Source organism: Esox lucius, chromosome 11, assembly GCF_011004845.1.
Source record: "Esox lucius isolate fEsoLuc1 chromosome 11, fEsoLuc1.pri, whole genome shotgun sequence".
NCBI classification, from domain to species: Eukaryota; Metazoa; Chordata; class Actinopteri; order Esociformes; family Esocidae; genus Esox; species Esox lucius.
In genome coordinates this window covers 19,080,672-19,221,017 of record NC_047579.1, presented here as the reverse complement: position 1 = coordinate 19,221,017, position 140,346 = coordinate 19,080,672, and the positions used below count along the sequence as shown (strand labels likewise).

Genomic DNA, 140,346 nt, shown 5'->3' with positions numbered 1-140,346 from the left:
TCTGTTCGTAATTTTTATGGACAGAATTTCTAGGCACAGCCAGGGGCCGGAGGGCGTCAGGTTTGGGGACCACACAATTTTGTCTCTGCTCTTTGCAGATGATGTTGTCGTGTTGGCCCCTTCTAACCAGGACCTTCAGCATGCACTGGGACGGTTTGCAGCCAAGTGTGAAGCGGTGGGGATGAAAATCAGTACCTCCAAATCCGAGGCCATGGTCCTCAGTCGGGAAAAGGGTGGCTTGCCCACTTCAGGTTGGTGGAGAGTGCCTGCCTCAAGAGGAGGAGTTTAAGTATCTAGGGGTCTTGTTCACGAGTGAGGGAAGGATGGAACGGGAGATTGACAGACGGATCGGTGCAGCTTCTGCAGTAATGCAGTCGATGTATCAGTCTGTTGTGGTGAAGAAAGAGCTGAGCCGCAAGGCGAAGCTCTCGATTTACCAGTCAATCTACATTCCTACTCTCACCTATGGTCATGAGCTTTGGGTCATGACCGAAAGGACAAGATCCCGGATACAGGCGGCCGAAATGAGAGCCGCTGCTCCTCCACATCAAGAGGGGTCAGCTGAGGTGGCTTGGGCATCTTTTTCGGATGCCTCCGGAACGCCTTCCTGGGAAGGTGTTCCGGTCCCGTCCCACCGGGAGGAGACCCCGGGGAAGACCTAGGACACGCTGGAGGGACTATGTCTCCCGGCTGGCCTGGGAACGCCTCGGTGTCCCCCCGGAAGAGCTAGAGGAAGTGTCTGGGGAGAGGGAAGTCTGGGCATCCCTGCTTAGACTGCTGCCCCCGTGACCCGGCCCCGGATAAGCGGAAGAAGATGGATGGATGGATGGATGGATGGAATGTCCTTAATTTCTCAGAACAAGAATTGACTGATGAGTTACAGAAGACAGGTCTTTGTTTCTGGCTATTTTGAGCCTGTAATCTAATCCACAATTGCAAATTTTCCAGATACTCAACTAATTTAAAGAAGGACAGTTTTATTGCTTCTTTAATCAGCACAACAGTTTTCAGTTGTGCTTACATCATTGCAAAAGGGTTTTCTAATGATCAATTAGCCTTTTAAAATTATAAACTTGGATTAGCAAACACAATGTGCCATTGGAACACAGTCATTTACAACATTAACAATGTCTACACTGTATTTCTGATCCATTTGATGTTATTTAAATGGACAAAACAATGTTTTTTTCTTTTGAAAACAAGGGAATTTCTAAGATACCCAAAACAGTTGGCCACAGTTCCAATGGACACAAACTTAACTAAAATACTGTGAATTCTAATATAAGAGTTGACCATTTGACATTAGGATTGTTTCTGTTCAGTACCAGTCAAAAGGCTGGTTCTGCATATTATTTATTTGTTGACATCTTCAGAAGGTTCTTTGGTCTTCAGGGTGCAACATTTTCTGTTTTCTTAATGTATACTGTGTAGGCACCTGCAACTGATGTGAGATAAATAGTCAGTTAACAGTGATCAGAAGGTTGCCAATAATTTTGACCAGGCCGCTGTTTTCTTTTTTACACAAATCAAAGCACATCTGAAACTTTTTGTTTTTCACTTTCAATTTAATTTTTGAGTAATAGGGAATTCTGAATGTTGGTTGTGAAGATTTATGGTGAATATATTTTTGTCTGCAACTGTATAGTCACCCAGCAGATGGCTCTATAATTCTAACTACCCCCTAAATCTACAGTAGAAATTCAATACAGGGCTACAGATCATTAGAATCATGTGTGCTAGATACAGGGAGGGGGCAGACATCTCCCCAGGGTCCAACCACTAATAAATAGTTTAGAAACCTCTATATAATTCTTGTTCATCAACTTGATCTTATACTAAAAAATCATATTAATCTAACCTTTATTTGAGGAAAAACATTTTCCAATAAAATCGACATAACAAAGTAATTATATATTCAAAAACATGCATGCCAAACTTATTGGGACCCCTGCATTTAATACTGTGCACCCTCACTTTGTCCTCTCATATAATATTTGATGAATTAGGAGAACACATAAGAGGGATTTGATGCCGTTCCTCCATATCCTTCAGAATTCTTGTTCCTCGCTTGTGGACTCTCCTCTTTAGCTAACCCCATATGTTTTCCATGGGGTTTAGATCAGGGAACTGTAACGGCCATTGCAAAAGCTTGATTGTTTGGTCAGTGAACTATTTTTATGTTAATTTGGAGGTATGCTTTCTCCTGGTACTTGAGTCCATATTGCCATGTATCTTAACCAGGTTCCCTGGAAGTAAAACCGTCTCATTACACCACAGATCCACCAGCATACTACACCATACATAACACAACAAAGTGGCTTTTGGACCATGTCTCTTTTTAGGCCAAACACACCTCTGTTGTTTCTTGCCAAAAAGCTTGAATTTAATCTCATCAAGACAATAGGATCCGGTTCCAAAGTTCCAAAGACATTGATCAAACTAAAGGTGATTATGTTTGACTTAGTGACCGCGGAGGCTTTCTTCGAGCGACCGTTTCAAATAGCTTGTGGGCATTGAGGTGGCATGTAATCATAGTTTTGAAATCATTGGGACCCCAAGATGTAACCAACTTCTGCAATTCTTCAATTGTGGTCATTGGAGATTTTTTGGCCACTTTTACCATCGTTCTCACTGTGCCTGGGAGCGACATACGTACACGTGCATCCTTTTCTAGGCAGGTTTAACATAGCTCTAGCTGTTTTACATTTCTTCATTATTGCCCTCATTATGGATGGGTATTTTCAGGTGTGAAAATATATTTTTATAACCATTGACTTTGACATTGTCATTGATTTTAGGAATGTAAACACATTTCATTTGTATTCTCTGGCCATTCTCATGTTTATGGATGACTAAGCAAGTTTAGCCTGTCTGTCACGTTAAATTTCTACACCGGTGAAACAGGATGTGAAGGACTTAAGTGTTCCTGACCTTTTTGCATGCGACTCAAGTTATTCTTTTTTAGTTTGTTTGCCTTTGTTTGCCAAAGACTCAGAAGGACTTAAAAATGTAAAATCGGAATCTTTACCTAGGGTTTCCCAATACTTTTGAAGAGCACTGTATATATGAGCTTAGAAAGTATCCCTGTTCCTCTTTAGGGTTCCTTGTTCCTTGTGGTATTAATGACACTTATGGTGCATTCGTTTGTGTCTGTGCACACTTGTGTGAATTGGTGGGTTAACAAAGAAAGGTTAACAAAGAAAGGTAATGATTAAATTAAATGTGAAATAAAATGTGTTTTAGACAGTTGTTGTAAAAACAGAGAAGTTGTTCTTAATGACTACTTAAATAAAGGCTTATTTAGTAAAGCACAGGACTTGAGTTATGCAACGAGGCCCAGTATTCTCCAACAACACTTCCATGTGGATAACATCAGTAAAACGTCTGGGTCTCTGTGTTCTAAAACACTCCTGTGTTACTTCGCTAATTCCTTCTGTTTAGTTTACAGTCTCATCTAAATATTTCCCACCAATAGTTTAACAGAAACACAAACGACCAGGCAATTGTTGATGTAACTAATATGAATAGGTTCATACATTTTGATTCTGACAAATTAATTATTACTTTCTGAATTAATAGATTTTTTTCTTTTTATGGAATCGTGTTTTTGTATAGTGTTATTACTGATTGATTGTGTTATTTTTCAATTATAATTACTGTTACTTTTAAACTTTTAACTGCACTGTTGGGAGTTGGAAAACCAAGCATTTCATTGCCATAACTTATAAATAAACATTTGAGCTTAAACTACATGAATGAGGCACCACTATGATTTTGAGGAGATCCTTAGATAACTCAAAACATACAGTACAAGTCAAAAATGTAGTTCCAGTCAAAACACTTATCCATAAACTTGAATAGGTAAGTGTGTCCAAACCTTTTGACTGGTACTCTATGTGTCTCTACTTACACATCATATTATGTATTCATAATTATTACTCAAAATGATCCCATTTCTAAAGCAGTGAAGAGTTTGCCATGGCCCATCTAGGCAAGGCAAGTTAGATTTATTACATGGCATTTAAGTACACGTACAATCCCCCCGAAAACCCCGTCCTGGTGCTGGTGATCTACTCTTATTTCACAGTTTGAATAAATATTAGCTGTCTTTTCCAGGGTAGGGACAATTTACTTAAGGAAGTTTCACATAAGGAAGTATATTGGTTTACTATAAAAAGAATCGAACAAAGACACTTGTGTAGCAAGATCAAACAAAGGTGTTCACTCTGTAAGTATTGAGATTCTTTTGAAATAACTCAAACACTAACATAATGTGAAAGATTATGATGAAAGAATGTGGGGAGTAGTATTTTACTGAGAAGTGACACTCAATAACTGGCCTGATTCCATACAAAGACAATGGAAATTTTTCCATTCCAGTCATTTTAAAGTTCTGGTTATACTTGTATTTTTTGTTTTTGTTTGTTGGTATGCATTTATTGGGATTTTATTAAGATTTTTCTTTTGCATGTGTTGCTTTTTGCTGGACCGGGTAATTGGAGCCGGCCAAGAAGAGTCAGTCACTCACTCACTCTTACTGACTGACTACCCATGGTAAAATAGCGTAGTGGTTAGAGACGCGGCCTACCACGTAGGCGACTGGTGTTTGATCCTCATACGTTTCCTGTAGTTCTTGACCAGGTTTGCACACTGCAGCAGGGATTTTGGCCCACTCCTCCATACAGACCTTCTCCAGATCCTTCAGGTTTTGGGGCTGTCGCTGGGTAATACAGACTTTCAGCTCCCTCCAAAGATTTTCTATTGGGTTCAGGTCTGGAGACTGGCTATTCCACTCCGGGACCTTGGCCACTCCCTAGTTGCCCTGGCTGTGTGTTTAGGGTCATTGTCATGCTGGAAGACCCAGCCACGACCCCTCTTCAATGCTCTTACTGAGGGGAGGAGGTTGTTGGCGTTGTTCTTGGAGTTGTACTCATCCTTCTTCTTCCTCCAAACATGGCAAGTGGAGTTTAGACCAAAAAGCTTTATTTTTGTCTCATCAGACCCCATGACCTTCTCCCATTCCTCCTCTGGATCATCCAGATGGTCATTGGCAAACAGGCTTGGACATGCGCTGGCTTGAACAGGGGTACCTTGTGTGCATAGTGTGTTACTAATGGTTTTCTTTGAGACCCTGAGTCCCAGCACTCTTCAGGTCATTGACCAGGTCCTGCCGTGTAGTTCTGGGCTGATCCCTCACCTTCCTCATGATCATTGATGCCCCATGAGGTGAGATCTTGCATGGAGCCCCAGACCGAAGGAGATTGACCGTCATCTTGAAATTCTTCCATTTTCTAATAATTGCGCCAACAGCTGTTGCCTTCTCACCAAGCTGCTTGCCTATTGTCCTGTAGCCCATCCCAGCCTTGTGCAGGTCTACAATTTTATCCCTGATGTCCTTACACAGCTCTCTGGTCTTGGCCATTGTGGAGAGGTTGGAGTCTGTTTGATTGAGTGTGTGGACAGGTGTCTTTTATACAGGTAACAAGTTCAAACAGGTGCAGATAATTCAGGTAATTAGTGGAGAATAGGAGGGCTTCTTAAGGAAAACTAACAGGTCTGTGAGAGCTGGAATTCTTACTGGTTGGTGGGTGATCAAATACTTATGTCATGCAATGAAATGCAAATTAATTATTTAAAAATCATACAATGTGATTTTCTAGATTTTTGTTTTAGATTCCGTCTCTCACAGTTGAAGTGTACCTATGATAAAACTGTTGTTGGTTTGAATGTTAGCTCATGTAAGGAACTAGTTTCAAGATCCATGGAGTTTCGACTAATTGGTTCAACAATTCAGACGTAAACAAACACCTCATCTCTATACATGTTTTACGGGCAACAACACCTGCTTTTTAAATAGCATACTGGTTAAAGACCTAGTCTGCCACATAGGAAATCGCAGATCGAGTAGAGCCAGAACAACAATATTCATCTAATTGCAGGCTGGCAGAATTAGGCGTGCCTGGTTCCTTTTCTTGTTTTGTAGTTTGCTTTTGTGTGCCACAGGTGAGGTATTCAGGGGAGATGTGGTAATTAGTTGAGTTTTTTGGGGGGGGTCTGGTTGGTAGTTAGTGGACTGTAGACGTTGAGATGTTTTTGTGAAGTGTGTGTAGTTAGAGGACGAAAGAGGGTGATTTTGGGAAGTTTGGTGGGCAATTAGTGGACTGGGGGTGGAGTGCTCTGTGGGTGGAGGATTCTGGGGAGGCATGGTGGGTAGTCTGGGGGACCATGAACCTTCTGCCCCTTCTTCCCCTGCGTGGATTTGTCATTTGTAAAGTCAATGATATTACACTGTTGAAAAAAATGGAAAAGAAAGGTATAACAAAATGGTAAGGGGATAAAAATAACACAAAATGTAATGTTGCCCATTGTGTAAGGGCAAAGGTTATGATTTTTGCAGTTCTCCAATTGAAATGCATTGACAATGTTTTATAGACTGCACATGGCTGTGGATCAAAGGTTTGGTGGTTTCATTTGGATAGAACATACTGTCTTTGACTTCATGGTCCTATGTCAATATTATTGAGATATTGTTTGATTAAGCATATAAATCAAAGCTTTATGCATTTTCTTTCAACTGACAGTTTTGTTTCTGCTTGTAAAGGTAGTTAATAGTTAACTTAAAACCTGTAATGCTAATCGCAATGTTGTTTACCAAAGATTTGGGAAAGTATATAAACAGAATAAACACTCCCAGTTGAAATCCAGAACACTCACATCTTCAGAATTGTAAGTCACAAATATCAGCCACTGTAAAAATACAGTTGGTAATGGTTTCAATTATGTGCTTATTTTTATTCCCGCCAAAATGTTATGATTTTTCTGTGGTATAAATAATTAATATATAAGACATGTATCTGTGTATCAACACATTTCTTTCAGTTAACTCCAGTACTGTCCTAAACCTTTTCCTCAGGTTTGCATTTGACCAGAAAGATGCTGAACTTGATGATCAACTCTGGAAATCTGCTGCTGCTGCTCATACAGGTTACCACTGGTCAGACAACAGGTAACAGTGTCTTGGTCATTCGGTTTTTTTTGTGTTTCAATGTGAGTAATGTGATACTCCTGAGTTTATTCTGAGAAGAATTATCTTCTTATCGTGTAAGTACTTCACATTGATTACAAAATCAGATGTGAACCCTGTGTAATGGATTGATTGGCGTAAGTGTCTGTAGTTTCCAGTCTAATATCTACTGAATGTAACATTTTAACAAAATAAAACAAATGGTGCAAGCAATGAAAGAGCAAGAAAAATGAAACAGTCAATCCAGCCAGATAGGTGGGAAGTCGTTTTCGCAGCCCTTGAACCCTCAAAAAGATTACTGGAAAGGACAGATCTGCAGGTGGGCCGAGCTTGCCCAATGCTAATGCCTCAACCAGGCCAACAGCTTCCATTCACCTGTCAAGAATTTCCAATCCAGTCTTGTTTCTGCAACTGTGAGGGTAGATTTGTTGGCGACAGCATCACTTTTTATAACCTTGTGGCAAATGAAAAATATAAATTGCCATTATACAAAGTAAAACGTTTGCCCTGGAGCATATCATTTTTAAATAGCAAATATTTGCTTTGGAGTATATATATATTAGATTTTTCCATGAATGTGAGACAATAATAATAATATTCAATGATATATATTGTAATATAAATTATATTATATAATTTTCACAACATTTAAGCAATGCTTAACAATATTTCAGATTGATATGATTTAGGACAATTAGTCTTAACACCAGGAAAATTTTGCAGAAATGATGCTTGAAATAAAATGCCTGCTACTGTTATATTTTTAAGTAAAAAAAACTTTTATTTTATAAATGAATCAAAAATGCTGGGACAAATAGAAGAGGGCAGGAAATGTACAAGTATTAATTAAAATGTATGTTACAATTCTAAATGAGCAATGAAGGCAAATGGAGGAGCGCAGAAAATGTACATATTTACAAGTATTAAGTATAAGTATGTGTGGGTAGGAATGAATAGTTGTGCGCTGAGCCAAATGCAAGTACAAATGACAATTCTGACTGTGCAATCGAGCAAGTTGGTGGTGTAAGGTAGTCTGTGCAACTGAAATGCAGGTAGAGCAGCAATGAGGTTCCCGAAGTAGACATGTGCATGTAACATCTGAAAAAAAGAAAAGCACATTTAAGCCAAATTTAAGTTGCAAGGAGGCATATGCAACTGAAATGCAGGGAAAGCAGCAATGAGGTTCCCGAGGTAGACATGTAGTACAAGGGAGTAGTGCAACAAGGTCCCTGAGAGGCAGTACTAAGCTGTGGGTGGGTGGGTATGGTTAGTGATGGGATGGGTCACAGAGTTCAACAGGGTCACAATAGATAAGAAGAAGCTGTTCCCAAGCCTGCTGGTAAGGGAATGAAGAGACCTGTACCACCTGCCTGATGGTAGGAGGGCAAACAGTTTGTGGCATTGGTGTGAAGAGTGTGTGATGATGCCCTGTGCAGACACTGCTTGCACTGAAAGTCCACTATGGCTGGAAGTTGGGCACCAGTGATGTTCTGGGCGGTTTTCAACACCCATTGTAGGGCCTTCCGGTTGGCCACACAACACTGTGGAACAGTTTGTCAAAATGCTCTTGAATGTGCAGCTTTAGAAGTTCCTGAGGATCTGGGAAGACAAGCAGGCCTTGTTCAGCCTCCTCAAAAGGTACAGGCAGTGCTGCGTGTTTTAGACCAGACAGGCACTGCTGCGTGTTTTAGACCAGGCAGGCAGTGCTGCGTGTTTTAGACCAGGCAGGCAGTGCTGCGTGTTTTAGACCAGGGCTGAGGTGCTGAGGGTCCAGGAAACGTCCTCGGAAATGTGGACACCCAGGAATTTGAAGCTGGACACACACTCCATGGATGAGAACTGGGGCGTGACTGCAGCCTTTAGACTTCCTGTAATCCACAATGATCTCCTTGGTCTTCTTTGCATTGAGGTCCAGGTTGTTGTCAGCACACCATACCGCCAGGCACTTGACCTCCACCCTGTAGCCTGACACTTCATTATTGTGGGGCTGAGTGTGACAGGTCATTCAGGCTAGACGCAGTCGACTGCTTCGGCACTGGCACAATGGTTATGGTCTTGAAGCACGTTGGGGCAACCGTCTGGGCCAGTGACAGGTGGAAAAAGTCATTAGAGACAGGAGCCAGCTGCCCAGCACATGCTATGAGCGAACGCCTGGGGACGCCATCAGGACCAGCAGCCTTGCGTGCATTCACCCTGCTCAGTTCAGACAGCACATCTGCGATGGATAGTCTGGGGGCGGGGGTTTGTTGGGGAGAGTTCAGCTTAAAACGGGGAGTTCAGGCTCTTTGTTGTCCCTGTCGAAGTAGAACCTGTTTAACTTGTCGATGACGGAGACTTCGCTGGCTGTGGGGGTGGGGTTCTTTGGCCGGTTGTCAGTGATGGCTTGAGTGGCAAACAAACTCCAGTCTTTGTGTTGAAACTGGTGCTGTAGAAGTGAATCTGATCCCTCTGGCCACACTTTGACTGTCCTCACTGATGGTTTCACACATTTAATGAGGGGTAAATACTTCAGGAGTACAAACAGTGAAAGATGGTCAGACTGTCCCAGATGGGGGAGGGGAATGGCTTAGTAAGCCTCTGGAATGTTTGCATACACATGCTCTAGTGTATTGTCTCCACTGGTGGGGTAGGATACATTTTGATGGAATTTGGTGGACAGGTAGCCCTCCGTAGCCATTGATGATGACATGCTACTGTGACTGCAAATTGTTTCATTGATGGCCCGCTGGCGGCAGACACTTTGACAAAACAGAAGCAGAGCTCCTGTTAGCCACTATCTTCCCACAGGCCTGTCGCTGTCCCCCAGCTCTTAACCTGCGAGTCAGCAACACTCCAGCTGCCCGCAAGAGGCAATTAAAAAAAAATATCATTACCTGCTGCCACCTATTGTTTATATATTTATATATTTTAGCATTGTTTTAACATACCCTTTTTGAAAAGGTGTGTGAAGACAAAAAACGAATTAATGAATAGCATAAAATTTAAATGTTTTAATTTATTTGCATATTAGTAGGTTACATTGTAACACAAGTGAACGTTAAGTGCTAAGTCAAAAGTAAACTAAATATGGATAAACGTAGTCACAGACCCTGTTTCAAACATTGAAAAAGCATAAGAGCAGAATAATTGAAGTGTAGGAGCAGTATTAACATTATAATAACAGATTACATGAATTTGCTTTGTTCTGGTAGACCTTAGATCACCTCTAGAAAAACTTGAAGAAAAGGTATGCAAACAAACTGCAAGTCTTAGGCACTTGTCACCCATATACAGCACCCACTGTGTTATATACATTGTTAGGAACAGAGACATCCCTGCCGGAACTGAACTTTGGGGATGTGTACTTACCTTGTGGAGAATCCATCCCCCAAACACTGCTACCAAAATGCAAGTGTACAAATGTACAGACGGCTATCTGTACTTTCAATTAGGGAGGGTCAATAATGCAATGGTTTGGGAGGTGAAGGAGAAGAAATTATTCATTGTCAAAGCGAAGTAGAGTGCTCATTAACCTAAATTACTGTTTGTTCTATGGGTGGTCAGTGTAGTGTAGTGCAGCCACAATCACTAACGTTAGGCCATTGGAGTTGGTTGCATCAGTGCAGATGAAAACAGACCATTGCCATTCATTACAATGATTACATGTAGATATGATTACAAATACAATATATATGTGATTAGTGCATCCAGTGGAACTCCAACTATCTGGCATTTAGTATTTTTAGTAAAAATAGTTTGAGTTGTCCATGGTGGTCAATGAAAGGTGACTTTGTTTTGCCCGCCAAGTGGGCCTTCCCCATATGTAGTGATGTCACGTGAAATCACTTTCAATAGAAAGTCACCACCCCCTTTCAAAATGTTCACCTTTTGTTGCCTTACAGCCTGAAATGGAAACACATTAAATCAGAAATGTTCCAGTTTTATTTGCACACAGTAACCCACAATATTTATGTGAAAAAAAAAATCTAAAAAAGTCTGAAAATCTATTTTAATTTAAACAGTAGAATACCTTACTTGGATAAATGAACACCCCTCTTAATACCACAGCCATGAGTCTCTTTTAATACATCTATACTAACTTGGTTAATCTAGACTGTGCAATATTTGCCCATTCTTCCTTGCAGAATTGATCAAACTCATTCAAATTGTAAATCAGATGTGGGTGAAATTAGACATCAGATGAGAATGACTAGACTTGTTCAAGATGACAGAAAGGCCACAAACAGTCAAATACAGTTGTGCTCAAAAGTTTGCATACCCTTGAAAAATTTGTAGTATATGTACCATTTGTAAAGAAAACATGAGTGAGCAGGCAAAACACATGTTTTTTATTCCTTGTGGGATTCACATTCAACTGTGGGTCATAACAGAATGGCACAATCATAAAATAAAACATGGGAACAAAGAAAAAAATGAACTGACCCCTTTTCAAAAGTCTGCATACCCTTAGTTCTTAATACTGTGTATTGCCCCCTATAGCATCAATGACAGCATGCAATCTTTTGTAATAGTTGTCTATGAGGCCCCGAATTCTTGCAGGTGTTATAGCTGCCCATTCGCCTTGACAAAATGCCTACAGGTCATGCAAAGTCTTTTGTCGTCTTGCATGAACCGCATGTTTGAGATCTTACCAGAGTGGCTTGCTGATTTAAAGGTCAGGACACTGTGATGGCCACTCCAGAACCTTCAACTTTTTCTGTTGTAACCACCGAGGGTCAACATGGCCTTGTGCTTAGGTACATAGTCATGCTGGAATGTCTAAGAGCATCCCATGCACAGCTTTCATACAGAAGAATGCAAATTGTCTGCCAGTATTTTCTGATATCATGCCTCAATCATCTTGCCATAAATTTTCACAAGATTCCCTGTGCCTTTAGAGCTCACACCCCCCCAAAACATCAGTGAGCCACCACCATGCTTCACAGTGGGGATGGTATTCTGTTCCCTATAGGCCTTGTTGAACTCTCTCCAAACATTTGGGTCTCGTCATTCCAAATTACAGTGTGCCAAAGGTTGTGAGGCGTGTCAAAGTGTTGTCAGGCATATTGTAACTGAGCTTTTTTGTGGCACAGGCACAGTAAAGGCACAGTAAACCACAGTAAAAGGGCTTCTTTCTGACAGCTTGACCATGCAGCCCATTTTGGTTCAAGTATCATTTTATTGTGCTCCTTGAAACAATCTTTCTTGGTCTACGTGACCTTGGCTTGATATCAATAGATCCTTGAATTTTCCACTTCTTAATAAGTGATTGAACAGTACTGACAGGCATTTGCAAGGCTTTGGATATATTTTTATATCCTTTTCCATTTTTATTAAGTTCCATTACCTTGTTATAAAGATCTTTTGACAATTATTTTCTGCTCCCCATGGCTCAGTGTCTACTCTGCTTAGTGCATCCACGTGAGAGCTAACAAACTAATTGACTATTTATACACAGACACTAATTGCAATTTAAAATGCCACAGGTGTGGGAATTTCACCTTTAATTGTCATTTCCACCTGTGTGTGTCACCTTGTGTGTCTGTAACAAGGCCAAACATTCAAGGGTATGTAAACTTTTGATCAGGGCCATTTGGGTGATTATGATTTAAAAAGGAGCTAAACAACTACGTGATAATAAATGACTTCATATGATCACCATCCTTAAATAAAAGACTGATCGGTCATATTTTCAAAATCAATGCCAAAAGTTCACAATTTCTGCCAGGGTATGGAAACTTATGAGCACAACTGTAATCATTCTTTGCAAAAGTGGTGTCCAGATAGGCATCTTTCCTGACACTAGATAGGTATACCTAATAAAGACCCAGCAACTGGGTAAAAGCTGAATGTCTCTCCAAGATGAAAGCTAAATAAAAGACATCATGAGCAAACAAATGAAACTTTCCAGGAGCTCACTGACTTTAGAGTCCATAAAAGTGACTTGATTCTGATTTGGACATACATGCAGTCACAGACCCTGTCTATTCTTAATTTCACATTGAATATGCTATTCAAAAAATAGAAATAGATAGGCAGTCATCTACTGCACATACCTCCAGGGCTACCATTCACCTGCTGCTACGGTGAATAACTAAAAAGAAACATTTCATGAATAATAATTCATTTAAACATACACACTACACTTGAAGGAACATGCATGGAAGAATTTAATGATGTAAGAAATAAATCACTTTGATTCTTCTGATTTTATTTGTTGATTTCTTTGTCAGATGCCTCAGTCAGATTGGTGAATGGAAATAACTCCTGCTCTGGGAGAGTGGAGGTCTACTTTGGTGGTCGCTGGGGGACAGTTTGTGACGACTCGTGGGACTTGAATGATGCCCAGGTGGTGTGTAGACAGTTAGGCTGTGGGACAGCTCTGTCTGCACCAATTCAAGCCCTATTTGGACCGGGGAATGGGACAATATGGATGGATGATGTTAGATGCACAGGCAGAGAGTCTAGTCTCACACAGTGCCCTCACAAAGGATTCGGATTAAGCAACTGTAATCATTATGAAGACGCTGGTGCCGTCTGTTCAGGTAGGAGTATCATCCTTTAAACAATGTCATTGAGGTCCTGTATGGAAACAGATCCCCATCCTGGTGTCTTCTGGTTAGATAAGGGCACTAGGATTTCCCTGGTCATATGATTGGATGAGGTTGAACTCTGGGCGTTCGCTAAAAACAAAGACTTTTTTAACGTTTTAATGTCAAGCTCTCCCAAATATGATGTTGTCATTTTCAGAACCCCCTACATATTATTTCCTTCCATTAGTCACCAATCAGGTTTCTGCAAGGTGTTTATGTAGCGTGCTAAATATGCAGTCATTACCAGTGGCACTAATCCTGCAATTTTTCATTTTCCCAAAAGGCTGGAACATTATGTGGGTGATTTACTGCACATTCCATTTTAAAAGCAAGACACCTGAAGAAAAAACATTGTTAAAAAACTGTCATTAAGTTTATGTTCAAATTGATTTCTAATGTTTTTCATTGTAAAAATTCCCACACCATCGTCTCAAAAAAGCAGGGAGTGAAAGTGAGCCCTGTTTTTTAAAACCCAGAATCCTTTTCTTCACCCAACCTCTCCTATGCCTTTTCTACTTTTCAATAATGTAAGTATGTTTTTTTGCTCAAATCCTGTCTTTAGCCTCGTCAGGGGGAAGTGACACGACAGCAGCACCCCCACCTATTCATACAACCACATTGACTGGTAAGTGGAACCCCCTATTCAATCATCTTAACGTTTTGGGAGAAACTCTGCTGTTTTATTGTTTGTGTGAAATGTACTTCCAAATCAAACAGTTGTGTAACTAAGTGAATTTCATTAATGACGTAACAAGAAAATCCTTCTTGTTCTTCTTTACACATTTGTTTGTAATTTTGACTTCTTCGTCAGACGCCCCAGTCAGATTGGTGAATGGAAATAACTCCTGTACTGGGAGAGTGGAGGTCTACTTTGGTGGTCGCTGGGGGACAGTTTGTGACGACTCGTGGGACTTGAATGATGCCCAGGTGGTGTGTAGACAGTTAGGCTGTGGGACAGCTCTGTCTGCACCAATTCAAGCCCTATTTGGACCGGGGAATGGGACAATATGGATGGATGATGTTAGATGCACAGGCAGAGAGTCTAGTCTCACACAGTGCCCTCACAACGGGTTTGGTTCACACAACTGTGGACATAATGAAGACGCTGGTGCCGTCTGTTCAGGTAGGAGTATCATTCCTTGATGATCATTCTTATTTTGTATCACAGGAACTCAACCTTTCCTTTCCCAGTGATCCCCACCCAAGTCCTTAGATCATATGTTACAAAATATATATTTTTTTATACTTATATCTCAAATTACCTCAAATAGCTGTAATTTCTAGCAATATACTTCATTCTATAATTATTTAGGGCAACAGGTATCAAATCTTATACATCTTATACGTTTTTGCCGGACAGCGTAAATGGAGCCGGCCTAGAAGAACAAATGTCTCTTACTGACTGACTGAGAGAGAGAGAGAGAGAGTGAGTGAGTGACTGCCTGACTCACTAACTGATTGACTACTCCTTGTTAAGTAGCGTAGTGGTTAGAGCTGCAGACTACAGAACAACAGGCCCGGTGTTTGATTTCTGTCACCGTCAAAACACATTATGCATTAGGATTTGTTCGGGATAAACAAAAACTTTGCTGCCTACACGATTCTCTTGTCTTTTTCCTTGACGAAAAAGTCAGTTATCGTCACCTATATTGATAGTTATTGTATCAATGTCATTCACAAATGGCTAATAAGCTGTTAAAACGGTCAGTGGCAAAAGCCATACAGTTCATAGATGCTATTTGTGGAAACTGTCTGGTTAGTTGTTCTATGTTAATTTATGTCTAACCAAACTCCACCCATTTATTAAAGATGCATTCTGGGATTTCTGGCCACAGATAAGGGTTGTTGGTGATCCAAAACATGTCTCTGAAAATTGAGTCCTGTGTCTTGTATGTGTAGATACTCTAAAACACTCGCTTTCAAGGTTGTTTAAGCTTCATAGGTATTTGAGGTATGATACTAATTGTATTGCAAATATGGGGGGTTTAAAACATCGCAAATGTTGCAGAATGCATCTTTAAATAGGAATGTCAACTAATTTCTAAGATGTGAGAAAGTTTATAAATTGTTGGAAGTAATTGTTGGATGCGCGCAACTCTCACCCAGAGAAAGCAGGGTCAAGCTAGCGCCAGTGCAGCATCAGTGGGTTATATTGCTCTTGCGCCATTAGCACAATTAGATAAAACTTTGTGAATTAATGATAATGAACAATAACACAAACTTTAGGAACCCTAATCTATTGTGGTTCATGCCATATACATTTTGTGTGATAAAAGTCAGTCAAAGGATAGAAAAGTGGACCTTTTCTAAAATGTTTCTAAAAAAACTTTTCTAAAAAAAAAATCTCTGTGCTTTTTCTAAATACATGTCTTTGATAGGCAACCCGATTCGATTGGTAAACGGTAAAAACTCCTGCTCTGGGAGAGTGGAGGTCTACCACAGTGGTCGCTGGGGGACAGTTTGTGACGACTCGTGGGACTTGAATGATGCCCAGGTGGTGTGTAGACAGCTGGGATGTGGGACAGCTCTGTCTGCACCAGGCCAAGCCTTCTTTGGACCGGGGAATGGGACAATATGGATGGATGATGTTAGATGCAATGGCAGAGAGCTGACTCTTACAGAGTGCCCTCACAATGGATTTGGGTCACACAACTGTAATCCTTATGAAGACGCTGGTGTTGTCTGTTCAGGTAGGTTTAATATGGATCTTTTATTTACATGAACTACTGCAATACCGAGTCCTCTGATGATTATTAATTATGTATTGATAGAACTGACATGTTTATCTTTTTAAATGAAAGTTCCAATTCTCATTTTGACTTCAAGTAATATACAGTGATGAGCCAAAACATTATGACCACTCCCAGGTGAAGCAAATAACGTTGATCATCTCCTAACAAGGGCACATTTCAAGGTCTGGGTAGATTAGATGGTAAGCGAACAATCAGTTTTCATAGTCAACTTTTTAAAGATGGAAAAGGATATAAAGACATCCAAAGACTTGCAAATTCCAGTCAGTACTGTTCAGTCACTTAGTAAGAAGTGGAAAATTCAAGGATCTCTTGATACCAAGCCAAGGTCAGGTAGACCAAGAAAGATTTCTGCCAAAACTGCCAGAAGAATTATTCGGGATACAAAGAAAAACCCACAGGTAACCTCAGGAGAAATCCAGGCTGCTCTGGGAAAAGATGGTGTGGTTGTTTCAAGGAGCACAAATGACGATACTTGAACCAAAATGAGCTGCATGGTCGAGTTGCTAGAAAGAACCCTTTACTGCACCAGTGCCACAAAAAAGCCCGGTTACAATATGCCCGACAACACTTTGACATGCCTGACAGCTTCTGGCACACTAATTTGGAGTGATCAGACCAAAACAGAGCTTTATGGTCACAACCATATGCGCAATGTTTGGAGAAGTGTCAACAAGGCCTATAGTGAACAGAATACCATCCCCACTGTGAAGCATGGTGATGGCTCATTGATGATTTGGGGGTGTGTGAGCTCTAAAGGCGCGGGGAAACTTGTGACAATTGTGGGCAAGATGAATGCAGCATGTTATCAGAAAATACTGGCAGATAATTTTGCATTCTTCTGCACGAAAGCTGTGCATGGGACGCTCTTGGACTTTCAAGCACGACAGTGACCCTATGCGCAAGGCCAAGTTGACACTCCAGTGGTTACAGAAGAAAAAGGTGAAGGTTCTGGAGTGGCCATCACAGTCTCCTGACCTTAATATCGTCGAGCCACTCTGGGGAGATATCAAACATGCGGTTCATACAAGACGACTAAAGACTTTGCATGACCTGGAGGCATTTTGCCAAGACGAATGGGCAGTTGTACCACCTGCAAGAATTAGGGGCCTCATAGACAACTATTACAAAAGAGTCCACGCTGTCATTGATGCTAAAGGGGGCAATACACAGTATTAAGAACTAAGGGTATTCAGACTTTTGAACAGGTGTCAGTAAAAAAAATCTTTGTTACCATGTTTTGTTTTTTGATTGGGCCATTTTGTTATTACTTACAGTTGAATATGAATCTATGGAATCTGAGCATTAACAATTACAATGTGAATGTACGTTTCATTGCAGGTGAATGTGCCTAGATAATGAGAACAACAGAAACATCTCTGTTTAGATTATCTCTCTGTAGGTTGCGCTCTGATAACCCCAGGAATGTTTATATTGACCATTTGGCATGGGGGTTACTGTCTTGGAAACATGATCTTAGCTAGGTAGACTTTACTGTATACATATATCCGATTGTAAAGAGCATTACAGTGAGAAGATTTTGGACATTCATTGAAATAGGACAACTCTGCTGCATTAATCCAAAAAACACAGAATGCTTTTTTTCCCTTCATTTGTGTGGGTTCTCTGTTATTTATTCAACCACTGTACATAACTGCTTAATTCTAACATATCCCTTAAGAAATAAAAGACGTGTTTTGCCTGCTCACTTACGTTTTCTTTACAAATGGTACCTATATTCCCAATTCTCCAAGGGTATGCAAACTTTTGAGCATAACTGTAAAGGGAAATATCAATGAATATCTAAGATTTGTCAGAGGTCATAAATCACCCAACCTCTCCTATGCCTTTTCTACTTTTCAATAATGTAAGTATGTTTTTTTGCTCAAATCCTGTCTTTAGCCTCGTCAGGGGGAAATGACACCACAGCAGCACCCCCACCTATTCATACAACCACATTGACTGGTAAGTGGAACCCCCTATTCAATCATCTTAACGTTTTGGGAGAAACTCCTATATTGATAGTTATTGTATCAATGTCATTCACAAATGGCTAATAAGCTGTTAAAACGGTCAGTGGCAAAAGCCATACAGTTCATAGATGCTATTTGTGGAAACTCTCTGGTTAGTTGTTCTATGTTAATTTATGTCTAACCAAACTCCACCCATTTATTAAAGATGCATTCTGGGATTTCTGGCCACAGATAAGTGTTGCTGGTGAGCCAAAACAGGTCTCTGAAAATTGAGTCCTGTGTCTTGTATGTGTAGATACTCTAAAACACTCGCTTTCAAGGTTGTTTAAGCTTCATGGGTATTTGAGGTATGATACTAATTGTATTGCAAATATGGGGGTTTAAAACATCGCAAATGTTGCAGAATGCATCTTTAAATAGGAATGTCAACTAATTTCGAAGATTTGACAAAGTTTATAAATTGTTGGAAGTAATTGTTGGATGCGCTCTGATAACCCCAGGAATGTTTACATTGACCATTTGGCATGGGGGTTACTGTCTTGGAAACATGATCTTTGCTAGGTAGACTTCAATTTATACGTATATCCGATTGTAAAGAGCATTACAGTGAGAAGATTTTGGACATTCATTGAAATAGGACAACTCTGCTGCATTAATCCAATAAACACAGAATGCTTTTTTTCCCTTGATATGTGTGGGTTCTCTGTTATTTATTCAACCACTATACATAACTGCTTAATTCTAACATATCCCTTAAGAAATAAAAGACGTGTTTTGCCTGCTCACTTATGTTTTCTTTACAAATCGTACATATATTCCCAATTCTCCAAGGGTATGCAAACTTTTGAGCATAACTGTAAAGGGAAATATCAATGAATATCTAAGATTTGTCAGAGGTCATAAATCACCCAACCTCTCCTATACCTTTTCTACTTTTCAATAATGTGAGTATGTTTTTTTGCTCAAATCCTGTCTTTAGCCTCGTCAGGGGGCAGTGACACCACAGCAGCACCCCCACCTATTCATACAACCACATTGACTGGTAAGTGGAACCCCCTATTCAATCATCTTAACGTTTTGGGAGAAACTCTGCTGTTTTATTGTTTGTGTGAAATGTACTTCCAAATCAAACAGTTGTGTAACTAAGTGAATTTCATTAATGACGTAACAAGAAAATCCTTCTTGTTCTTCTTTACACATTTGTTTGTAATTTTGACTTCTTCGTCAGACGCCCCAGTCAGATTGGTGAATGGAAATAACTCCTGTACTGGGAGAGTGGAGGTCTACTTTGGTGGTCGCTGGGGGACAGTTTGTGACGACTCGTGGGACGTGAATGATGCCCAGGTTGTGTGTAGACAGCTGGGCTGTGGGACAGCTCTGTCTGCACCAATTCAAGCCCTATTTGGACCGGGGAATGGGACAATATGGATGGATGATGTTAGATGCACAGGCAGAGAGTCTAGTCTCACACAGTGCCCTCACAACGGGTTTGGGTCACACAACTGTGGACATAATGAAGACGCTGGTGCCGTCTGTTCAGGTAGGAGTATCATTCCTTGATGATCATTCTTATTTTGTATCACAGGAACTCAACCTTTCCTTTCCCAGTGATCCCCACCCAAGTCCTTAGATCATATGTTACAAAAAATATATTTTACATTTACCTCAAATAGCTGTCATTTCTAGCAATATACTTCATTCTATAATTATTTAGGGCAACAGGTTTCAAATCTTATACGTCGTATACGCTTTTGCCGGACAGCGTAAATGGAGCCGGCCTAGAAGAACGAATGTCTCTTACTGACTGACTGAGCGAGAGAGTGAGTGACTGCCTGACTGACTAACTGATTGACTACTCCTTGTTAAGTAGCGTAGTGGTTAGAGCTGCAGACTACAGAACAACAGGCCCGGTGTTTGATTTCTGTCACCGTCAAAACACATTATGCATTAGGATTTGTTCAGGATAAACAAAAACTTTGCTGCCTACACGATTCTCTTGTCTTTTTCCTTGATGAAAAAGTCAGTTATCGTCACCTATATTGATAGTTATTGTATCAATGTCATTCACAAATGGCTAATAAGCTGTTAAAAAGGTCAGTGGCAAAAGCCATACGGTTCATAGATGCTATCTGTGGTGGAGGTAAACTTAATAAGAAACCTTAGTCAGTTTAACATAATGCTTAATGATGTCTAGCGTAATATTCAAACTGTGATGTTAATGGGTCACAAAATGATCTAATGTCGAGACGCTATACAGACACTAGGTCAGCGTGTATTTCTGTGGTGGTGTGGCTAAAGTACATAGCCTCTCATGTGGGGGGCCATGGTTCAAATCCAATGTGGGCAACAACATTCATCACTTTCAATTGCGGGCCAGTTGAGTCAGGCGTGCCTGGATGCTTTTCTAGTTTTTAAAGAACACAAGCCCGCTTTCAAGTACCATTCACTTACACTGCCTTCAGACGTTTGTCAGACCCCTTCACTTGTTCCACATCTTGTGGTAGAGACTTCATTTATAATAGATTTTGTTTGCAGTCAATCAACACACAAATTGAAATCAAGTTTCTTTAAATATGTGTCAATTTATTGAAAACGTCATTATTACATTTATGTACCATATTTATGATATGTATTCATTATTAGAGAACAGGTGTATTGTAATAAAACATGAAAAATATAGATGCATTCACATTTATTTTGCCTCTCCCCAAAAACTCTCTGGTTAGTTGTTCTATGTTAATTTATGGCTAACCAAACTCCACCCATTTATTAAAGATGCATTCTGGGATTTCTGGCCACAGATAAGGGTTGTTGGTGATCCAAAACATGTCTCTGAAAATTGAGTCCTGTGTCTTGTATGTGTAGATACTCTAAAACACTCGCTTTCAAGGTTGTTTAAGCTTCATAGGTATTTGAGGTATGATACTAATTGTATTGCAAATATGGGGGGTTTAAAACATCGCAAATGTTGCAGAATGCATCTTTAAATAGGAATGTCAACTAATTTCTAAGATGTGAGAAAGTTTATAAATTGTTGGAAGTAATTGTTGGATGCGCGCAACTCTCACCCAGAGAAAGCAGGGTCAAGCTAGCGCCAGTGCAGCATCAGTGGGTTATATTGCTCTTGCGCCATTAGCACAATTAGATAAAACTTTGTGAATTAATGATAATGAACAATAACACAAACTTTAGGAACCCTAATCTATTGTGGTTCATGCCATATACATTTTGTGTGATAAAAGTCAGTCAAAGGATAGAAAAGTGGACCTTTTCTAAAATGTTTCTAAAAAAACTTTTCTAAAAAAAAAATCTCTGTGCTTTTTCTAAATACATGTCTTTGATAGGCAACCCGATTCGATTGGTAAACGGTAAAAACTCCTGCTCTGGGAGAGTGGAGGTCTACCACAGTGGTCGCTGGGGGACAGTTTGTGACGACTCGTGGGACTTGAATGATGCCCAGGTGGTGTGTAGACAGCTGGGATGTGGGACAGCTCTGTCTGCACCAGGCCAAGCCTTCTTTGGACCGGGGAATGGGACAATATGGATGGATGATGTTAGATGCAATGGCAGAGAGCTGACTCTTACAGAGTGCCCTCACAATGGATTTGGGTCACACAACTGTAATCCTTATGAAGACGCTGGTGTTGTCTGTTCAGGTAGGTTTAATATGGATCTTTTATTTACATGAACTACTGCAATACCGAGTCCTCTGATGATTATTAATTATGTATTGATAGAACTGACATGTTTATCTTTTTAAATGAAAGTTCCAATTCTCATTTTGACTTCAAGTAATATACAGTGATGAGCCAAAACATTATGACCACTCCCAGGTGAAGCAAATAACGTTGATCATCTCCTAACAAGGGCACATTTCAAGGTCTGGGTAGATTAGATGGTAAGCGAACAATCAGTTTTCATAGTCAACTTTTTAAAGATGGAAAAGGATATAAAGACATCCAAAGACTTGCAAATTCCAGTCAGTACTGTTCAGTCACTTAGTAAGAAGTGGAAAATTCAAGGATCTCTTGATACCAAGCCAAGGTCAGGTAGACCAAGAAAGATTTCTGCCAAAACTGCCAGAAGAATTATTCGGGATACAAAGAAAAACCCACAGGTAACCTCAGGAGAAATCCAGGCTGCTCTGGGAAAAGATGGTGTGGTTGTTTCAAGGAGCACAAATGACGATACTTGAACCAAAATGAGCTGCATGGTCGAGTTGCTAGAAAGAACCCTTTACTGCACCAGTGCCACAAAAAAGCCCGGTTACAATATGCCCGACAACACTTTGACATGCCTGACAGCTTCTGGCACACTAATTTGGAGTGATCAGACCAAAACAGAGCTTTATGGTCACAACCATATGCGCAATGTTTGGAGAAGTGTCAACAAGGCCTATAGTGAACAGAATACCATCCCCACTGTGAAGCATGGTGATGGCTCATTGATGATTTGGGGGTGTGTGAGCTCTAAAGGCGCGGGGAAACTTGTGACAATTGTGGGCAAGATGAATGCAGCATGTTATCAGAAAATACTGGCAGATAATTTTGCATTCTTCTGCACGAAAGCTGTGCATGGGACGCTCTTGGACTTTCAAGCACGACAGTGACCCTATGCGCAAGGCCAAGTTGACACTCCAGTGGTTACAGAAGAAAAAGGTGAAGGTTCTGGAGTGGCCATCACAGTCTCCTGACCTTAATATCGTCGAGCCACTCTGGGGAGATATCAAACATGCGGTTCATACAAGACGACTAAAGACTTTGCATGACCTGGAGGCATTTTGCCAAGACGAATGGGCAGTTGTACCACCTGCAAGAATTAGGGGCCTCATAGACAACTATTACAAAAGAGTCCACGCTGTCATTGATGCTAAAGGGGGCAATACACAGTATTAAGAACTAAGGGTATTCAGACTTTTGAACAGGTGTCAGTAAAAAAAATCTTTGTTACCATGTTTTGTTTTTTGATTGGGCCATTTTGTTATTACTTACAGTTGAATATGAATCTATGGAATCTGAGCATTAACAATTACAATGTGAATGTACGTTTCATTGCAGGTGAATGTGCCTAGATAATGAGAACAACAGAAACATCTCTGTTTAGATTATCTCTCTGTAGGTTGCGCTCTGATAACCCCAGGAATGTTTATATTGACCATTTGGCATGGGGGTTACTGTCTTGGAAACATGATCTTAGCTAGGTAGACTTTACTGTATACATATATCCGATTGTAAAGAGCATTACAGTGAGAAGATTTTGGACATTCATTGAAATAGGACAACTCTGCTGCATTAATCCAAAAAACACAGAATGCTTTTTTTCCCTTCATTTGTGTGGGTTCTCTGTTATTTATTCAACCACTGTACATAACTGCTTAATTCTAACATATCCCTTAAGAAATAAAAGACGTGTTTTGCCTGCTCACTTACGTTTTCTTTACAAATGGTACCTATATTCCCAATTCTCCAAGGGTATGCAAACTTTTGAGCATAACTGTAAAGGGAAATATCAATGAATATCTAAGATTTGTCAGAGGTCATAAATCACCCAACCTCTCCTATGCCTTTTCTACTTTTCAATAATGTAAGTATGTTTTTTTGCTCAAATCCTGTCTTTAGCCTCGTCAGGGGGAAATGACACCACAGCAGCACCCCCACCTATTCATACAACCACATTGACTGGTAAGTGGAACCCCCTATTCAATCATCTTAACGTTTTGGGAGAAACTCCTATATTGATAGTTATTGTATCAATGTCATTCACAAATGGCTAATAAGCTGTTAAAACGGTCAGTGGCAAAAGCCATACAGTTCATAGATGCTATTTGTGGAAACTCTCTGGTTAGTTGTTCTATGTTAATTTATGTCTAACCAAACTCCACCCATTTATTAAAGATGCATTCTGGGATTTCTGGCCACAGATAAGTGTTGCTGGTGAGCCAAAACAGGTCTCTGAAAATTGAGTCCTGTGTCTTGTATGTGTAGATACTCTAAAACACTCGCTTTCAAGGTTGTTTAAGCTTCATGGGTATTTGAGGTATGATACTAATTGTATTGCAAATATGGGGGTTTAAAACATCGCAAATGTTGCAGAATGCATCTTTAAATAGGAATGTCAACTAATTTCGAAGATTTGACAAAGTTTATAAATTGTTGGAAGTAATTGTTGGATGCGCTCTGATAACCCCAGGAATGTTTACATTGACCATTTGGCATGGGGGTTACTGTCTTGGAAACATGATCTTTGCTAGGTAGACTTCAATTTATACGTATATCCGATTGTAAAGAGCATTACAGTGAGAAGATTTTGGACATTCATTGAAATAGGACAACTCTGCTGCATTAATCCAATAAACACAGAATGCTTTTTTTCCCTTGATATGTGTGGGTTCTCTGTTATTTATTCAACCACTATACATAACTGCTTAATTCTAACATATCCCTTAAGAAATAAAAGACGTGTTTTGCCTGCTCACTTATGTTTTCTTTACAAATCGTACATATATTCCCAATTCTCCAAGGGTATGCAAACTTTTGAGCATAACTGTAAAGGGAAATATCAATGAATATCTAAGATTTGTCAGAGGTCATAAATCACCCAACCTCTCCTATACCTTTTCTACTTTTCAATAATGTGAGTATGTTTTTTTGCTCAAATCCTGTCTTTAGCCTCGTCAGGGGGCAGTGACACCACAGCAGCACCCCCACCTATTCATACAACCACATTGACTGGTAAGTGGAACCCCCTATTCAATCATCTTAACGTTTTGGGAGAAACTCTGCTGTTTTATTGTTTGTGTGAAATGTACTTCCAAATCAAACAGTTGTGTAACTAAGTGAATTTCATTAATGACGTAACAAGAAAATCCTTCTTGTTCTTCTTTACACATTTGTTTGTAATTTTGACTTCTTCGTCAGACGCCCCAGTCAGATTGGTGAATGGAAATAACTCCTGTACTGGGAGAGTGGAGGTCTACTTTGGTGGTCGCTGGGGGACAGTTTGTGACGACTCGTGGGACGTGAATGATGCCCAGGTTGTGTGTAGACAGCTGGGCTGTGGGACAGCTCTGTCTGCACCAATTCAAGCCCTATTTGGACCGGGGAATGGGACAATATGGATGGATGATGTTAGATGCACAGGCAGAGAGTCTAGTCTCACACAGTGCCCTCACAACGGGTTTGGGTCACACAACTGTGGACATAATGAAGACGCTGGTGCCGTCTGTTCAGGTAGGAGTATCATTCCTTGATGATCATTCTTATTTTGTATCACAGGAACTCAACCTTTCCTTTCCCAGTGATCCCCACCCAAGTCCTTAGATCATATGTTACAAAAAATATATTTTACATTTACCTCAAATAGCTGTCATTTCTAGCAATATACTTCATTCTATAATTATTTAGGGCAACAGGTTTCAAATCTTATACGTCGTATACGCTTTTGCCGGACAGCGTAAATGGAGCCGGCCTAGAAGAACGAATGTCTCTTACTGACTGACTGAGCGAGAGAGTGAGTGACTGCCTGACTGACTAACTGATTGACTACTCCTTGTTAAGTAGCGTAGTGGTTAGAGCTGCAGACTACAGAACAACAGGCCCGGTGTTTGATTTCTGTCACCGTCAAAACACATTATGCATTAGGATTTGTTCAGGATAAACAAAAACTTTGCTGCCTACACGATTCTCTTGTCTTTTTCCTTGATGAAAAAGTCAGTTATCGTCACCTATATTGATAGTTATTGTATCAATGTCATTCACAAATGGCTAATAAGCTGTTAAAAAGGTCAGTGGCAAAAGCCATACGGTTCATAGATGCTATCTGTGGTGGAGGTAAACTTAATAAGAAACCTTAGTCAGTTTAACATAATGCTTAATGATGTCTAGCGTAATATTCAAACTGTGATGTTAATGGGTCACAAAATGATCTAATGTCGAGACGCTATACAGACACTAGGTCAGCGTGTATTTCTGTGGTGGTGTGGCTAAAGTACATAGCCTCTCATGTGGGGGGCCATGGTTCAAATCCAATGTGGGCAACAACATTCATCACTTTCAATTGCGGGCCAGTTGAGTCAGGCGTGCCTGGATGCTTTTCTAGTTTTTAAAGAACACAAGCCCGCTTTCAAGTACCATTCACTTACACTGCCTTCAGACGTTTGTCAGACCCCTTCACTTGTTCCACATCTTGTGGTAGAGACTTCATTTATAATAGATTTTGTTTGCAGTCAATCAACACACAAATTGAAATCAAGTTTCTTTAAATATGTGTCAATTTATTGAAAACGTCATTATTACATTTATGTACCATATTTATGATATGTATTCATTATTAGAGAACAGGTGTATTGTAATAAAACATGAAAAATATAGATGCATTCACATTTATTTTGCCTCTCCCCAAAAACTCTCTGGTTAGTTGTTCTATGTTAATTTATGGCTAACCAAACTCCACCCATTTATTAAAGATGCATTCTGGGATTTCTGGCCACAGATAAGGGTTGTTGGTGATCCAAAACATGTCTCTGAAAATTGAGTCCTGTGTCTTGTATGTGTAGATACTCTAAAACACTCGCTTTCAAGGTTGTTTAAGCTTCATGGGTATTTGAGGTATGATACTAATTGTATTGCAAATATGGGGGGTTTAAAACGTCGCAAATGTTGCAGAATGCATCTTTAAATAGGAATGTCAACTAATTTCTAAGATGTGAGAAAGTTTATAAATTGTTGGAAGTAATTGTTGGATGCGCGCAACTCTCACCCAGAGAAAGCAGGGTCAAGCTAGCGCGAGTGCAGCATCAGTGGGTTATATTGCTCTTGCGCCATTAGCACAATTAGATAAAACTTTGTGAATTAATGATAATGAACGATAACACAAACTTTAGGAACCCTAATCTATTGTGGTTCATTCCATATACATTTTGTGTGATAAAAGTCAGTCAAAGGATAGAAAAGTGGACCTTTTCTAAAATCCTTTAACTTTTCAAACATTTCTGTCTAAAAAAAAATTCTGTGCTTTTTCTAAATACATGTCTTTGATAGGCAACCCGATTCGATTGGTAAACGGTAAAAACTCCTGCTCTGGGAGAGTGGAGGTCTACCACAGTGGTCGCTGGGGGACAGTTTGTGACGACTCGTGGGACTTGAATGATGCCCAGGTGGTGTGTAGACAGCTGGGATGTGGGACAGCTGTGTCTGCACCAGGCCAAGCCTTCTTTGGACCGGGGAATGGGACAATATGGATGGATGATGTTAGATGCAATGGCAGAGAGCTGACTCTTACAGAGTGCCCTCACAACGGATTTGGGTCACACAACTGTAATCCTTATGAAGACGCTGGTGTTGTCTGTTCAGGTAGGTTTAATATGGATCTTTTATTTACATGAACTACTGCAATACCGAGTCCTCTGATGATTATTAATTATGTATTGATAGAACTGACATGTTTATCTTTTTAAATGAAAGTTCCAATTCTCATTTTGACTTCAAGTAATATACAGTGATGAGCCAAAACATTATGACCACTCCCAGGTGAAGCAAATAACGTTGATCATCTCCTAACAAGGGCACATTTCAAGGTCTGGGTAGATTAGATGGTAAGCGAACAATCAGTTTTCATAGTCAACTTTTTAAAGATGGAAAAGGATATAAAGACATCCAAAGACTTGCAAATTCCAGTCAGTACTGTTCAGTCACTTAGTAAGAAGTGGAAAATTCAAGGATCTCTTGATACCAAGCCAAGGTCAGGTAGACCAAGAAAGATTTCTGCCAAAACTGCCAGAAGAATTATTCGGGATACAAAGAAAAACCCACAGGTAACCTCAGGAGAAATCCAGGCTGCTCTGGGAAAAGATGGTGTGGTTGTTTCAAGGAGCACAAATGACGATACTTGAACCAAAATGAGCTGCATGTTTCGAGTTGCTAGAAAGAACCCTTTACTGCACCAGTGCCACAAAAAAGCCCGGTTACAATATGCCCGACAACACCTTGACATGCCTGACAGCTTCTGGCACACTAATTTGGAGTGATCAGACCAAAACAGAGCTTTATGGTCACAACCATATGCGCAATGTTTGGAGAAGTGTCAACAAGGCCTATAGTGAACACAATACCATCCCCACTGTGAAGCATGGTGATGGCTCATTGATGATTTGGGGGTGTGTGAGCTCTAAAGGCGCGGGGAAACTTGTGACAATTGATGGCAAGATGAATGCAGCATGTTATCAGAAAATACTGGCAGATAATTTTGCATTCTTCTGCACGAAAGCTGTGCATGGGACGCTCTTGGACTTTCAAGCACGACAGTGACCCTATGCGCAAGGCCAAGTTGACACTCCAGTGATTACAGAAGAAAAAGGTGAAGGTTCTGGAGTGGCCATCACAGTCTCCTGATCTTAATATCGTCGAGCCACTCTGGGGAGATATCAAACATGCGGTTCATACAAGACGACTAAAGACTTTGCATGACCTGGAGGCATTTTGCCAAGACGAATGGGCAGTTGTACCACCTGCAAGAATTAGGGGCCTCATAGACAACTATTACAAGAGACTGCATGCTGTCATTGATGCTAAAGGGGGGCAATACACAGTATTAAGAACTAAGGGTATTCAGACTTTTGAACAGGTGTCAGTAAAAAAAATCTTTGTTACCATGTTTTGTTTTTTGATTGGGCCATTTTGTTATTACTTACAGTTGAATATGAATCTATGGAATCTGAGCATTAACAATTACAATGTGAATGTACATTTCATTGCAGGTGAATGTGCCTAGATAATGAGAACAACAGAAACATCTCTGTTTAGATTATCTCTCTGTAGGTAGCGCTCTGATAACCCCAGGAATGTTTATATTGACCATTTGGCATGGGGGTTACTGTCTTGGAAACATGATCTTAGCTAGGTAGACTTTACTGTATACATATATCCGATTGTAAAGAGCATTACAGTGAGAAGATTTTGGACATTCATTGAAATAGGACAACTCTGCTGCATTAATCCAAAAAACACAGAATGCTTTTTTTCCCTTCATTTGTGTGGGTTCTCTGTTATTTATTCAACCACTGTACATAACTGCTTAATTCTAACATATCCCTTAAGAAATAAAAGACGTGTTTTGCCTGCTCACTTACGTTTTCTTTACAAATGGTACCTATATTCCCAATTCTCCAAGGGTATGCAAACTTTTGAGCATAACTGTAAAGGGAAATATCAATGAATATCTAAGATTTGTCAGATCACCCAACCTCTCCTATGCCTTTTCTACTTTTCAATAATGTAAGTATGTTTTTTTGCTCAAATCCTGTCTTTAGCCTCGTCAGGGGGAAATGACACCACAGCAGCACCCCCACCTATTCATACAACCACATTGACTGGTAAGTGGAACCCCCTATTCAATCATCTTAACGTTTTGGGAGAAACTCCTATATTGATAGTTATTGTATCAATGTCATTCACAAATGGCTAATAAGCTGTTAAAACGGTCAGTGGCAAAAGCCATACAGTTCATAGATGCTATTTGTGGAAACTCTCTGGTTAGTTGTTCTATGTTAATTTATGTCTAACCAAACTCCACCCATTTATTAAAGATGCATTCTGGGATTTCTGGCCACAGATAAGTGTTGCTGGTGAGCCAAAACAGGTCTCTGAAAATTGAGTCCTGTGTCTTGTATGTGTAGATACTCTAAAACACTCGCTTTCAAGGTTGTTTAAGCTTCATGGGTATTTGAGGTATGATACTAATTGTATTGCAAATATGGGTGTTTAAAACATCGCAAATGTTGCAGAATGCATCTTTAAATAGGAATGTCAACTAATTTCGAAGATTTGACAAAGTTTATAAATTGTTGGAAGTAATTGTTGGATGCGCTCTGATAACCCCAGGAATGTTTACATTGACCATTTGGCATGGGGGTTACTGTCTTGGAAACATGATCTTTGCTAGGTAGACTTCAATGTATACGTATATCCGATTGTAAAGAGCATTACAGTGAGAAGATTTTGGACATTCATTGAAATAGGACAACTCTGCTGCATTAATCCAATAAACACAGAATGCTTTTTACCCCTTGATATGTGTGGGTTCTCTGTTATTTATTCAACCACTATACATAACTGCTTAATTCTAACTTATCCCTTAAGAAATAAAAGACGTGTTTTGCCTGCTCACTTATGTTTTCTTTACAAATGGTACATATATTCCCAATTCTCCAAGGGTATGCAAACTTTTGAGCATAACTGTAAAGGGAAATATCAATGAATATCTAAGATTTGTCAGAGGTCATAAATCACCCAACCTCTCCTATACCTTTTCTACTTTTCAATAATGTGAGTATGTTTTTTTGCTCAAATCCTGTCTTTAGTCTCGTCAGGGGGCAGTGACACCACAGCAGCACCCCCACCTATTCATACAACCACATTGACTGGTAAGTGGAACCCCCTATTCAATCATCTTAACGTTTTGGGAGAAACTCTGCTGTTTTATTGTTTGTGTGAAATGTACTTCCAAATCAAACAGTTGTGTAACTAAGTGAATTTCATTAATGACGTAACAAGAAAATCCTTCTTGTTCTTCTTTACACATTTGTTTGTAATTTTGACTTCTTCGTCAGACGCCCCAGTTAGATTGGTGAATGGAAATAACTCCTGTACTGGGAGAGTGGAGGTCTACTTTGGTGGTCGCTGGGGGACAGTTTGTGACGACTCGTGGGACTTGAATGATGCCCAGGTGGTGTGTAGACAGTTAGGCTGTGGGACAGCTCTGTCTGCACCAATTCAAGCCCTATTTGGACCGGGGAATGGGACAATATGGATGGATGATGTTAGATGCACAGGCAGAGAGTCTAGTCTCACACAGTGCCCTCACAACGGGTTTGGTTCACACAACTGTGGACATAATGAAGACGCTGGTGCCGTCTGTTCAGGTAGGAGTATCATTCCTTGATGATCATTCTTATTTTGTATCACAGGTACTCAACCTTTCCTTTCCCAGTGATCCCCACCCAAGTCCTTAGATCATATGTTACAAAAAATATATTTTAAATTTACCTCAAATAGCTGTCATTTCTAGCAATATACTTCATTCTATAATTATTTAGGGCAACAGGTTTCAAATCTTATACATCTTATACGTTTTTGCCGGACAGCGTCCGGCCTAGAAGAACGAATGTCTCTTACTGACTGACTGAGAGAGTGAGTGAGTGAGTGACTGCCTGACTGACTAACTGATTGACTACTCCTTGTTAAGTAGCGTAGTGGTTAGAGCTGCAGACTACAGAACAACAGGCCCGGTGTTTGATTTCTGTCACCGTCAAAACACATTATGCATTAGGATTTGTTCAGGATAAACAAAAACTTTGCTGCCTACACGATTCTCTTGTCTTTTTCCTTTATGAAAAAGTCAGTTATCGTCACCTATATTGATAGTTATTGTATCAATGTCATTCACAAATGGCAAATAAGCTGTTAAAACGGTCAGTGGCAAAAGCCATACGGTTCATAGATGCTATCTGTGGTGGAGGTAAACTTAATAAGAAACCTTAGTCAGTTTAACACAATGCTTAATGATGTCTAGCGTAATATTCAAACTGTGATGTTAATGGGTCACAAAATGATCTAATGTCGAGACACTATACAGACACTAGATCAGCGTGTAGTTCTGTGGTGGTGTGGCTAAAGTACATAGCCTCTCATGTGGGGGGCCATGGTTCAAATCCAATGTGGGCAACAACATTCATCACTTTCAATTGCGGGCCAGTTGAGTCAGGCGTGCCTGGATGCTTTTCTAGTTTTTAAAGAACACAAGCCCCCTTTCAAGTACCATTCACTTACACTGCCTTCAGACGTTTGTCAGACCCCTTCACTTTTTCCACATCTTGTGGTAGAGACTTCATTTATAATAGATTTTGTTTGCAGTCAATCAACACACAAATTGAAATCAAGTTTCTTTAAATATGTGTCAATTTATTGAAAACATCATTATTACATTTATGTACCATATTTATGATATGTATTCATTATTAGAGAACAGGTGTATTGTAATAAAACATGAAAAATATAGATGCATTCACATTTATTTTGCTTCTGCCCAGAAACTCTTTGCCTCTGTAGATACTCTAAAACACTCGCTTTCAAGGTTGTTTAAGCTTCATGGGTATTTGAGGTATGATACTAATTGTCTTGCAAATATGGGGGGTTTAAAACATCGCAAATGTTGCAGAATGCATCTTTAAATAGGAATGTCAACTAATTTCTAAGATGTGAGAAAGTTTGTAAATTGTTGGAAGTAATTGTTGGATGCGCGCAACTCTCACCCAGAGAAAGCAGGGTCAAGCTAGCGCGAGTGCAGCATCAGTGGGTTATATTGCTCTTGCGCCATTAGCACAATTAGATAAAACTTTGTGAATTAATGATAATGAACGATAACACAAACTTTAGGAACCCTAATCTATTGTGGTTCATTCCATATACATTTTGTGTGATAAAAGTCAGTCAAAGGATAGAAAAGTGGACCTTTTCTAAAATCCTTTAACTTTTCAAACATTTCTGTCTAAAAAAAAATTCTGTGCTTTTTCTAAATACATGTCTTTGATAGGCAACCCGATTCGATTGGTAAACGGTAAAAACTCCTGCTCTGGGAGAGTGGAGGTCTACCACAGTGGTCGCTGGGGGACAGTTTGTGACGACTCGTGGGACTTGAATGATGCCCAGGTGGTGTGTAGACAGCTGGGCTGTGGGACAGCTCTGTCTGCACCAGGCCAAGCCTTCTTTGGACCGGGGAATGGGACAATATGGATGGATGATGTTAGATGCAATGGCAGAGAGCTGACACTTACAGAGTGCCCTCACAACGGATTTGGGTCACACAACTGTAATCCTTATGAAGACGCTGGTGTTGTCTGTTCAGGTAGGTTTAATATGGATCTTTTATTTACATGAACTACTGCAATACCGAGTCCTCTGATGATTATGAATTATGTATTGATAGAACTGACATGTTTATCTTTTTAAATGAAAGTTCCAATTCTCATTTTGACTTCAAGTAATATACAGTGATGAGCCAAAACATTATGACCACTCACAGGTGAAGTGAATAACGTTGGTCATCTCCTAACAAGGGCACATTTCAAGGTCTGGGTAGATTAGATGGTAAGTGAACAATCAGTTTTCATAGTCAACGTGTTGGATGCAGGAGAAATGGACAGGCGTAAAGACCTGAGTGACTTTGACAAGGGCCAATTTGTTATGGCCAGACCACTGGGTCTGTCCATCTCTGAAACAGCAAGGCTAGTGGGGTGCTCCCAGTCAGCAGTGGCCAGTACATACCAACAGCTGTCCGAGGAGGGACAAACCACAAACATTGTGTTGAGTGCCCAAGGCTCATCGATGCATGAAGACATTTCTGTCTGGTCCAAACCCACAGAAGGTCTACTGAGACACAAGTAACAGAAGATTTAAATGATGGTTATTGGCGGAATGTGTCACACACAAGGTCGTAAATCTGATCTAACAGTAGGGGGGGACAATAAACATAAAATTTCTGAAGAGCAATTTTTGAAGAGGACACAAATAATACAGCCACAATTATACTTGTAGAGGACGTGTGTACACAGAGGAAAGCCTTAATACTATCATTAGTGTAGGCCAGCATGGAGACTGTACCATTATCCTTCTTTTCAGTGTTTCTCTTGATTCAATGAAAAAGCTGACTAAATTTACCATATGACAACTTACTGTACTTACTTTGCGTTTTGGTGTACTGAAAAAGGATCTTATGTCCGTTTTCTTTACTCTATCATTTTATCTGGGCAGCAACACAAATCTTTAACGTCAGATGTCTAAGTATAGGCCTCAATTAGGTTCATAGGTTCACCACGCGGTCATATTATAATTATAAAATAATCTTGCGTCCTCAACATAAATATTAGGTTTTGTCTGGGACAGAGAATATATATTTAACAGCTGCAAACCCACTGTTCAGCCACTTAACATCATATTGAGCAAAACACAACCTGTAGATCTTCAATATTAACCCTAATATCAGTTCACAGATAACGTTAGGCTTATCGCCGTGGTAACATTAGTTACAGGTGCATTTCTTTCCAACAAGCTATTAAACAAGCTAGGTAACGTTACATTATATTAAACTAAACATAGCAAACTTTTATGTCATGACTAATTTATTAATTATTCAGCATCATTTCTATTTGAGAATAGAAAAACTTAATCCGATGTTTAATGTGAATAAAATAGCCTTGAACCGCCTACTTACTACATTCCACAACTAGCGTTACTGTAGCGAATCCAACTACCAGTATGTTGTTCTCTCGCCCATGCTCTCGCCAGTGTTGCCAACTCCTCAGTAAGGAAAGTCGCTATTGGCTGTCCTAAAAGTCGCTAGAAGTCGCTAAATGTCATCATCGCCTAATTTGCATAATTTTCCATCAGCATCATGAGTGGATTTTTTTTTTCTTTTTTAACATACAAAACTCTCGTTGGGGAAAATAATATACATGCGTATTTACAAATGTTGTCCGTGTACAAGAAATAATCACCTGAGCAAAAAACAGAACAAATAAAAAAGGGGGCGCTATTTAAGTCAAAATTAAAAGGATAGAAAAAAAAGAAACATTTAGAGCGACACACAAGGGGAGATATCATCATGGTCATGGATTAAGAGAACTGCACCAATTGCACGTGATGGACGCTGCCTGTAGGAGAGGAATAACGTCGTAGGAGAGAAAAAAAGTGAGTAAAAACACCCTAAATATGTTTAGAACTACAAATTAACTTTCTTCTGTCGATTCTTTTTTTTTTTTTTAAACCAACCCTCCTCCTTTATCAAATATATTTAAGTATATATCATTATGTTATTTACAATACACAGCATTGTTTTTAAGGATATTTTTAGGGGGGGGGGACAACCCTTAGATGGGGGGGGTCCTGACCCCCCCGACCCCCCTGGGATTTCCGCCCTTGGTCACACAACGTATAGCACCCTGCTGCATATGGGGCTGCAGACCAGTGAGAGTGCCCATGATGACCCCTGTCCACCGTCAGAAGTGTCTATAATGGTCAGACCAGCGTCAGAAATGGAGCAGTGGAAGGAGGTCACCTGGTCCGATGTGTTCTGCTTTCTTTTACGTCACTTTACGAAGTTTGTCAGACCACCCAGCCTCAAGATGGGGAGGGGGGACACTTTAGGCAGGCATGAAAATGAGCTTGCTGAAATTCAAACCCCCCTTACAGTGTGCTCACTTTGGTCAGAGCAAAATCCATTTTGTTGCACACACTACCTACCTATTTAAATTACAATATATGTGTTTTGCTGGGTCTCAGGGGGGTTGGCTATACAGTGGGGAGAACAAGTATTTGATACACTGCTGATTTTGCAGGTTTTCCCACTTACAAAACATGTAGAGGTCTGTACGTTTTTTTTGCATAGTCAGTGTTTCAAGTTATTCTTTCTCTTCCCCACTTATGCTCCCTATTCTTCTAAGGCTCAGAGTATCCTACCCCAGAGCTGGTGTGTGGGCAGAGCTTTCTAAAGTTTGGTATTAGCCAGGCTCAACTGGAAGCTGAAGGTCTGAACGCATCTTCTGCTCACCTGGCTGATCGACGTTGCTCTAATAGCTGGTTGGCCAGCGGCACATTATGGTTCCAGGTGACACGCAGGGAAGGCGACTGTGGGAACACACTGAGAGTGAGTACACCAATGTCTTGTTAACAGTACCATTATGAATGGTTATCTACTGCCCCAATTCTTGAAAAGGAAAATAAGCTGGAAATAGCACTTTTAAGAGACGTTGTTTCTCCATTCTTTAGCCTAGCATTTGTTACTGCATAAGTGAAGTTTTGATTAAACTAAAGGTTATGTCTGCCTTTAAAGAAACTGAGGAGCTAGGACAAACTAAGAGCTTGGGCAAACTAAGGAAATGTATTAATGCATTATCTCCCCGTGTTATTCACTTGCACAGTATAAGTTCCACTTAAGGGATAGTTCGGCCAAAATTACCTGAGTTATTCCTGAAGGCACGTAGAGTCTTTTTAAAACAATCCATTATTCAGCTATGTCCCAGTCTGTAATTAGCATTATTAGCATTATACAAATTAATGAATGGAAATACAGCAAAACAGCTCTGGTATAGTGGGACACACCATTTCCATTCATGAATTTGGACAATGCTAATAATGCTCATTTCAGATGGGGACAGAGCTGATTAATGCATCATTAAAAAACAGTTCAGGAACAACTCAGGGTAAGTGGACTTTTACCCAAATATGAATTTTAGCCAAACTATCTCTTTAACCTACTAGATGACATGTTTGAATCAGAGCATTTGTTGCTGTGTTTTTTTTTATCAGGCTACACTTCATGCTCTCTTTCTAGAGTCGAAAACTTGAAGTTTTCTCAAGGTTTGCTTTAACAGAGCTGGCTAGGTAACTAATGCAGTTTTCTGCAAGACCCTTCAGATCAGGCCAGGTCCAATAGCCTCCACTAAGCCTCAGAGATTATTCTGGTCAGGTGTGTTAAATTAGGCCCTTACCCTTTCCGGACCTCCATGCCAGCAGATGTAGCCAGCGAGTAGAAACACATGCAGTAGCCATCACACACTCTCCCTTTAGATTGTTATGCAATGAAAAATAGCCTTTTAAGGTTGTCAAAGTGATTCCTGCCTAGGCACACATTTAAACAGTATTTCATATTCTACCTTTTGTTCATGTCATCCCAACGGTCGTCCCCTCTTGGTCCCTTTTCCAGACGAACAGCACCCATGCCATTTACTCCAACAGTTTGTTTGTGTACCGTGTGCACAGCGTTCCCTTCACCCCACCCGTGAGTCTTCCCTTCTCTTGTGCCTATCCACTGGACACGGAGAGCAGCCTGGATGTGGCCATTGCACCCTACCTACCGTGAGTCCCCAACACAGAGTACCATACCCACAGCACAACATGATACAGTGCCTTGTACATTTTAGTCCCGTCCCATCTGTCTTAATTCAACGAGCTACCAGAAAGTCCTGAAATATTCTAATAATGACATTTGTGTTTTTCTATTGGCACCAGGGTGGGAGGAGTTTCAGGTGTTGGCTCTAAGCCCAACGCGTCCATGTCTCTGTACCGCTACTCCAACTACACACAGCCTTACCCCGGGGGTCTGACCGTCCGTCTGCCACTGGGCTCCGCCCTATATGTGGGCGTGTCAGTCCAGGAGATGGAGAGCCAGCGATTTGTGGTTGTCCTGGTCGACTGCTACGCCACTCACTCCCCGAACCTGGAGGGCAGTGTGAAATATTTTTTCATTCGGAACAAGTGTGTACGCTTCTTCGCCGTTTCAATCCGTCATCCCTGACGTAACACGAAAAATATTTTTTTGACAGTGATGGCACGGCTGAGTCTGTGACTGGTTATATGTTTGTGTGTTTTTGCATGTCGACTTGTGTGTGTGCTAGATCGTAGTGCAAAAGCCTGTTTCTGCATAGTGATGCCGCTTGATGTACAAGTACGAACCCAATCCATTTTCCAAACGCTGTTTCAAGTACTAAGCAGCGAAGCATCTAGTCCCGTTCTTGGTTTTATGTTAGCTATGCTGCTGTGTGTTTTGTGGCTTTGTATGAGGTGAACCCTGTTCCTCCCTCCGCGTTCCCCCAGATGTCCTGTTGATCCTACCCAGGTGAGTGTGGAAGAGAATGGCTCGTCACTCAGGGCTCGCTTCTCCACAGAGCTGGTCCTGTACCAGGGATCCTATCGGGACGTCTACCTGCACTGCAGCCTCAGCCTGTGTGACTGGAGGAGCTCCCGCTGCTCTCCGGTGAGTCCTGGGCTCAAACTCACCATCCGACTGGGAGTGCTTAGTTTGGCCTTTTAGACAATGAATACCAGGTGATACCTGATCCCATATCAGCACTTGAGATGCTTTGTAGATACCCGCCCTGAAATCTTCACCAGGAGAGTGTCTGAGTATTATAGGTATATACAGATTTGTCATAATGTGAAAATAGTGACACATGAATGCAAGAGTTTATAATTTGATTTCAAATAAATTCTGGGTTTGTATGATCTGACGGATTTGTGGGTCTCCTTCCTCTCTACAGTTGTGTTCCAGTAGGACACCCCGTTCTGTCTCTAGTCCCCACACCTATTCTGTCACCGTTGGGCCAATCACCTGTAAGTATTAAGCCTCAGACAACATTCATGATGAGATAGGGGACAAACACATGTAAAACAATAACTATTTCTCTCTGTTTGAAGGGGTTGATTCCACTGAACCTTCAGAAGTACCAAACTAACCACAGCGAGCTGTTGGAACAGATGATCCTGTCATGATACTTTTTATTCCCTTTCTTAATGTATTTCACTAAATGTTTTGTTGTTGCGAATAAATATCAAGATCCACAACATTAAGGATACCTACATTTAGGTATCCCCTTGATCTACAGACTTATAAGGTACAGCTAGGTTTTATAATTACTCTAGTTTTTTTCCTTTGATGGGGATTTGCTTGTTCCTTAATATTTGAGATGTTTGACTACAGTATATTGATTTATAGATGACACTTTTTTGTGATTTTAAGGTGGATGATTTATTGTAAATTATTTTTATGTAATTGAACTTTTAAGAAAATTTTAAGAAAATGATTGAGAAAAATGTGTACCACACTTGAGTTAAGTTTGTTACATGAGCTCTAAAAGATTATACAATAATAATAATTTAATGAATGCTTGTATAAATGGGGTGTATCACAGCTAATAAATGAGGTTAAGCTATTATTTGTGTGATCTCAATAAATGTTTTAGGTCTAGGTTCTTAAAATATGTATTTGTATTTAATTGTGCCATTCCGTTTCAATGTCCAGGATAATCAGGTGTATGACACAGATCCATAAATAATGAGTTTGTTTAGTTATAGTTGTAACACAAGGATTCTAATCTGGGTTGTCAATTAGTCCAGGGAACAATGGAGTCTGGTGCAGATGGATATCCCTGTCCATGTTTGGGTCGTTTGTAACTGAATATGTCTGCTTTGCCTGGTGGTACTCTGGTGACTGAGGATGCTTGTAAGCTCAACGGTTAGAATTCCCATTAGCACAGTAAATTGGAACTCCTTTCTCACAGTCCGGTAGCTGTTGCTTGATAAGGGTCAAATTAAAATACAAAACAGAAAACAACTTGACACCAGAACTCATTCCGTTCCACACAGGGCGAAGAAATGTTATGGTGAAGATGGGTTATAAACTCCAGATTGGCTGGTAGTAGCAGAGTCAAGACAGCAGGTGGCAGTACCCACCTCTGTAATACTCTTCAGTGTTCACTCTGGGGTTTAAAGTGAATTCAGAGAAGAGTTGACTACAGTCTCTGCCTAGGAGGAATCCAAAATCAGTTCATATGGTTTGGGATGGGTTGGATTGCAGATTGAAGGAAAAGCAACCAACAAGTGCTCAGCACCACCTTGCTGTATGAAGCTGGTTGAGAGAATGCCAAGAATGCAAAGCTGTAATCACGGCAAAGTGTGTCAACTTTCAAGAGCCTACAAAATTAAATGTATTTTGATCTGTTTAACACTTTTTTAACACACTTCATAGTTTTGATGTCTTCACTACTACTCTATAACGTGGAAAATAGTAAAAAAAAAAAATGAGTAGGTGTTTTGAACTTCTGATTGGCACTGTAACTTTGTGACTTATTTGGGGCATGCTGAAGTAATGCTTAATTTAGTATGTTATCTTCTTAATTCTAGCTGGCTATTATAGACAGGCACTTTCAACACCATACTGCAGTAAAAGTATCTGCCTGCACTTACTGTAAGGTAACCACCTGACTGATTGACATCAACAGAGAGGTGACAAATTAAAGGAAAACCAACGTAAAGTTTCTCTGTAAATTGTTGGGCCACCATAAACAACTAGAACAGTTTCAATGTGCTTTGGCATACAGTGCCATAAAAAAGAATTTGCGCCCTTCCTAATTTCCTCTATCACTATATATTTGTCACACTGAATGTTTTCAGATCTTCATACAAAATGTAATAAGACGAACAGAACCCAAGAAAACACTAACTATAGCATTTTATAAATGTAACGTATTATAATTGTATTTAAAGAAAACAATTATTCAACACCAACTTGCCCTGTGTGAAAAAGTGAAGGCACCTCGGAACTTACTAATTGCTTGAGACACCTTTAGCGGCAACAACTGCAACCAAATGCTTTCTATAATTTGAGATCAGTTTTTCACATGGCTGTGGAGGAATCTTGGCCCAGTATTTGTAGAATTACTGTAATTCAGCGGCACTGGAGAGTTTTCAAGCATGAACTGCTCCTTTAAGGTCCTGCCACAGTACCTCAAGTGGTTCAGGACTTTGACAAGGACACTCAAACCTTCATTCTGTTTCTTTTGTTGGATTTACACTTGTGTTCAGGATCGTTGCCCTGCAACATAATTCAATTAAGTTGCAGCTCCAGATCATGCACTGATAATCGTATATAATTATTTTTGGTAGAAAGCAGAATTCATAAGGGTGGCATGAGGGCCAGACCTCCTCTAGTGGGACCTGTGCTCACAGCCTAGCCCCGTGCAGCTCGATTGAACTTCGCCAGAGAAAACCAAAATTGGCAGGTCCCCCGTTGGCACACAGTTCTCTTCCCAGATGAGAGCAGGTTCACACTGAGCACATGTGACTGCCTTGAATGAGTTAGGGAGCAATAAGGTATATCTGCAGACCGCAAGTCAGGGGCATTATTTAATATGGGGGTTCCTGAATATTAAATCACGGCCACTGAATATTAAGTTACGCCCACTAATATTTGTCCATTGGTCAGTTTGAGGACATCTTGGTTTGACACACGGTTCGACATTAGGTACAGGTATGACGTCATTACGTTGAGTGTGCTAATGGAGGAAGAAGAGTTAACAAACGTTACAACTTTATCTCATGTGATTTCATTCAATATCTCTTGTCAAGATATAACACTAGGTTCAAGTGGTTCAATCATTGATATAGAAAACAAAAGTGTATTTGCTTTGACTACATGTTAAAAACCGCTCTAGTCTGATTATGCTTGTACCAATTAGGTAAAATTAAATGGTATTTTCAAATACAAATCATTGTAATGGTTTCTCGTTCCTTTGACTTTCACTGTTCAATTTAATAGCAATTTTCTAGAAACTTGAAACTGGAAGTGTTGAATTCTCTATAGCCTATTGAACTAAGGTGTCAAGTTTCAATTAGCATCACGTAGAGGTCAGGTCAGCATCTGTTTACAGAAATCAAAATGTTTTACGCGGTTATGGACTTAAAACATTGTTGGGAGGAATATAAGTGTTACATTGATTATCTGAGGTCTAATTTAACCCTTATCATAAAAGTTGATTCAATAACATAAATTACAAGTAGAACAGGTCCAAAATAGCACAATAGACATTACTGAAAGTCTATTAATGTAATCCAAAATCATGAAGTTAATGGCATAATCTAAAAATACAAAATTAAATGATACGCCAGTTAGATAATTAAACATTTAATCACGCGATCAAATATTCAAAAAATTACATTCCAACACGCAGCCTGCCCTGTCGATAGCTACCTTTAAACGTAGCTATAAGGGAAGTCGTGTTTTCTGTTTTCAAGCTATTCAAATCTCAGATTCAAAGAATTTAGTAGATAAGCGATCTAGTGAACACTTCAACTATCCCTAAATATATAGCTAGAGTTTGTCATATCGAAGCACTTACCGAAATCTTCGTCATTGACCCTGTAATACTTCCTTCATAAACGCATGGACAAAATCCTTCAATGGGCGTAACTTAATATTAAGGAACCCCCATATTTAGTTATGCCCCTGACTTGCGGTCTGCAGATATACCCTCCTCGTCTGGAGACGCCATGGTGACCGTTATGCTGCCTGCAACATCATCCAGCATGACTGGTTTGGGGGACTTTTATTTCATAATGACACTTTTATTTCATAATGACACATTTATTTCATAATGAAACGTTTCCATTTGGTATATTCATATGAATGGGGCGTGGTTATCTCACAGTTTCGGACCAAACCAACAGCAGCACTGATCACTGAATTTCAATATACGAGAAGGGAGCGAACATTTCTGGCGGATGGAAAGGACAGTAGGCTACAAAAGAAAACATCATTGTTGTTCTTTGTTGAGATGCGTGCGATATCTGATTACCAGTCGACGGGACGGTGACGCCGTATGGACTCATCCAGGACAGCCTGGCTTGCACATACATATGATTCAGGTAATAGCTTAAGTCAAGTTGCTTTGTAAAGTGAACATAAATACTTTTGTTTTATATGTATGTTAGTTATCTAGTTTTTTGCTGTACGTATACCAAATTAACATGAAGAATTGGATGGACACGAGTGACAGCGAAATGTTAGATACAGTAGCTAGCTACCATCCTAATGTAGCTACAGTACTACTTGTGTGTGTGTTGTTAGCAATTGTTTTTGCTAAATAACAGTACAGTAACCTCATGTTTGCTAAGTTAGTCTCATACTTAATCGTTAGTAATAACATGCTACCAGTAACGTGTATCTTGTTAGTTAATCAAGGTATGTATTAAATTCAATCCAAACAGTAGTTGCTTCAGATACTGATATAACCTAAATTGACTAATTTGCCCTCAATCTTTGTAAGCCAATTGCTTGAATACGTTCTAGTTTACAGATTATCCTGTTTTCTATGTTCACCACTAGGATATAGATGTACCAGGATTAAGTACGGGCCTGGGATGGGAGACTACAAGGTTGGGCCTGGGGTCGGAAACTACAAGGTCGGGCCTGGGGTCGGAAACTACAAGGTCGGGCCTGGGGTCGGAAACTACAAGGTCGGGCCTGGGGTCGGAGACTACAAGGTCGGGCCTGGGGTCGGAACTCTACATGTTGCTTAAGTGTTCTGCACAGGGTGCTGTGATTTGGATTGAGTGTTAAATGGGTGTCCAGACTGTTTGTGGTCTGGACGCTCTCCTGATCTGGAGCATCTTACGATTAAATGTGGCCCTTACTATCACTCCCGGGAGTTTACATCAGTCATTTTAACAGCTGTGTACACCACCCCCCCCCCCCAAGCCAACGCTGGGGCTGCGCTCCATAAACGTTTTGAGTTATCGATAGGCTTGAATATTTACACCCGGAAGCTGCCTTTATTGTTACGGGTGATTTTAATGGCGCCGATCTGAGAAAAGTCCTACTACCGAAAACATATCAACCTCCCGACACGTGGGAAAAACACTCTTGACAATGTCTATGCTCCATTTCATCATGGAAATAAGGCCCTCACCCGTCCTGCTTTCGGCAAATCAGACCATGCGTCAATACTGTTGCTCCCTGCTTACAGGCAGAGGCTAAAACAAGAGAAGCCAGTGACGAGGTCCACCAGGGCTCCAATACCAGGAACATGTGGAGTGGTCTGAGAACCATCACTGACTATAAAGGCTATTCAGGCAGTGTGGGGGAAGTGCCAGCTTCTCTCCCAGAGGAACTGAACTCTTTCTACGCTCGCTTTGAGAACATCATTCCTGGCATGGACACTCAAATGGACCAGGATGGCTGCCCTTTACAAATGACCAGGTCAGACGTCTGTAAAGCCCTAAAAAGGATTAACACCTGCAAGGCTCCTGGACCAGACAACATCTCAGGCCGTGTTCTCAAGGTCTGTGCTGACCAACTGGCTGATGTCTTTACTGATATCTTCAACCTATCGCTACGTCAGTCAGTGGTCCCCACCTGCTTCAAAAAGTCCATCATTGTTCCTGTGCCAAAAAAGTGAAAAAGTAATCTGCATGAATGACTACAGCCCTGTAGCACTCACACCAATCATCTTGAAGTGCATTGAGTGGATAGTTAAAAATCACATCAGACTCCATGCCTGTAACACTTGACCCTCTGCAGTTTGCCTATAGACATAACAGATCTACAGAGGATGCCATTGCTCTGACCCTCCACTCACCACTCTCTTCTGGACAAGAGGAACACATATGTGAGAATGCTGTTCATTGACTACAGCTCAGCCTTCAACACCATTGTGCCCCACAAGCTAGCGGTGAAGCTCAGGGATCTGGGTCTCAACCCCTCTATGTGCAGATGAATCCTGAACTTCCTGACGGGCAGACACCAGGTAGTGCAGATGGGCAACACCACCTCACTGACTCTCAGTACTGGCTCCCCCCAGGGCTGTGTGCTATGCCTACTCCTGTACTCTCTCTTCACCCACGACTGCCTGGCAACCCACGTCTCCAACACCATCGTTATGTTTGCTGACGAAACCACTATCATAGGCCTGATCTCTGACAACGACGAGTCAGCCTATAGAGACGAGGTAAGGTCACTGACTTCGTGGTGTCAGGATAACCTCCTGCTTAATATCAGCAAAACGAAGGAGATGATTGTTGATCACAGGAAGCAGCGGCGGGGAGACCCGCCCCCATATACATCAATGGGTCTGCAACTGTGCACCAATCATTTTTGTGTATATGCACTTTGTGACAACTACCAATGCAAAAAGAGTTCTATAAAATGAATCTGATGAACAGATAACACCAGTGGGTGAGTGGAACAGCTTATAACCCACCCAATATACGTTCTGTTTTCCAGTAATAAATCCTCTTGCTCTGATTTGTACTGAACACTGATACAACCTTACAACATGAATATTTACACATGACAAAGGAAAACCACTATATAATACACACAGACACTACAGCAAAATCAGTGTTCAATTTGAAATGAGTGCTGACAATCTTTCAAGCAGTAGATAAACACAAATTACCAGGAATGCATTGGGTGGACAGCCTGGTAGAATGTCTGATGAAATTGTAATATGTTTTATGGTCTAGTCCAGTTGGTTTATATATGACAATCACACGAGTGCCTGAACCTGTATAGCACATACTCATTTTGGGGTCATGATTTTTCCTTCAAATCTAACATCAGCAACATTGTCAGACTGTAGCAGAACAATTAAAACTCCCCAGTATGAATCCTGCTTTGGTCTATGAATCTATGAATCTATGAAAACACTAATACTTTGTGTGAAATTGTTATTTACATTAGTGATTAAATGAATATCTTAATGTTGTTTACTCTATATAATCTGAGTTGTAGTATAGAATTATAAACTGGGTTGTTCGAACACTAAATGTTGATTAGCTATAAGAGCTGGTCCAATTAAGTAACAGGTTTATAATAGTGGTAACACAGGACATTTCAGGTGTATGGCTGATATACAATGTAAAGAACTGTATCCAGGCATTCTGTGTCACATTGTGCCTAAAAACAGACCTTAGTTGTCCTATATTAGTCATATACTACACCCCTTCCTGCCTAATTGCTGAAATATCTTACATTACCATTTATTATTCAGAGACAATGTAAGTATGAATATTGAAGAATGACTGACAAAAAAGGGATTTCAAATAATTGTATTAAATATGGAAACACATTAAGTGCATGTCAAACACACATACAGACCATAAAGCCCATGATAATGACTGAGTCTGTAGATGTCAAAGCTGTATCCAACCACAGGACAGCATCCATCCAGACTGGAAAAAAGTTATTGATTTCATAAAGAGGATATAAAAGGCCAATATTAGCTATTATGGAAACCAGTAAAGTTTGGTGCCAAACTAATGGGTTGTTTTTCAGATGGTGTGAGATTGGCTGGAACTATAGAGGTACTGGAAGCAGTAAACTGACTCAGGAGGACATGCCCTGAAAGTAGTCTGGTCCTCCGTTCCCTCAAGGTATCTACAGTGGTGGCCAAAGGTTTTGAGAATGACACATTCAATTTTCACAAAGTCTGCTGCCTCAGTTTTAATGATGACAATTTGTGTGGACTCCAGAATGTTATGAAGAGTGATCAGGTGAATTGCAATTGTCCCTCTTTGTCATGAAAATGTACTTAATCCCAAAAAAAACATTTCCACTGCATTTCAGCCCTGACACAAAAGGACCAGCTGACATCATGTCAGTGATTCTCTCGTTAACACAGGTGAGAGTGTTGACGAGGACAAGGCTGGAGATCACTGTGTCATGCTGATTGAGTTAGAATAACAGACTGGAAGCATTAAAAGGAGGGTGGTGCTTGGAATCATTGTTCTTCTTCTGTTTACCATGGTTACCAGCAAGGAAATGTGCCGTCATTATTGCGTTGCACAAAAAGGGATTCACAGGCAGGGATATTGCTGCTAGTAAGATTGCACCTAAATCAACCATTTATCAGATCATCAAGAACTTCAAGAAGAGAGGTTCAACTGTTGTGAAGAAGGCTTCAGGGTGCCCAAGAAAGTCCAGATAGAGCCAGGACCTCTCCTAAAGTTGATTCAGTTGTGGGATCGGGGCACCACCAGTTCAGAGCTTACTCAGGAATGGCAGCAGGCAGGTGTGAGTGCATCTACATGCACAGTGAGGCGAAGACTTTTGGAGGATGGCCTGGTGTCAAGAAGGGCAGCAAAGAAGCCACTTCTCTCCAGGAAAAACATCAGGGACAGAATGATATTCTGCACAAGGTACAGGGATTGGACTGCTGAGGACTGGGGTAAAGACATTTCCCTTTCCGATTGTTTGGAGCATCCAGAAAAAAGCTTGTCCGGAGAAGACAAGGTGAGCGCAACCATCAGTTCTGTGTCATGCCAACAGTAAAGCATCCTGAGACCATTCATGTGTGGGGTTGCTTCTCAGCCAAGGGAGTGGGCACACTCACCATTTTGCCTAAGAACACAGCCATGAATAAAGAATGGTACCAACACATCCTCCGAGTGCAACGTCTCCCAACCATCCAAGAACAGTTTGGTGACGAACAATGCCTTTTCCAGCATGATGGAGCACCTTGCGATAAGGGTGGCTTGGGGGAACCAAACATCGACATTTTGGGTCCATGGCCAGGAAACTCCCCAGACCTTGCAGCAGACTTAGTGAAAATGTATATTTGTCATTCTTTTGACTACAACTGTACACTGGCAGATATCACTTATTTCTTACTATCTTCAAAAATGAACTACGTATGTATTCAACATGTCTTGCACAAACTTGTGTGTTGGTGTGTAACTGTCAAACCTCAGATAGATATTCTCTTACCTTTAAAAGAAAGGAAAAAAGGAGTTAACTCAGGAAGAAAAATAGGAATTCAAAAATAGGTGCAACCTAGGAAAAAGAGACTGGTCTAACTTAACTTAGATTAGTTCGACTAAAATAACTTAGGTGAACTGAACAAAAAGAGAGTTTCCTCAATATTAAGAACCATGCAGGGTATTTTTGTTTTGCGTACTGTATTTTATAAGTGTATTTTGTGTTCAGTAAATTGCCGGCCTTTTGAATTTAAAGAAACGGTCTCTGGTGTAATTATTTTTTGCTCCCCACTCCTTAGAACCTGGAACTGGTGCGATACCGGTGGTGCGGTATCGCATGTACCGGTGCAACATGGTGTTTATTTAGCATTTAATGTTTTGTTTTATATGGCAGCACCACATAAACACGTTGCCGTGTTAGCAGTGTGCTCACTATAACGTTTGTTTTTATTTTGCCCATGAGTGAGAAAAATAATTTGGGTGGTGTCATGTTAAATAAAATGTTTTGGATGTCAACACAGCCCTCCCCCGCCGAAAACAAACACCCATAGCGGATACGCCCATAAGCAGCCAATTGGGGCAAGGCAGCGCGGTTGAATGCGAGTTCCCGCCGGAACAGTGAACGTCCACGTCGCGTTGGAAATCACTAGCCGAAGGTGTCCCAAAAAAGGTATGAAAACGTTTTCCATGTTTCACTAGAGAAAGGGCTAGTTAAGCAGAAGTGAGATTTTCCAAGCAAGGATGTAGCCTACGTGATTAACAGTAAATTAAAGGGAACCGTAAAATCTCTATCCAATCTGAGTGGGACCCGAGGTCGCCCTTACCTGATTCGAAAATATGCTAGAGATGAGGGCTAATCGGATGCCAATTTAACAAATGTAACAGCTTTGGCACAAACAATCAGCAAACAATAAACAAATTTAACCAGAATAAAATCTGAAGGCAAGTAACATTTATTTTAACAATTTACTCCGATTTGAATTGTCTATGAGGAAGGGATGCTACGAACATAATTGATTTTGACACTCACGTTTAAGTATTTAGCACGGTTGGCATACCACACGGATATAACCGACTTCCGCTTAATGAGTACAACAATATGTATTGTAGATCTTTCGAAACTGATGTTACGTTCGATATCAAAGATTCGTAGCTTACGTCGAATAAGCAGTTTATTCACTGCGATTGAAGTTTTATATTAAAGATTCTGACTTTGATCGTCAACACCTTATCAACGAAACCTACCAGAAAGAAAAGCTTTACATCTTCCGAATATGCTCACGATTGCGAACAAGCAACACAACTTGTTTTACCATATCGGTTTCAATAACGTTTCAGAGTCAGAAGGTAAAACACTGCTTTGCTATGCTGCGAGGGTTAAGGCAACGTCTTAAAAGTGCACCATTATCTGGTTCTGTTCATGAAAAACGCCAGTTGCTAATGGAAATGTAAACTGCTCGGACCCAATTAAACTTTCAACCATATAACCAATTGATATAAATTCAGGAACAACTGCCCTAGCGTTAACGTCCTTTAGCGCTACAATTTTCCCATGTAGAAAATTATTAATAGTTTTCAACGGTTTTTTTTTTAATGACAAGTTGTCAATAGTGTAACCCTAGGTCACTGTAGCAAGCACGTCCTGGGCCCATAACAGGCAAGCAGTCGCACAAAAACCAGAGAGTTACAAAATTAGTCAAGTTTATTATCTAGAGATGCTAACAATAAATAGAGATGCTAAGTACATTTACGTGGACAGGTTGTCTTTCAGTGTCTCAAATCAAAGATAGAACCACAACAAAATGATGCTTCCTACAAAAACAGTGGCAAAAATGTATACAGCCACCTATAAACAAAACACATATTTAATCCCTAAGCCTACCTCCAACATATTACAATACATACAGAGAAACCAGACAACAATACCAACTCACCCCCTTAAATGGTCAACGACACAATGCTACTGACAACTTTTACGCCTCCGCAGGTAAACAGGAACACCAGTTTTAATATAGATCAGTTCCTTTCAGACACAATGTACATAAGCATACACATTTCCAGCCAGCATAAGATACAAACCCACACCCATTATTTACAACCTACATATCTACACAGATAATGTTACACATGGTAGGTCTAAAATAATTAGGCTTATGTAGTAGTTGATTTTTTATTGTAATGATGAACACATGGAATCATACACCAAGCCTTTGCTTAAGTAAGAACAGTTTTGTGAACGACTGCTGTAGACCAATGCATGGCCTACAGCAGTGTCTCCCAACCTTTTTCAGTTACTGTACCCCCAAAAATTTTTTGCACTGCTTTCAGTACCCCTGAAGTACCCCCTCATGTTAATTTCACTAGTAAGTCTATGGTGTCATGAGTGTTTTCAAGTACCCCCTGTGGAGAGTCCTAGTACCCCTTGTTGGGAACCACTGGCCTACAGTATATAATGTACTATTTGATTTTTGCCAGACCGCGTAAGTGGACTAGGCTAATAAGAACGAATGTCTCTTACTGACTGACTGACTACCCCTTGTTAAATAGCGTAGTGGTTAGAGAAGCGGGCTTGTGAACTATAGGTTCCAAGTTCGTATCTCCTTGCAGGCGAAGCAGCGATGTACGCATTGTGAATTATTTCGTATTGACGAAAACTTTGCTGGCTAAAACTGAAACTTTGTACGGTTATTTTGCGACTGTTTCTGGCATGGAATAGTTCATCTTCAGTCTTACTAGCAATTGCTCAATTCTTATGATTATTCCTAGGAAGTTAGATACTAGTAAGCCTATTACTGGCTAATAAGCTGTTAAAACGGCCAGTGGCAAAAGCAATACAGTTCATCAACGCTATTTGTGGTGGAGGTAAACTTAATAAGAAACGTTAGTCATTTAACACAATCTTCAATGCCATGGCGTAGCGGTCTCATGTGGAAGACCTATGTTCAAATCTATTGAGAGCAACAACACCTATTAATTATTTTGGGTAGATTCCACAATTCTCTCATCTTTGATGAAAAAGTGAGTTATTCTCGCCTTTATTGATAGTTATTGTATAAATGGCATTCACAAATAAAAAAAAAAATTGCCATGAAAGAAGAAAATACGTTCGTATGCCATGAAATGAAATAGCTTTGGTAGACTCGCTAGAAATTGCTCAATTCTTATGACTATTCCAGTAAGTTAGTAGATACCGGTAAAGCTTAATACTGGCTAATACGCTGTTAAAACGGCCAGTGGCAAACACAATACATAGCCGCTATTCAAGGGGGTGGTAAACTTAGTAAGAAACGTTAGTCAGTTTAACTGCATCAGTGTCATTCACAAATGGCCGATATGTGAGGGCCTGAGTGGAACCCAAAAGCAGACAAGGACAAGTAGTGACAGTGAAGGGTGGTTTAATGGTCAAACAGAAAAGCGTATGAGGTGAGTATGGACGGAGTGCTGGCAGGGAGAATGGCTGCAGATGGTTGCATGTGTCCAGGTAGACAGGAAGGTGAATGCAGGTTAGGGCGAGGTAGCTGATCCGGTTGTAGAGGCAAAATCCAGGTGATCCTGTGACTAAGTGGAGAACAGGGTGAGACAAAACATAAAACAAGCAGGTAAGTGGGACTAAGCAAATCTTAGGCTAGGCTGGACAACTTAACGATCCGGCAGGGATGAGACGTCAGGGCTCCGCTTAAGTTCTGCCGGTAAGTGGAGGAATCGGGAACAGGTGTGTGATTACCAAGGGGAAACAGCTGGCACCGGCATCTCCCAGGAGTTGACGCCACGCCCACTAATAGGTTGCCAGGACGACCAAGACAGAGACACAGAAACAGAAGGAAACTGACATGCACACACAATCACAGGGGTGGATCGTGACACAATTAATTATTAAAATGGCCAGTGGCAAAAGAGGATTTGTTCTGGATAGAGGCTATACTGACACCCGGCAAATGTACAGCTCCGTGCTGTAGTGGTTAATGACACAGCCTTTCATGTGGGCGACCCAGGTTCGAATCTCCACGTAGCAAGATTTTCTATTGCGGGCCGGCTGAAATAGGTTTGCCTGGTTTGTTGTTGATTGTAAGGATCAACATAATTGAAATCATAGACTAAACCAAGCATTTGCTTAAAGGGATAGTTAATCTAGAAATCATATTTACCTAAAAATCGTTATTCATCTCTGTCCCGGGCTGTAATTAGCGTTCTTAGCATCGTCCAAATTCAAGAATGGAAACTGTTCATTCCTCTACAGCAAAGCTGCATTGCAAGTGGAAAACTACTCAAAAACACTCCAGACTACATTTAGTAATCTGTCAGGGTAGCATCAATTTCTTTTAAACTGTACACTGACCAAACAGCTGGTGTAATTTGGTCAATCCAAACAGGCACTAGCAAACTATTTCCTACAGCCACTCACACAGTTTAGCAGATTAGCTCAGTTCAGATTAGGAGTGGGACTACATGAGAATTACATGGGTGAGACTTCACCACGATGTTAGAGTGATGAGACCAGATCAAGTCATCGCTGATGTTGACCCAGAGGAACCGGATGTTGTGAACTCTCTCTACTGCAGACCCATTGATGTGTATGGGGGCGTGGTCTCCCCGCCGCTGCTTCCTGTGATCAACAATCATCTCCTTCGGTTTGCTGATATTGAGCTGGAGGTTGTTATAGACTCACTCGTCGTTGTCAGAGATCAGGCCTATGATGGTGGTGTCTTCAGCAAACTTAACAATGGTGTTGGAGACATGAGTTGCCAGGCAGTTGTGGGTGAAGAGAGAGTACAGGAGTGGGCTCAACAAACAGCCCTGAGGGGAACCAGTACGGAGAGTCAGTGAGGAGGAGGTGGTGTTGCCCATCAGGAAGTTCAGGATTCATCTGCACATAGTGGGGTCAAGACCCAGATCCCTGAGCTTAAATGCCAGCTTGTGGGGCACAATGGTGTTGAAGGCTGAGCTATAGTCAATGAACAGCATTCTCACATATCTGTTCATTTTGTCCAGATGAGAGGAGGGTCAGAGCAATGGCATCCTCTGTAGATCTGTTATGTCTATAGGAAAACTGCAGAGGGTCAAGTGTTATAGGCATGGAGTCTGATGTGTGTTTTAACTAGCCGCTCAAAGCACTTCATGATGATTGGTGTGAGTGCTACAGGGCGGTAGTCATTCATGCAGATTACTTTTTGCTTTTTTTGGCACAGGAACAATGATGGACTTTTTGTAGCAGGTGGGGACAACTGACTGACGTAGTGATAGGTTGATGATATCAGTAAAGACATCAGCCAGTTGGTCAGCACAGACCTTGAGAACATGGCCTGAGATGTTATCTGGTCCAGGAGCCTTGCTGGTGTTAATCCTTTTTAGGGCTTTACAGACGTCCTGGTCATTTGTAAACAGCAGCCATCCTGGTCCTTTTGATTGTCCATGCCAGGGATGACGTTCTCAAAGCGAGCGTAGAAAGAGTTCAGTTCCTCTGGGAGAGAAGCCGACACTTCCCCCACACTACTTGTATTGCCTTTTATATTCAGTGATGGCTCTCAGACCACTCCATGTTCCTGGTATTGGAGCCCTTTTAAAGCTTCCAGTCTGTTATTCTAACTCAATCAGCATGACAGAGATCTCCAGCCTGGTCCACGTCAGCACTCTCACCTGTGTTAACGAGAGAATCACTGACATGATGTCAGCTGGTCCTTTTGTGGCAGGGCTGAAATGGAGTGGAATGTTTTTTGGGATGAAGTTCATTTTCATGGCAAAGAGGGATTTTGCAATTAATTTCAATTAATCTGATCACTCTTCATAACATTCTGGAGTATATGCAAATTGCCAACATTGAAATATTTCTGTAATTCTCAAAACTTTTGACCATGCCTGTATAACATGTACATCTCTAAATGTATATGGTTGCCAGCTTCATTGAAAGTACATTGCAGAGGATGTATAGTGGCATTCAGAGAGAGATGTGCTCCACCAGTTAAATAAAACTAGTAGTCAGGAACACTTCCGTAACTGGCAACAGATTTTTCAAGTCACTCTTCTGAGGATCAGGGGTGAAAATAAATTACATTTCTTACTGGTACTGACCTGTGGGTGCATGCACTTCCGTGGACATTGTCTGTGCCTTATTAGCTCATAATAGGCCTATTTGCAATGCAAAATGCATGTAGAATGTATGATGAATATATGTCGAAAACATTTACTTTATTGAAAATACATTTCAGGTATGAAAATGTATTTCACCTTATATTCTGATATGTATTTAAAAATGTATACATTTAACTTTATTCAAATTACATTTCAGGTATCAAAATGTATTTCACCGTTTATTCAGAAATATATTTCAAAATGTATAAATACATTTCAATTTTTTCCAAGTGAATTTCAAAACAATTAATGATCACAGTCCAAAATGACATTCATGTAAGACCAGATTCTCATAACAGACCTGAAAATGATTACCTTTATTTCAACAAGAACACAAACTTAGACCAAGATCTCTTTTACAGCTAAACAGAGTTATTCCCTTAGAGGTATCAGGTGTTAGTGGCTATTGGGACTGGCAAGGAGTGTGGGGTCCCTTAGGTGTAACCCAGGGATGAGGTTTTTGCTGAAATCAATATTATATTGCTGCCAATAATGACAAAATGTTCTAAACAAATGCTGCACACCTGTCTTCACACAGTGAACAACACTTTCAAAATGTTCATCATTAGTGAAGTATTGATGACATCGCTTTTAGGTGTTGAAATACATATAGATACGTTTATAAAATGCATTTAATTTTGGAGTCACCAATATACTCTAATGTACTGAAGCAACCTTGGTAAGACCACAACTCACCCCTCTGGAACAGATATCCTTGTTTGGAGACAAGGCCTGCCAAATGCTACATTTTAAAATGTATTCAAAAATATATTTCCCAATTGTATTGTAAAATATATTTAGTATGTATTTTCCAAATCATTTTCAAATGCATCTCCAAAAATGTTTGATACATTTTGTGTGGATTTGGTAATATATTTGTAAATTATTTCTAAATGTATTAATTACATTTCCTTAAATACATTAATTGGCCAGTTTGTTATTTTTAAATGTATCTCAAAAATGTTTTAAAACATGTTTAAAATGAATTTATTTTCCGTATGGGCGTAATTTTTGAGGGACGTTCATTTTAATAACTAGCCTACTATCAGACACCCCCACACACCTTTATAGCCCTACACATGTACACAGGCCAGGTAGGCTTACACATGTACACAGGCCAGGTAGGCTTACACATGTACACAGGCCAGGTAGAACTACACATGTACACAGGCCAGGTGGGACTACACATGTACACAGGCCAGGTGGGACTACACATGTACACAGGCCAGGTGGGACTACACATGTACACAGGCCAGGTGGGACTACACATGTACACAGGCCAGGTGGGACTACACATGTACACAGGCCAGGTGGGACTACACATGTACACAGGCCAGGTGGGACTACACATGTACACAGGCCAGGTGGGACTACACTTGTACACAGGCCAGGTGGGACTACACATGTACACAGGCCAGGTGGGACTACACATGTACACAGGCCAGGTGGGACTACACATGTACACAGGCCAGGTGGGACTACACATGTACACAGGCCAGGTGGGACTACACATGTACACAGGCCAGGTGGGACTACACATGTACACAGGCCAGGTTGGCCTAATTTGGGCCCAAGCAAAATCCTATTCAAGAAATAAATGATTATCTGATTATCCCTCATTTCTGGCATATTTCAGATTGGATATGGCCGATTTTAGCTACCAGTCGGATTGGGTATTGATTTTACAACAAATTAGATGGATATTTTGGGTGTCGGATAAAAATGTCACAGATACAGTTCGGCAGGGATATACATTTCCTGATCCCACAACGACCTTGACCTTAGAATCATTTAAATGTGTCTTAAATAAGTATTTTCGTAAATTAAGACTGCATTGTTGCAGTAGAGTTTCAAGAAAATTCTCTATACAATACAATTAGTGAGATATTCACTCCACCAGTTAAATAAAAGTAGTCAGGAACACTTCGGTGACTGGCAAGAGATTTTTCAAGTCACTCATCTGAGGATCAGGGGTGAAAATAGATTTAATTTCTTACTGGTACTGACCTGTGGGTGCATGCACTTCCATGAGCATTTTATGTGCCTTATTAGCTAATGACAGGGCTATTTGATGTGTCTATATATCTACAATAAGTCAGATAAACATCCACTTAATTTTATTTATTGTGTTTGTCTTCAGATGGCTGCAAGGATGGACAAAAAAGAACTCATGGTCAAACTGAAAAAGTTGATGTTAAAACAATTTCAACAACTTCAACGCCGCCTGGGGCGGAAGACTAATGATAATAGTGTTAAGAATATGGGAGTGAAAGACACTGTAAGATTTCTAATGAAGAATTACGGTGAAAAGGCCAGTGACGTTTTGTCACAAACTCTAAATCACTCAAAACACAAGAGAAAACAGAGCCAGATTTGTCAGGGTGAGTATCTGCGTTATATCTCAATAGTATGAGTGAGCCTACTGTACATGTAAGCAATAAGACCCAAGGGGTGTGGTTTATGGCCAGTATAACACAGCTAAGACCTGGTCTCATGCACGATTCATTGCAAAGTGCCTGGGCACAGAGCTTAGCCATGTTATATTAGAATTATTCCAAAAATAAACAGATGCCTCACTGTGCTCATAAACCAACGTAATTAAAACAGTGGGAAGTGAGGTCAATGTCATGGTATCCAGTGTCATATCACGGCTATCAGCCAATCCTCATTCAGGATTCTTAACTCCCAATTTCTAAACAATAATATATAATGAATTCTATGCTAGCCTGTATTACAGTTCCCTTTATTATTGTTTAAGATATGTATTACTGGGTGGATGGACTCCATTTAGAATAAAAAACATCTGTATGTTCATCGTATTGCAACAGTTACTTTAATTGCCTTTATCATTCAATGCTTTTTTATATCCTATGGTCTCTTGAACTTAAAATAAGCCTACTGAGAAATGTGTTTTCTAACTTGAGAATATATATTTTTTTTAATCTATGCAGTCCATGAGTATGCTTAATTGTAAGCATCTTGTCAGTGATAAATTATACAGGTACTCCTTTTCATATCTATAGGAAATGACAATGAGAATCAGACATCAACTGCCAGTGCTGTGGAGAACAATGACAAACAGGTAATATGAAAGTGTTGGTAAGCATTACTTGCAGCAAAAGGAATTCTGAATGTTTCTTTATATGTTTTAGGCAATTTAGGGGCATAGAGTTTAGAGTTTTCAGACCAATCAGACTTACATGAGCTAATAATTCTGAGTAAATTATACAAACGTAATAACAGTCTGAGCAAATTTGACTTGACAAACAACCTTACAGATAGCTTTGGCGAGAACCACGCTTCCCAAAAATCTGGAAGTATGTGTGAAAACAGCAACGGTGCTCCAAAGTCACATTGAAACCTGCATTCCAGTTTATAAGATCCCTTTTATAACACTAGTAAAAGTACAAGGTCTTGTTTACATTATGAGAGGGAGACTAAAACGCTGTATAGACTTATCTATGCATAATCATTTCCATAGCTTTTGAATTTACACTGGCATGTTTGAGACTTACCATAATTAAGCAATATGCATGCGCCCTGCACAGAAACGTGATACATTTCAGAGACAATTGTCTTCACACATGCATAACTCTGGGGGTACTCTATTGAAAATGTGGTGTCTCAAGCTATTGATGACTTCAAGTTTACACTTGCAGATAGTTTTCTTCGGTACGTCTCCGAAAATGTAGCGTAATATAAACAAGCCCTAATATTAGGAATTGTTTTGCTGAACCGCTGGGAGTTTCTCACGGCACACCAGTTGAAAACCAGTGCTTTATCACATGCGGTAACTAGGTTTAGCTGTCTGCACTTTAAAATCGAATGCCTTCTCCTTCATTTGGAGCATGGACACTATTGTTAATGTCCTCTTCTGTGTTCCTGATCACCAACCCTATTTACTGTACATTCCTCCTTCCCTCATGTGTTTGCTGGTCATTGTTTGTACCCTGTTCAGATCTTAACATTCTTGTTCCTGCACCTTGTTTTGTTACTTTGAGTTACTTTAAGTCCTCCATTCTTGCGTCGTTGTCCTATCTCAGTCCTTCACTTGTGACAGTGACCAGCCTCCATAGAAGGGCCCAGCGGTTAAACGGAAGACTCGGGAGAGAGGGCAAGTGACTGTTTGGTAGATCATATTTTTTTGGGGTGCTATGGCGGTGGCTGTAGCGACAGGGTTCGCCGCCTTCCGGCTCCGGACCCCTGCAGAAGACGTGCGATCAGGTTAGTCAGTTGTGGGGAGTGCGGCCGCCATAGCACACTGGGGTTTTCAGGCTTTTGTGCGGGACTTCTGCACAGGCAGAACCAGGAGTAGGAGATGGCTCTTCCAGTGTTTTTTGGGTTTTTGGGTCCGGCTGTTCTTGGTGACCTACCTAGCCCTGGAGGTTTCGGCGGATCTCCGGGGTCAACGGCTGCCTCCTCGGGACTAGCCCCCCTGTCCATCCGTCTCGTGGCTTGGGATCCGACGTCCTCTCTTCCTCCGTTTTTCGTTAATGCCCTAACCTGTATTCCTCCTTCCTCCTGTTTGCTGGTCATTGTTTCTACCCTGTTCAGTGCATGGATCTTGTAACTTTGATTTACTTTGATTAAAGTACACTGTTCTCCCTGCTGCACCAGTGTCCCATCTCCCTTGTGACACGGTCATTCTTTTCCTACCCTATACACCAAGGTGATGGGCGTTAGCTGTCCATCTACAGTCACCCATGTTGGAGGAGCACTTGCTGAAAACAGAGTTGCAAATGGAAATTCCATAACAGCAGTTAACGGAAGCATTGTATTCAACCCAACAATAACTGGATGTTCAATTAATGGGAACGTGATCATAAATGAGAGCAAAACTATTTCTGGTAAGAGAAACCGATGTCAGTACTTTTGGGGCAAAAGATGAGTGAATCGCTGTTGCTATGCATACCTAGTTTATTTTGATAGTCATCACATGTTTAATTTCTCTAGACCAAAATAAGGAGGACAGTCACATAGTTGTGGACCCTGGATCTAATCTGGTAATGAAAAAGATTGTTTGGATATTTATTTATATAATTTTTATATGGCTATTCAATTATAATCCAGCACGACATGACTGTTTTAGAAAAGGTGTAAATCTTAATGTCTATGTTACTTCCTATAGAAAGCGTTTTCTGACCACCGCAAGAGGACGGAAAGTAAGTACTATTGAGTTATTGTATCTGAGAAATATAGATTATTACTATCCAAAATAACACGTTTGTTGTACATTGCTTTCTCTTTCTAAAGACATCCTTCGCATCAAAGACAAGATCAAAGTACAACAGAAGAAAAGGTGTGAAACCATACTAGAGGGTATTGCAAACCACAAGAAATCAGAACTTAACAAGGTGTACACAGAGTTGTACATCGTCACCTGTGATTCTACCAGCATCAATAAGGAACACGAGGTGTGGCATGCTGAGACGGCACACCTCAGAGACACCTCGATGGCCTCCATGATAAAATGCCAAGATATCTTTAAACCTGATCAAGACGAAACCATCAGAACTGTGTTGACAAAGGGAATCGCTGGCATTGGAAAGTCTGTAGCCGTTCAGAAGCTGAACTTAGACTGGGCCAACGGAAAATCAAATCAAGATCTAGATTTTGTTTTCCTACTATCTTTCCGGAATTTGAATTTGATAAATGACAAGTACAGTCTTAATAAACTTCTTGAGGCATTCTACCCTCAACTAAAAGAAATAGAAATGATTGTGTATGATGAACACAAGATTCTGTTCATTCTTGACGGACTGGATGAAAGCAAACTGCGACTGGAGTTTGATAAAAACAGGCTGAATCTGACATCTGTGTCTGAGTCTGCTACACTGGACGTTTTGCTAATGAACCTCATTGCTGGGCCTCTTCTACCTAATGCTTTAATTTGGATAACCTCCCGTCCAGTAGCTTCCAGTCAAATCCCTTCACAGTTTATTAATCGAGTTACAGAGATCCGAGGGTTTAATGATGTTCAAAAGGACGAGTACTTTCAAAGAAAAATCAGCGATCCTGAGACGGCCAGACACATCATCTCATTAATAAAAACATCCCGGAGCCTCTACATCATGTGTCATATACCGGTGTTCTGCTGGATGGCGGTAAATGTGCTTCAAGATATACTGCTTAAAGGCAACAAGGAAGGTCCAAAGCCTCAATCTTTGCCTACAACCATCACTGAGATGTACCTGCACTACTTAAGGATCCAAACAAATATCAGTTCTCAGAAACACGGATCTACATCTGCAGGTGGCACGCAATGTACTTTGATGTCAAACAAAGACATCATTTTAAAATTGGGAAAGCTGGCATATGACAACCTGGAAAGTCAAAATGTGCTTTTTACAGAACAGGACTTGAGCAACTGTGGTATTAGTGTCACGGAAGCTGCTACCTGCCCAGGGCTCTGTACGGAACTTGTAGAGTTTGAGTATGGACTTTATCCAAAGAAACTATATTGTTTTGTCCACTTGAGTGTTCAGGAGTTTTTTGCTGCTCTGTACGCATTTCATGAATTTGAAAATAACAGGTTTGACTCACAAAAAGCCTTAAGCAGAAGGAAAGGAAGCTCTAGGATTGATTTTCTCAAAGGTGCCATTGACAGTGCACTGAATAGTAAAAATGGTCACCTGGACCTCTTTACACGCTTCCTTGTTGGGCTCTCTCATGAGTCCAGCCGGGACATCCTTCAAGGCATTTTGGAGAGAACAAACAGCAGCTCAGAATGCCACAAAAAGTTAATTACATACATCAAGAACTTAAAAAGAAAGGACCTCTCCCCAGAGAGATGCATTAACTTGATCCACTGTCTGCTTCAGCTGAAGAACAAAAGCATTCTACAAAATGACAACAATGAAGCCTCTTCAGACACACTGCTTACTCCATTTCAGTGCTCCCTCTTGGCATATAAGTTCATTATATCAGAGAAGCCAGAAGAGTTTGACTTCAGGAATGAAAAAAACATCAGATGAGGGTTTTTACAGACTGGCTCCAGCTTTGCTCTCTTGTACTACGGCGTTGTAAGTATCACTATGATCTGAGTAGCATTATCAAACATGTTTAGGTGTATGTGCAAATTTACACGATTTTAACAGCAATTTTGAACTCGATCTCTTTCGTAGGCTCAACTTTTGTCACATCACACCACTGCAATGTGCAACTGTGGTCTCAGTGCTTCGATCTGAGTTCTCCCGTCTGACAGTCCTAGATCTGGGCCACAACAACCTTGGCGATGCAGGAGTGAAACACCTCTGTGATTGTTTGGGGCACCCCAACTGTAAGGTCAAATCTCTGAACCTCAGCCACAACAATGTGGGAAATCAAGGTGTCGAGGAACTCTGCCGAGTTCTGACACGTCCCAAGTTAAAACTTCTGATTTTGGACCTCAGCTGCAATGACTTTGGGGACTCTGGGTTGGAGTTGCTTGCTTATGCTCTCCATGAAGGCTTTTCACTGCAGGTTCTAAGGTATTTGCAGCAGTACAGATATGGACATTGTCACATTTGGGTTTTCCTTAATTCACTGCAATGAGTACCATGCTAAACTTTGAAAATACTGGGGCTTTTTTTCATTTTCTCCATTTACAGGCTATCTGGCTGTTCAATCACATTGCATGGTGTTGTGAAATCTGTTCTTGACATAGCTTTGAGGTCAGATCCCTTCCAAATGAAAGAGCTAGATCTGAGCTACAATCCCATCAGAGAGACTGATGTGGATTTCCCACAAGAGCTGAATCTGATGTGAGTTAGATTAGAAGTACAAATGTGCTTCTAAATCAATTATTAATGCGTAGCACTAAATATTTACAGATTTTAACATGCAATTTATAAATTAAACAATTTAACAAATGGAACATTTGAGTTATTAGTCTTAGCTTCCAAGAGCTGATATTCTCCATCCTTTTTTGAACATTTCAGAGTTGTCATTCATTATTCTTTATTTTGTTTTTCAGCATGGACCACAGAGCAGAGAGCAGGAATGAACAAGGCCTCTATAAATGTAAATGCATATCAAATGTATCATTCTTACCACTATGAACTGTAATTAAAAATGTTCTTGGTAGAATAATTCACATCTAGGAAGACTGCACCCAATTATAAACGTTTCAGTTGTGATATCAAAGCTTGTGTTGCTGGTAATTCAAATTTCTCATGCTAAAATTTGCACATTTCAGATGCATGTGAACTCACTCTAGACCCCAACACAGTAAACAGTCTCCTACTTCTGTCTGAGGAGAACAGGAAAGTTACTCGCCAGAGGACCAAGCAGCAGTATCCCAACACTGAAGAGAGGTTTGATACATGCAACCAAGTGCTATGTAAAGAGAGCCTCTGCCAGCGACATTACCTGGAGGTAGAGTGTCTACACGATGTTAAAGTAGGCGTGGCCTACAAGCGAATAAAAAGGAAAGGGGTCAGTGATTGTGTTAGACTAGGACACAATGCAGATTCTTGGGCTTTGTATACTTCGGAAGGTAAGAGCCATGCAAAGCACAGCAATATTTTGTACAGCTTACACATCCCTGAAATCAAAGCAGGTGCGCCTTATAGATTAGGAGTGTTTCTGGATTGGCCAGCCGGAATTTTGTCTTTTTATATGGTCAACAATGGGAAACCGGTCCCTCTGTATGCATACTACTCCACATTCACTGAGCCCCTTTATTTTGCAATTGGACTAAATTCTCCGACTGCAACCATTTCTCTGTAAACCTGTAGTTTCTTTCCTTAAAGAAAGTTGTTGTGGTGTGATAAAATGTACAATCTTGTATTAAACTGGAAATCCCCTGGCTTAAATTCAAAGGTGTGTGACAATTGTTAGTCAACCACCAAAAGTAAAAGCTTCCTTGGTGGTTAGTTGGATAATACATTATTAGATGTTCATATTTTACACATAACAATGTATGCACTCACTACCTTTAAGTCACTCTGGATGAGAGTCTTATGACTTAAAGGGGCACTGTGTAGAATCTTACCGCTAACAGGGTTATAAACACTGAATTGTTTGAATTCAGTGTTTACAACAATGAATTCAAACAATTACAAATGGCCCCTTTAAATGTAGTCTGACCTTTAGGATTTGTTGCATGACAGTAAGTTGACCAGATCACCGACTAGGCCTACCTTTTAGAGACCTGCAGTGGGTGAAGAAAGTCTGCAGGAATTTTCTGTTTTAATACTGTTCTGTGTTACACATGAGTGAAAAAGGACAGTGAGTTTGTGAACCTTGATAGTAGAACAGTCTGCGTACTGAATCTCTCTGTGAAACCATTCCTTATGTAATTTGTGGGTAAGGTGTGAGTCTGTTAGGAACCTGGCCGTATGCTACACTGCTTCGATTGGCAATGTCAATGCCCGAGCAAAAGTTTCAACTGGTCTACACCAACCTTTTAGTTGTCACCTTTTATCTTCATTTATGTGCAACAAAGGACAGCCTTCCTCTCTGCAGGGGGAGACAAAGGTTTGACCTTGTATGAATGGGGTCATAAAGGCTTGAACCTCCTTCAAAGTTACCATTGGCTTCTTGGTAGCTTTTCTGAACAGTCTCCTCCTTGCCCGGTCAGCCAGTATGGAGGGACGGCCTGATCTATGGTGGGTGGTTTCTGGGAGGTGCCATACTTGGTGGGTGCCATACTTATTATTATTATTATTATCATTAATAATAATAATTATTATTATTATCCCCTGACCTGTGCCTCTCCACAACTTTAGTTCAGATCTTTTGAAAGTACCTTTCTGCCCATAGTGGATTCTTTGCTTTGAATTGCACTACTAAGCACTGGAGATATTGTGGGTTACTGTGTGTAAATAAAGCTGGAAAAAGTTTGATTTTGTGTTTTCATATCAGGCTGTAAGCTGTGAAGGTAAACAACAACATTGTAAAGGGGTGGTGACTTTCTGTACCCACTGCATTAAAATGACTCAAACATTTGTCTTGTCTCCATGTCCTTATCTATTGCATTCAATAAAGATGCCCCATATAAAGGAGTCGACAGATTACAACCTGAAAGGCCTGAACACTTGCTTTGGCTTCTGTGAGTTAATTGCACTTACCAGGTATCCCAGGTCTAAATTGATCCCTGAATAAGAGGATGAAAACCAGAAAAATGTTGGCCCAAAAGGACTGGTGTTGCCTACCCCAGTCCTTTAATCTTAAATCCAATAAGAAAATGATGGGACATGATCCAGAAAGTTGGGAGGACTTTTCCAATATGTTGAGACAGATTTTGTCTTAGACTGATTAGGCAAGAGTACATTTTAATGTATTTTTTTAATGGTGCACCACGTCATATCTAAACCTAATACACCGCCCCCCCCCCCTCCACACACAATAAAATTATATAGTGGAAATATCTTCCAGCCATGCTTACAACAAACAATTATTTTACTTTCCTTGAGGATTGAACCAGTCCAGACCTTTGAAGAAGATCTGATAACTTAAACACAGCTTTTTCTTTCTCATATAGACAGGGAGTGTCTTGTCTTTAAGGGGGCAGGGTTAACACTCCCTTTTCATCATTGCTATTCTTATCCCCCTTTTCTTGGTTGTTCAGAGCACTTTTAAATTGTAGCAACAGGTTATACACAGTGACTGGCCTTGCAGGTTTGGCCTCCACTTCGTGACCTTGCTTCATTTAACAAAAATTAGGAGTGGTCACTTAATTTTTTCCAGAGCTGTATATTGTATTCACAGGATGACTATGCTAATTATTGTCCCCACCCATTCTTGTGTAAGTATTGAATGTATTTCCAGCTGCCCTCAGAGTTGTAAACTCCTCTCTCCTTGCCAGTATTAATTAAACAGCTAATTGTGCCAAGATAATTTTGTCTCTGTACATACTTAAATACAGGGATCCTGCTTGGAGACGGGCTATGCCTGCAGGCAGTATTTTATGACGCCCTTCCCTGACCCAAACCCTGGACCACAAACCCGTTACAATGCAGCTCTAGCCAGGACAAGGGCACGCATTCAAATGACCTTTGGGCAACTAAAGGAAAGATTTCAGTGTCTGAAAAGTCTGAGGGTTGCACCTGACAGGGCCTGTGACATAATTGTTGCATGTGCCATATTGCATAACATCGCCACTATCAGAAAGGAGAGGATCCCTGTGGTGGGTGTGCAGCCTGATGATGACCTCCAGCCAGTGCACTTGGACCAACCTAGTGGCAGAGCTGCACGGGACAGAATTGTGGAACACCATTTTTGAATGTGTAATAAAAGACGACAAATATGCTTAGTTCCCGGAGTTTTATTTAAACAATTATTTATAAAGAAAAGCCAGCAAGTCATCTTTTGCCTGCAATAAGAGATAGTTATGTAAAGTCAGCAATACTACTATGTGTCAAATGGTGTATTAGCACTTACTCTGAAGGTCCTTTTGAAGCAACTCTATCTCTAGAGCAATTTCTCTTTTTCAAGTTGTCAAGTTCTATTTCTCCTCTTAATTTGTAAAGGGGAATCATGTACCCAAGGTATGTGTTTTCAAGGTACTGTCCTCTTTTACTTCAACAGTAGTGTAGTTCTCTCTACAGCATTTCTTTTTTGGATATTTGTAAAGGGGAATCATGTACCTAAGGTATGTGTGTGCAAATAAATGTCACTTTTATAATAGTTTAAAAATAGAGACCATATTTTTTTGTAGTCATTCTATATCAGAACCCCTGACATACAATCCAAATAGTCTACAAGTAACATCAGTGTTACCTTTCATTTGATTTGATTTCATTATGCTTCTACACGAAGAGGTTGCCCCACAGTAAGCATTTTATTGTCAGCATTTTGTCTGACAAAGTCCTATGGGGAGTTTCCATAGGGCATTTTACAATACGCATGACCATACCTTGGCAAATAATGGTCTGAAGTACTCAATTTCATTCTATATTGGTCTGCTTTTGCACACAGCTTCACAAGACCTGGTGCTAGGGCTCAGTTGTTTCTAAAGTCATATTAAGTGACCTAGAGGGCTGAAATGTGGTCAGTTCAGAGATGCTTGTTATCCGGCAGAAAGAAAAAACATGTAGTAATATGTCTTGTTGCCATTCTGTAGCCTATTTATTGATTTAACATAAATACCTTGTGTTTGTATATTCATTACACCTATCTGGTTCTGTTCAAGGATATTTTCATATGGAAGTCCATGGTTTTAATGGTTCATATGTATGCAGTGTCATAACTTTATTTCTGACGTTTATAACAAACCAAACCGTTTGAAAATCGGTAGAAAAATGTGCAAGTTATGGTTATTTAAAAAGTACATGCACCATAAAACACAATGTTACGAGTGAGCGAGCGGCCTGTGGCAAGATGTCCGCCATGTGTGTACGTCGACCTCCATTAGCCAACAGCGCGGACAAGGTATCTAGCCTTTATATATGATGTCTATGGGTTTTCCCCCCAAAACCATTGTCAGTCCTGTCTGTTGAAACCAAAGCCTCAATTCTCATTTTTCTTCGAGTTTTTGGAAGGAAAACAAGAAACACTATAGCACAAACAAGGTAAAAAAAAAATCATGCAAGTACCCTTTTAAAATTATAGTTTTTACATTCTAATAATTTATTTACTCAATAGCTTTGGCTATAGAGATTATACTAATGTCATTGCTTTACGCGCGAAGCTGGCACTGTTCCGTATATATAGGCTACGTTTAACAACCTTCTGGGTATATGGAGCCAAAATAAGCTCAAATGCATTGACTGTAAGAAAAGAAAAACGTAACTGAAATATTTCATAGTATGAAAAAACTAAATTCAATCGTATGAAAAATTTGATTCAAACGTGGTGAAAGTGTATGCTAATATAATGAAATTGGTTTTCGCTTCCGATCTTAAAATGTCTTCGATCAAACAAGCTTTTTTCATGTTCACATTTTACGATTACAATTTCTTCCCAACTTCGTTCGAGTCATCTATTCTCAAAACCAAGTTTTGAGCCTCGTGGAGACGGGCACTGAATTCTCGCACTGGTTTCCCAATGCAATTTGTGGAGAGAAGTTTAAGAATTGTATAACGTCACCATACTAAAATAATGGCTAATTTTTTCAGATTTTTCAGAAAACACAAAAAACTGAACAAAATACTGACATACTCTTGACATAGGCCATTATACTAAAGGTGTCACATGACCTGTTCAACTGAGGATGTAGGCAATTTTACCAAGAGGTGGCCAGCACCATGAGAAGATGATTTAGGCAAGAAAATATTTTTGGTGACGATAAGCTAGGCTAAATGTGCACATTTTAACAGAATAATAAACTGTTATTCGTAGGTTGCATCAATGTCAACGATCAGAAATTGAAGTTCATATAATATGAATACAAAATTGTTAGGAAAGGTCTAGGTTAAGTCGCACACCTCAACTTAATTTTATTTTTGTTTTTGTCTTCAGATAGCCGCAAGAATGGACAGGCACAAGCGGGTGAATGAAAACCCACATTTGACGTCCCACAGATTAAAAAGATTTCAACGCCACCTGGGTAAGAAGATTGGTGATAATAGTGTTAGGAATATGGGAGTGAAAGACACTGAGATTACTAATGAAGAACTGCGGTGAAAAGGCCAGTGACATTATGTCACAAATTATAAAATGTTTAAAACACAAGAGTAAACAGAGAAAAATGTGTCAAGGTGAGTATCTGTATTATATATGAATTGTAACCTACTGTATATTCAGGAAAACAATTTACTCTATGTTAGACTTTGTTACAGTACTTAGTATCACTGTTTAAGTTATAACAAAGTTAGATCTGGAAATATTTGGACACTGACACAATTTTCATAATTTTGTCTCTGTACACCACTACAATGGATTTGAAATGAAACAACCCAGATGCAGTTGAAGTGCAGACTTTCAGATTTAATTCAAGGGGTTGAAAAAAAATATTGAATGAAACGTTTAGGAACAACATTTTCATTTTTAATACTTTGTTGACAATCCTCTGCAAGCAATGACTGCTCGAAGTCTGGAACCAATGGACATCAACAAGCGCTGGGTTTCCATTTTTGTAAAGCTTTGCCAGGCCTTTACTGCAGCTGTCTTCAGTTGTTGTTTGTTCATGGGTCTTTCTGCCTTAAGGTTCATCTTCCGCAAATTAAATATGTGCTTGAGTGGGTTGAAATCAGGTGATTGACTCGGCCATTACAGAATATTCCACTTCTTAGCCTTAAACTCCTGGGTTGCTTTCACAGTGTTTTGGGTCATTGTCCATCTGTAAAGTGAAGTGCTGCCCAATCAACTTTGCTGAAATTGTCTGCATCTGAGCAGACAATATATCCCTAAACACTTCTGAATTCATCCGGCTGCTTGTGTCTTCTATCACATCATCAATAAATTCTAGTGACCCAGTTCCATTGGAAGCCATGCATGCCTTCACACTGCCTCCACTGTGTTTTACAGATGTGGTATGCTTTAAATCAAGTGCAGTTCCAAGCCTTCTCCATACTTTTTTCGTCCTATCATTCTCACACAGGTTGATCTTAGTTTCATCCTTCCAAAGAATGCTGTTCTAGAACTGGGCTGGCTTTTTTAGATGTTTTTTGGCAAAGTCTAATCTGCCCTTTCTATTACTGAGGCTAATAAATGGTTTGCACCTTGTGGTGAACCCTCTGTATTTGCTCTTGTGAAGTCTTTTCTTTATGGTAGACTTGGATAGTGATGTCTAGGCCTTTTTGTGTTGCAGAGTTCACCAGTGCATTCTTATTTCTCAGAATGTACCAAACTGTTGATTTGGCCACTCCTAATGTTCCTGCTAACTCTCTGATGGATTTCCTTTTTCCAGCCTAAGAATCCCCTGTTTCAGTTGCATTGAGAGCTCCTTTGACTGCATGTTGTGGGTTCACAGCAACAGCTTCAAAATGAGACCTTTTACCTGCTTAATTGATTAAGAAAAAGAAAAAAAGGAATAGCCCTTTGACTCAAAAAAGGAATAGCCCTTTGAGTCAATTGTCAAATTACTTTTGGCATGGCATCATGGCATGGCATCATCTACCGCTTATCCGGGGTCGGGTCGCGGGGGCAGCAGTCTAAGCAGGGATGCCCAGACCTCCCTCTCCCCAGACACTTCCTCCAGCTCATCCGGGGGGACACCGAGGCGTTCCCAGGCCAGCCGGGAGACATAGTCCCTCCAGCGTGTCCTAGGTCTTCCCCGGGGTCTCCTCCCGGTGGGACGGGACCGGAACACCTTCCCAGGAAGGCGTTCCGGAGGCATCCGAAACAGATGCCCAAGCCACCTCAGCTGACCCCTCTCGATGTGGAGGAGCAGCGGCTCTACTCTGAGCTCCTCTCTCTAAGGGATCGCCCAGCCACCCTGCGGAGAAAGCTCATTTCAGCCGCCTGTATCCGGGATCTTGTCCTTTCGGTCATGACCCAAAGCTCATGACCATAGGTGAGAGTAGGAACGTAGATTGACCGGTAAATGGAGAGCTTCGCCTTGCGGCTCAGCTCTTTCTTCACCACGACAGACCGATACATCGACCGCATTACTGCAGAAGCTGCACCGATCCGTCTGTCAATCTCCCGTTCCATCCTTCCCTCACTTGTGAACAAGACCCCTAGATACTTAAACTCCTCCACTTGAGGCAGGGACTCTCCACCGACCTGAAGTGGGCAAGCCACCCTTTTCCGACTGAGGACCATGGCCTCGGATTTGGAGGTACTGATTTTCATCCCCACCGCTTCACACTCGGCTGCAAACCGTCCAAGTGCATGCTGAAGGTCCTGGCTTGAAGGGGCCAACACGACAACATCATCCGCAAAGAGCAGAGACGAAATCGTGTGGTCCCCAAACCTGACACCCTCCGGCCCCTGGCTGCGCCTAGAAATTCTGTCCATAAAAATTACGAACAGAACCGGCGACAAAGGGCAGCCCTGCCGGAGTCCAACATGCACAGGGAACAAGTCTGACTTACTGCCGGCAATGCGGACCAAGCTCCTGCTTCGGTCGTACAGGGACCTGACAGCCCTTAGCAAAGGACCCAGGACCCCATATTCTCGAAGCACCCTCCACAGGATGCCACGAGGGACACAGTCGAATGCCTTCTCCAAATCCACAAAACACATGTGGATTGGTTGGGCAAACTCCCATGAACCCTCCATCACCCTGTAGAGGGTATAGAGCTGGTCCAGTGTTCCACGGCCTGGACGAAAACCACACTGTTCCTCCTGAATCCGAGGTTCTACTATCGGCCGTATTCTCCTCTCCAGACCACCACCCCGGTCTGCCATCCCAGAGGCACTGTCACCGACTGCCACGCGATGTTGCACAGGCGTGTCAGCCAAGACAGCCCCACAACATCTAGAGACTTGAGGTACTCAGGGCGGATCTCATCCACCCCCGGTGCCTTGCCACCGAGGTGTTTCTTGACCACCTCTGTGACTTCAGCCCGGGTGATGGAGGAGTCCACCTCTGAGCCCTCAACCTCTGCTTCCTCAATGGAAGACGTGACGGCAGGATTGAGGAGATCCTCGAAGTACTCCTTCCACCGCCCGACGACATCCCCAGTTGAGGTCAACAGCTGCCCACCTCTACTGTAAACAGCGTTGGTAGGGCACTGTTTCCCTCTCCTGAGGCGCCGGATGGTTTGCCAGAATCTCTTCGAGGCCAGCCGATAGTCCTTCTCCATGGCCTCACCAAACTCCTCCCATGCCCGAGTTTTTGCCTCCACAACCACCCGGGCTGCAGTCCGCTTGGCCTGCCGGTACCTGTCAGCTGCCTCAGGAGTCCCAGGCCTGATAGGACTCCTTCTTCAGCTTGACAGCATCCCTTACTTCCGGTGTCCACCACCGGGTTCTGGGATTGCCGCCTCGACAGGCACCGGAGACCTTACGGCCACAGCTCCGAGCGACCGCTTCGACAATGGCGGTGGAGAACATGGTCCACTCGGACTCAATATCTCCAGCCTCCCTCGGGATCCAGTCGAAGCTCTGCCGGAGGTGGGAGTTAAAGATCTCTCTGACAGGAGACTCGGCCAGACGTTCCCAGCAGACCCTTACAGTACGCTTGGGCCTGCCGAGTCTGTCCAGCTTCCTCCTCCGCCATCGGATCCAACTCACCACCAGGTGGTGATCAGTTGACAGCTCCGCCCCTCTCTTCACCCGAGTGTCCAAGACATACGGCCGCAGGTCAGATGAAACGACAACAAAATCGATCATCGACCTGCGGCCTAGGGTGTCCTGGTGCCACATGCACTGATGGACACCCTTATGCTTGAACATGGTGTTCGTTATGGACAAACTGTGACTAGCACAGAAGTCCAATAACTGAACACCGCTCGGGTTCAGATCAGGGGGGGGCGTTCCTCCCAATCATGCCCCTCCAGGTGTCACTGTCGTTGCCCACGTGGGCATTGAAGTCCCCCAGTAGTAGTCGGAGCACTTTCCAGCACCCCTCCCAGAGACTCCAAGAAGGTCGGGTACTCTGCACTGCCGTTCGGCCCGTAGGCACAAACAACAGTGAGAGACCTATCCCCGACCCGTAGGTGCAGGGAAACGACCCTCTCGTTCACCGGGGTAAACTCCAACACATGGCGGCAGAGCTGGGGAGCTATAAGCAAACCCACACCAGCCCGCCGCCTCTCACCATGGGCAACTCCAGAGTGGTGAAGAGTCCATCCTCTCTCAAGGAGTGTGGTTCCAGAGCCCAAGCCGTGCGTAGATGTGATCCCAACTACCTCTAGTCGGAACCTCTCAACCTCACGCACGATCTCAGGCTCCTTCCCCGCCAGCGAGGTGACGTTCCACGTCCCTAGAGCTAGTTTCCGTGTCCAGGGATCTGGTTGTCTAGGCCCCCTCCTTCGACTGCCGCCCGATCCTCTCCGCACCGGCCCCTTATGGTCCCTCCTGTGGGTAGTGAGCCCACGGGAGGGCGGCCCCATGTCGCTCGTTCGGGCTGGGCCCGGCCGGGCCCCATGGGGAAAGGACCGGCCACCAGGCGCTCGCGAACGAGCCCCAACCCTGGGCCGGTGTATACACTTAACAACCCAACACCAACACGTATAAAATATCCTATATAACCCCTCCATCCTGATTAAAAGATATAAATATTTGCTTTATTATTTGCTGGCTATAATACCACACGGACTGACTCAAGAGTAGCCTACTGTAGACAGGGCAGCGTTTATACTGGTAGTAACGAGGAAGCATGCGTGTGCAGTAACTTTTGTCTTAATGTGTTGCAGACTGCAAAAATGGTTAGAAAGCTTGGTAGGCTGCTTCTGTTTGACTTGACGTTACTACTTTGACACGTGCAATGTATGCCAGTTCGCCTATAGAAAGGACGAGGTCCTTTTTTCCAAGTGAATAGGCTACAAAAAAGGCGCGTCTTTGCGGATCCCTCACTGGGATAATGAGTTGATTTGTGCCAGTGAATAGGTCTAAACTGAGAAGAGTTATGGGGTAACTACGATTGCTTAACTTGAGTCAGGTCCTATGCACTGGCACTGAAATTATCCCATTTCAATGCAAGGACTCTAACTGTATTGTGTAGACTCCCTATAGATAAAAAAAAAATCTGTGCAATCATATTACAACAGTAAGGACCTGTATCATTCAAGGCTTCTGGTCTCTTGGCCTTAAAATACTCAAAGTGATGTGTTTTCTAATAGAGAATTCTTTAAAGAAAACAATCTGCAGTCCTTGAGTTGTAGGTTTAATATTAGGTTTTCTGGAAAATGGTAAATTATACAGATGCCTGTTTTTATCTATAGGAAAGGACAAGGAGAATAGGACTCCTGCCAGTATGGTGGAGAATGATGATGAACAGGTAATAAGACATTGTTGATAAGTGTTACTTGCAGCAAAAGTAATTCTATGCAAATACAGTTTCAACTAGAGACAAGTGGTGTTCTTCATTGTAAAGGCACAAACACAAAGTCCTACTATATTTCTTTGGCAAAGGATGTGGTATAGCGATGCAGACCTACAGTACCTAGCACTGTAAGTCTGCTTTGTGTTTGTGGTTGCACCTTTACAATGCAGAACACTGCTTGTCTTTAGTTGAAACTTCCAATACTAAAGACCAATGCAAACTATAATTAGCATGGGTCTCAGAATGACACATTTGTATCTTTCACAGAGTCAATGAGACAAATGTAATAATGCCTGAACCCCCAGAACCGAGCTACCGTGGCTTCCCGAAAACGCAAAAATAGGTGTGACAACAGCACTGGTGAATGTGCAAAACTGAATGTGCATTCTTTCTTCTCCTGTACACCAAGGTGATGGATGTGACCACTCCATCTATGACCACACATGTTGGAGGAGCACTTGCTGAGAACAGAAATGCAACAACAGCAGATAATGGAAGCAGTGTTTTTGCACCAAACATAAGTGGATGTGTATTTTATGGGGATGTGAATGTCCAAGAGATCAAAACTATTTCTGGTGAGAGAAACCAATGTAAGGACTTTGAGGGCAAAACGTGGGTGAATTATTGTTGCTCTGCTCAACTAGTTTATTGTGATAGTTATCACGTTTATTCCTTTTAGACCAAGATGAGGGGAAGCAGAAAGTGAACCCTGGATCTAATCTGGTAATGAATAGGATTGACTGGTTGTGTTTGCATGATTTCTTTCTATACGGTTTTTATAAGGTTATTATTACATTTTAAGCTAGCATGACCTCTACATGTTTTACAATAGGTGTAAATGTTTATGCTCATCTTTATTCCTATAGATTGCGCAACACAAGCAGAATAAAGGTAAGTACTATTCAGTTGTTTTCTTTGAGAAATATAGACTTACTTCTCCCCAAATAACACATTTGGTGTACTTTTTTGTTGTTCTTTCTAAAGACATCCTTTGGATCAGAAAGTAAGTACTATTGAGTTATTGTATCTGAGAAATATAGATTATTACTATCCAAAATAACACATCCATTTCTTTCTCTTTCTAAAGACATCCTTTGCATCAGAGACAAGATCAAAGTACAACAGAAGAAAAGGTGTGAAACCATACTAGAGGATATTTCAAGCCCCAAGAAATCAGCCCTTAACAAGGTGTACACAGAGTTGTACATCGTCACCTGTGATTCTACCAGCATCAATAAGGAACACGAGGTGTGGCATGCTGAGACGGCACACCTCAGAGACGCCTCGAAGGTCTCCATGATAAAATGTCAAGATATCTTCAAACCTGAAGAAGAAGATGAAGACACAACCATCAGAACTGTGATGACAAAGGGAATCGCCGGCATTGGAAAGTCTGTAGCTGTTCAGAAGCTGAACTTAGACTGGGCCAACGGAAAAGCAAATCAAGATCTAGATTTTGTTTTCCTACTATCTTTCCGGGCGTTGAACTTGATAAAAGACCAGTACAGTCTCCATAAACTTCTTCAGGAATTCTACCCTCAACTCAAAGAAATAGACATGATTACGTATGATGAACATAAGATTCTGTTCATTCTTGATGGACTGGATGAAAGCAAACTGCGACTGGAGTTTGATGAAAACAGGCTGAATCTGACATCTGTGTCTGAGTCTGCTACACTGGACGTTTTGCTAATGAACCTCATTGCTGGGCCTCTTCTACCTAATGCTTTAATTTGGATAACCTCCCGTCCAGTAGCTTCCAATCAGATCCCTTCACAGTATATTGATCGAGTTACAGAGATCCGAGGGTTTAATGATGCTCAAAAGGACGAGTACTTTCAAAGAAAAATCAGCGATCCTGAGACGGCCAGACACATCATCTCATTAATAAAAACATCCCGGAGCCTCTACATCATGTGTCATATACCGGTGTTCTGCTGGATGGCTGTAACTGTGCTTGAAGATATACTGCTTAAAGGCAACAAGGAAGATCCAAAGCCTCAATCTTTGCCTACAACCATCACTGAGATGTACCTGCACTACTTAAGGATCCAAACAAATATCAGTTCTCAGAAACACAGATCTACAGGTGGCACGCAATGTACTTTGATGTCAAACAAAGACATCATTTTAAAATTGGGAAAGCTGGCATATGACAACCTGGAAAGTCAAAATGTGCTTTTTACAGAACAGGACTTGAGCAACTGTGGTATTAGTGTCACGGAAGCTGCTACCTGCCCAGGGCTCTGTACGGAACTTGTAGAGTTTGAGTATGGACTTTATCCAAAGAAACTATATTGTTTTGTCCACTTGAGTGTTCAGGAGTTTTTTGCTGCTCTGTACGCATTTCATGAATTTGAAAATAACAGGTTTGACTCACTAAAAGCCTTACGCAGAAGGAAAGGAAGCTCTAGGATTGATTTTCTCAAAGGTGCCATTGACAGTGCATTGAATAGTAAAAATGGTCACCTGGACCTCTTCACACGCTTCCTTGTTGGGCTCTCTCACGAGTCCAGCCGGGACATCCTTCAAGGCATTTTGGAGAGAACAAACAGCAGCTCAGAATGCCACAAAAAGTTAAATACATACATCAAAAACTTAAAAAGAAAGGACCTCTCCCCAGAGAGATGCCTTAACTTGATCCACTGTCTGCTTCAGCTGAAGGAACACAGCATTCTACAAAAGGACAACAATGAAGCCTCTTCAGACACACCGCTTACTCCATTTCAGTGCTCCCTCTTGGCATATAAGTTCATTATATCAGAGAAGCCACAAGAGTTTGACTTCAGGAATAAAAAAACATCAGATGAGGGTTTTTACAGACTGGCTCCCGCCTTGCTCTCTTGTACTACGGCGTTGTAAGTATCACTATGATTTGAGTAGCATTATCAAACATGTTTAGGTGTATGTGCAAATTGACACGATTTTAACAGCAATTTTGAACTCCATCTCTTTCGTAGGCTCAACTTTTGTCACATCACACCACTGCAATGTGCAACTGTGGCCTCAGTGCTTCGATCTGAGTTCTCCCGTCTGACAGTCCTAGATCTGGGCCACAACAACCTTGGCGATGCAGGAGTGAAACACCTCTGTGATGGTTTGGGGCACCCCAACTGTAAGGTCAAATCTCTGAACCTCAGCCACAACAATGTGGGAAATCAAGGTGTCGAGGAACTCTGCCGAGTTTTGACACGTCCCAAGTTAAAACTTCTGATTTTGGACCTCAGCTGCAATGACTTTGGGGACTCTGGGTTGAAGTTGCTTGCTTATGCTCTCCATGATGGCTCTACACTGCAGGTTCTGAGGTATGTGCAGCAGTACAGATATGGACATTGTCACATTTGGGTTTTACTTAATTCACTGCAATGAGTACCGTGCTAAACTTTGGATATACTGGGGCTTTTTTTCATTTTTTCTTTTCATTTACAGGCTATCTGGCTGTTCAATCACATTGCATGGTGATGTGAAATCTGTTCTTGACATAGCTTTGAGGTCAGATCCCTTCCAAATGAAAGAGCTAGATCTGAGCTACAATCCCATCAGAGAAACTGATCTGGATTTCCCACAAGAGTTGAATCTTATGTGAGTTGGATTGGAAGTACAAATGTGCTTCTAAATCGAGTATTAATGTGGAGCACTAAATATTGACAGATTTAAACATGCAATTTATAAATTTAACAAATTTAATATTTTAGTTATTAGTCCAAGAGCTGATATTCCCCCTCCTTTTTTGAACATTTCAGAGTTTTCATTCATTATTCTTTTTTTTTATTTAGCATGGACCCCAGAGCAGAGAGCAGGAATGAACAAGGCCTATATAAATGTAAATACATATCAAATGTATCATTCTTACCACTATGAACAGTGATTAAAAATGTTCTTTGTAGAATAATTCACATCTAGGAAGACTGCACCCAATTATAAACGTTTCAGTTGTGATAGCAAAGCTTGTGTTGCTGGTAATTCAAATGTCTCATGCAAAAATTTGCACATTTCAGATGCATGTGAACTCACTCTAGACCCCAACACAGTAAACAGTCTCCTACTTCTGTCTAAGGAGGACAGGAAAGTTACTCGCCTGAGCACCAATCAGCAGTATCCCAACACTGAAGAGAGGTTTGATGCATGCATCCAAGTGCTATGTAAAGAGAGCCTCTGCCAGCGACATTACCTGGAGGTAGAGTGTCTACACAATGTTAAAGTAGGCATGGCCTACAGGCGAATAATAAGGAAAGGTGTCAGTGATTGTGTTAGACTAGGACACAATGCAGATTCTTGGGCTTTGTATACTTCGGAAAGTAAGAGCTATGCACAGCACAGCAATATTTTGCACAGTTTACACATCCCTGAAATCAAAGCAGGTGCGCCTTATAGATTAGGAGTGTTTCTGGATTGGCCAGCCGGAATTTTGTCTTTTTATATGGTCAACAATGGGAAACCGGTCCCTCTGTATGCATACTACTCCACATTCACTGAGCCCCTTTATTTTGCAATTGGACTAAACTCTCCGACTGCAACCGTTTCTCTGTAAACCTGTAGTTTCTTTCCTACAGTCTTAAAGAAAGTTATTGTGGTGACAAAATGTACAATATTGTATTAAACTGGAAATCCCCTGGCTTAAATTCAAAGGTGTGTGACAATTGTTAGTCAACCACCAAAAGTAAAAGCTTCCTTGGTAGTTAGTTAGATAATACATTATTAGATGTTCATATTTTACACATAACAATGTATGCACTCACTACCTTTAAGTCACTCAGGATGAGAGTCTTATGACTTAAAGGGGCACTGTGTAGTATCTTACCGCTAACAGGGTTATAAACACTGAATTGTTTGAATTCAGTGTTTACAACAATGAATTCAAACAATTACAAATGGCCCCTTTAAATGTAGTCTGACCTTTAGGATTTGTTGCATGACAGTAAGTTGACCAGATCACCGACTAGGCCTACCTTTTAGAGACCTGCAGTGGGTGAAGAAAGTCTGAAGGAATTTTCTGTTTTAATACTGTTCTGAATCTCTCTGTGAAACCATTCCTTATGTAATTTGTGGGTAAGGTGTGAGTCTGTTAGGAACCTGGCCGTATGCTACACTGCTTCGATTGGCAATGTCAATGCCTGAGCAAAAGTTTCAACTGGTCCACACCAACCTTTTAGTTGTCACCTTTTATCTTAATTTATGTACTACGAAGGACAGCTTTCCTCTCTGCAGGGGGAGACAAAGGTTTGACCTTGTATGAATGGGGTCATAAAGGCTTGAACCTCCTTCAAAGTTGCCATTGGCTTCTTGGTAGCTTCTCTGAACAGTCTCCTCCTTGCCCGGTCAGACAGTATGGAGGGACGGCCTGATCTATGGTGGGTGGTGTCATACGCCTTCTACTTAATAATGGTCTTAACTGCACACCAAGGGATAGACAAAGCCTTTGAAAGGTTTTTTATATCCATCCCCTGACCTGTGCCTCTCTACAACTTTAGTTCAGATCTGTTGAAAGTACCTTTCTGCCCATTGTGGATTCTTTGAATTGCACTACTAAGCACTGGAGATATTGTGGGTTACTGTGTGAAAATAGTTTGATTTTGTGTTTTCATATCAGGCTGTAAGCTGTGAAGATAAACAACAACATTGTAAGTCAAAATAAGAATGTTTTGAAAAGGGGTGGTGACTTTCTGTACCCACTGCATTAAAATGACTCAAACATTTGTCTTGTCTCCATGTCCTTATCTATTGCATTCAATAAAGATGCCCATATAAAGGAGTCCACACATTACAACCTGAAAGGCCTGAACACTTGCTTTGGCTTCTGTGAGTTAATTGCACTTACCAGGTATCCCAGGTCTAAATTGGTCCCTGAATGAGAGTGGATGAAAACCAGAAAAATTTTGGGCCAAAAGGTCTGGTGTTGCCTACCCCAGACCTTTAATCTTAAAGCTAATAAGAAAATGATTGGAATTGATCCAAAAAGTAGGGAGGACTTTCCCAATATGTTGAGATAGACGTAGTCTCAGACTGATTAGGCAAGAGTACATTTTAATGTATTTTTTTCTTTAATGGTGCACCACATCATATCTAAACCAAATACCCCCCCACAATAAAAATTATATAGTGGAAATATCTTCCAGCCATGCTTACAAAAAACTTTAATTTTCTTTCCTTGAAGGGGATTGAACCAGTCCAGACCTTTGAAGAAGATCCGATAACTTAAACGCAGCTTTTTTTTCTCATATAGACAGGGCGTGTCATGTCTTTAAGGGGGCGGGGTTAACACTCCCTTTTCATCGTTGCTATTCTTATCCTCCTTTTCTTGGTTGTTCAGGGCCCTTTTAAATTCCAGGTTAGCGCTTGGCTTTGTTCCGTTCTCTTTAGTGACCTCTGACCCAGGACAGGGCTGCATGGACTGAATGACGTGCTGTGCAGTCCACTGTTCCTCCCGCAGTGTGTGGTCATCAAGGGTAAACTGGCCCTGTTTGGTCCGAATCAGCTCCCTCACGTGGGCACAGGATGAGAGGGCTTTTCCTAGGTCATCCACCAAGCTTCTGATGTAAAACCCACCACCGCATTCAACGTCAAGAGTGAAAAGGGGAGGTGTAAAGTCTTGTAGCGACAGGTTATACACAGTGACTGGCCTTGCAGGTTTGGCCTCCACCTCGTGACCTTGCTTCAGCAGGACAGACAGGCGCTTTCCGTCCTTCTTCAGCGCAGAATAAAGTGGAGGAACCTGCATGATTTCCCCAGTGAACTGCTTCAGTTTCTCCTCAAAGGCTTCCCTGGTGATGTGGTCATAGCTCTTCTCATTAACCACTTTTCCTGTTGCATCAAGGGTGTCTGTGGCTTTTCCCAACTCTCCAACGGCCCTGTATTTCTTTGAACCAGCCAGCATAGTACTGAGCATCTTTGTTCCATTTCCAATCCCGACAACAAGCACACCAGAGGCCGCACTGTCCAGAGTCCCACCGTGTCCCATTTTTAGAGCTTGCTTTTTCCTCTTTCTAGGATTAGGATCTTTCACACCCGCCTCTTTGAGAAGTGCCTCTTTAAGCGAGTTTAGCACATCTGCAGACGTAGGTCCTTCCTTTTTATAAACAGCAAAGAGTCCATTTAAAGATTGTAGTCTGGATAAGGAATGTTTCGGTATAGGTACGCTAGTTAATGTTACAGCCATGCTTGCTTTCCAAAACAGCCCAACAACGGCGCTAGTTGATGACACTGGTGGGGGGAAAAAAACACTTCCGTTTAGAAATGCGTCATCAACAACGACTACCTGCCATAGAGATAGAAAGACGTATTATCAGTTTGTGCAGGATAAAACGTTTAGACGTTCCAACGTTACGTCTTTGACAACCGTTTCTATTCTGCAACCCCAAAGTGAAAATAATTCATTTAACTGCAGTTACATGGATTGAAATGTATTTTATACATTTCAATCTTGGTTGGTTATAAATATACACCAAAATAACAATTGAGCGCCTCAGTTGGGGGTAATCATCATGCGCGAAAACGTGGATGCGCGTAAGCAGTTGTGACTGATGAATTGCTAGTTTAATTTGTAAAAACAGTGTGTATCTATAAGAGTCTATCCGACTCTTTTAAAGGTGATTTAGTTATCTACTCTGCATCTTTCTCGCGATAGACCTACCTCGATCGTGTTATATATTAGTTGAAGTGTTATATATTATATAGTTCAAGGTTTGTCAAATGCACCGAACAACACAACTGAGAAGAGTTGCACTGAAAAACTCTTGACAGGATCGAAATGTTTTTGAAGATTAGGCAACTATTTGGCTGCCTTCAAGATAAAACATTATAATCACGATATGTAAGGAGAAAATGTGTGTTGGGAAGCACTCTGCCGAAGGATGATGATATGCATTTGACGCAAACACCTCAACTCCATCCATACAGATAGGCCATGTGATTCTGCTTGCTTTGCATCTCAGAATATTGCATCCATTGGTTATCATTGGCTGCTAACCACATTTACTTTAAACTAAGAGTGCAGGTGTATAATCACAGTTTATTTCTATATCTGCGATTTGAAAATCAATGGCCCTAATAATCATTTTACGTTCGCGCGGGTAAAACGCATTTGTATGCGGGTGTTCACGATTGCAAACGTGCGTTCGTGTGCCTGGGGTTTCTGCAACGTTTTGACAATGTTGGTGGTTGTGGAGCAAAACATCAGACTACTGTATTAATGTACGCGCTAAAAGCTGCGAATATCTTGATTTTTTTATATACATCAATGTCAATACCCTTTTTGAGAAATTGCCATTTATTTTTCAACAATGTTTTGAAGAAATTAGAAACATGAAAACAAATAACAGAAAAGGTTAAGACATCGTTCCATGGTGTAGAAAGCCTTTCCAAAGTCACTGTACAAAACCCATAAGTTAAAATGCTAATTAAGTTTTTGGCCAGCTATGTAAACTCTAACACTGACTGATCCCACAAAGGGTTTTCAACTGGTTATAGGCTATTCCTGTTTGTTTTCTATATGAAAGACATCTAAAAGACATTTATCTTTGTCTCATTCTTTTACATCACAAAAACCTGGCATTTTAACAGGGGTGTGTAGACTTTTTATATCCACTGTAGATACATATATAAACCTTGTTGCTTAAGCTTTCATGAAGTTTACTCAATAATTGAATAAAGAAACTGATAAAACCCATTTGGTGTAAAATAAAGGTAACTCACAGAAATGAGTAGGACAACGAACATGCAGGATGGAGTGTGGTGATGCAGTAGCCACAACTAATAAATCATTATGGAAAACAGAAATGATAAGAAATGCATCATGCACCATAACATCATCCTGAAGCCACAGACTTTGGCCAAACTCGCCTTTCTAAAAGTGTTTTCCAAGTTATTGTAGAGAAACATTTAGCAAGACGTTTTTATTTCATTTCAATTCAGTTTTAGAGTTTCATTTTTACAGCCAATATATGCAATGTAGCCTATATGCTGAGCGCTTAATATTTGAAAGCATGTGATTTGCAATTTCTTGACATGTAGCCCATTGATAGAATATATTTTTTCAATTCAGTTTTAGAGTTTCATTTTTACAGCCAATATATGCAATGTAGCCTATATGCTGAGCGCTTAATATTTGAAAGCATGTGATTTGCAATTTCTTGACATGTAGCCCATTGATAGAATATATTTTTTCAATTCAGTTTTAGAGTTTCATTTTTACAGCCAATATATGCAATGTAGCCTATATGCTGAGCGCTTAATATTTGAAAGCATGTGATTTGCAATTTCTTGACATGTAGCCCATTGATAGAATATATTTTTTGTTCCTTTTTGGCTGCGTGCTGATACGGCTTTTTTAATAAAAATGTAATTTAATTCAAAGCAAGTAAATGTACTATTTGATTTCATACATTCTATAGGCAAATTGTTGTTTCAAAATGCTGAGCGTCTGATCTTGCCAGCTGAGCATCTGTTCTGGCCAGCCGTAGTGTATCGGAAAATTCTTTACTATTTCGTTGTTATATAAAATTAATAATAAACGAATAATATAGTGGTACTTGTTTGGGTGTATATATTTTGACTAAAAGACTGATAGACAGATAGACAGATATGTAGACTAACAAAATGTAGACTAGCAAATTTGAAGTGGCAGTTATTTTTCCTGTCAACGAATAGTGGTTTTGAGCAGAGCGATGGGAAAGACATGGAGCGGTGGAGCAGAGCGTAACCTTTGCTCGAGAGGTTACATGCTCTGGCAGGTATCACTTAACTTAATGTAAAATTTCTTACTATCATCTAAATTAACTATGTTTGTATTCAACATGTGCCATGCACAAACGTGTATGTTTGTATTCGGTGTGTGACTGTCAAACCTCAGATGGAAAAAAATTATGGCCGTGGTCAAATGTGAACTCTGCCCACATTGATCCTCACCCTAAACTGCACACTGCAGTCAGGGGTACTAATTAAAGCTGAACGATATAGTTGATTTGGAGGGGATTTTTTTTTATCCCTGTACTTCTTCATCTTTAAGGCTAGTTCCAACCTAATAGTTGCCTGTCCAACCAGCTTTTCTGGGCACATATGGTTGCTGGCTATTTATGGTACTATTTATAGAACTAAGAGATATTTAGTAACTATATAAGCAAAAAAAATATTGCTACACCCACTCATCGCCATGGCCTTAATTCACACCAGAGCTGTATTCAACCAGCTTCACTACCATTTGCCTTGGGCAGCTATTTAGCTAGATATTTTTTATAAAATATTATTCATTTTGTGACTATATGTTTGAAGAGTTATATTAAATTATTAATTATATAGCTAGTTAGAAAATAATTAATGTTCAATAGTTTCAAGCAAAGCACGTGTGTAAGTGAATGAGGTTTCCAATATTCTGAATAGTTCTTTAAACTTTGTGGTTCTTAGGTACACAATAGACCTTACGTGAATGACGACAAAAACCGTCTTCTTCCATTTTAATCGATTCTAATACAATCAACGAGTAAGATTCCAACTTTGTTATTCGTTCTAGTTCAGCCAATAGCGGAAAGGGTATTTATAGAGACTCCTTGCTCTTAATATACACAAAGACACCTCTTTCCATCTCTATGCTACCGGCAGCAGAAAGGTAAGAAAATATTAGCTATTACGCATTAGTGTATCATCGAAATTAAATCAATACTGGTGACTAATACGAATTTATTGTAACATTTTAAAAATGTTTTTGCATAAATGCATGTTTCGATTTTCGTTTAGACAGCTGATGCATCTAGCTATTCCAAAATAGTAAATTGACCGTTCCGTTGGAAGAAGTGGTTGGGAACAGAACTGTACAGGGAGGCCAAAACCGAAGGAGCTCGCAGTCAGGATTCAAAGAGAGGAGACGTCTGACAGCTGAAGCCAGCAGGGAGGGAATCGAAACGGTACAGTACTAGTTAACATCATGCCATTTCTTTAAGCTGTTTGAAAGCTAAGTTAACTATCTGACTCTCTGCCTTTGTCTTCGCTTTACTGCAATGGTCTATTTAAGTCAGAATATTGGCTAGTTATATACAGTTCCGTTGCCCTGATGTGTTATTCAAAATGTCTATATGATTAGTTATCCAACCTTAGCTAGCTAGCTAGCTAGCTGCTATTCAAAATCCCAGTGCAGTAACGAAAGGTAGCTAGAGAACTAAAGGACACCACTAACAGCTGGTTAACGACATATAAATAGCCAAATAGCTACAACAGACAGTTGCGCCATTCTTTCCCATCTGGAAGATATGCTGTATCTGGATGGGCACCCATCCCCAAGAATACTAGAGTGGGTTTCATCTTCCCTTCAAATTGTTTTTTTTAACATGTTTAACATGGCAATGGTCCCCGTTAGAGCCATGTTCTAATAATGAAAACTTTTTTTCCTACTTTTTTATTCAGATCAGCCGCTCCTGAGACTCACAGAGTGTATTCTGTACTGAGTAAATAGCTAACTGCTAAATCTTCAGTGATAGTGTTACTATTATGAATGTTGGTTTTGCTCTGCCAGGGCAAACACAGCGATGCATCCTCGTTACAGTGCAGGACTTTGGTCTAGTCCAGCATAAAAACTAGCTAAAATCCAAACAACTTATTATAAAACTATTGATGATGGACCAATCTGAAGCTACAGCCTGTCGATGTTACCCATTGAGGCTCCAGACCAGGTTTGGAAACACTTATTAGAGTAGACCAGCAACACCACTTGAATATATCTTGTCTTCCTACTAAAATGGGTGATACCTTGCTACTTGTGACCCCCCTGTTAGTTGTAGCCCAGTCAGAGACACGGGTAGCAGGATAGGGAAGCAGAGCGGAGAGGCCGCTGCCGCCACAGCCGGGCTGGCGGATAAGATGGCGGGCAGCCCTGAGAAGAGTGTCTCTGCGCAGGAGTGGAAGGAGCAAGGCAACCGTCTCTTCCTCAGCCGCAAGTACCAGGAGGCGGCTGCCTGCTACAGCAAAGCCATTGTAAGGACAAGCATTTGGGTAGAAAACACAGTGTGTGTGGGAGTGCCAAGAATTGAAACATTTTATGTTTATTTACCTCACCCCAAGACCTAGGAATTCACTTACAGTTTTTCTCAATTGTTTTGGTTCATTTCTGGAGTGATAATTGTTTTCAAAACAATAAGTTCAACTCTCTGAACAATTAGTTTCTTACTCACACCAGATTAGAATTTCTCATTCATTTGAGCAAATTGCACTTGTTTTGGCACGTGTGCAAAGAGTAAGTAGAATTGTCTACAATAGGCACAACACCTACATGCACATGGCTTGCTGATCAAAACTGATTAGTTGATTCTCAGTGAAATTGTCGTACTCTTCACAACTTCTAAACTTTCTTCCATCGTTTGAGCCATCACATGCAAAATGATCCATTCAATTATAAAAATGTCAGACATACATGTATATTCCATAAATATCTATGACATGAAATGTTTGTGATATATGCTATATTTTCAAATTACCTGCTAGGTGACATTGTAACGACATTGTAACCATTGCGTTGTAAGGGAAAACATCAGATGTGATGTTGATTAAAACCTCTTGCCAGACCAACAAGAGCGACAGGATGTCCACAAAGAAGATGGGAACTTGTAGTGTTACCTACCGTGAGGAGGTGCAATTCATAGTATTTTTTCAGAACTACTGCAGGACTTTTCATTGTTGCAGTAGTAGTTTTCATGGATGTCATTTTGTGGCAAATTTTCAGCTCACTATGTATGACTATATGTAAGAAATACAGCTCCAGAAAAAGCTGTTTCCTTTCCAAAGAAGTTGAAAAGGAAGGTTTTGAGTGAGGAACAGATGGGTTAAAATTAAGAGACCACTGCAAATTGAACGCTTTTGTTCCTCACTCAAAACCTTCCTTTTCAACTTTTTTGAAAAGAAAAGAAAAAGGTGCAGTGCTCTCTTAATTTTTTCCACAGCTGTATGTAAAAATTGACATGCTAAAGTGATTTTTCTGTTTACATGTAACACATCGCTAAATTTATTCTATACAGTGGGGAGAACAAGTATTTGATACACTGCTGATTTTGCAGGTTTTCCCACTTACAAAGCAAGTAGAAGTCTGTAACTTTTAACTTCAACATAGAGTGATGGAATCTTATAGAAACCTTTGTTTGCAATTACAGAGATCATACGTTTCCTGTAGTTCTTGACCAGGTTTGCACACACTGCAGCAGGGATTTTGGACCACTCCTCCATACAGACCTTCTCCAGATCCTTCAGGTTTCGGGGCTGTCGCTGGACAATACAGACTTTCAGCTCCCTCCAAAGATTTTCCATTGGTTTCAGGTCTGGAGGCTGGCTAGGCCACTCCAGGACCTTGAGATGCTTCTTACGGAGCCACCCCTTAGTTGCCCCGGCTGTTGTTTCGGGTCGTTGTCATGCTGGAAGACCCAGCCACGACCCATCTTCAATGCTCTTACTGAGGGAAGGAGGTTGTTGGCCAAGATCTCACGATACATGGCCCCATCCATCCTCCCCTCAATACGTTGCAGTCGTCCTGTCCCCTTTGCAGAAAAGCATCCCCAAAGAATGATGTTTCCACCTCCATGCGGTTGGGATGGTGTTCTTGGGGTTGTACTCATCCTTCTTCTTCCTCCAAACAAGGCAAGTGGAGTTTAGACCAAAAAGCTCTATTTTTGTCTCATCAGACCACATGACTTTCTCCCATTCCTCCTCTGGACCATCCAGATGGTCATTGGCAAACTTCAGACGGGCCTGGACATGCGCTGGCTTGAGCAGGGGGACCTTGCGTGTGCTGCAGGATTTAAATCCATGACGGCGTAGTGTGTTACTAATGGTTTTCTTTGAGACTGTGGTCCCAGCTCTCTTCAGGTCATTGACCAGATCCTGCTGTGTAGTTCTGGGCTGATCCCTCACCTTCCTCATGATCATTGATGCCCCACGAGGTGAGATCTTGCATGGAGCCCCAGACCGAGGGAGATTGACCGTCAACTTGAACTTCTTCCATTTTCTAATAATTGCGCCAACAGTTGTTGCCTTCTCACCAAGCTGCTTTCCTATTGTCCTGTAGCCCATCCCAGCCTTGTGCAGGTCTAAAATTCTATCTCTGATGTCCTTACACAGCTCTCTGGTCTTGGCCATTGTGGAGAGGTTGGAGTCTGTTTGATTGAGTGTGTGGACAGGTGTCTTTTATACAGGTAACGACTTCAAACAGGTGCAGTTAATACAGGTAATGAGTGGAGAACAGGAGGGCTTCTTAAAGAAAAACTAACAGGTCTGTGAGAGCTGGAATTCTTAATGGTTGGTAGGTGATCAAAAACTTATGTCATGCAATAAAATGCAAATTAATTATAAAAATATCATACAATGTGATTTTCTTGATTTTTGTTTTAGATTATATCTCTCACAGTTGAAGTGTACCTATGATGAAAATGACAGACCTCTACATGCTTTGTAAGTACGAAAACCTGCAGAATCGGCAGTGTATCAAATACTTGTTCTCCCCACTGTACATAGAAATGTGTATTGTATACATACAAATGTGCATATCCTTTTTCTGTTTACTACAGAATTGTACATTATTCACTTTTCCCAGTAAACCTTTACCACTGTTGAAACTGGTATCTAAAAAGCTCAGTGTGATACACACCAGCATTCAGCTGGACACATTTTTTTAACCAAACTGAAATGTATTTAAAACAAACATTTCCAGCATTAACTGCCATGGTGAAAAAACATTGAAACATTTTGACCAGTAAGGCTCACACAATGAGAATTTTTTTTTTCCTTTTGGTGGCACTGGCCAATTTACTGATACAATAACTAGGTTTTGAAGCATGAATTAAATGTTTTAGTGAGTAACTACATTTTGGAGAGTTTTTGCCATAGAGTTGTGATGTCCCATGTAACAGTTTCGATTGTACTTACAGTTTGGAGAATGTTAAGACTGTTTCAGAAAATGAGCCAAACAATTGAGAAAAACTGTAAGTTGTTAAGTTACCTCACACTAAGACCTATGAATTCACGTCAGCTGTTGTGTAACCTCACCCCAAGACATAGGAATTCACTTCATCAGTTGTGTTACCTCACCTCAAGACATAGGAATTCACTTCAGCTGTTGAGTTACCTCACCCCAAGATCTAGGAATTCACTTCAGCTGTTGAGTTACCTCACCCCAATACTTACTGTAGGAAGTTGCTTCCATTGTTCCTTGTAGCTAGATTTTCACTTTACTTTGGTTTACTTGAAAGAGTTTTTTGGGATTTGGGTATTAAAGAATGATCTTATTTCCTCGGATTCTGATTAACTAATGGCCTGCATTGTTGTCTATGTGTGCAATTTAGCAACTGGACATGAAACACAGACGGTGAAAGAAAGAGAGGGAAAAGTGTGGCTTTGTACACATATGTACCAGCAGGAAAGTAATATTGTTGTGAGAGGTCTACTGAAAGAGGTAATGGAGTTAACAATGTGTCTGTCCCAGAACCGGAACCCCTCAGTGTCTGTGTACTACACCAACCGGGCCTTGTGTCATGTGAAGCTGCAGCAGCATGACAAGGCCCTGGCTGACTGCAAGCACGCTCTGGAGCTGGACAGCCAGTCGGTCAAGGCCCACTTCTTCCTGGGCCAGTGCCACCTGGAGATGGAGAACTATGACGAAGCCATCGGCAACCTGCAGAGAGGTGGGCTGGGGACCTGTGTGCCAATCAAGGGTTTAGACACAGTGTGTCTCAATAGTCAAAAACTGTCACCTCTTTAATAGTCCTGCTGTCCTTGTCTTCCCTTCTTTATCTGTAGTAGTTTGAAATTAGTGACAGCCTTATTCCAGGCCACCATTGAAATTTGGAGTTTGTTGATGATACATTATAAATATATCATAATAATTATACAATTAATAGTCTTTGTATCATTAATAATCATTTAAATAATCTATATTATAATTTGGTCATCAGCATATAACCTGGCAAAAGAGCAACGTTTGAACTTTGGTGACGACATTCCCGGAGCCCTCCGGATAGCCAAGAAAAAGCGCTGGAACAGCATTGAGGAGAAGCGCATCAACCAGGAGAACAAACTGCACGCATATCTCACCAAACTGATTCTGGCTGAGAAGGAGAGGTGAGGGATCGTTGTGCTCACCAAAGGATTGTGTCATGGTTTGTTTTTATAAAGTGTGAGCTGTGCTAAGCTCCTCCTCTTATAGGACAATATCTTGTAAGATCTTCCTCCTGTAGTGTGAATCTGCTAAAAGTCAATTATTTACAGAACATATAAAACCATTGAAATTCCATTTCTGAACCAGAGAACTACAGTGGATATAAAAAGTCTACACCCCCTTGTGAAAATGCCAGGTTTTTGGGATGTAAAAGAATGCGACAAAGATACATCATGTCAAAACGTTTTCCACTTTTAATGTGACCTATAATGTGAACAATTTAGTTGATAAACAAACTGAAATCTTCGAGGGGGGAAAAGGAAAAATAAAAAACTCACAATAACCTGGTTGCATAAGTGTGCACACCCTCTTATAACTGGGGATGTGGCTGTGTTCAGAATTAACCAATCACATCCAAACTCATGTTAAATAGAGGTCATTACACACCTGCCATCATTTAAAGTGACTCTGATTTAATCACAAATAAAGTTCAGCTGTTCTAGTAGGATTTTCCTGACATTTTCTTATGATCTGCAGAGAGCTTCCAAAGCATCAGAGGGATCTCATTGTTGAAAGATATCAGTCAGGAAAAGGGTACAAAATAATTTCCAAAGCATAAGATATACCATGGAATACAGTGAAGACAGTCATCATCAAGTGGAGAAAGTATGGCTCAACAGAGACCTTACCAAGAACTGGATGTCCCTCCAAAATTGATGAAAAGACGAGAAGAAAACTGGTCATGGAGGCTTCCAAGAGGCCTACAGCAACATTAAAAGAACTGCAGGAATTTCTGGCAAGTACTGGCTGAAACAAACATGCAAAAACAAACACCAAGTCCCCTAAAAGCACATGGGAAAATGTGTTATGGTCTGATGAAAGCAAGTTTTAACTTTTTGGCCATAATTCCAAAAGGTATGTTTGGCCCAAACACTACACATCACCCAAAGAACACCATACCCGCAGTGAAGCATGGTGGTGGCAGCATCATGTTTTGGGGCTGTTTTTCTTCAGCTGGAACCGGGGCCTTAGTAATGGTGGAGGGAATTATAAACAGTTCCAAATACCAGGCACTTGTGGCACAAAACCTTCAGGCGTCCGTTAGAAAGTTGAAGATGAAGTTCACCTTTCAGCACGACAACGACCCAAAGCACATATCCAAATCCACAAAAGCATGGCTTCACCAGAAGAATATTAACGTTTTGGAATGGCCCAGCCAGAGCCCAGACCTGAATCCAATTGAACATCTGTGGGGTGATCTGAAGAGGGCTGTGCACAGTATATATCCTTGCAATCTGACAGATTTGGAGCACTTTTGTAAAGAAGAGTGGGCAAATATTGCCATGACAAGATGTGCCATGCTAATAGACTCTTACCCAAAAAGACAGTGCTGTAATAAAGCACAAAAGGTGCTTCAACAAATTATTAGTTTAAGGGTGTGCACACTTATGCAACCAGGTTTTATTTTTCCTCCTCAAAGATTTCAGTTTGTTTTTCAATTGAATTGTTCACGTTATAGGTCACATTAAAGGTGGAAAAAGTTCTGACATTATTTATCTTTGTCTCATTCTTTTACATAACAAGAACCTGGTATTTTAACAAGGGTGTGTAGACTTTTTATATCCACTGTATAATCACTATTGTCAAGTTAAAATATATACACTGTAGCCATTAGTCAGTGGCAAACCATTTTCCCAGCCATGTCTACTGAAAGTATATTACATTTAAGGGGCATTAGATGAACGCTATTTAACTTTGTACTTGGCTTTTTATTATGCCTGAGCTGTGGCTGGTGTGTGAACCAGTCCATCTATGTAAACATCTGATTGTATTTGTAACATGCTTTGAGCACAACCATTGTCGATGGCAATGAGCTAAGCTTTGGTTGGTGAAAGTTAGCACAGTGATTTTATTACTTTTGTCCTTTCCTAAGGGAACTGGATAACAGCAGAGATGAACAAGATGACAAGTTAGAGGAACGCAGAAGCCGACATGACCTCACAAAGTTCCAGTCTAAACATGTGAGTCGCAAAACACTAGTGCAGTAAACAATCCGGACATAAACACATGTCTAGAGTGATCTTGAATATTACCAAGTGTTCAGCAACAAAAGGGATTTCGATCAACAACATTGCATAATGTCAGAAAGACATAATCCGCAGACATCTGTTGACACAATTTTACCAACCAGCATGAAGGTATCTTAAATGTTTAGCCTTAATCTGGTGAAACCTTGGAAACAATTGACTTAATATCAGTCTATGTGGCATTTTTCACTACAGGACAAGCACCTTGCGGAGATGGAGGAGCTTTTTTCTCAGGTGGATGAGAAGAGGAAGGTGAGTGCTCTCTACTGCCTCCTTTGTCCTGTAACGTACCATGCACTTTATATCAATCACCTATTTTAACCTAGCCTAGCTTAGCCGATGCACCACTGGCACACCTGCACTCTGAAAGGAATAAACACAAAAGTCTGCACGATCGATTTGCATCAAACTCCATTTAGTGAGAACCTCTGTTTGTTTATCAGAAGCGGGAAATCCCGGACTACCTGTGTGGAAAAATCAGCTTTGAGTTGATGAGGGAGCCCTGCATCACTCCCAGTGGGATCACCTACGACCGCAAAGACATCGAAGAGCACCTACAGGCAAGGACCAGTACTAAAATTATTCCATCTTCATAACACTGCCTTAAACCCCAATGGATAATCCCTATGTTGTAACAGAAAAGTATGATATCCCTGTGATAGTAGTATGAGTTATTACCCAGAATGTCTTGAACCACATTTGTTCTGTGCTTTGCAGCGAGTTGGCCATTTTGACCCAGTGACACGCAGCCCTCTGACTCAGGATCAGCTGATCCCTAATTTGGCCATGAAGGAGGTCATCGATGCGTTCATCATGGAGAATGGATGGGTGGAGGACTACTGAATGTAAAAAGTAGAGAGAGGGAGGGAACGCAGGAGGGATGAAGGGAGGGAGGAGAAAAACCTGACATTACAAGTCAGAACCAGATGCCCTCCTTTCATATGTCGAGGCCACACCGTATACTGTCACACCTCGACTTGGACTGCCACCCCGCCACCCCATCTTTTTCTCATCTTTCATTCCTTGTCAGACAATTACATTTTCTCACTGCTGCTCATACTGGTCCAAACTAATCCGGACCCAACAATCACGACACGCCACAATACCAAACACTTCAACCGAATTGGAGAGCATCATCCACCAAAGGGAGCTGGTCAGAATCTGGTAGCCCCAAACCAGTTGGACCGCCCACACGAACGTTGCAATCAGAACATCATCATCATCATCATCATCTTCTTCCGCTTATCCGGGGCCGGGTCGCGGGGGCAGCAGTCTAAGCAGGGATGCCCAGACTTCCCTCTCCCCAGACACTTCCTCTAGCTCTTCCGGGGGGACACCGAGGCGTTCCCAGGCCAGCCGGGAGACATAGTCCCTCCAGCGAGTCCTAGGTCTTCCCCGGGGTCTCCTCCCGGTGGGACGGGACCGGAACACCTTCCCAGGAAGGCGTTCCGGAGGCATCCGAAAAAGATGCCCAAGCCACCTCAGCTGACCCCTCTCGATGTGGAGGAGCAGGGGCTCTACTCTGAGCTCCTCCCGGGTGACCGAGCTTCTCACCCTATCTCTAAGGGATCGCCCGGCCACCCTGCGGAGAAAGCTCATTTCGGCCGCCTGTATCCGGGATCTTGTCCTTTCGGTCATGACCCAAAGCTCATGACCATAGGTGAGAGTAGGAACGTAGATTGACTGGTAAATCGAGAGCTTCGCCTTGCGGCTCAGCTCTTTCTTCACCACGACAGACCGATACATCGACTGCATTACTGCAGAAGCTGCACCGATCCGTCTGTCAATCTCCCGTTCCATCCTTCCCTCACTCGTGAACAAGACCCCTAGATACTTAAACTCCTCCACTTGAGGCAGGCACTCTCCACCAATCCGCAATCAGAACAAACAATCATATATGCAGAATCCTCACACAGTACTTCAGTCACCTTAGTCTACAAATGCAGTGTTTGGCCTCCAAAAAAGTACTTCTATTGTGGTTGTCTTCCTCACTTTTCTTTGAGGAAGACAACCCTCTTGCTACGGAAGCTCCATGTTTTCTTTATCTGACAATTCATCTTGAGTAGTCTGCATACAGTATAGTTTAATGATAAAACCATCATTTTCTCTCAACGAATATGCATATCTTCTATGTCCAACTTGAGGTCTGAGTGTACTTAGATGTATAACACTGAGACAAAAACCTAGCTCATCTTCTGTCTTACAGAATGTAGGAAGCCTATGCCAAGTCAATATCTGATCCAAAAAGCAGGTTGTGTGCAAAACACAGTGTTGTTTTTTTCTACACCTTTAATTTACAGGTGTATCCAGTAGGAACAAAAAAACAATAAGGGGGGACTGACAGGAACTTTCCTGAATTGGACAAATAGAAGAACTGGTTTTCACTGCAAAACATTTTCTGATGCTGTATGTTTTTTCCGGTACATGCTCATCTGGCTCTTACAGATCGATTGATCGTAAATTAATGGCAAAGTGTATAGGTGTTAATATTGAGTGACAGATATGTGTTTGAAGGCTCTTTTAATTATTATGAGTTCCCTCTGATTTACATGTCACTGAATGTCCTGTCGGTCCCTCAGGAGAAACTTGAGGTGCAATTCCAAACTCAGCCATTTGAATAGCTTTGATGAGAGCTTTCTTGCTTAGTGGTTTGTCTTGTGTTTTACCAGTTCTACCCTTAAAGCCTAGTCCAAAGCCTTCAGTGCATGCTTGGGGTCAACTGCTTTGCCAATTTACCAAGTAAAAATAACTCATTTAAATATCCTCTAGAAGAAGGGTACATGTTTGTATTAACACATTCAGTTTCACTGTTTGACCTCTACCCTGCTGCAAATAGATGATCAAAGTCCTCTTTTCATCACTTCGGATATCATTCGTCTTAGCCACACATAACTGTTTAAATGAACCAAGTGTAAATAAGTTGAATCTGAAATTATATTACCACCCTCTGCTTGATATGTGAGATGGACAATTGTGTGACTCATGTGTATGAATATAATGTGTACACGTAGGGGTGTGTGTTTGTGTTGGGGAGGGGGCATACTCATAGCCCCTTGGCCATGGTGCCTCCCAAGAGGGGATTGGTTGGGGGGATTTGAGCCCCAACAGGTACAGTCAAATGTATCTCCTGACCCTTACTTGGCTCTATGAATGTTCTTTATGCTGTCATGTCTACAAGTGTTCCTATAAACGACATGCTGCAAATTGGCAGAGACTGCAGTTCTTACATTGATTATCTTTTAAACTTTACATTTTGGTAATTTAGGGGCCACTAATCATATTGAGATAGAAATGGGTTTCAAGTACTTTATTATCAAGTAAATATATTTGCTCTGATCTTGGCCTGGTCAAATAAAACCAATGAAATAGTCCCATAAGTGCAACCTGGGGCTGAATAACCAGTGGGTGTGACTTTCACGGAACATATTACACTCAAGTTCTGTTGGTCGTAAGGAAGCAACATCCCAGTTTTGTTTCTTTGACCCCGAACTGTCGACCAACGTAGTAGTTACAATGACAGAGAGGACATTTAGAAATGCAGCGTTTTCTAACTTACTGTCTGGTTTCCGGTTTAGTATTGGCAGGCAGTGCCATTTCTGCACCTTTTACAGCACTTTTACAAGTACGTTTCTCCCTGCTCTGCAGGAGAAAGGAATCATCTGTATAAGTATTCTAACAGGGCTTTGGTCCATGAGAAATTAATGATGACCAGTCTGCAGCACGGACAGTGGAGACGAGGTGTCAGCCCAGGAAGGTGGAGATGAAGACGCTGGTGTCCAAATTGAGCGTTGCATGCCACCAGCGGTCAGGGAAATACAGCACCTATCAAGAACAGCACAACATCTACATTTCAATCAAGCAAATCATTCTATCCTCTTCTTGCGCTTATCCTTGTGAAAGTATCAGCCTATCATCTGATTACAAACTGTTGTCTTATTTAATGTGTGATTTAGTGGCAGTTTTCTGACCTCTCCTGGCCGGATGGTGCATTCAAAGGGTGCTTCCTCTTCAGTTAGGTAAGGGTACTTGTCTGTGACCCACGACAGGGTGGTGTAGTTGGGGTGGAAATGGGGCGCCTTGTCAGGGGGGTACAGGAACCAGCGCTGTGGAAAAAAACAAAAACCAACGCAAATGTGTTTAACAGATGTGCATCAATTACAGTAAGGCAGTGTAGCGGGCTCACACTGGATTCAGGGTTAACACCAACCAACATGGTGGAGTAAAGTAAAAAAAACACAACGCAAGTATCATTGGCGGGAGCCGGCTGGTTTTCCGTGAAATTATTTTGTTTTGTTCTTGTTTCTCAAATCTCCCTAACATTCTGTTATTTTGAAGGATGTACAGTGTGTTGTGGAGCATCCCTGCCCTAACCTGACGCCGCATGGACTGCGGTTGTCCACCATTTAATAGAACATTTAAAAGGGTTGATTACCTTTCTGCCATAGATGACCTCAGAGTAGCCAGGGCCATGCCAATGGAATGGTACCCCTGTACCAGGCCCTGGGTGGATCCAAGACATAGTAGGTTGGTTGATTATATTAGCCAGGAAAAAAAACACTCAGTACATATGTTAAAGTAACAGTGTTGTACTTTGACCTCCACTGTAGCTGTACATTAGAATTTGTTGGTGTAGTGTTATCTACATAACTGCAATATCTTCATAACAATAGTAGTTTTGTCACTGACCTGCGATACCAAAGCTATAAGCCCCTTTGGTGTGAGGCAACACATAGGGTGGTGCCTTGTAGTTGTCAAACAGAGAGTGCCACTCCGTGAAATTGTTGTCCCCGAAGAAATACAGAGTGTCTGTTGAAGAGGGACCGATTGAGATGAGGCAGTCAATTTCCGCTTTGACGTTTCAGCGTTAGCACAGCATGGGTCATGGTTCGTTGCGCTCATAAGACACCAAACTCACCACTGCCCAGCGTGTCCAGAGACTGAGGCTTCAGCAGCAAGTCCACAAACTCCTCAAACCGCACATCCACTACATGACAAAGAAGAGGTCGAGTCACACATCCACCACATGACAAAGAAGAGGTCGAGTCACACATCCACCACATGACAAAGAAGAGGTCGAGTCACACATCCACCACATGACAAAGAAGAGGTCGATTCACACATCCACCACATGACAAAGAAGAGGTCGATTCACACATCCACCACATGACAAAGAAGAGGTCGATTCACACATCCACCACATGACAAAGAAGAGGTCGATTCACACATTCACCACATGACAAAGAAGAGGTCGATTCACACATTCACCACATGACAAAGAAGAGGTCGATTCACACATTCACCACATGACAAAGAAGAGGTCGATTCACACATCCACCACATGACAAAGAAGAGGTCGATTCACACATCCACCAAATGACAAAGAAGAGGTCGATTCACACATCCACCAAATGACAAAGAAGAGGTCGAGTCACACATCCACCACATGACAAAGAAGAGGTTGAGTCACACACTACAAAAAGCCTCACCAATTCTAGAGGTCAACATAATGTGTGCTAGATTCACGTGTTCTTAACGGTGGCCCCTCACATGGCTAGACATGAATGCCTTTTATCGACCTGGTAGCTGTTGAGACACATGGTCTCACCGACAACACATATTCGAAAACATTCTGTTGTCAGAAAGCTTGTTTTACTGAATTCAGATAGGACTGATGTTTCTGTCATGGGAGGTAGGAGGGATGTTGTTAACTTGGGGATGGGTCGCTAATCCATCATACTGTATGGAGCAGGCTTTTGAAGAAATATTCTTTAAATACCATGCCATAATGTAAATCTTGTTCCTGGGATACGGGTCTAGGACGAAAGCCTGTGAGATTTGTTTGTTTTGGTCACGTATGCCGGGTTATTTTGTGTGGCATCATTTATCAGGACTGTATACTGTAGGATGACTGGGTAGATTCAGCCCTGTTTCAGCCATTACAGAGAAGGGACTTTCTGTAGGTCTGAGTGCATCAATAACCTTGAAATGTTTGAATCGTTTACAATGTCATAAGTAGATTCAAATAAAGTTTTTAGAATATGTGCGCATGTTACACGTTTGTGTACTCATGGGAACCAGATGTCAGGATAAATCAGTCTGCACAAGGTTTTTAAGCCAATCCCTATTAGGAAAGCCTATCCGGCTCAGGTGATAGGTTAAAAGAAAAATGTACAGTTGGGCATAATATGTTACAATTGGGGTTACTTTCAGGTTTAGGCATTATGACTAGGTTAAATTGAAGCATTGCTGCACGTTTAGGCATTATGTCTAGGTTAAATTTAGGCATAAAATTTAAGTTATTGATGTTAAAGTTAGGGTATGGTTAGAGTTATCTTTTGGGCCAGTGAACTTGGATATCTGGGTTAGGGATTAGGTATCTTTCCTGTACGTACCTTTCCTGTAGGAGTAGGTGTTGGCAGTGCTGAGTCTCACCTTCCGATCGCCATACTCTTGGAGCAGGCTGGACTTGGAGCACAAGAACTGGAATTTCTGAAGAAAATACCTTGATCAATGACTTATCAGCCCATCATTACGCTGATAACATCATTTTTAGTTAGGCATATGTGATATGTTACATTTTAATCTGTTTTTGATTACCACTTACCGTATTGTCTGAGAAGCCTTTAAGGATGACCGGTTTGGAGTATGCATACCTAGGAATAAAATGAAGTGTGTTTTACATACAGTGGGGCAAAGCTAATACATATTGAGTAACCAGGTTATTAGGTACATGCTGTGGGTATTGTTGTCCTAAGACACAGATCCTTCTAAATCAATTCAGAAACATTTCAACACATCACACCTGACCACTGTTGAACAAAGTGCACCTGACCACTGATTCTGACCAAAGAAATGCATCCTTTAATACATTCCATACACACTTTGCCACATGGTTACTTCCAGCAAGATAATGTGCCATGTTACTAGGCTGTTTTTCCAGAAAGATTGCAGGAACATAAGATAAAGTTCATCACTAAGGCCATTTTACTTAAAGCAGCCTGCATAGTCCCGATACCTCAATCAAGCTTCTTTAGGATGAGATGAAACGGGCTATAGGCAACATGGAACAGTATAACAGGCAACATTTTCCGCCATAGTTTCTGCAGCAAATGCGTGTCATCACGTTAGAATGGATCAACATGGAACCAGTTTGAGCCCTCGCAGAACGAATGACATAAAGCATTCAGTACGTTCTGAATGTACGTTCCATCTCGGTACTAGATGGGTGTGCGTGATAAACTAGCTTAGGAGCGTCGTATTTCCAATGTATACGTGCAGAATACACACAGAGTAGTGAAATACTTAATTACTGCAAACACAGAACCCAAGAATACTTCAAAACCAGAAATAATGGACTGCAGTACGTACTGTTGGATGAACTCACGATATGACAAGGAAACTGTATCCCAGATATCAATGTTGCAGGGACCCTCATCTGTCAAACTGTATTCTGAATTTGACGACCTGCAGAGAAACGTATTTTCTTAGTCTGCGTTATATGACTACGAACATTACAATGTATATTATTAAATGAACTTAGATATATTAACATTTGTGGAAATCAATGTATTCGGAATGCATGAGGTTTTAAACTCACCAGCCTCCGTCATTCCCTAACAGAGCAAAAGCTGAACTCCACAACAATAGGAGAAATACATGTAAATGTAATCCAGGTTTATATTCCATATGAAAATGCTCACTTATGCTGCTTTCTTCAATACGTCTCGTTCCTGTATTACTTAGCTCTATTTGTGGTTACGTGTTTCAATGTGTAAAACCATTGATCCTCCCAGTTGTCTGCCAATGCCCATTGGCTATTGACATCCTTCTTCCTGTGTTCACATGGACCAATCATATTTAACCAACAGGTCAGCTTTTCTTTTACAAACGAAACGCGTAATTTGTAGCGGAAGTCCGAACATTCTAGTGCCACTAGAAGATTTATTTGGATCGCACAAATGAAATACAGTTTTATTCAAAATTTTAACAATTTTCACATCCACTTTTGAAGAATACAGTAACACAGTAGCCTACAGACTTCATATACATTCTGTTCTAGTATTATCTTTTCTAAATACTATTTTAAGAAAGTAATAACAGCAGTAAGTTGTCTCTTGATGGCAAGAAAGGTTTGAGGGACATAATACACTAAGGAACTAATCTGAATATTATTGTAATTATGCAAACGTGCCAAACAATGAAGATCTGAAAACAGATTCAGCCATAATTTATTACAATACTCCATAATCCCATGGCTATACACCCCACCTCTGTACATTTTAGGATTTCATCCACATAAGTCATTGTACAAAGTGATATTGAGGGTCTGTGAGCACCACCTCCTGATAGTTCACCCCCAGTGCTTGGTATTAGATAATCTCTGGTTCTTTTTGAACATGTAGATTCTGTCATGCTAATTACTGTGTCCGACCAACGTTTTCCAATTTCCTACCTTCTGACACCTATGCTGTGTATTTCACCAGTAAATCTAAAATGTTATTCTCTCAATGTAAACAAGCCCTTAGCAGTTGGCCTGGAACATCAATATAAACATGGAAGATCTGCTCCCCCTTCCAGTATGGGCCTGCCCGCACCAAGGTTGTTTTCACAATCAATTCCGATTTTGTGTTGTTTAATTTGTGATGAAGTTTTAGTTTCACCACTGTAGCACATCAAGACATCCTTCAAGTATGGAGTACAGGCCAGCAACAACACCTCGGAGTGGATTCTCAGCCATCAACCACCATTAAGACAGCAGACTGTGAACCCCCAACAACTATAACCCACTGGGCACATTTGTAGACACAGAAACCACTCCGTTGACAAGAACAGTATAACAGTTAGGAACCAAACAGTCCTCTCCTCCGACCCAATTTCAAACCAGGCAATCACAGATGTTTGTGAAACGCTGCCATAGAAGCAGCAAGTAAATCATAACGAAGTAGAGGCTAAATCACAGAAATTAATATGCAAACTTACCCAAAAAAATAAAAATGATAAAAACATGGCATGTTTTACTATTAAATACATTTTATTATTACACAAGCAGACAGTCTGGCCTTTTCACAGAAAGACAACGCTGAACTGTATCTCACTGTAGGTCATTTGGTTGGTCAGTGAAGCAGAGCCATGCAGTCTCGGCTTCTCCTTACTGCAGAAAGTGTATGTGTGTGATATATTGGACAGACAACCACCCCCTCCACCCACACCTCCCCTTTTCCAATTAGTCTCTCCCCCCCCCCCCCCCCCCATTCTCTCCTCAGCCCCAATTGCAACCGTCGTCTTCTGTTGCGGTAAGTATTTCAGTAACCAGGCCGGTGCCAATAGTTTTGTTTCCGTCTCGGAGAGTAAAGCGTTGACCTTTCTCCAGAACCATAGGCTGGCGCAGCGTCAGGGTCAGAGAAGTATCCTCACCTGGCATCACCATTTCCTAACATAGGGAAAACAGGTCAGTATATGGAAATACTCTTAAAGGGAAAGCATGTGTCAACATGAATCCAAAGGTTAAAGGTCACCTTGTCTTGGGGCAGGGTGACCATGCAGGCCATGTCCCAGGTGAGAGAGAACATGACAGGCATGAAGTTGCTGACAAAGGGCTTGTGTCTTCCTCCCTCCTCCTTACTCAGAATATAAACCTGAGTGGAGAGATTTAGCATTACCGTGTCAGACTGTATATACACACACATCACATTGAAAGATGCCTAACCTTTGACCAGTGGTTTATGTAGGGGTCCCATTCTGAGAAGGCCCTGGGCCTGATCTAATTTGAGAAAAAAATATATACTAAAAAATTAAATATATTTACATATTCATAATATTTAATCCACTTCAAAGGTTGTCTCATAAGCAATTACACAGATTTAAAATAATAACATTAAAACAATAGGCCCAGTAAAACTTCTTTATTTGCTAACCTTCAATTTGTTGAAGTTAGCTTAATTGTAGCTACCCCAGCTCGCATTAAAATAAACTCTCCCCATATTGCGCAATCCTACAGTATAGGCCAACTGTAGGTTGACCAGCTTACAAAAAACTATTTTGTGATTTATTAAAAAGGTATCAAAAGAAATGTAGTGGTAGTTGGTACAATGATTCACTAGAGTATTGCTTTCTCACTTGGAGAAATAAAGGGCTTGTTTAATAGAAGAGAGCATAAAACACTAGATACATTTCTCTTGGTTTGCACAGCGTTTGAATTTACACCAGCTAGTTACACGTAACCCGCAGGACTCTCAATAGTGTCCATCAATCACAGGAAAATCAAGTGATATGATTGCACGCTGCACAGAAACTTGATACAGTACTGACAGTCATCTTCACACTCGCAAAACTCTGGCAGTGCTCTATGAAATTAGATGCACGCTACCTACCACATCGAGCTATCGATATCTTAAGTTGACAAACTACTGTAGCATCATCTTCGATGTGTTGGACAATGTAGTGTAAAGTAGCCCTAAGAATACTGAATGTTAGGAAACCAGGAAATAAAGGGATTTCACTATTCTAGTACAAATAAATACATATTTACAGTAGCTGTAGACAGACTGGCCGAAAATATTTGTATTTCAGTTGACCACATTATTCAGATATGAAGTTTGTCAAATGTAAATGCTGAAGGCTGATTATTAACAACTAAAGCTAGCAAGCAAGCACATTTATATAGCACAATTCATACATAGAAGCAATTCAATGTGCTTTACAATGAAAACAAATCAAACGCATGTATATTTAAAGAACTAGAGTAAAATTCCTAATGTTACACCTATCATTTGACATATACAGCACATACCAGTGCACACAGACTCCTCCAGCACTGCTTTCCTTCCTCCAGAGTGACTGACTGCACTCATCTACAGATTTTGCCTAATAAGAGACATTTGGTCCAAATACATTTTGTGCCCTTAAATCAGGGGGACTACGTACAAAATGTGCTGTCATTTCTAAATCGTTCATTTGAAATGGATGAAAAATACTACAATTTAAAGCTGAAATTCAACACTACTTTTTGCTCCTTGCGGTTTAAGGCCGGGTGTTTCTGTAAATGCACTTTGTGACAACTGCTGTGTAAAAAGGGCTTTATAAAAACATTTGATTGATTGTCAGTCCTCTTAACACTATCATTGTTGTATCATTCCAAAGTGCTGGAGTCCAGAAATGACTGAAAACCTTCCGTGACAAAACCAAAAAACATCTGCACGGTGCCATTTTTGCAGCCCTATATCTATACATCGAAAGCCCCGGAAAAAATGAAGAGACCACTGCACCTTTCCTTTCCAAACAAGTCGAAAAGGAAAGTTTTGATTGAGGAACAGAAGGGTTAAAATTACAAGACCCCTGCAAAGTGAACGCTTCTAGAGCTGTATATGTTGAGACAGGCTGGTATATTAGTTGGGACATAACTCAGCCCCATGCGTGACATGAAACAGACCAGTATATTATGTTATGTAGCAATTACTCAAGGCCATTATTGGAGGAACAGCACCAACTGGAAGTTAGCTGGAGAGCAGGTGACAGCCCACAAAACCACTGGGTAAATGTGTGCACATTTTCCACCTCTCAATGTAGGATACCCTGAATCAAAGCAGCAGTTAAGCTAGATCAGGGATGGCCAACTTGGATGGTGGAGGGGGCCACAGAATGCATGTACTGGTCATCAGGGGGCCGCAGATTAGGAAGGAAGGACAGACAGACATTAAAAGTACACTAGGTCTGATGCTATTGATCAACGTGCCTTTTCCCCCACTCTGCTCACCTCACCCGGGATTCAGGGCGTTCGCTGACATGTTATTTAACCCATTAACCCTTTGAACACAATATGTTTTTGTGGCTTTGATATTTTGGCTAGTACAGAGACTTCTGTAATAGGTGTTTTATGTCTCAAACGTCAGCACACTCTCAGCTACACTTAGAAAGACAGCTTTCTGAGACCCTGAAATTACTGTTTTATATGTAAACAGGCAAAAAATTATTTCAAGCCTATTTCAAGTTGTTTCCAGCATAGATTTTGGTTCCAATACTAACTTTACAACAAATTTAAGGTCAACCATGATATATATCATTTAGCTGTTTTCTAAATTCATCTGAGGGCCACACAAAGATGAGTTGGGGGCCACATACGGCCTGTGGGCAGCCAGTTGCCCATGCCTGTGCTAAATTGCTACTGATTCATATGAAATTATGCAGAGCTGGTGGACATGTTAACCAAATGGCCTGAATGATTATTGATCTTTAGTCTATACATTTTAGCGCTACAGCCAGCTTTTAATTATTTTAGCTAGGACTAGCGTGTAGCTATACCGTTGCGTACTGGTCGCTGTATTGAAAACAAAAATGCTACGACCATTTGAATTCATCCATAATTAAAGAATCCCTTTGCATATCTTGCTTTGCACTTCCACTCGCTAGTTACAAGTGATTCATTATTCAGAATGGATTGGCACAATCGAACAACAGTCACGAGGGACACATCCAAGAAAATAAACCCCATCACTACTAGCTAGTACCATGAAATCAGATTTCATCGTATATTGTTCCAGCCCACCATTTCTGTTGTTATTTGTAAAGCCAGGTTTAGAGGCATTTTGTGGAAATTTCCCCTGAGTGTTTCTGCGTCAGACAGAACCCTGAATGACACCGACCTGGGCCTGGACTTTCTGGTGGGGCTGTATGGAGCCTGGTTTGCTCATCACCATCCCTCGCCTGATGTCCTCCCTCTTCAGCCCTCGGACCAGAGCCCCCAGGTTATCCCCGGCCTCGGCCCGGTCCAGAGACTGATGGAACATCTCGATGCCTGTGGGGAGAGCAAAAGATTGCACTGTTGTATGAACGGTGTTACAGTCCCTGTCAACTTCACTGCTTAATGTATCAATGCACAGCTGTGTGAACAAAATGTAACGGACAAATACTGTTTGGAATCAAAGAAAAGTTTCAACTCTTCATTCACTTACCAGTGACCACCGACTTGAAAGCGCGGCTGTGACCCACAAACTCACAATCGTCACCCTTCTTGATGACACCCCTCTCCAAAGTGCCAGTCACCACTGTACCCCTGCCTGAAAGAGGAGAAAATAATAGGAGTCTAATAACGTCCTCACAGGGGACATGGTTGGGGTCCATTTTTTTCCATTCCAGTTAAAAGAATTGAACGCATTGACGAGTCATTGAATTTTAATGTACTTTCCGAATTGCCTGGGATTAAAATAGAACTGACATTAACACTGGCCCAAACAAAAAGACATGACAGGCTAATGGGTCGACTACACAACACATAGCTCACTAAAATCAAATAGAAACTGTCCTCGAAAATAGATACAACGGTTTTCATGTCACTGGCCGACACAAAGACAAAGATGTATACGCAACATGACCCGGGAAAAGAGCACACACTGTATGCAGTGAGGTAAATAGAAAATCCCACAGCAGCCCTTTAACATCAATTTTCTTGTGCACATCAGGAAAACTCCTTTACTGAGAACTTCTGAATGTAATTATTAAATAGGTCAACAACATACTGGATAGAGAAAGGTGTTAAAAATAACACAGGCTTCACATTTACCTGGGATGGAATAGACACCCTCGATAGGCAGCAGGAAGGGTTTATCGAGTTCTCTTTTGGGCAGCGGAACATATTCATCCACAACCTGCAGAAGCTTCAACACAGCGTTTGCTCCCAGCTCTGGCTGTCTGTTCTAAGGAGGGAACAATTTCACACAGGGGTCTAAGAATGTACCTATTTTGGTTCTATCATCACCGAAGCGACAGTAGGTCTTATGACTGTCCAATAAAGTCCCTCGACCTCAGCGGACAGCCAATCCTGAATTGCGCGTGACACTCACCTCCAGGGCGCAGAGAGCCGAGCCGATGACCACGGGCGTGTTCTCGCCATCGTAGCCGAACTCGGTGAGCAGCTCACGGATCTCCAGCTCCACGAGCTCCAGCATCTCCTTGTCCTCCACAGCATCCGCCTTGTTCACAAACACCACAACGTTCTCCACGCCGATCTGCCGCGCCAGCAGGAGGTGCTCCCTGGTCTGGGGCATCTGGCCGTCCGTGGCGGCCACCACCAGGATGCAGCCGTCAAGCTGAGCCGTGCCCGTGATCATGTTCTGGAGGTGTCAAGTGAACATGCGTGAATTCTTCCGCTTGGACTAGGACTCCTACCCAAGTAGAATTCGGGGCCCTCGTTCACACAGTCTCACTGGGATTAGTTGAGCTGTTTAATTCTTAATGATTATAGGAACCTAAAATAGTTCCACTGCCACCACCTCTGGCTGCTGTCCTTTGTAAATGTTTTGTTTATTTGTATGGTCTTCTTTCCAGATGTGTGGTCGTTTCGCCTAGCTCTAGACCGCATGCAATTAATGTAAGTCGCTCTGGATAAAGGGTCTCCTAAATTACTAAAATGTAAATGAAAGGGGGGTCCTGGTCTTTCATCAGCTTTTAGATGCTTTCAGGACCCCCCATCTCATGCTTTTGGATCATTTCAAACACACAGGGGAGGGGCATTGAATGGTCAGGTGGATTCTACCACAGGGAATCAAACAGGAGAAGGGCACTGAATGGTCGGGTGGATTCTACCACTGGGTTCTACCACAAGGGTACCACTGGGAATCAACAGTGTTAGCAGTAGGAGTGTTACCTTGACATAGTCAGCATGGCCAGGACAGTCTGTGTGCGCGTAGTGTCTGTTGGCTGTGGCATACTCTACATGGGACGCATTTATGGTGATACCCCTGGCCTTCTCTTCAGGAGCATTGTCAATGTCCTCATACTTCTTATAGTTGGCGCCTCCAGCCTCCGCCAGCACTGACAAACACAGACCCAGTTACAAATACAGTACTGACACTCTACACTCCCCAGGCCCAGCTACAACAACAGCGCCACAGGTGTTGATTAACACTGCATGATACCACACTCAGATGTGTAATGGCTACATACGTCTTAAGTATTTACATAACCAGTTCAACTAGCGAGAGAAAAGGGAGAATGATTGGAGAAAATCCATGTCACAGTCTCTTTGAATGGATCGTTTCTTAATGTCCTTTGTATGTTTGAGGACGGTTTGAATGTACATGGAGTCACAGACCACATGTCCCCAGAACGAAAAAGGCCCAACAAAGTAATGACAAAGGGATGAAGTCCTCATTAGTTACCTTTGGTGATGGCAGCTGTGAGAGTGGTCTTGCCATGGTCGACATGTCCAATCGTGCCGATGTTAACATGGGGTTTGTCTCTCGCGTATGTTTTCTTAACCTTGGCCTCTGCTGCAAAGTTCCGCCGAGTAAATGGCACTGCACACTGGGAGACCAAAGAGGATTAAAGCATTCGGCAGGGACAGCAGTTAGGAGAGAAATCAGCTAATAGACCATTTAACCAATCAGCTTGGCTCTGAAATGGATCTGTATATTCAAAAACGAGTCTGTCCGGGTAAATGCAGCCACATACCAACTACCAGTACAAGTAGTTTGTATGTAGTGAAGGTTGAGTAATTAATGCTAGTTAACAGGAGGGAGTATTACTCACCACTTTATAGGAGGTGTGCAGAAGACCCGGCGAGGAAAGCTGAAGAGCTAGAAAGATAAAACTGCATTTAAACACCTGACCGACCACGTAGATGGACTCTGCATCCTCATTTATTAATTGTGGGCACGAATAAATATCTACCCAAACCAAGCATTCAATTCCAATGCAAAGTGTGGGATTGAGCAGCACGATTGCTTGCGTGAGAGTCACAACCGTGCCCATGCATATGCATCATGGAGGAATAAGCGAACTGCTTCTGAAATGTAGGCTAGTTATGGGGAACAATCTATTTGTGTGACTTAAAAACAGTATAAACAAGCATAACACTACCAGCTCTTAATAACACAATACATATCCAGAGTATAATTATTTACTTGACCATACGTAGAGAGATTTTAAATGGGTGATCTGTTATTGTTACCAATCACTAATTTAAGTGACCTTTTTTTCAAAAACGCTCCCGTTTTTAAAGCTAAATCTGTGCTTTTAATTTTACAACGTTCTTGAAATCATCAAAAGCAATTGTTTGGCGATCAACAGAGGGGTTTGGTTCTAGCTAGTTTTCTACATGTCATTTCGAAAATAAATTAAGGACACGTAATCATCGTGTAATCATACACACTATCTACAATTGGTTTAAAGTCTGAAGAAAAAAAACATCTAAATCTTTTAAGACACCACGACCCATTCAAAACCTACCGCAACGCAATGTTGCATCGCGACCCATGAGCTGACAGCCAACGATCCACAGAGACCGAATTAATACACTTACCCAGCATTCTAAATGTGGCGTGACATGACATACAAATAAAAATCGTTTCTATCGGTGTTCGACACGTTTTGATTGGCCGAACTTTATGGCAATACATGACCTACCTAACTAACAAAATATTATTCAACGTGACCTTGCTCTGCCTGCAGAACAAGCGAACTCGCTAGCCAGCTACGGCATCCTTGCTAACTAGTGCTCATTTAAACCCCACATTTAAATGCATTCTCGCTTGAAAGCTTAAATAAGCACTGCTGATTGACATGTTAATAACGAGTTAACGCAGTTGACAACAACGTTGAAGGCATTCGCGTGGTAACATTTTTTTTAAATAAAAGAATAGCTTACCAGAGAAACATGCACGAATCCCTACGAGCGCCGCCATCTTGTACAATGTTAGACAACTAGATGGAAGTGACGTCATTAGATGTCTCCACATTTACCCACCGAACTATAATACAAGGTGCTTAAATTATACAATGGTAATCTTGTTGTAGTTCTTTGGTTTACACCTTCGAAAAACGGATATTGAACACAATTTTAAATCCACATTTACAATATTTATCATATTAAGTAAAAGCCGGCTTTCAATCAGTTTGTTTCCTGTGTCGTGTTTAGTGGCTTTACGGTAACTGCGAGATCCCGCATGGCTGCCCCCTTGAAATCTATGATGATTACATGCGCGAGCTAGCTTGCTACCACACTAGAATATTCTCGTATGTTCTTGTACAGTATTAAAGGGTAGCATAATAAGAACCAACTTCTAAATTGTGACGGTTGGCGGCTTAAAAAACACGGAGATATCGGAGACACACAAGGTAAGAAGACAGATATAAAGCTGCCTAGCTAAATCTAATACTGTCAATAATCTTGTTTACTTGCTGTCAAGCACCAATACTGTACTGTACTGCTGTACGCGTATTAGGTGTCTTTTTCTGAAAGTGTAGCCTGCTACATTCAGAATAGATCAAATAGCTCGTTAGTCAGCTAATTGAATCCAACTGGCGGTATAATGTACGTTTTTGAACATCTGACAAAACGGATAATTCTAATAGATAACTTACTGAAGTTATGTTAGGCCTAGTAACATTTTCAATTATTTTGTTAGGTAAGGGCTAACATTCGTTGAAAACAAGTTACATTCGTAGTCTAGCTGCTATTTCCCAGTTGGGGATATCACGACCACATTTATAGTCACAAAGCAGAATACAGGTGGTTCGTCAGAAGCAACAGAACAGAGTGTGTAACCCAATGCAACTTTCTGTAATTGTTTGATTCGGCGTTCTGCCCTGCATTTCCGTGCTCTGTAATAAGGCAGTAATTTGAGTAATACAGTAAAAAACACGTCGTGTTTTTATCAGAAGCATCATGGCCGAAGACCAGCGTAACAGAAGACATCCCCAAAATCTCCAGGGTGTCCTTCGATTGGCCGTAGAGGCTGGCTCTGCCGCAGATGGACCCGCTCCCCTGGAACCAATGTCAGAGGAGGTACATGTCACCTTCCTGTTGGTGTTCTTCAGTTATACTGTGTAGATTATCAGATATGTGTACAGTCCATTATTCATTTGAATTAAATAGTGCAACCAGTTGAAAAACGGGAAGGGTTGGGTTTTGGATTGGGAATACAAGGGTTGTTTCAAGTGAAACTTTACCACAACCCTCCAATGGAGGTGAATTGAACTCAGTCAGTTAAAAAAAAACCATCTTGTTGAAACATGTCATTCAGTTCGGTAGCGTTCAAGTAAACGGAACGCACCTCAGATCTCACAACACCCCTTCAACAACAAACATTCAGAGTAAGCTGCCTTTTTTGAAATTATTTTGTTTTCAGAGGAAAGAATGGTTGAGAGGGGCTCTTGCAGAAGTAGCCAAAGGACAGATCAGCGAAGTGGAGCAGATGAAAGAGTGTATGCGTGTCCTGCTGAGAGATGGAGGCTGTGAGAGGGGGAGGGAGGGAGAGGAAGATGGAGTGGATGAAGAGGAAGGCGAAACAGAGCAGGCACTGGAATTTCTCTCAGAGCTGTGTGAAAATCTGGACAATGCCAGAGGTAAGACGCTGAGCAACATGAAGTGATTTTACCACGTATGACTAAGAAACCTTTTTTTTCAGCCATGACCTGGGAGTCAGTGTCCAGGTTAAAAATGGATTTGTTTCAGACAAGTCACAAGACAGTAGTTAATTTGCAGTGTTAGCTCAGTGTATAATATTGCATAAGGGACAACAACAGAATTTCAACATGTACATGAACGCCTTAGTTCAATATAGGGTGTATTCCTGGCATTGCGGCCTGCCTCTATGGACTGTATATGCATGATTGTTTAATACTGCTAACACATGCTCTTGGTCTCTCTCTCTCTGTGTCCCTCTCTCTTCCAGACCTGATGACCCTGGGTGGGCTGGACCTGTGTATGTCCCAGTGCTTGAACCATCCCCAAGGCAGTGTCAGGTGGCGTGCTGCCCAGCTCATTGCGTGCTGTGCCCAGAACATGCCCGAGGTGCAGTGTCACCTGGTCGGTCAGGGGGCTCTGCCCAAACTGCTGCAGCTGACCGACTCGGATCCCCACCCCACCGTCCGAGTCAAGTCACTCTACGCCGTCTCATGTGAGTGCTGCATTGTGCTTGAATTTGCCATAATAGCCCACCATTCCAAGTTGACCCTGAGCTCCTGCCAGTTGGATGGGTGTGAGGGAACATTCCACCAGTGCAAACAGACTGAAGGGGGAGTAATGGGGTGAAATCACACCTATCGGTGGTTAAAATCACAATGTCTGCTAATTTGTGAGGGCTACTTGAAGTCCCGGACATTGACTGATTGTAATAAGCTCAATTACTTCCTCCCAGTATTTCTAAAAATTATACGGATAAATTTTTTGCCAAATAAATGCCGTAGTAACTGAAATTAAAAATTCAGTTGAATGAACTCATATTTTAAGACAATATAAAATATATCATTTTTTGGGAAGTCAAGGGACAGCACCTAGCAGCAACCTAACACTGTTCTCTTTTGCCCACATTCTCTCCCTGTCTGGCTCAGGTCTGGTGCGTGAGCAGGAAGTAGGGCTCAGGGCCTTCCTGTCCCATGACGGCTTCTCAGTGCTGATGAGAGGCATGCAGTCTGACAACGAGAAGTTGAGGACCAAGTCTGCTTTCCTACTCCTCAACCTGCTGACAGCCCACCCAGTACACAAAGGTCTGTGTGTGTTTGATGCCTCTGATATACAATGCATTTTATGTTGACTCCCTTTCTCCTCTTGACAGCGAGACTGATTTGGAAACTGTCTAGAGCAGCGCTGGTGTAGTCTCTAAGTCCAGCATAGAGGAACCAAGTCAATGTTTACTTTAGCTGTGTCTACTTCAAAGGCACGATACATAGCTTAGTGCAAACCCGAAAAAAATCTGATGATCTTGATTTCTGAACTAGTGTTTGAGGTCTGATACACTTGTTTCTCATTACCTGGGTGAGACCAGTTACACCAAGAAAGTGCCATCCAAGATTAATATCTGTTATGTGTTGTTACTCATAGCTTGTCTTTATAGTGTCTTTTTATGGGGAATATTGCATCTTATGTACCCCAGTTAAATGATTTAAACTGTATTATTTGTATCACAACTTATTAACGTGATGTGATCCTCCTCAGATACAGTCATCTCCATGGGCATGGTGCAACAGCTAGTCGCCATTCTTCGCACTCCTCACTCCCACTTCCATGAACACGTGCTCGGCGCCCTCTGCTGGTGATTATATAAACACACTGTTCAGGAAACTGCTTAAATACCAACGATGGGGCGAATTCCATTTCAGCCAATTCAGAACTGAAGTTGCCCTGATATAGTTTCCTCATTAAATGGAATTAGAATTTCAGTGTACTTCCTGAATTGACTAGAAGTCAAATGGAAACGAGCCCCTAAAGGATCACTTCATTTTCTCAGTGGAGCTTTAGTAACACTGTGGTCTTCTGTCTCTAGCCTGGTGGAGGAGAGTCCTTTGGGTCTGAGGGACTGTCGGAGCCCCACTCTCGGTCTGGAAGACTTACTCAGCCAACGGGCCAATGAGCTGCAGGGGAGAGAGGAGTGTCAGGTTGGTATTTCCCCACGTTCTTTTGAGAGAATACGGGGCTAGGCCGGCAACTTGTCAAATGGAAATGCGTTCCTACTTCACAGTTGTCTCCATGCTGTCTTTGTCTTCTCGTAGGAGGAGTTGGAGTACTGCAAGCGCTTGCACTCTTCCTGTTTTCAGGCACGGCAACCCGACGACAACGCAATGGATCGCTGAAATCCTCTTCGGTCCATCCGCCACTGGCTAAGACTTTTCATTATTTTAAATGAATTAACTGTCAATGAAGACAATATGCTAAAGTCGCTGTCTGTCAATTCAGTGGTTTTACCATTTACCCAGAAAAATATTAATAAATCCATGTTGGTTACTCCACTTTGCAGAAAAATGCATGCCAATTTTCTCCATGGCTGTCGATGAACGCTAATTTTTATTTTGTATTGTTTTGAAACCACTATATCACTGATGTCCACCCATATCACATCACATGGTTCTTGGATGCAGAAGTGTAGTGGGCTTTAGAGAGCCTTATTCGAACTTCAGCTATATCTTGTTTTTTGAGGTACACCTGTTTCACATCTAAATGGCTTTGTGTTCTCTATCTGCAAGCTCATTCATTCCTGTTGACCATTTGTTAATGATAAAGTTATTCATTTTTTAAATATTTTGGTTAGCAGATCAGGCTTGGAAGCAATATTTTGACCTTTATGTTGGGTGTGCCTAACTAAACCTCATAGTCCATACATAATTTATATAAGATGTAGCATTTATTTAAACAGAGCCATAAGATAACTCTATTTTACAGCTTCATCACCACCAATATTGTATGATAATATTGCATTACTTGATAGTTGTTTCCTGGAAGTCATTACAGTGACTGCTAAGTGACTAAAAACAAGTTAATGAATGAATAATAATAGCTCTATGTTAAACTTCATTGAACAAAACTTCATTTTGAGGAAACACCAGGTAATTAGGCTGTAAAATAAAGGTTTGTCATTTTAGTAACTCAGTTCTCATAATTTGTTTGTTTTATGAGAAACCACAGAAGATAAAAACATTTTTTGATACTGTTTTGCTTTGTTTCCCTTCAGAATGTTAGTCAGTTAAGGTTTTTTCTGTGTTTGTGTCTAATGATAATGAATGACTTGTGCAGAGAGCTTGCATCTTAAATAATATTCAGTATGTTACTGTATAGCATTTTATGAAACCAACTTTATTTTTCATCATTTTCATTATGAATAAATACACATTATAAATTTGAGTGTAACTGACTTAATTTTCTGAGAATAAAGGAATATGAACAGACTGTTACGGTGAATGTATCTGATAAATTTTTCTGCCCTGAGCCAGTGTATCACAGGTAGTTGTTTCTTTAATACAATTCACAGACAAACTATCATGTCACTCATGTGAGCCGTTATCTGTAGCAGTCTGTGAAAGAGAGCAGTTACATTTCCCACCGAGTCATATTCTGAGAGTTGGACCGACGTTATATTTGCATTCAATTGACTGATTTCTGTGATATTTATGGTCCAATTCACATTAAATACAGGCTCTCCCAAGACCCATAGCTCAGGTTAGGGAGCAAATGGACTGTATCAAGCTTTCCACATAATTGATTGTTTTTGTAAAAGGAGGTTTCCTTTGGGCAATCTTATATCCCTAGTTTCAGTCATCCTAGGTTTGATCTTAAAATACATAAGCCTACTGAAGTTCTTTTAGCTGTCTGCTACTCAGGTTAACTTTCAATTGCAGCTTTTAACTCTTCCAATTGCCTCTGATTTATAAATATAAGATTAGCGTAAGTCCGCATTTGCTGGAGGGAGTTCCCATCACTCTAAAATCAATGCGAGAAAGTTACAAATGATTGGCGCCAGGGACGTTGGAACAGGGGAAATGGGGTACTAAGCATATAGGGCCCTAATATGTAGAGGGGCCCTCGAAAACTGTTTGAGGCCCTCAGAGACTGCCTATGTACAGGGACCAGAATGTTGGCCACACCCCTAATGGGTGCCCGCAGGGAAAATGTGTAGAATTGGAACTCAGACCAAAATCTGCAACAACCCCTTTACTAGGTTTTCTTGAATTTGGCAAACTCATCCCCGTCCTCCGTGGTCTTGATGTCGCCCACGGCGATCAGTAGCTGCGCCAGGTAGTATGTCACCATGACGACGTGCCTGCCGTGCTCCAGGTGTTCCACTACCTTGAAGGTCCGCAGTGACAGTGTCAGGTCAGATGCCATGAAAATCAAACTCCCTAGTATGATGAGCGGGCGCCGCGTGCGGATCGCCAGCGAGGCCATCGTGACGAGCAGGGCCACGTACACCCCGACTCCCGGAGTGAGGACGGCCGCGTCGGGCATCTTCTGCAGGAATGGATAGAGGAAGGCGTACATGCCCACACCGAGAAGCCACAGGAGCAGGTAGAAGAAGGTGACCAGGTAGGAGGAGGTGGACGTGGTGGAGTACCGAGAGGAGAGGAAGGTCAGGGAGTAGAGGAGGTGGGACATGGCGAAGGACGCCATTCCTACGCGGAGTATTTAAAAAAGAGAGAGAGAAGGTTGATTCATTGTCTCGTTGTTCTAGCCTACGGAAAGTGCAGATCTGTCTATCAGGCATTTCAACCACTGCAAGACACCCACAGGTTGGAGCCGAGGTTCAAGTGCTGTGGAACACACCTAGAGCAGACATTTTGGGTTAACTGTCTTGCTCAGGGGCACGTTGGCAGGTGACTTCACTGAACGTGGTTAAAAGCCACAAACAGTAACTTGTCATAGCTAATATTACAAAGGAATGATGTTGGAATGCTCTATTGGAATTATCGGGGTGGCAGATTTTCAGGCCGGTCTTAACCACCAACCCTTGTGTTTCTGGCCTTCACTAGCCTCTACACTGCAACATGGTCACACGACATCTATCACCATCAACCATTTTGTTCATATTGCCACCGATTGCCACATCTGCATAACTTCTATCGGTAGAAGAAATAGTTGTCATTACCATGGATAAAGAGCTCGGGCCATATAAGGCACCAGTCGCCGCCCGCCGACAAGAGCAGGCCCCCCGCCACACCGAACAGACTCCTCCCACCTTTGTAGCTGAGCACCAGGAGAGCCAACGAGATGACAGGGGAGGCCTTAAGTGCTGCAGCGAGGATGGAGGGGGAGGAGTCAGGCAACCACAGATAGAAGTAGGCAGCGATGGCCAGGAAGAATGGGGAGAGAGAGATAAACAGAAGGCAGGACTGAAAGAGGAACAGGTGGGGAGGATAGATAGAGAAGGCGGGAGGGGGAAAGGGCATAAGACGAGGGAGAAGCGAAAGACAAGTATAGTGAGAAAGTTGACATAAAATGTTTTAACTGTGCTTTTAAATACATATTTTACATAAAAACACAAACAAGCAGCAGTATTTACAAGACTCCAATAATTCATGTTCTTCATGTCTGTCTGTCTGTCTGTCTGTCTCTGTGTGTGTGTGTATGCTACATGTGTGTTAGAGGATGTGCGTTTGGCTGTGTTCAGATTTAATAGGTTTTGTACTGTGTGTGTGTTTGTCCATTTGTTTGTGCAGGAGCATCAACGTTGGTGCATGTCGGTGTTCGGAGGGAAATCATACCGTGTTCCTGCGCTCTCTTTGGTCATAGGCGAATGTATCCAGGATGTCCATCTCTCCTAGAACTTAGAAACCAGAGCGTGTCCGTCTGTATCTGGGCTCGGTCTATCCTCTTGTTTCAGTGCTTCCCGAGGATCTCATCCGTTACTCCTTTTCTCTGTTTCTTTTTATTCCTCTTTATGTTTTCTCATATCTTTCTCTCCTCTATCTCTCCGCTTTGGGTCAGTCAGTGTGTCTGCGTGTCTGCTGGTTTCAAGGTGCTAGTCGACATTGAGCTTTGGACCAATCCCACTTGTCACGTTATCTGCCCCGATTGCTCTGTCATTATCACTGCCCCTCCACCTCACTCCGTTTTCATTTCAAACTCTATAAGTAGTGACCCTTGGCATATTAAAGCACTGACATGTGACATCATCAACTGGAGAGCAAAGTTGAACTTGGTTGTGCTCGGCAGGGTACAACATCTTGGAATGTTTAGGTGTAAAAAATATAAATATGCTAGCCTGGTCTGGTCTCTTCTTGCTGTCCCTTAATGGAGTTCAACTGTTATGCCTAGTTAAGTTAGCTAATGACACTCTAACAGGCAAAATATTAGACAGGTCTGGAACCAGGCCACAAATATATCCTTCTAGCATGCAGGATAATGATTCATGTCAGTTACAGTCATGCTGGTTTCCAGACTTTGTTGTCTCAGTCAGTAGCATAACACCCTACAGCCCACAGTAGGATTGCCTCTGAAGCTAAGCAGGGTTGGTTGTGGTCAGTCCCTGGTTAGGTGACCAGATGCTGTTGCAAGTGTTGTTGAAAGCCATTAGGGGGCGCTCTTCCCTTTGTTTAAAGCTAAATCACAGGGCAGCAAGAGGTACATTGTGATGTGTGTGCCATTTGAAGGGGTGTGTTGACTCTGTGTGGTCACTGAATCTGCTGTGGAACTCAAGCTGTGTAAGAGTGAGGGTGTTAACCACAATGTCATGGCCAACGTCCCAATCATAACAACATGGTGAAGCAATAATCACCGGCCTCCAATTGGCTCATTCATTCTGTTTCCTCCTCCTTTAACTGTTCCCCAGATTTTTGCTCCAAATCAGAATCTGTTCTCAGACAATTTACTCAGCAAAATAAGGATTCAAAGATTGCATTGAGATTGTCAGGGTGAGAATGACGAGAATTTATTAATACAGCAATTGCCTGAAGCAGTATTTTATGAAACACACTGTTGAATTGACACTGCTGAATTGACACCCTTTTGAATTGACACACTGTAGAATTGACACACTGTTGAATTGACACACTGTTGAATTGACACTGTTGAATTGACACCCTGTTGAATTGACACACTGCTGAATTGACACCCTGTTGAATTGACACACTGTTTAATTGACACCCTGTTGAATTGACACACTGTTGAATTGACACCCTGTTGAATTGACACCCTGTTGAATTGACACCGTGTTGAATTGACACACTGTTGAATTGACACCCTGTTGAATTGACACACTGCTGAATTGACACCCTGTTGAATTGACAAACTGCTGAATTGACACACTGCTGAATTGACACCCTAACCATGGTTAAATAGAACCCCGTGGAAGGGCCTTGACCCCCCTTTCCAAGGGCACTAAATTACCATTGTAAATTATCCTTTCAAAACAGATGGGCTATAAAACATAGAAGAGATACAAGGCTATCCTCAGGTCAAATGATATCCTTGGCTATGATATCATAAGGTGTAATAAATATTTGATTAGATCATAATACACATTATTTAGAGACTGCATTGTCACTAGTGGCAGCTCGTGATTTAGGCTTTTGTATAGAGGCTATTCACTTTTTCTGAAAGTTGTTCATTACAATTATTAACTTAACTTGTCCCACATTTCATTGTAGTAATTCCCATGGTGTGTTGAAGGTCCTTTACAGCACAGAAAGAGAAATGCAGTCAAATCCATAAAAAATACAGCACTATCAATTAGGCAGTAGAGTTCAAATGTGGGTTGTCAAGATTTATCTAGGATATTTCTTGCCTTTCCCAACTCCAAAAAGCTTAGCTCCCAAAATGTGTAAAAATATATGGTTTCAAAAACAAAATCCTCAAAAAAGATCATGGATCAGGGACTAATAATTAACATATTCTCTCAGAGTTGAACTTTAACCCTTACCTTTCCCAGAATCCTCTGAGGGGTCAGTTGGAAAGTAGAGTGCAAAGGGGTGGAATTGAAGAGAAATTAAGCAGGGAGAAGAATTCAGAGGTGAGTACTATAGTACTAGTAAGTGTTGTGAAATGTGTTTTCACAGAATGTTTTGAGGTGTGTGAGTGTGTGTGTGTTTGTGTGTGCGTTTGTGTGTGCGTTTGTGTGTGCGTTTGTGTGTTCGTGTCAGGTCTGATTCAGATCAATGGAGGAGATAGGGACTAGGTGACGGCCCAACATAGCGGTCAGCTGATAGAGACAGTGAATTAAATGGGAGAAGAGAAAGGGAGAGAAAGAGAGAACTGATGCAGATAGTTCCTCCCAGAGAGTGGCAGTCTTTGTTGGGCTGGTGGGCGACTGTCACTGAAACCTTCCTCCAGCAGAGAAATAAATGAACCTTAAAGAGTGTCACAACAGGGAAATCTATTGCCAGTGGACACAACATAAAGGATGTGGTCCTCCATAACAAAGAGGTACATTAATACTCTGGAAATAGCACAAAATCAATGAGAGGAATGTATACATCTACAGTTTGAAGACAGCTAGTCAAACTACAGCCACTAAGTGGTACCCACAAGTTGGAAAACCAACTAACTGACGTCCGTTCACTCCATCACCGACAGCAACTTGGGGAAAGAAAGAGAAGTCCAGAGACGACAGTTCGGTGTCCACCCCCAAACAACCTGAACCCTATCAATCAATGGCCTGGTGAAAGGGGTTATGGGTATTATTAAGGGACAGTTCACAAAGCCCCTAAACTCCCCTACATGAGGAGATGGATGGAGGGATATGGGAGGTTTTGATACGGAGACTATTTTCAGTACTTCTCATCACCAACTGTATGTGTGGCTGCGTTTAACAAGTTGTCTATAGCAAATGTTCTTACCAAACCTCCAAAATGTAATGTAGTTAGAAAGATAGGACACATTACTGTCTAAAAAGACTTGAGCTTGTATAAATATCCAATACATATCATGTATGATTTAATCCGTCAGACATATGTTGTGTGGCCAGAGATCTTATTTGTATGTCTATGTCTGATTTGTAATATGGTTTGGGTATGTTTTTTCCACCAAAGAATCTGTGAAAAAAGTAAAATTATAATAATATACGCAATTCCAGGAGTTTCTTTTTTGATCATACCTAATGAACATTGTGATTGGATGGGAATAAATAGGATTTGAGTGACTTTGAACTGCCAGAGTGTACAATGTTTAGTTGGTATTTAGACTTGTTCAGCATCTTTATTAAAGAAAAATAAATCCGAAAAAAATATCCGAACTGACTATGTAAAGCAGCCAACTATAGTTAACTGCTCTTGTTTTCACTCTCACCAGGTACCATGACTGAAAGAATGCAAATAATGAGAATTGGAGTTGTGGGATATGGACATTTAGGTTAGTAGTTCACTGTCCTTCTGTTCTCTCTTTTCTATCTCTTTTTTACATTAGGTTACATTAAAGGCCCAGAGTAGCCAAAAACATGATAAAAAGATAAGTATATTTCACAATATTATGCATACAAAACACTACACTCACTATCTTCAAGTAACCTCACATTCTGTTTAAACATTTTATTTGTTCAAGGATAATCCTTAAGACTCAGTGCATTCAAAAACATGATACAAATATGTATAGTGCATAAGGTGTTACTAACATCTATGAGAAATGTAGGACATAAAATAATATTATTTTGTATTGCTAGTTACAATCAATCTCATAAAATGTTTTATTTATTCTATTTTTATATTTATTTTCATTATATTTAATGTCTTATGTGTTCCCTGAAATAATTTCCTCCCTGTTAGTTTGCATTCATTTTCATTTAATTATAATTGCACAATGACATCACATTCAGTAAGTATTATCATTTTTAGGTCCAAAAACAAAAGCTCAAAGCCAAGCACGTAATCTTGGTTCAGTCCATTTTTCAGTGTTTCATGATGTAAGTCTGTATGTCTCAATTATACAGTACACCTCCAACTTGTTAGGCTAATGTATACATAAGATTAGTGAAATGCCATCCTTCTAAAATATGTTTGATAGAGACATTCAAATACTGGTTAAGTGTTTATCATCCTTGTAACTTAGTCAATCTTGCTCTATCACTGAGCTGTGACTCACTATGGTCTGGAAATGCCCACCCCATCATGTCCCGCCCTGTCAGGAAGTTGCACAAACAGGGTGGAAATGCACTTTTAACAGCGTGTCAAGGTTGTTAGACAATAGAATACGAAAGGAATAATTACTATGACTATGTACTGCTACAAAATGTATTGATATTTTATGTGTAGTTAATCACGTTAAATTTCAGTTGTTAATACTGCTTTCCACCCTGTTATGCTTCATTTCACCCTCTTTGGTTTGTATTTCAAATAAATATTTAAGAATGTTAACCAAATTTGATTTTTATTCTCTTATTTTAGGAAAAATAGGATGGCCCTAACTCATTGAAAATATCTCATGGTCTTGTGGGAACAGTCCACTTACATTTATTAATATTTATATTACATTATTTATACGATTAAAGTGCCTATATCTGACCAATCTATTCTTCTGAGATTTTAACGAAACCTTGCAAAAATGTTGAAGTCCAAGTTGAGCTTCCATAGAAGGAATGACCCACCTGTATAATTTCCTCACTGCAGTCCCATTGTTTAATTTCTATGTGCAGTTTGTGTCTGTAGGACACCTTGTTAAACAATTAAATTTTACAACAGGGACAATTGGGGCTTTGGTTATCTGTTAATGTTTAATTGATCAATTAATGCCTTATTTAGTCCGATCAGATTTTTTTTTAAATGTATCAAGATATCAGAATTGGACTTCCTGTGTAAAAGCCACCATTCTGTTTAACTTGCAGGGCACTACCTTGTGGACAGAATCCAGAGAGAAGGAGCCAAGTTGGGCTTGACGTTGGTTTTTGTGTGGAACAGAAACGCAGACAAACTCAGAGGAAAGGTGGCCCAGGAACTAATTCTACACAACCTCTCAGACTTTGTAGACAGGTTTGTTCACACTGCAGGCCTTATTTTTCAAAACAGCCTTATTAGCTGTTCAAACTGCGAGTAACCACGTCAAATGTATGTTCAGACAGCAATGGTAAAATAGACGTTTCTGGTCATAGGATCAACATGTTTTTGTAGAGATGTGATGCAATTTTTTTGTAAATGAAGTAGCTGCACATGAACGTGTCATACTGAGTAGCAAGAAAAAACATATATGCCCAAAAATATCTGAACACACTTGAGGTCCATATAATCATAATTGAGTTGATGTCAGGAATGCGATGTGTACTTTCAAACAACTTTAATGTGTTTTTTTATATACTGTATCTTTACCCCTTGTTCTTTCCTATTCAGACAGCAAAAAATGGATTAGAATCCATTGTGGTAAACAAAGGAACTAATTTAACTTGAATGTGAAAGCAGTTTAGAAAAACACTGACACACACACACTTGTGATTCAATGAAAAAATAAACCACCTGCATCTGCGTGTATGTTTTGTAGGGGTGCTGATGTGATTGTGGAGGTGTGCCATCCAAAAGTTGTGAAAGACTTTGGTGTCCAGTTCCTCTCTAAGGCTCATTTTCTGGTAAGATTACTCCCTGGTCGATACGCATTTCTTTTTTATTTGTACAACATTCATTAGCAATATCCTAAAGGCAACTGGATCAGATCAGGGTATCCCTTACACCAATCTGAAACATGCCAGATTCCTAATAAAGTTTAACATTTTTAACATAGAAGTGAAATCAAATACAAAAATTCCAACCTAGACAAAGACAAGATATGAAGTAGTACTACCAGTACCCTCCCCTGATTTCTGCTGTTCTAGGTGGGCTCTCCTTCAGCCCTCTCAGACCCACACCTCAACCAGCAGCTTCGGCAGGCTGCAGAGCATCATGGGAGAACCCTTTATGTTCCCAGTGGGGCATTGTGGGGAGGCCAGGACATCCAAAGACTGAACGATAGTGGAGCATTAAAGGTGCAGGGGGGTGGATATTAGTCATGAAAGCGTGTAGACTTCACTCAGGCGGGATTCTGATTCACATTATTCTAGCAACATTACTGTAAATATTCAGCGCCATTGTTTCTTATATTTAATGTCAATTGTAGCACAAGAAAATGCTTTTAAATGCCATATATATCTTATTTTCAGTTGTAGGTCTAACATCCGCGCTGTTAGTTAAAAAAGACAAAAAAAATAAAATGTGGATACTTTTAAGGTGGCTAGGTCCGTTCACTTTTTTTCTTGTTTGACAAAACGATTCCCTGTTGGTTAAAACCAATACATTTTCAGATCAATTAATCAACTCCTTTACCCTTACAAGTGCTCTCTTTTATTTTGTTGCTGAAAGGCTCTGTTCATCCGGATGTCAAAGCACCCGTCATGTTTCCGTCTGACAGGAGACGTGCCGTCTGATTGCACGGAGAACAGAGGGAGGCGGGTCTTATTCAACGGCTCAGTGGCAGAGCTCTGTCCCATTGCCCCTAACAACGTCAACACCATGGCGGCGGCGGCCATGGCAGCAGGGTCCCTGGGTTTCTCTGGAGTCCGGGGGGAGATTGTGTCGGACACGGCGTAAGCAACGTTTCCTTAGATAACTGGAGGTAGTTCACAGGGCACTTTGACCCAGGGGATTGTTTGCTAAATGCCAAATTAACCCCTCCTCTATTAACTCCCTGTCCCAACTGCCCTGTGAGCAAAAATAATCAGGGGTGTCGGGGCTAAATAGACCCTCCTCTGGTCCCTTCTAGCACATGTCACGATGCAACCTCCATGAGAGAAGTGGAATCCCATAACATACAAGGCACCCATAACCTGCTGCATATGGGGCTGTGGAGCTGCAGACCAGTCAGAGTGCCCATGATGACCCCTGTCCACCGTCCAAAGCGCCTACAATGGGCACACAAGCGTCAGAACTGGACCTTGGAGCAGCGATAGAAGGTTGCCTGGTCCGATGACTCTTACATCATGTGGACGGCTGTGTACGCGTGCGCCGTTTTCCCGGGGGAAGTGATGGACCAGAATGCACCGTGGGGAGACGACAAGCCTGCGGAGGGAGTGGGATGCTCTGGGCTAGTGTTTTTGAACCCTGCTTCTGGAGGCACCCCGCCCTTTGTGTTTTAGATCTCTCCCTGCTCTGTCACACCTGATTCAAATGATCAGCTCATTATCAAGTTCTTGATGAGCTACATCAGGTACGTTAGGGCAGGGAGAGATCTAAACAAATAAATCTAAAATTTTACATGTGCCACCTACCTAAACACTGTTGCACACCCCTTCACAGCAATGGTATTCCCTGTTGGCAGTGGCCTCTTTCAGCAAGATAATGTGCCCTGTCACACTGCACACATTGTTTGGGATGGTTTGAAGAACACGATGAAGAGTTTTGGGCATCGGATTGAGCATCTGTGGGATGTGGTGGATGAACAAGTCCGATCCAAGGCAGCTCCACCTCACAACTTACAGGACTTAAAGGATCTGCTGATAATATCTTGGTGCCAGATACCACAGGAAACCTTCAGGGGTTTTGGAGAGTCCATGCCTCGACTGGCCGGTACTGTTTCGGCAGCATGCAGAGGACCAACAGTATATTAGATGTGGTTACAATGTTTTGGCCCATCAGTGTAGTCACGCTATGGGCTGACCAAATTACATGGGAAAAGCAAATCACAAGGCAGCAAGTTCCTATTGACTGTTTGTAGACAGCATTTGTATATTTCTAAATAAGAGAACACCTACTGTCTAAAGTCATCTGTCCAACATTACATTTATTATTGCACTGCCTTAAAAAACATTGTTTTGTTTAAAAAGACATCTGAAACAATGCTAACATCTTGTGCCAACTGGGACTCATTCCCTACATCCTTTCCTAGGCTAAGTGATTACCATGTGGTTGAGGTGGAGGTTACCGGCGCCAACGGCTTCTCCGTGCATACTGTGAGGAGAAACCCTGCCAAACTGGGCGCTGTTACTGGCAGTGCCACCTACAACTCCTTCTGGAGTAGCTTACAGGGTGGGTTCTCCTGTACGACATTGTTCGTTTGTGTGCACCATGACCCAGTAGAAGAACAAAGGGCTGTTTGTTGGTAACAAACGTTTTGATTGCATCCTCAACTTCCCATTTTCTCTCAGTTTGCAAAGGGCACGGCGGCCGAGTTTACTTGTGCTGAAGAGGGAGGGATTTCGGAAAACATCTGGAAGACTACTGTATCCCAGCAGTTTTCTTCCACCATTTAAAATGGAATCTTTTGAAAATGCCTTACTGCAGCACAATACCTGTTTAATGATGTGACAAACTCTAAAAACTTGACTGCAGGAGCCAAGTTAATTAGCATTATAAAGCTAATGCGTTTGTACAGACCTGTAGTCCAATACGATACATTGTTAAAGACGGAGTAATGTATGATCAGCTTTTCAATGCTTTGGCCAAACACACAGAAACAATTCATGCTCTAATAAAACTTGAGAGAACAAGAGTTGTGTTTCATTAGTAATACATATATACTTTATTCCTCGTGTATTAACAACAACATGTGACTCCTCCCTGGTTTTCAGGCTGTGCACAGCTTTGAATGGGACAAGGCCATAACCTTTAGTTTCCCCTTAAATTCCTTCTCCAGTCTGCCTTCCAAAAACATGACTGCCTTTTCCGGATTTCTTCCCTTTTACCAAAACCTCCATAAGTGCAGGCATATTCAGTGTAGCTAACCGTCTACTCATCACATAAATATTGACAAACACACACAAATAAAACACTCAACCACACAAACACAGGCTAACTGACAGAAAGGTTAAATGTTTTCCAATCAACAGTTTCCACACACAGGAAAACCGGTTTGAATAAATCACGAGGTGCTGAGAACAAAAATAAATGCTGAACAAATAAATCAGTTTGAGCAGGACTCTTCAGCAGGAAGTTCTGGAGCCTGGCCAGAGTTTAATTGAGGGCTCTTCTGAAACAGATTATTTTCATAGAGTCCTCTAACTCTACGGACACAGCTCAAAATGCGTTGTTTGTCTGTTTCCTAACCCAGGGAAGCGGTGCTGGTGTTTGGGTTGCAGTAACTAATACAGTGTCTGAACAGGAAAAGTGCTACTTGGGGTTGATTAAGTTGTGTGACCGAGTTAGCATGTCTAGTTAGCCCTAGTTTGCTTCCTTAAAGTAGGATACCACTGGTTAATCCCATGGTTCTATCAACTGTAGTCAGGTCCAATGTCAGTCCCCACGTTTACAGTTGCCTGGTTTGAATGCATTTCTAGACCAATAGCCAGAGGTGTTGCTTCAACGTACTCCTAGACTGCCTTTAAACCAGGAGCCCGAAACAGATCTTTTCCCACTAATCTGTCTTTTCGACCAAACTGATCACTTCCTAAAATGGCCGGTATTGAAGAAGACTCCACCGATTGGTCAAAAGACCAGAAAGCAGAAACAGAATAAGGCTTCCTGAATAAATGCAACTCAAGTCACCCCCGTTGTCATCTCAGTGCTTTTTCCCCCTTTTCCTCATTTCCTCCATCTTAATACAGATTGCACACAGAGGCTAAGGTAAGTATACGTTTGGAAGACTCCGGGGTGCTGGAAACCACAAGGGATTTATAATGCTGAAACATGTTTTCCATTAAGGGGTCTATATAATGTGGAGAGGCGTATATGCATGCCGTGTAACAGTTCTACTGGTGGATTTCGGCATATTTGCGTATGTGCATTGTTTCTCCCTGAAGGCTCAGTTTTTCTCGCTTTTTATGGCTCTATCACCGTTTCCATTGGCAGCGGTGGCTGGAAGGGGGTAAGGCAATGGGCCCTTTTTGGTAGGCAGGGCTAAAGGCTGACGGATATTCAGGCGGTCTTTCTCCGCCTCTTCGTCTTCGTCGTAACGGTCGTCTTCGTCTTCCGCCTCGCTGTGGTGCGGGGAGGAGTGGCGTGACAGCGCCGGGGACGGGGGCACTGACGCCGGTCTAGGGTAACGGAAGCCTTGGGCCTAAAGAAGAAAAGAGAGAGGGTGGTGGGGTCAGAGGTCAAGACACCGATAAAGACACACAAATCTACGCCACTCTTTACGCAGACATAGAATGTGAAATCTCTGACAAACTGAAGCGTCGTTTAAACAGACAGTTCTGATCAGATCTAAATGATCAGATCTGAATAGATCTGCCTGTGTAAACGCAGCCATAACTGTATGATTTACTAATCCAGACTTCCATTATCTCACTGATGTAATTCATCAAAGTCGTCAAATCTGATTCATACGACCAGAGTTAATGCCATTTATTACTTCCCTATCAAATTCCAATCAAGACCTAGACAACAAGTAAGGGGAATGCCTAACAAAATTTATCGAATGTAGGAGCAGCAACTCAGAGACACTCTGCCATCTAGGAGTTCAATAGACGTTTTTGGAATGAAACAAAAAACAATGCAACACAGGTGTGCTAAGAATGGTGGGGAGTTCTTTATCGGAATGGGTACGAAATCTACAGTAATTACCAAGCATTCAACTGCAAAATAGTTACATGGAGATGATCACACAAAAACAATCTTTGAAATACTTGTTTGAACGAATCCTTAAAGAGTAGTTTGCAAATTTGTGGAATAAGTATACTGGAATCTCCTCAGCAGACAGACAGACAGACAGACAAGTCTCTTTATGGACTTACGGTTTCAGAATCATGCGGCTGGTAGAAGAAGGTATCCGGGAAGGCCTTAGCCAGGGCCATGTGGCGAGCAGATATGTAATACTGAGAAAGACAGACAGACAGACAGACCGATGAGAGGTGGAGTACAGATAGCGAGAGGAGATAAGACAGATGTTTTCCTAGAACTGTGGACATTTCCCCTCCTGGCTAAGGTCAAAGGTCTCACCCTGCCCAGATATCTCCAGTCCAAGAGGTCACTCAGGCGCTCGGTGCGGTTCCGCTGGATGATCCGGGCACGCCTGCTCTGCTGGCAAAACTGGAACAGGTACGACGTGAGCTGGTTACAGGACTCATCCACGCCCCGGTACCGCCTGTCCAGGATGTATATCCCTGAGATCCAAACCCAAGCAGTAAATCACATCTGACATTTGAAGGAAAAGGCTTGTTATCGAAAATGACTCCAATCAGATGTGGAGGCGAGCAGCCAAGCGTACCCCCTTGGGGAGTCGTCATGTGTGTTTTGGAATGACTACCTGGGGAGAACACAAAACAAGCCTGGCCCGGACCCATTCGGGTCACTCGGGGAAACCCACCGTATGCCGAGGGGTCAGCTATGTGTTCCTCCATGAAGCACCCGAAACCTGAGAGGTTAGTGGAGATGGAGGGGATTCCCATGACAGTGCACTCCGCTGTGGGGCAGAGAGGATAGGGAGATAAAGGCAGAGAAATTGGAGGAAATACAATTAAGCACACGCACACAGGTCTGGAAATATTTGGACACTGACAATTTTCATACTTTTGGCTCTGTACACCACCACAGTGGATTTGGAATGAAACAACCGAGATGCAATTAAAGTGCATGTTTTTCAGCTTTAAATTAAGGGGTTGAACAAAAATATTGTATGAAACGTTTAGGAATTGCAACCATTTTCATAAAAAGTCCCCTTATTTCAGAGGCTCAAATGTAATTGAACAAATTAACACAATCATGAATAAAATGTTCATTAATACTTTGTTGAGAATTCTTGGCAGGCAATGACTGCTTGAAGTCTGGAATGCATGGACATCACCAAACGCTGGGTTTCCTTCTTTGTGATGCTTTTACTGAAGCTCTCCAGTTGTTTGTTTGTGGGTCTTTCTGCCTTATGTTTTGTCTTCAGCAAGTTTGATTGGGTTGAGATCAGGTGATTGACTCTGCCATTGCGGAATATTCCACTTCTTTGCCTTAAAAAACTCCAGGGTTGCATTCGCAATATGTTTTGGGTCATTGTCCAATCAACTTGGCTGAATTTGTCTGAATCTGAGCAGACAATATATCCCTATACACTTCAGAATTAATCCGGCTGCTTCTGTCTTCTGTCACATCAAACACTAGTGACCCAGTACCATTGGAAGCCATGCATGTCCTTGCCATCACACTGCCTCCACTGTGTTTTACAGATGATGTTGGTATGCTTCGGATCATGAGCCATTCCAAACCTTCTCCATACTTTTTTCTTTCCATCATTCTGGTACAGGTTGATCTTAGTTTTATCTGTCCAAAGAATGCTGTGCCTGAACTGGGCTGGCTTTTTTAGCAAAGTTTTTTGGCAAAGTCTAATCTGGCCTTGAGAAGTCTTCTCTTTATGGTAGACGTGGATAATGATATGCCTACTGTACCTACTGGAGAGTGTTTTTGACTTGGCTGGATGTTGTCAAGGGGTTTTTCTTTACCATGGAAAGGATCCTACGATCATCCACCACTGTTGTCTTCCATGGACATCCAGACCTTTTTGTGTTGCAGAGCTCACCAGTGCATTCTGATGGATATTGTTATTTTTTGTAGCCTAAGAGCTCCTTTGAACGCATGTTGTGGATTCACAGCAACAGCTTCCAAATGCAAATGCCACGCCTGTAATCAACTCCAGAACTTTTACCTACTTAACTGATGAAGAAATAATGAAGGAATAGCCCACACCTGTCCATGAAACAGCTTTTGAGTCAATTGTCCAATTACTTTTGGTCCCTTGAAAAAGAGGGAGCTACATATTAAAGAGCTGTAATTCCTTAACCCTTCCTCCAATTTTAATGTGAATACCCTCAAATTAAAGCCGGGAGACTGTCCTTTTAGCCCATATTCATGCGTGCGTGTGTGTGCATGCGCATATATATATAAAATATGATGCAAGGATCCTTGCATGGACGCTAGGATGACCATGTTTGAACTGACACACCGTTTTGTCCACAATCCCATCGGGACGTAAACCCACAATGCTCGGTTCCGGTCGGTGTTGAACGGCTCAGCCCCCGATTTTCTTCAGGCATCAATGGGTGGAAATCATTCCCGTGCTGCCTTACCTGGTGTGTACCCCCAGGGCTCGTAGTAAGAGGGGAACACTCCAAGATGGCAGCCTCGTACAAACTCCTCATAGTCCATGGGCAGGAGGGGAGAGGTGGAAGACAGGAACTCTGGGTGGAAGATCACCTAACGGGGACGACAGGAAGCACACGTTAAGGAGGGACGAGGATCGGAGCCTCCCGCCTCTCCAGCCTTCATCCAGCCCCGCCCATTCCAGGTCAGAGAACGAAAGGACGACAGGAGTCGAGGAAGCGCCACGAATGACACGCGCGAGGGGGCGTACCTTGACGCGGTCGGCGGAGCTGTTGAACAGGCCGATGCGGCGGATGCAGGTGAGGATGGGGTCGGTGCTGTCCTCCAGCATGTTGTGGGTGCAGATGGGTGGCTGGCACTGCCTCTGGGTGGCGAAGATGGCACGCTTCATCATGGTGAAGTCCTCCTTGTCCAGCATCTTGGACACATCCGGCAACTGGCCACTGATCAAGACAGAGTTCCGTTTCACAACGAGAATGGAAAAACACATTCTCGCGAACAGAGGTCAGGACATTGACACGTACAACCATTTTGGCCCTTTTTAGGTTTTTTTCAAACGTTTCGGCATGATTTTTTAACTTGACAGTTCTTGTACTGGTGTAACATATAGGTTTGGGTTGAAGATCAGAAAACAGAACAAACGGGGATACACAGAGGTCCGCTTACATCAGCAGTGATTCGTACAGTTTCTTCCCGAAGCGTTCTTTCACAGTGTGCGCTGTATCCCTGTCGTGAAGAGGCAAAAACAATGTCACGGTGTTAGAGTCACAGGAAAAACACCAGCCTCTCACCTCACACGCAGAATATGTCCTCCTCGCACCATGTTTGCAAAGAGCATTGTGTTTTACCAGAGCTGCTTCCGGACTGCTTGGCCTTTCAAAGTCTCCACGTTGAAGTTGTTTGTGCGGGCAGGCATGATGAAGAAAGCCACGACCGTCACATCGCTGTGGTTGACCTGTGAAAGAGGGACGGAGTAACTACAGATGTTAAGATGGATTAAACCAACAGACTGCTCTGGGGCTGTCGTAGGTAGGGCGTTCTGGAATAAGTGACACTGGTTTATAAGCCCAAAAACCTACTGTCCATATTGAGCACCAATAAGCACTCTTATATGTAATACATTCCTAATACAGTCCTATTGCTTGTTGTTGTCACTTGCAATTATAAGGCTCATTCCAAATAATAGGATTCTTACAGAGGTGCTCATTCAGTAGCCTGAAGTTAGATCAAAGCTGAATTGGACTACCATGTTAAAATCACATAGACCTAAGGATACATTTGGGTTTACCAGAACCAGAGAGCCATTGGGAAAATGTTTAATAAGGTAAAATATGACAAGTCCTTTACAGTGAAGACAATTTAAATGCCTAAAATAGTTCTCACTGTGGAAATGTCCTTGAAAAAATAAGCTGTGCCTGGCTTGAGAGAATAATGAGATTTAACAGGCTACATCTGCCAGTGGCCTACCTGGTCACACTGTCAATAGAAAAAAGAAAGAAGTTATGTGCCCTCCCTAAAAACTAAATAAATAGCACTACAACCACTGTTGATTCCCTAACAGACCAAACAACCATACTCTCTGGGGTATGTACACACACACACACACACACACACACACCAGCACGCATGCACGCACGCACGCACACACACAGACAGCTTACTCTCAGAAGATAGTTAAGTCGGGCCAAAGCCTCCAGGAAGATATCGGCCCCTTTGTTGCTGAACTCGTACCTCCCGGCGATAAACAAGAACAGACATTTGTCCAGGTTAAAGTCCAGGTGCCTGACGGGTGGGTCAACAAAGAAACATTTCACGTTACACTATGCAACAATGTAAATCTGAGGTCACCTGACCACCGGGCAAAAACCAGGGCTGCGATGGATTCTACATGTTTTACTGCAGTAGCAGCTTACAGATGAATTGAGAGAGAACATAATCTGTCGTTTGTCACTTGTGTATTTCATTATTAGTTGGTCTGTTCGCTCTTGAGCGTCATCAAATCCTGATCATATTAACATGTCTTTTTCTGTGGGGTTTCCTGTAGTTTAAACCGCCACTTCAAATAAGGGAGCTTTTTAAACCTAGAAGGATGTCATTCGTGCTTGGCGTTACCGCAGTGACCCCACTGACCCGTAAAAGTGGCCTCGGACAAACTCCTGGATACGGTTCTTGCTCTGAGCGTGCAGGTTCTGAAACTCGTGCATGGCTGAGAACTTCTTCACGTTCAGCCCGTTAGGGGTTATGATGTCTACGAGGGGAGACGGAAGGAGAAATAGGAGAGAGAGACGGAAGGAGAAATAGGAGAGAGAGACGGAAGGAGAAATAGGAGAGAGAGACGGAAGGAGAAATAGGAGAGAGAGAGAGGCAAAAAGAAGCGGAAAGGGATGTTAGCCCAACAGAGTCAGATTTGAGTTGTTTCTGTTGCACGCACACACACACACCCGCACACACCTGGTTTCCTCTTGAGTAGGTGCTCGGCCTCAACCGCTGTGATCTGGGAGACAGTGGTGAAGACATGAGCGCAGCGCGCCGCCGTCCGTTCCAAACAATACCGATGGTAGATCTGTCTGTCTCCCGCCTCCTTGTCTACGTTGAACTGAGAGAGTGAGACAGAACAAGAGAGTGAGACAGAACAAGAGAGTGAGACAGAACAAGGTCGAACTGAGTGAGACCGAGCAACTAACAAGAGTGAGTCAGAGAAACAGACATGGTGAACACAAGTGTTATCCATTATTAATCTAGATTTTCTCTTGTCATTCGAGGAACCACCTGAACATTGTAACAACACTGTATGTGTAATAAAAACGTTCAAAATGCCTTCATCCTTGGTAAACGTGTGCGTAATATTCACATTTTGTCTCTCACTTTTGTTGCTAGCGCTTTATTTTCCTGTAACTATACACAAACGAATCCAGCAGGCCTTCAACACAATTAAACAGCAAATTAAGATAACACTACCAGTGACAAATCAGCAGAAGAGCGGACTGAAGAGGAGAGTCACAACCCACCAACACGGAGACACAGCAGGACAGAGAAAACAAGTAGAGGACAGAAATGAAGCGAGAGAGAAAAGGTAACGTCCCAGCAAGACATCTCTTACCGCCCCAAACCAGATGACAGATAAAGTGCTTGACATTGGTGGCAAAGAAGCAGATGAAGAGTCACACCGTCACCACAAACAACATAACTGTCCCTTCACCAACTGCCAAGAATACAGTTCAGAATGAAGTACCACACACACCACACTGGAGGTAAAGAGATCTGAAGACTTTGGTGACTCCAACAGGAGGAGAAAAAGTGGACATGACCCAGCGATGGGAGAGGTGTAGATCCCATGAGGAGCAATGACAGCAAGGAGCGGAGGGCCGATCGGGAGAAATAACAGCGAGAAAGTCATGGTGATGGTGCGGAAACGACAAAAGGAAATGAGAAAGACGAGAAGTGATACGGAAGGATGAAAGTAAACAGAAACCCAGAAGTGAGCTCAATCAGTTCATCCTAATCAGAGAAGCAGTACCACAGAACAGACACATGAATACCCAGCAACCCAAGATAGAAAGATACTAAAGCCCAACAGAAAATCCTAAATAACGCAACCAACACAAAAGTGAAAACAGTTCTTACATGGCACACCCACCTAAGGTAAAGCGATTTTCACGACAATGCCGCCTCAACTTCAGGGAAATCAACCTAAAGAAGAGCTTTCTAAGCCAGTTGGTTTCAGGGCTCTGTTCAGAAACCCAGTTAGGCCTCACAGAAACATAACAGTTAGACCCAACCAAATAATGAGGAAAAACAAGAAGCATGAAAAGAATCCACCCTAAAAAGACATAGCCACAGACATGTGCAAAGTATTACCACAGTTGACCACTGTGACTGACCCGAATTTAAGAAAAACATGACCTTGTTATTCAGAAAACCTGCCTTCTCTTTGTTTTCTCCTGTTTGCAGTGTAGTGTAATGTTCACATAATAACAAAAGTGAAGAAATTCTATAGAACAAACAGGGTGCAGAAGGGGATCTGGAATTCAGCAGTTCTGGATCAAGTAAACAGACCACAAAAAGGATGGAACAGACCACAAAAAGGATGGAACAGACCACAAAAAGGATGGAACAGACCACAAAAAGGATGGAACAGACCACAAAAAGGATGGAACAGACCACAAAAAGGATGGAACAGACCACAAAAAGGATTGAACAGACCACAAAAAGGAGTAAACAGTAAACGGACCACAAAAAGGAGTAAACAGTAAACGGACCACAAAAAGGAGTAAACAGTAAACAGACCACAAAAAGGAGTAAACAAAGCAAAAATGAGTAAACAGACCACAAAAAGGAGTAAACAAAGCAAAAATGAGTAAACAGAGTACACAAAGTAATGGTCAGTGTTTTTGTGGAGCAATCCAAAGTCAATAACACAGGGAATGCCACATCTGGGCTCTCCAACCACGTTCCTGGAGAGCTACAGTGGTGTTGTGGTGTCGGCTCAAGTGGTGTCGGCTCAAGTGGTGTCGGCTCAAGTGTATACAAGTCAAATAATTAGGTGTTCAAGCCATGTCAGAAATTGGTAACTGCAATTCACTACCAGGACAAATGCATGAGAGTAGGGTTTACAAAGCTGCCAACCATTTGAGACCGAAAAGCTTCCCTTAAAACAGTTATACACTACATCCGAAACTACATTGTTGAGTTACCCAATGTAAATCTCAGTGTCATAGCTGACAGTGAAAAGATCACTTTAAGGTCATAAAAACCGAGGTCTGTAAGGTCTAATTTCACACTAACTCTACTAGCTAGGTTAATACCAGTTAGTTGACATTGATGACCTAGAACGACCAGGTGTTAGTGTGCTGGAACATTTACACTGAGTTAACTGCGAATGGCGTACACACACACAAACACCGCGCACACACAAACACCGCGCACACACAAACACCGCGCACACACAAACACCGCGCACACACAAACACCGCGCACACACAAACACCGCGCACACACAAACACCGCAAACTCACATTGGCCAGGTTGTTGTAGAAGTCCACACTGCCGGCACACAGGTATCGTCCGAGCAACGTGGCATGGGTGGTGAAGATGGTTGCCACGGGCAACAGTCTCTGACGGCACAGCGCCAAGCCCAGGCCTGCCAGCCACTCGTGGAAGTGGGCCAGAATATGAGGAGGCTCCTCACACTGCGCCGCAAACTGGAGAAGAATGTGGGGTCAACACAGACTAATAAGCAATACAAATCTTTTAACCAGTCCCATCTGAAAAGACCTCACAGATGTGATTGCCTAAAGACAAATATGAAGAAAAAATTACTCATCAGTGGGGGACTGTAGTTGCGCTATACTAAAATGTTGTCCATTTGTAGATGTTTTCAAATGTTGTTGTAGCCCTGAACTAGTTACCCTGAACATATTCAAGGTTCTGATGATCGGTTCGAAATGTTTAAAAATCCAGGGTGCTAGCTCTGGGATATGTTATATTAACCACTAGGTTAAACTTATTTCACGTCACAATGTTACATCCTTGTTTGTTTCTTGTGATTTACATTTCGCCTACTAAGTAAACAGTCATCATGTTGATTTAGGTATTTACACTGCTCCCTGCACAACTGGTCTTTGCTAAATCCTGACACACATCCAGAGTAACCTCTGACCTCTGGCAAACAGCCTGCGTTGCTCCCGTTCACCCACTGTGCCCTGACCCTCCCTGGCTGCAGCTCACCTCTCCCAGTAGCCAGGCGGTGAGGAAACCGAAGAGGACGGCGTCGTTGGCCTCTCGGTCAAACCACGGCACCCCGATGGAGAAGTTGTTCCAAAGCTCCGTCTTCCACTTGTCCAGGCTCCAGGCGGTGAACGCCACATCAATCAGCACCACATACGGGCTGCCTTCAATCAGCCAACGGCCGAAGTAAACCTGGGATGGAGAGAGCGAGGCGGAGGGTGTTGGGAAAGAGATTCATTTAGCATATTCAGACAAGTGTTGCTGGTTGGCTAGAAGCTACAAACAGAAATACCATCCTTTAAGATGATCTTGTTGTTGACCATAGTGTAGCTACAAGTGGCGGGGCAGGGGTTTCTCCAATGGTGTTACAGTCCAGACAAACACTGTTTAACACTTGCCAGTCGGCTGCAGTATAAACCACAAAGAACAGAGAGCTGACATCGCAATCAATGTTCTAGAACCTCCAGCCCTAAAGTCGGAAACGGTTAGCGTATCGCCCAATCAAACTATTTCTTACCTCACCATGCATGGCTTTCCCATGGCGCACTGCAAAGACCTTAAACAACTCTAATGCCAGGGCCTAACGTGAGTGACTCAGCACACATACACTACACACGTTCCTGACCACCTACCAGAAATAGATAGCGGTGGGTTTCTGACAGTGTGTGTGTGACACTGATACAGCCTCTAACCTTTTAACAGAAATATCATAGGCACTGGAGTAGGGTAAGGACAGAGAGATAGATAGACAGAGACGTGAACCCATGGGACAACTGAAAGAATGAAACAGAGAGGGACATTGTGTTTGTGTATGTCCTGTTCTAAGTAGTATGCTGCCAGTGTTTGGAAGGTCAGTCTGTACCTTACAGCCGCTGGAATTCATCTTGTCTATGGTCCTCTTGAGGGCAGGGTTGGTGGGCTCGATCAGCTCCACCTGGGTGCGGACATTGCTCTCTACATACGGGCCGACCAAGAAGTAGTTCTCGCCCCATTCTTCCACTGTAAGACGGGCCTTGGTCTGGATCACTGTGTAAATCCCACCAACTGCATGAAGACACAGGGCAGGAGGTATTAACACGCACACGAGCACACTTATTTTTTTTTAAACATAGCACTTTCCCAGCTTCAGAGGAAGACTTGATAAAATGATTTGTGCAGCTGAAAGTAAGCAGTGAACTGGGTCAGTGAATTTGTTTCCAAAACAAATACACGCGTGGAAACTTATTTTGGTCTTGTGACTACCAGTGGTGAACGTGTGCAGAGAAATTGTGAGCCATGCGTATTGCTCATTTTAATATCTTTCCTGCTGCTCATCGCAACGTCATTTCCGAGTCAACCTTTCAAACTGCCATGGTTTAAACACCTACAAGAAGCACACTCGATAGCGCTCCAATTACAGACCAACTTCTAAAAGTCCTACTGCAAGCAATATCTTTAGTAAAGATGCACACAGCACCAGAGACTGCACTGGTCAAGACGGTGAACGATCACAGCACGAACCTTGATGCTAAGAGGCTGTGTACTTGGGACTCCCAGACTCAAGCTCCAAGACATTGTGTAGATCACGTTACGGACCTGGATGATTCGAAGAATTGAATTGGCCTGTCAGGCTCAGCCCTGAACTGGGGCAGGATTTATCTGACAAGCTGAGGATATTGAGTTGCCCCGGGCGCACGTGTTGGGAATTACCTATTTAATGTAGCGCACCTAGAACTTCAATCTTGGGTTTAGTCCTCCACATATTACTCCTTGGTAGTATAGTTGGAAAACACAGTGTACGTTTTCATTACTGTACACAGCACGCGTCTTCCTCACCTGAACATGTTAGCTTAACACACCTTGCCTAATTGCATCACTGTCATTTCGATGGCGGACAACGTCCTTCATCTGAACAGTGAGGATCTACAGGCCCATATGGGCCTAAACCGACAGCATGTTTACATTCGTCACACAGGCAGGACGCCTCATCGGGATCCAGGAACGTCCACTGAATCCAGGAACGTCCACTGAATCCAGGAACGTCCACTGAATCCAGGAACGTCCACTGAATCCAGGAACGTCCACTGAATCCAGGAACGTCCACTGAATTAGGACACCATGAGCGCACGTCACCTTTGTTGGCCACCTCCCATGCGATCTCAAAGAGGACGGCATCCTCCAGGTCAAACTCTTCATCCCACTCCTCCATCCCCGACAGGGACGTGATGGACATGCTCCGAGCCAGCGGCATGCTGGGAAAGAAAATAAGGAACTCTTATGAAGTGAACTGCACTTTCAATGTCTATGGCACTGGAGGGTTGCAGCACAACCGACAGGCGTACTTTCACAAGATCATTTTTGCTGATCGTTATAGTGACTGGAAATATTACTTTGTGGAAAATGTCATACAAATGAATCGAATGAAACATGAGGAAAGCAACTGTCCCAGGACCAGTTTATTTGACATACCCATCTAATAGTGGTTGGGACCAACCTCCGAAACAGCCGCCTAGTATCGGGTGGAACCAACTTTTGATACACCCACCTAGTACCAGGTAGGACCAACCTTTGCCTCCAGAACAACCTTGTGTTTCTCAGGGCACTGATTCTACAAGGCGTCAGAAACATTTCACAACCAATGGCAAATCCAGACATTGACATTAGCATGACAGGAACAGTTAATCTTAGGACCAGGATGAGTCTTTTCCAACGATCAATTCTCCTCCGCTCAGTGCTTCTTGCTTTCAGCGGACAGGAGGTGTGTTCCAACACGCCCCTCTGCGACGTTATTGTCCTGTATTTCGGTTCACCTGTTAACTTGAATAATTCTCGCCATTCTTCTTAGACTTTTCTTATCCACAAGCCACTGAGATAGCTGAACTGGTGCCCAATCAAACTACGCTCAATGTCGCTTAGGTCATCAGTAACTTAATGCCTCAATGCTGGTCTGCTTACTTTATATAGCAAGCCATAGCCACATGACTTTCTATTGGAGTGATACATATTTACGAACTCGTGGTGTACCTAAAACTGACCACTGACACGATCTCCACCTATAGCTTGTTCACCAATTTATTTTTAATTTTTTATAATTTGTCAACGGGTGCTTTAATCTCCATAACGTGTTTTACACATGGCTCTATTTTTCTTCAAAATCAGGCATACATGTTTAGTGAGTCACCCAAGTATTGTGATGATATCATATCGTTACATCCCTGGTTAATTTCCAGCCTTACTAAGTATGGGCCTCATTAAACTAGATGTAGGCATTGGGATACGGGAATAGGACATAAAAAGGAAATAACTAGCTATGTTCCAGGCAAACAAAAAAAAAAATATATATATACTAATAGATTGAAGGTGTATTTGTCAAAAGCACCGAACAACACAGCGTCGTCCTGCACAATGAAACTCTGGTGACATGGAACCCGACAACCACGTATTAAGGAACTAAAAAAAATAGATATAAGCAAAAATATAGCCAAACAAAATAAATAACGTGTATATATATAAAAAAGAAATATATAAAAATATTTAAATTGCTAACAGAAAACACTGACGTTTTTGCAAGCAATACAACAGTTTCTCAAAGGTGACTGTTGACCTTTTCTTGGCTTCTCTCACAAGCCTCCTTGTTAGAGAGACTATTTTTTGGCAGTGCCTGGGGGCTGTGATGCAGCTTACACGTCCTGATTATTGATCTAATTGAGATATCCAAACACTTGAATATTCATTTTCTACCCTTTTCCTCATTAAGGCGATTCACATACCAACACATCGACATAGCTACCTAAACCGGGACCCTGAAGTTGATCCACTAATGCTAACCCTTAACCATCCCCAAGCTTAACCTCTATTACCTAACATTTATGACTACATTTAACCTAGCATTAACGTCTAACCAATCATTCCTGACACAACTTTTAACCCAACCCCCAATTGTAACTTTTGCTCCAAACCTAAAACTTTCAAAACGGGGACAGGAAATATTGCCCCACTACTAAACTTTTTCAAATTTAGCCACAGTTTTGGAAACTTATATAGTGAAGTTTGACACAGACACACACAGACACACACAGACACACACAGACACACACAGACACACACAGACACACACAGACACACACAGACACACACAGACACACACAGACACACACAGACACACACAGACACACACAGACACACACAACTGAAGAACAGGCAGCAAGCCAAAGGGAGGACTTCTCCATTGAGAGCAGACTGTATTTCACACACATATTCTCTGGCACAGAAACAGAAATTCACAGGTGTATATCACAGGGGGAACTATGCATGATTAACTCCAGCTACACATCACTTGATCATAATGATCCTTTAAAACAGGAAATTACTAGACATCTGTTAGACCTTACCAGTGTTACAACATCGAACTGTTATTTAACATTAGAGCCTAATTATCAAACTAAACCAGACACAGAATGGGGATCTGAACTAATGGGGACCCTAACAGAATACCAAAATACAGCAGACAGAGAATGGGGATCTAAAATGGTGCCATTGTATATAGGCTTCCACATAAATAAAGGGAAGAACATTAAAGAGATGGGCAGCTGAGCAACACATACAAATTAAACCTGAGGCCAGAAAATGTCTGTCCTACTGTTACACATTCCCCTGCGGTTAGAGAAAGACAGGTGGGGGGGGACACAGACAAAAAAGATTAAGGTAGAAATATCTGATTTGGAGAGTACACACCCACCAATGAACTAATGCACTGGCAGCAGAGGGAAGGGGGAGAAAGTTGTGCAGGGAAAACGAGGACAGGGACAAGGTGGGGGTGGTGACTAGCCTAGGGACAGGAAGTTACAGCACTTTATTAGCATGCCTCATCTTGTCAGGAAATAAAATGAACAAATGACACGCACTCCTCACATACCTATCTTCGCAACAAAAAAAACGTGGACATTAAAACAGATGACATGTAGAGCCATGATGCAATTTCGCTGGGTGATTTACAACACTGGTTTCATCAACGCAAGATTGGTTGACAGTTGGTATTCTGTGACACAGGCAACCAACTCCCATGGTTTAGCAATGTAGGGAATTTGTATTTTGGCTAGAGCGTGGAAGAAAACACTTATGCACAAGTGATGGGGTGAATACACGAATCCCAAGCACCAAGTCTTAATGTGAGACTCGCATAATGTGACACTTTTGTGAATTGCCAAGAAAAGAAAATATCAATCACACATTTTACGTCACGCTGACCTTGTCCGAATTTCCCATTCTAACTTTCATTAAGGAGCCTGACTGTTGTCGCCGTGAACTTTAATAGGCTGTCTAGTCTAATCCGGTCTCCGAGGCCCTCCTCTTCACTCGGGCAGTTCCGTCACACAGCTCCGCCTGCGGTCAGGCTACGTGCTTTCGCGCACAACACAACAGACACTCGCTCAAGCAATGATAACAATACACCTCATTAATAAATTATCAAACGCTACAATTAGGATGTACAGTTGAAGACTTTTGATAGGACTGCAACTGCATTCAAAAGGACGCTCAATCACCCAGGTATTATTAAAGGAAAACGTACGCGAATTTATAGGTTATGTTACAGAAACATGGAATTATCATCACCGTGAAGATGCAGGTTACTTACCCTAAAATTACGCGTTCCGAGTTAGATGAAGCAACCTACAGCAACATTGGCATCAAAATCAGAAGGAAAAAGGTAGCTAGATAGCAGAGCTGGGTGGAAACCTCATTCGAATGCTGGCGATTCACATTGGTTTAATGCTCAGTATGTCATTTTGATGGACTAAACGCCAAATCGTCCGTACAGGTTTGCTTCTTGGAGGGGCGGGGTTGTATTTGCTCTGTAACATCCCCCGCCCACAGAGAAAAATGGGGCGTTTTCCCAAACCAAAACCTACAATTGGATCATTAAGTTCATTTTGAGGGACTGTGGTTGGTCGAAACCGTTGTCAATTAAAAGAGAGGTACTCGTGAGCTACGTGAACAACTGGTTAATATTTTTTTGAGAGAGAAAAGGGCAAGCAGGTTATTTATAATGTCCGCTGAGTGTCAGAGGAGTAAATTGTGGAAAGTATAACCTACAACGTGACTGCAGATTGACATTTGACCACACAGCTAGCTTGTCTCTCAGTGTGTAACCGCATAAGCTATTTGTCCTTGTGCAGCATCCTCTCTTGGTTTCTCTTATTTTACATAGACACGCATGTTCAAACGCCCGTGGGCACACATACAAGATTAGCATAAAACACTAGCCTTCATCATCAACAAATAGTACTGAACACTGCTTACTAGGAACTATAGAGTCTTTTGAGGGCTATGAGTGAGATTGGGGGGGTCAGGCAGAAACAATCTGTCAACTAGGTCTTCACTTGCCAATAAGAAAGTTGTGAGAAATTATTTCCATGGTATCAATAGGTTTAACTGGTTTATTCACCCAATCCATCATCTAAAATGTACAAATTGCTTTGTTCATAAAATTATGGGACAGGTGACTCCAAGTGTAAAATACTGAAAATCTATTCCTCTCTAATTGCGACAGATTCTACTTTTAGGAAGATGTAACTATTGGGATCAATGGGGTTTTATCTAAAATGCCTTACACTTATACTGGGACCCTTGGTAAATATGAGCAAAATGGATTGTCAAACCTATTTCTTTAATAATCCTATTTATTTTATTACAAATACTGATAAAAATCTAAACTATGATTAAAGTAAAACAATTTAAGAAAAAAAATAATCAGAAAATATGATGATTAAACAAATATTTTTCTCAAATATATCTGTGCTAGAATTATTGGCACCCCTTCATTTAATACTTTGTGCAAACTTTGTCAAGATAGCAGTTCTGAGTCTTCTTCTAAAATGTTTAATGCGGTTGGAGAACACATGGCAAGGGATCTGAGACCATTCCTCAGTACCAAATCTCTCCAGATC

At 41.6% G+C, this 140,346-nt stretch overlaps 12 protein-coding genes across 26 annotated transcripts; 7 read left to right on the top strand and 5 right to left on the bottom strand.

Annotated features, from left to right (window-relative positions):
- Positions 1-6,715: 6,715 nt before the first annotated feature.
- Positions 6,716-39,078, top strand: LOC105007709 (deleted in malignant brain tumors 1 protein). Of its 6 annotated transcripts, none has more exons than XM_034295170.1 (24): positions 6,716-6,726; positions 6,914-7,006; positions 13,237-13,548; positions 14,159-14,221; positions 14,408-14,719; positions 15,975-16,286; positions 18,249-18,311; positions 19,299-19,361; positions 19,548-19,859; positions 21,664-21,975; positions 23,938-24,000; positions 24,988-25,050; positions 25,237-25,548; positions 27,358-27,669; positions 29,625-29,687; positions 30,675-30,737; positions 30,924-31,235; positions 32,906-33,217; positions 35,817-36,013; positions 37,073-37,224; positions 37,378-37,623; positions 37,963-38,122; positions 38,406-38,478; positions 38,563-39,078. In XM_034295170.1, exons 2-24 carry the CDS (start codon positions 6,934-6,936, stop codon positions 38,598-38,600), a joined length of 4,188 nt encoding a protein of 1,395 aa, XP_034151061.1. In that variant the 5' UTR covers positions 6,716-6,726; positions 6,914-6,933; the 3' UTR covers positions 38,601-39,078. The 6 variants fall into 6 exon arrangements, with proteins under 6 accessions (XP_034151061.1, XP_034151060.1, XP_034151063.1 ...); XM_034295169.1 differs by having other exon boundaries at positions 35,811-36,013; XM_034295172.1 differs by lacking the exon at positions 19,299-19,361 and having other exon boundaries at positions 35,811-36,013.
- An 8,909-nt stretch (positions 39,079-47,987) lies between these two features.
- LOC105007700 (protein NLRC3) lies at positions 47,988-60,739 on the top strand. The gene is made up of 8 exons (XM_029123069.2): positions 47,988-48,067; positions 55,664-55,904; positions 56,547-56,605; positions 58,193-58,370; positions 58,477-58,526; positions 58,652-58,685; positions 58,777-60,545; positions 60,648-60,739. The coding sequence occupies exons 2-7, from the start codon at positions 55,664-55,666 to the stop codon at positions 60,495-60,497; spliced, it is 2,283 nt and encodes a 760-aa protein (XP_028978902.2). The 5' UTR covers positions 47,988-48,067; the 3' UTR covers positions 60,498-60,545; positions 60,648-60,739.
- On the top strand, positions 60,582-63,437 carry LOC114840288 (stonustoxin subunit alpha-like). The gene is made up of 5 exons (XM_029123202.2): positions 60,582-60,589; positions 60,648-60,992; positions 61,113-61,265; positions 61,478-61,524; positions 61,700-63,437. Exons 1-5 carry the CDS (start codon positions 60,582-60,584, stop codon positions 62,230-62,232), a joined length of 1,086 nt encoding a protein of 361 aa, XP_028979035.2. The 3' UTR covers positions 62,233-63,437.
- A 2,453-nt stretch (positions 63,438-65,890) lies between these two features.
- On the top strand, positions 65,891-78,018 carry LOC106023695 (NACHT, LRR and PYD domains-containing protein 3). 5 transcript variants are annotated; one of them, XM_029123065.2, is made up of 11 exons: positions 65,891-66,017; positions 66,907-66,994; positions 72,222-72,277; positions 72,732-72,897; positions 73,002-73,045; positions 73,189-73,213; positions 73,410-75,180; positions 75,283-75,627; positions 75,752-75,904; positions 76,099-76,145; positions 76,321-78,018. In XM_029123065.2, exons 2-11 carry the CDS (start codon positions 66,919-66,921, stop codon positions 76,851-76,853), a joined length of 3,216 nt encoding a protein of 1,071 aa, XP_028978898.2. In that variant the 5' UTR covers positions 65,891-66,017; positions 66,907-66,918; the 3' UTR covers positions 76,854-78,018. The 5 variants fall into 5 exon arrangements, with proteins under 5 accessions (XP_028978898.2, XP_028978899.2, XP_019906412.1 ...); XM_029123064.2 differs by lacking the exons at positions 65,891-66,017; positions 66,907-66,994 and adding an exon at positions 67,061-67,145; XM_029123066.2 differs by lacking the exons at positions 65,891-66,017; positions 72,222-72,277 and having other exon boundaries at positions 66,924-66,994.
- Positions 78,019-78,329: 311 nt separating this feature from the next.
- trub1 (TruB pseudouridine (psi) synthase family member 1) lies at positions 78,330-79,538 on the bottom strand. Its single transcript, XM_010866714.4, has one exon. The coding sequence runs from the start codon at positions 79,476-79,478 to the stop codon at positions 78,564-78,566; it is 915 nt and encodes a 304-aa protein (XP_010865016.1). The 5' UTR covers positions 79,479-79,538; the 3' UTR covers positions 78,330-78,563.
- Positions 79,539-82,837: 3,299 nt separating this feature from the next.
- On the top strand, positions 82,838-91,821 carry LOC105007702 (STIP1 homology and U box-containing protein 1). Of its 3 annotated transcripts, none has more exons than XM_020050860.3 (10): positions 82,838-82,922; positions 83,051-83,217; positions 83,823-83,979; positions 84,082-84,280; positions 87,771-87,969; positions 88,240-88,405; positions 90,376-90,463; positions 90,725-90,781; positions 90,973-91,089; positions 91,247-91,821. In XM_020050860.3, the coding sequence occupies exons 3-10, from the start codon at positions 83,921-83,923 to the stop codon at positions 91,370-91,372; spliced, it is 1,011 nt and encodes a 336-aa protein (XP_019906419.3). In that variant the 5' UTR covers positions 82,838-82,922; positions 83,051-83,217; positions 83,823-83,920; the 3' UTR covers positions 91,373-91,821. The 3 variants fall into 3 exon arrangements, with proteins under 3 accessions (XP_019906419.3, XP_010865017.3, XP_010865018.3); XM_010866715.4 differs by having other exon boundaries at positions 83,714-83,979; XM_010866716.4 differs by lacking the exon at positions 83,823-83,979.
- Positions 91,822-93,809: 1,988 nt separating this feature from the next.
- Positions 93,810-98,312, bottom strand: jmjd8 (jumonji domain containing 8). The gene is made up of 9 exons (XM_010866726.3): positions 98,127-98,312; positions 97,898-97,993; positions 97,134-97,182; positions 96,922-97,018; positions 95,445-95,513; positions 95,216-95,335; positions 94,962-95,029; positions 94,498-94,632; positions 93,810-94,351 (listed from the first exon to the last, which is right to left on the bottom strand). Exons 1-9 carry the CDS (start codon positions 98,213-98,215, stop codon positions 94,271-94,273), a joined length of 804 nt encoding a protein of 267 aa, XP_010865028.1. The 5' UTR covers positions 98,216-98,312; the 3' UTR covers positions 93,810-94,270.
- Positions 98,313-98,739: 427 nt separating this feature from the next.
- tufm (Tu translation elongation factor, mitochondrial) lies at positions 98,740-107,235 on the bottom strand. Of its 3 annotated transcripts, none has more exons than XM_010866717.5 (10): positions 107,169-107,235; positions 106,052-106,098; positions 105,682-105,826; positions 105,168-105,334; positions 104,365-104,634; positions 104,085-104,217; positions 103,477-103,581; positions 103,168-103,319; positions 100,045-100,164; positions 98,740-99,959 (listed from the first exon to the last, which is right to left on the bottom strand). In XM_010866717.5, the coding sequence occupies exons 1-10, from the start codon at positions 107,203-107,205 to the stop codon at positions 99,789-99,791; spliced, it is 1,347 nt and encodes a 448-aa protein (XP_010865019.4). In that variant the 5' UTR covers positions 107,206-107,235; the 3' UTR covers positions 98,740-99,788. The 3 variants fall into 3 exon arrangements, with proteins under 3 accessions (XP_010865019.4, XP_019906417.1, XP_019906418.1); XM_020050858.3 differs by lacking the exon at positions 107,169-107,235 and adding an exon at positions 106,824-106,845; XM_020050859.3 differs by lacking the exon at positions 107,169-107,235 and adding an exon at positions 106,751-106,793.
- Positions 107,236-107,316: 81 nt separating this feature from the next.
- Positions 107,317-112,134, top strand: hspbp1 (HSPA (heat shock 70kDa) binding protein, cytoplasmic cochaperone 1). Its single transcript, XM_010866718.4, has 8 exons — positions 107,317-107,638; positions 108,182-108,308; positions 108,652-108,868; positions 109,198-109,422; positions 109,856-110,011; positions 110,460-110,556; positions 110,788-110,899; positions 111,014-112,134. The coding sequence occupies exons 2-8, from the start codon at positions 108,189-108,191 to the stop codon at positions 111,092-111,094; spliced, it is 1,008 nt and encodes a 335-aa protein (XP_010865020.1). The 5' UTR covers positions 107,317-107,638; positions 108,182-108,188; the 3' UTR covers positions 111,095-112,134.
- tmem86b (transmembrane protein 86B) lies at positions 112,071-114,835 on the bottom strand. The gene is made up of 3 exons (XM_010866720.4): positions 114,494-114,835; positions 113,878-114,121; positions 112,071-113,404 (listed from the first exon to the last, which is right to left on the bottom strand). Exons 1-3 carry the CDS (start codon positions 114,542-114,544, stop codon positions 112,950-112,952), a joined length of 750 nt encoding a protein of 249 aa, XP_010865022.2. The 5' UTR covers positions 114,545-114,835; the 3' UTR covers positions 112,071-112,949.
- A 1,827-nt stretch (positions 114,836-116,662) lies between these two features.
- aspdh (aspartate dehydrogenase domain containing) lies at positions 116,663-123,160 on the top strand. 2 transcript variants are annotated; one of them, XM_010866723.3, is made up of 8 exons: positions 116,663-116,739; positions 118,017-118,076; positions 119,542-119,686; positions 120,189-120,273; positions 120,517-120,666; positions 121,040-121,263; positions 122,562-122,701; positions 122,821-123,160. In XM_010866723.3, exons 2-8 carry the CDS (start codon positions 118,022-118,024, stop codon positions 122,856-122,858), a joined length of 837 nt encoding a protein of 278 aa, XP_010865025.2. In that variant the 5' UTR covers positions 116,663-116,739; positions 118,017-118,021; the 3' UTR covers positions 122,859-123,160. The 2 variants fall into 2 exon arrangements, with proteins under 2 accessions (XP_010865025.2, XP_034151145.1); XM_034295254.1 differs by lacking the exon at positions 116,663-116,739 and adding an exon at positions 116,795-117,152.
- Positions 123,161-123,165: 5 nt separating this feature from the next.
- Positions 123,166-139,235, bottom strand: gys1 (glycogen synthase 1 (muscle)). The gene is made up of 16 exons (XM_010866721.5): positions 139,035-139,235; positions 135,533-135,651; positions 134,283-134,464; positions 133,421-133,612; positions 132,709-132,894; positions 130,145-130,289; positions 129,824-129,941; positions 129,355-129,475; positions 128,542-128,648; positions 128,360-128,419; positions 127,944-128,136; positions 127,660-127,786; positions 125,916-126,011; positions 125,549-125,712; positions 125,344-125,424; positions 123,166-124,667 (listed from the first exon to the last, which is right to left on the bottom strand). Exons 2-16 carry the CDS (start codon positions 135,648-135,650, stop codon positions 124,413-124,415), a joined length of 2,145 nt encoding a protein of 714 aa, XP_010865023.1. The 5' UTR covers position 135,651; positions 139,035-139,235; the 3' UTR covers positions 123,166-124,412.
- Between the last annotated feature and the right edge of the window lie 1,111 nt (positions 139,236-140,346).

What these genes read in the sequence shown, in the direction of transcription:
- LOC105007702 (XM_020050860.3), top strand. Translation starts at nt 83,921, where the DNA reads ATGATGGACCAATCTGAAGCTACAGCCTGTCGATGTTACCCATTGAGG. An exon ending in AGGTGGATGAGAAGAGGAAG is followed by an intron (nt 90,782 to 90,972) that starts GTGAGTGCTCTC and finishes TTTGTTTATCAG; the next exon opens with AAGCGGGAAATCCCGGACTA. An exon ending in ACATCGAAGAGCACCTACAG is followed by an intron (nt 91,090 to 91,246) that starts GCAAGGACCAGT and finishes TGTGCTTTGCAG; the next exon opens with CGAGTTGGCCATTTTGACCC.
- hspbp1 (XM_010866718.4), top strand. Translation starts at nt 108,189, where the DNA reads ATGGCCGAAGACCAGCGTAACAGAAGACATCCCCAAAATCTCCAGGGT. An exon ending in TGGAACCAATGTCAGAGGAG is followed by an intron (nt 108,309 to 108,651) that starts GTACATGTCACC and finishes TTTTGTTTTCAG; the next exon opens with AGGAAAGAATGGTTGAGAGG. An exon ending in AAATCTGGACAATGCCAGAG is followed by an intron (nt 108,869 to 109,197) that starts GTAAGACGCTGA and finishes TCTCTCTTCCAG; the next exon opens with ACCTGATGACCCTGGGTGGG.
- LOC114840288 (XM_029123202.2), top strand. An exon ending in TTTTCACTGCAGGTTCTAAG is followed by an intron (nt 60,993 to 61,112) that starts GTATTTGCAGCA and finishes CTCCATTTACAG; the next exon opens with GCTATCTGGCTGTTCAATCA. An exon ending in CCACAAGAGCTGAATCTGAT is followed by an intron (nt 61,266 to 61,477) that starts GTGAGTTAGATT and finishes TTTGTTTTTCAG; the next exon opens with CATGGACCACAGAGCAGAGA.
- aspdh (XM_010866723.3), top strand. Translation starts at nt 118,022, where the DNA reads ATGACTGAAAGAATGCAAATAATGAGAATTGGAGTTGTGGGATATGGA. An exon ending in CTCTCAGACTTTGTAGACAG is followed by an intron (nt 119,687 to 120,188) that starts GTTTGTTCACAC and finishes TATGTTTTGTAG; the next exon opens with GGGTGCTGATGTGATTGTGG. An exon ending in TCTCTAAGGCTCATTTTCTG is followed by an intron (nt 120,274 to 120,516) that starts GTAAGATTACTC and finishes CTGCTGTTCTAG; the next exon opens with GTGGGCTCTCCTTCAGCCCT.
- tmem86b (XM_010866720.4), bottom strand. Translation starts at nt 114,544, where the DNA reads ATGGACATCCTGGATACATTCGCCTATGACCAAAGAGAGCGCAGGAAC. An exon ending in AAAGAGAGCGCAGGAACACG is followed by an intron (nt 114,122 to 114,493) that starts GTATGATTTCCC and finishes TTCCTCTTTCAG; the next exon opens with TCCTGCCTTCTGTTTATCTC. An exon ending in GCCCGAGCTCTTTATCCATG is followed by an intron (nt 113,405 to 113,877) that starts GTAATGACAACT and finishes TACTCCGCGTAG; the next exon opens with GAATGGCGTCCTTCGCCATG.
- LOC105007709 (XM_034295169.1), top strand. Translation starts at nt 6,934, where the DNA reads ATGCTGAACTTGATGATCAACTCTGGAAATCTGCTGCTGCTGCTCATA. An exon ending in CGCTGGTGCCGTCTGTTCAG is followed by an intron (nt 14,720 to 15,974) that starts GTAGGAGTATCA and finishes TGTCTTTGATAG; the next exon opens with GCAACCCGATTCGATTGGTA. An exon ending in TCATACAACCACATTGACTG is followed by an intron (nt 18,312 to 19,298) that starts GTAAGTGGAACC and finishes TCCTGTCTTTAG; the next exon opens with CCTCGTCAGGGGGCAGTGAC.
- LOC105007700 (XM_029123069.2), top strand. Translation starts at nt 55,664, where the DNA reads ATGGCTGCAAGGATGGACAAAAAAGAACTCATGGTCAAACTGAAAAAG. An exon ending in ACAGAGCCAGATTTGTCAGG is followed by an intron (nt 55,905 to 56,546) that starts GTGAGTATCTGC and finishes TCATATCTATAG; the next exon opens with GAAATGACAATGAGAATCAG. An exon ending in CCACCGCAAGAGGACGGAAA is followed by an intron (nt 58,686 to 58,776) that starts GTAAGTACTATT and finishes CTCTTTCTAAAG; the next exon opens with ACATCCTTCGCATCAAAGAC.
- gys1 (XM_010866721.5), bottom strand. Translation starts at nt 135,650, where the DNA reads ATGCCGCTGGCTCGGAGCATGTCCATCACGTCCCTGTCGGGGATGGAG. An exon ending in CTGTACGAATCACTGCTGAT is followed by an intron (nt 128,137 to 128,359) that starts GTAAGCGGACCT and finishes TGTCTTGATCAG; the next exon opens with TGGCCAGTTGCCGGATGTGT. An exon ending in ACTGGAGATATCTGGGCAGG is followed by an intron (nt 125,425 to 125,548) that starts GTGAGACCTTTG and finishes TGTCTTTCTCAG; the next exon opens with TATTACATATCTGCTCGCCA.
- trub1 (XM_010866714.4), bottom strand. Translation starts at nt 79,478, where the DNA reads ATGGCTGTAACATTAACTAGCGTACCTATACCGAAACATTCCTTATCC.
- LOC106023695 (XM_029123065.2), top strand. Translation starts at nt 66,919, where the DNA reads ATGGACAGGCACAAGCGGGTGAATGAAAACCCACATTTGACGTCCCAC. An exon ending in CTCTCTTGTACTACGGCGTT is followed by an intron (nt 75,181 to 75,282) that starts GTAAGTATCACT and finishes TCTCTTTCGTAG; the next exon opens with GCTCAACTTTTGTCACATCA. An exon ending in TGAACAAGGCCTATATAAAT is followed by an intron (nt 76,146 to 76,320) that starts GTAAATACATAT and finishes TGCACATTTCAG; the next exon opens with ATGCATGTGAACTCACTCTA.
- tufm (XM_010866717.5), bottom strand. Translation starts at nt 107,205, where the DNA reads ATGGCGGCGCTCGTAGGGATTCGTGCATGTTTCTCTG. An exon ending in ACCAGAAAGTCCAGGCCCAG is followed by an intron (nt 100,165 to 103,167) that starts GTCGGTGTCATT and finishes CTCTCCACTCAG; the next exon opens with GTTTATATTCTGAGTAAGGA. An exon ending in TCACCCTGCCCCAAGACAAG is followed by an intron (nt 99,960 to 100,044) that starts GTGACCTTTAAC and finishes TCCCTATGTTAG; the next exon opens with GAAATGGTGATGCCAGGTGA.
- jmjd8 (XM_010866726.3), bottom strand. Translation starts at nt 98,215, where the DNA reads ATGGAATATAAACCTGGATTACATTTACATGTATTTCTCCTATTGTTG. An exon ending in TCTGGACACGCTGGGCAGTG is followed by an intron (nt 95,336 to 95,444) that starts GTGAGTTTGGTG and finishes CCTCTTCAACAG; the next exon opens with ACACTCTGTATTTCTTCGGG. An exon ending in TTATAGCTTTGGTATCGCAG is followed by an intron (nt 95,030 to 95,215) that starts GTCAGTGACAAA and finishes GGATCCACCCAG; the next exon opens with GGCCTGGTACAGGGGTACCA.